The 112922-nt window shown below is 32.5% G+C and overlaps 6 protein-coding genes and 1 long non-coding RNA gene across 9 annotated transcripts; 2 read left to right on the top strand and 5 right to left on the bottom strand.

Moving 5' to 3' along the window:
• Window positions 1-7889: 7889 nt before the first annotated feature.
• On the bottom strand, window positions 7890-13845 carry LOC132747108 (hydroxyacyl-coenzyme A dehydrogenase, mitochondrial-like). The gene is made up of 7 exons (XM_060736423.1): window positions 13678-13845; window positions 12135-12263; window positions 11374-11531; window positions 10330-10456; window positions 9520-9609; window positions 9004-9193; window positions 7890-8378 (listed from the first exon to the last, which is right to left on the bottom strand). Exons 1-7 carry the CDS (start codon window positions 13792-13794, stop codon window positions 8257-8259), a joined length of 933 nt encoding a protein of 310 aa, XP_060592406.1. The 5' UTR covers window positions 13795-13845; the 3' UTR covers window positions 7890-8256.
• Window positions 13846-18816: 4971 nt separating this feature from the next.
• LOC132747107 (jmjC domain-containing protein 8-like) lies at window positions 18817-29684 on the bottom strand. The gene is made up of 9 exons (XM_060736422.1): window positions 29550-29684; window positions 25559-25660; window positions 24797-24845; window positions 24196-24292; window positions 23674-23742; window positions 21934-22053; window positions 21303-21370; window positions 20602-20736; window positions 18817-19631 (listed from the first exon to the last, which is right to left on the bottom strand). Exons 1-9 carry the CDS (start codon window positions 29645-29647, stop codon window positions 19551-19553), a joined length of 819 nt encoding a protein of 272 aa, XP_060592405.1. The 5' UTR covers window positions 29648-29684; the 3' UTR covers window positions 18817-19550.
• Window positions 29685-32965: 3281 nt separating this feature from the next.
• LOC132747102 (uncharacterized) lies at window positions 32966-37119 on the bottom strand. Its single transcript, XR_009628079.1, has 3 exons — window positions 36962-37119; window positions 34194-34265; window positions 32966-33161 (listed from the first exon to the last, which is right to left on the bottom strand). It is a non-coding gene; the product is annotated as an uncharacterized LOC132747102 (long non-coding RNA).
• Window positions 37120-42535: 5416 nt separating this feature from the next.
• On the bottom strand, window positions 42536-45433 carry LOC132747106 (uncharacterized). Its single transcript, XM_060736421.1, has 3 exons — window positions 45305-45433; window positions 43374-43555; window positions 42536-42800 (listed from the first exon to the last, which is right to left on the bottom strand). The coding sequence occupies exons 1-3, from the start codon at window positions 45342-45344 to the stop codon at window positions 42579-42581; spliced, it is 444 nt and encodes a 147-aa protein (XP_060592404.1). The 5' UTR covers window positions 45345-45433; the 3' UTR covers window positions 42536-42578.
• Window positions 45090-66185, top strand: LOC132747105 (probable crossover junction endonuclease EME2). 3 transcript variants are annotated; one of them, XM_060736419.1, is made up of 10 exons: window positions 45090-45307; window positions 56197-56717; window positions 57698-57808; window positions 58535-58708; window positions 59082-59174; window positions 61243-61361; window positions 62586-62828; window positions 63496-63679; window positions 64844-64900; window positions 65977-66185. In XM_060736419.1, the coding sequence occupies exons 2-10, from the start codon at window positions 56214-56216 to the stop codon at window positions 66085-66087; spliced, it is 1596 nt and encodes a 531-aa protein (XP_060592402.1). In that variant the 5' UTR covers window positions 45090-45307; window positions 56197-56213; the 3' UTR covers window positions 66088-66185. The 3 variants fall into 3 exon arrangements, with proteins under 3 accessions (XP_060592402.1, XP_060592401.1, XP_060592400.1); XM_060736418.1 differs by having other exon boundaries at window positions 45241-45379; XM_060736417.1 differs by lacking the exon at window positions 45090-45307 and adding an exon at window positions 45310-45424.
• On the bottom strand, window positions 49753-51846 carry LOC132747114 (jerky protein homolog-like). Its single transcript, XM_060736428.1, has one exon. The coding sequence runs from the start codon at window positions 51844-51846 to the stop codon at window positions 49753-49755; it is 2094 nt and encodes a 697-aa protein (XP_060592411.1).
• Window positions 66186-68808: 2623 nt separating the features above from the next.
• Window positions 68809-111746, top strand: LOC132747104 (H(+)/Cl(-) exchange transporter 4-like). Its single transcript, XM_060736416.1, has 9 exons — window positions 68809-69230; window positions 92135-92253; window positions 95377-95491; window positions 95932-96027; window positions 96861-96880; window positions 104559-104681; window positions 105045-105163; window positions 105366-105460; window positions 105721-111746. Exons 1-9 carry the CDS (start codon window positions 68809-68811, stop codon window positions 105809-105811), a joined length of 1200 nt encoding a protein of 399 aa, XP_060592399.1. The 3' UTR covers window positions 105812-111746.
• The last annotated feature ends 1176 nt before the right edge of the window (window positions 111747-112922 follow it).

The raw sequence follows: 112922 nt of genomic DNA, 5'->3' as shown, positions 1-112922 counted from the left end.
TATCAATTCTCCATGGGGTCATAGGATTTACTTAATATATATATATTAAAAGACTTAAAAAATCTTCAGTGAAATGACAAAGGCTAAAGCTTAGATATCTCTTATGAAACCTTTTGTAGTGGACTTCTACCAAGTTTGTTCAAATTATAGCCCTAGGGTCAAAATTGCCATGCCCCAAAAGAGGGGTCATAGATTTTCCTAAAATTCATACAGTAAAAACTTCTCCTATGAAATTAGGATCATGTATATAGCTAAAATTTAAAAGTATATATTGCATGGCATATGGTTAAGTGACCAACACTGTTCAAATTTTTGTAATAATCACTAGCTTTCACTGCTTGTACAGAAATAACAGTATCCTCGGGGGTGAGCGTTTCCGGGCCAATGGTCCCTGTGTTTTGTATAGTGCCAAAGTTTATGTCAAGGAGACAAAAGTGCAAACTTTTTACTTTTATTTATTTTCTATGTTTATATACATGTACTATGTATGTTTAGTAACATGTAAGTTTTTTATGTATTGTAAGGGGCGTCCGTGGCCAAGTGGTTAAGGTAGTTGACATCAAACCACTTGCCCTCACCGCTTTGTTTTCCCACTATGACAGGACTTTGTATGCTGTCATGTGAGGAAGCTATCCAGCTAGCTTACGGAGCATCTTTGGTTCCACTCAGGTGCCTGTTCGTACCTGAAATAATGCACGAAAGGGAAGCTGAGATCTTCCTCCACTGGTAAAGCTGGAACGTCACCAACTCGCCAAATGACCTTTACTGTGTCTATGTGAAGTATAACCCAATCAAACAAACAAATGAATTATCTGTAGTATTAATGGTAATTTCTACAATGAAACATTCATGCATTTACTTCCGTTTATATCATTTAATGATAGTTTCCAGTTGTAATAATTTTCTTCTTTTTCATTTATATATATATATGTATTAATTTATATGAACTATTTGGACTCGAAACCATTTATCAAAAAATATACAAAGATCAAACAGATCCTTTGCTGTTAATATGTAATTACATGTTTTGTCTTTAATCAGTATGTGTACAATTACTTGGTCATGTGTGTGTAAAGATATTTGATTGTAACTGGCTCTCTGAAAATCACAGGGGTCATTCTCTATTGAAGAGTATAAGTACATTAGAGTTAAATAATTTTGGAATTTATTGCAACTGATAGAGAAAATACTCTACTTTAGACTATAATGTGCAATGTAAAAAAACATAAGGCATTACACAAGACCCTTTAAGTGTCGTCCTAAAGTGTTTTAGTAATTTTAGTTAAAAAACCTGGGGATTAAGCCCATGATCCTTGACTTGTAGTCAAACAATGTTATCATCGGACTATTGCTATAGTCACTCTTACATAAATATGACCTACTTATAATTTGATGCAGTTAACAGTTATCAGATGTTTTATGATAAATATAGACACATATATTAAGTATTTTTATGAAGATGTACATTGTGTTGTTGAACTACATTTTGTTACAAAGCTTTGATAAATAAGATACATACTTGTCAGTGGTATCATACTTGATCATTGCTGTCAATGATGGTATGTTATGTTTCTTTTTCCTTCAGGGTATGCAAGTTCTATTTTTACAACCAATCAAGTATTAAATTGAAACTTCACTGTTCAGTATTGTACCTGTAGGTTACAGACAAAGACTGAACTGTTTCTTAAACTTTTTATAAAACTATTCTCCTTGCATAATTTTTGTATGGTTCTTATATGCTATAACTAGCATCAAGTATATACCAGGCTGACTTCAATAACAATTTTGTTTTATATAACTCATTTATAACTGTATATCAAGTGTAGTTGTTATTACATGTAGCTTTTTTTTCAATTTAAAGACAAGGTTGTCTGTGTTAGTTTATTATACATTTTAAAACTTTTGTTTTTATACACATTTAATTACAATGTATTTTGTTATTTGTTTATTATTAAAGGGAATCTGTAGTGGTTTTCAGTGTATTTTATAATCTTACTGACCTTGATAAATAAAATAGAAATAATATATTGTTTCTAATTAATGCCCCCAGAATGTGCATTTTTTTCAATAGGTGTGTGGGGGGATGGGTTACCCTCACATATATTTTGTACTATAAAATATGTAAGTAGGTTATAAATGTAGATAAATTTGTGTCAATCAGTTTTGACTTTCAATCAAATGGACTTTAAAAAATAATTGGTGTGTGTGGTTGGGAGATCTTTTTTAATTTGCTCTTTCATTATAGATTAAATTTACTGTGAGAAACATATATAGTGGGAAATATCTTTTGCAAAATGTGGTAGAAGGCCCTTATTAGAATAAGGGGGTTAATTTGGAAACAATATGGTACTTTGATATTTTATGTTATTCATTATTTACATAGACTACTTTAGATAAGTGCCACTTTTGAAAGAAATTAAAATATTTCTAACACTTATAATTTGGTTAATAAATTGTTAGATGGGAAATTGTGTATTTATGCCTTCATGTCAGTCAAATTTGAGAAGAAACTATTTTAGTTTGCTTTTAAGGTGGGATTTTGTGGTCAAACTTTGTCTGGTGTCCATCATCTGTCAGTGCATCTGTGTCTCTGACATTAACTGTTTGTCAAACAACATCACTGGAACCACTAGGTCAAATTTTATGAAATTTCCCTGGACTGTCCAGGATTACATGTATACGGAGCCCTTAAGGTGACATTTTTGACACTCTTTTTCCGGCATTTAATTTGTTTTTACGAAATATCAATTCATAATTACGAATAAATAATTCATTTTTACGAAATAATAATTTGTTTTTACGAAATATTAATTCATAATTACGAATAAATAATTCGTAATTACGAAATATTAATTTGTTTTTACGAAATAATAATTGTTTTTACGAAATATTAATTCGTTTTTAAGAAATCTTATATAAGGTCATTGTGAGTTTAACAAAAACCTACTAATCTCACAAAGGGGTCATTCACAAGCCTAGATCAACTTTGCGATTATAAGCCAAATGGTTCTCAAGTTATTGTATTTAAGTGATTAGGGTTTTTGAGTGAGAAATCATTCTCAATCCAAAATATCCTCTTTTTTCCCCATTGTCAAATACATGTTCTTATCAGCAATGTTTTAAAAAAGAAACATGCTATATTATTACTTTCTTTTATCATACACATTAGTAAAACTAAAGGGGGGGGCTACAGATTTTCTCTAATCTAATCAATTAAAAAAAGTATATTTCCTTACACTTTATGTATGGGCACCGTGTGATCATAAAAACATAATATTTTATTTCAAAACTCAATAATATCAACAAAACGAAACAGAAAAAATGTCTGTGTTTGGATTTGAAGCACATGACCCCCATTTTAACAAAATTTTCCTAGCGCGAGTACTATCACTGCTGTGGCGGCAACGCTGTTGACAGGCGATTATTTTAATTTATATACAATAGTGTTAAGTTATAAAACATGGGGAGAAAAATTCACTATTTATATTGCATTTACATGCCTTATATTTTGTCAGGAACTTAGTTTCAAGGCCTTCTTTATAAAAATTACCAAAACTCTTTGAAACCCTAAAAAAATATATTCATTTTTATGAAATATTATTTCGTATTTTCGAATTAATATTTCGTAATTACAAATAAATATTTCGTAAAAACAAATTAATATTTTGTAAAAACAAATTAATATTTCGTAATTACAATTAATATTTTGAAAAACGAAATAATATTTCATAAAAACGAATTAATGTTTGGTAATTACGAATTAATATTTCGTAATTACGAATTATTATTTTGTAAAAACGAATTTAGTTCCGGGAAAAAAAGTGTGGAAAATGTCACCTTAGGGGCTCAGTACATGTAGTATGAAGCTATATGAAAATTGTTCAAATGGTTCTGATCCATTGAACATCTGGGTTATAGGGGGTGAAAATAAATTAAACATTGCTAGTTCATCTCTACAAAACATGTTTAACTTGTTGACAGTTGTGTCAATTTTGGCCCCACTGTGGAGGTCATGGGTTTTCCTTTTATGTACATTTTAAAATACTTTTAACACTATAAAAGGCAAAACTATAAGAGATTTGGCATGAAATATTGTCTAGTAGACCTCAACAAAAATTGTACAAATTATAGATCTGGGTCTTAATTGGACCCACATTTATGTAAAAAAAATCCTCTTCTCTATAACGGTGATGGCAAAAGTTCAGATATATGGCTTTAAACATTCTCTTGTGAGCCTCTACCATGTTTGTTCAAATTATAGCACCAAGGTATAAATTTCTAGTCCAACTAATTGTATTACATTTGAGATATTGTTCTATTTAGTATATATATCAATTCTGCTTTTCATTTATAGTGTACAATATTAATTGTTTCTTGTCATCAAGAGCCTTCATAATCAGGTGAGCGATATAAGGGCCATAATGGACCCTCTTGATTAGCATAGGATAATGCATCAAGTCTGTAATGCAGTATTTTACTGATGTATTCATTTATACATTAGAGAATCTTACTGATTTTTTCAATTATACATTAGAGAATCAAAGAACAAGTATCATGTTTTATAACTATACAGTTTATAAAAATGTTTGTGTTACCAAAGGTTTGCAAACTTTGCATTTAATATTGATTGTTTCATGTAGAGTGAAACAAATGTTAATGTTTATACAATATACATGTACTTGTCATAAATTTTGTACGCTGTTATTCATTTTTTGTTGTGTATTGCATTATATAATACTATACTTCAACGAAGATGCTGGATGCTTCTTTATTGCTCTTATATAATAAATTGTTCCTATATTTTGTTTTCTTACAATATTTTGTTTTGGCCCTATATGTGTATGATTCTTAAATGTTTTGTAGAGATCTACTAGGCAATGCTTCATGCAAAATATACAAGCTGTAGGCATTTAAGTCTTCCACCTATTTTCTTATACTTTAGTCTACCGGTAAGTAATGCATATGACCCAAGGGGCAGGGCACATATTTGGGCAATGGTATGAACAACCAGTAGTCATGGAACAAGCTCTGCATCAAGAATGGCAAAATTTACCTCAAAACTGCATTAGACGCCTTACTAGTAATATGAGGAGAGGAGCAGGATTGAGCGCATGGCGGTTACACGTTATTAAAAATCTGGCTATATAATGTCATTTTAGGTCAAAATTTACCAAAAATAACCACCAGTGAATGTTTTGTAAAAGCTCCAACACCATACTTATAAAACACATTTTTGGTAAAAAAAAAACAACCCATTTGCTTATGCTTCAAAAATTTGGTTAAAAATAAAATAAACTCATAAATTTACTGGTTTGAGATTACTAAACTGGTATCGCTACTTATCAAATAACTGTTTCTTAGCTCAATTATGTTGTCATCTCATGACAGTGCTTTCAGTCGCTACCAATTTTAAATTTCCGGTGTGTGCTAAACTTATTTCCATGTGTAAATTAGTAAGATGGTAGTTTTTCTGTTATCTACTGGAGGTCAGCTGCTTTAAAATAAACAAGTCTATATTTAAGAAATAATATATCACAAACAGTGATTTTATCGTTCAATAACATCACTGTTTGGAGTTCGGATGCGAGGAATTATATCACGAGGGCGTAGCCCGAGTGATATAATGATGCGCCCCCGAACGACAAACAGTGATGTTATCAAGCGATAAAATCACTGATTTGGATATATTATTTCGATTCTAACACGATATCAACAAAAAATGTTGCCGTACTTGATAGTTAAGCAAAATTGCGCCTGATTTGTTTCCGTACTTATTTTCAGCGCGTCGGATTTTAGTGGTTACGTCACGTGTATAATGATTACGTCACATGTCTAAATATAGAACGTCAAACTGTGCATCTGTTGCATAATAACACACACTTTCTGTTCTTCTATGTTCAATAGGGAAAAATGCGGGTCGTGTTAGAATAACTATTAAATGACCCCTAGGGTAAGGACAATATTGACAGATGGGGCATGATTAATATCAATTTTACAAAGGTCCACAATGCAATGATACATGCCACATATCTATGCTTTGGACATTGTATATCACACAAGACTAAAATGAATTTTCCTTTACAGGTCTATATAAAACAAATGACCCCCAGGGCAGGGCAAATGTAAACCCAAGGAGCATGATTTATGTCAGTTATGTAGAGGATCACAAGGCAATGCTACATGCCAAACAGGTCTGGGCAATGTAGAGTTTCTCACAATAAAACTTAAATGTATTTCCCTATATAAATTGAGTGACTTCAGGGGTGGAGCCAACAGTGACCCAAGGTGCATGATTACCACTAATTTTGTAGAGGTCCACAAGGGATGCTACATCTTAGCTCTGGACATTGTAGTTTCATACACAAATAAAGACATAAAACCTAAGATGGATGGACCAACGAAGGATGGAGAAGTAATCCCTTTATGCTGTCATTCTCTAGCAGGCTGCACAAAAATCCTACTTGTGAACTCAAAAACAACAGTTGTTAATCTAGTGTAGCATGTCACCTTACATCATAACTGTCAGGGGTTGTGGCCTAATTTCCGTATCAAAGTACACAAAGCATGAAAAGACAATCAGCAATATTATAAAGGGCCATGGTCAATCAAATATGCCATTGTGGAAGACATAAATGATTTTTTGATTTCTTAGTTCACCAAATGTCAGTCATGTTTGTTCATGTACAGTACATTTTTGCTGCATTTAAAAGGAAAATAATAAACTTTCATAAATCTTTGTAATTCATTTGCTTGATATTTTGAAGGACAAAAAAGAGCTACAGTTTGTTACAGAAATGTTGTCCTTGCTGTCGCTGGTGTCTTCTGAAAACTTACATTTTGTCTTAATTTTTTATTTCTAAATGGATTGCCTTTTTACTTGGAGACAACAACTTTTTGGATCAGACCTTCGAGACTGAACTTGACCTTCACTCATAAATGACCTTCAAGGTCAAATATTTGAATTTTGCTTTATATTTAAGCTATAATTGGCTATAACTTAGTTATTTATGTATGGATTGTCTCGAACTTGGATAAGATAATCCTAAGGACAAGATCTTCATGAAGACCACATTATGATTCACTCATCAATAACCTTCACCTTGAAGGTCAAATTATTAAATTTTGTTAATTATAAATGAAAATTCCTGCATACCTGATCACATCTACTGTAAGGAAAATGTCTTTAAAAAAACACACCCATTTTGACTGTGACTAGTAAATGACCTTCTCCTTGAAGGTCAAATTATTGTAATTTACCATTTTCTTTTGTTATAATTGTTATCATTTTGTAAGTAATAAATGGATTGTCTTCATGCTTGGGCACAACAATCTATTGGACAAGACATAAAAGAAGATTGTATTGAATTTGACCTTAATTTGACCTTGACACTAAAGGTCAAATTATTAAATTTTGCAGCAATTGGCCATACCTTTGTTATTTAGTAATGGGTTTGGGAAAAGAACACACACTTATAACAAAACTGACATGTACAGTAATTCAAATATGTCCTTGACCTTAATAAGACCTTGACTGTCAAGGTCAAATATTGAATTTAGCTTAAATTAACATAACTTTGATATTTATAAATGTATTTGATTTATACTAGGGAAGAAGAAGCATATGACAAAGCCGCCATGTTAAATTATTCTGGTATGACCTTGACTTTTACTTGACCTTCAAGGTGATAATTATTGAAATTTACTTAAAATTGTCATAACTTTTTTATAGATTTGATTCGTATTTTGACATCAAGGTTAAATATGAAATTTGAATTATAATTTGTTCAAGACAGTTATGTTTTCTAGGAGTAATCTCCACTGCAATATTCTATCTTTAATGTGTTTCACTTAGAAGTAAGAAAAAGTTGAGCATGCTATAATATAAAACCAATATCAAAGTTTTAATTTACTGTTTTAATTTCCACTATTAAAATGTGTGTGTTTATGCAAACATATAGAGAAATAAAGTATAATTTACACAACATTGGTCCTAGAAGGCCTATCTGATATAATATATAAATTCATCACCTCTAAATTTAAAAAGAAAACAAACAACTACTTACTCTTCTCTATGTGAGATAATAATATATTACATCTAAACATGGATTGAGCAACACTCAAGTTTCACTTTTTAAAACTGTATTACAAAATACATATAGTTCTATAAATTATGGCATACTGTAGAATACATAAATATGTTTCTGTGGTTTTTGAAAGTCATGGAAAACAGTGTATTAGTTAACAATGTTTGGTGATTTATTTCTTGGACTTGTAGAAACCTTCTCCAACTTTATTGCCTAGTTTTCCCTCTGCAACATATTTGTTTAGTAATGGACTTGGTTCAAATAAGGGGTGATCGGGATACTTGGCATGCCAGCCTGAAATGTAATATATGCATGGTTAATACAAGCATTAAAATCTTTTTAAATCATTATATAACTCAACTTTGTCAACAAAAGATTTAAAATGATCACTACTTGAGAACTTCAGTCTTGCAAACTGATGAAGCACATTTTTGTAACTGTTTTTCAGCAAGTTGCAATTCAAACATTTTACTAGCACAAAATGACCTGGATTATGCTGGTTACACTGTCTAATAAATTTGAACAGTTGTGATAAAATCCTTCTAGTAAAAACTACTCTGACCTCCAAGTGTGAAGTTGAACTTTGCTTTGGCTGTATGGACCTGAATTTTTGCATGAGACACACCACCTCACACAGGTGTACATTTGTGTCAAAATATACTAACATCTCTCAATGCATAATTATGTAAGTTGTGCCCTGGACTTCTAGTCTGTATCAAGTAATACTTCTATTCCTCCATGCTCGAGAAGATATACTGCAACTACCTGTATGTCTCCTGCCAGCCAGTTGTGATTCTATTATACATCCCCCTTTATTTTTCAAACAGGCATATAAAAGCTGATTAGTTTTCCCATGGTTGTAATGTTCCACTACTTCAATAAATTAAAAAAACATTTCACTTAAGTTTATCGAACTTACCATCTAAGATAAACTTGCATGTATCTAAACCCACATAATCTGTAAGTTCAAATGGTCCCATAGGATATCCGGCTCCCAGTTTCATGGCAGTATCTACGTCCCGTGGTGTGGCATCACCTCTTTCTACCATTCGTACTGCCTCCATCATATAAGGTACCAGTAATCTATTCACAATAAACCCTGGTGTGTCCTAAAAGAAATATACTCGTAAATTATACAATCCATTCATTGCTAACAAAGTTGAAGCCAAATATAGCAAAAAACATTAAAATTCAAACATTTCACCTTGTCAAGGTCATTTATGAGTTGAGTCTGGTCTACCTAAAGGATTGTTGTGTCCAATATGAAGACAATCCATTATAAATTTTCAAAAAGGCCAATGTTAAAGTTTCTGGACCACAACATCAACAGGAATGACAACCTGACCATAGCAAAAGCTCTAAATATTTCTTCAAAGTCAAGCTAAAAAGCTAAAAAGGATATATTTATTGCTACAAAAAGACTAAACATGTTTACCTTACAGTTGACTGTTACTTTTCCCATAGCTTTACCAAAGGCAAGTAAGGCATTAAATGTGTCGTCTGATGTCTCTGGAATCCTTATAACCTACAATATAAAAACTTGAATATACAACAAAATACATATAAAACTTAGATTAACTTTGGGCCATTTTTACCCTTGGCTATAATTTGAACAGGCTTGTTAGAGAACCAATACATGATGTTCATGACATTTATCTAAGCTCTAGCATTTATAGTTTCAGAGATGACTTTTTTATATTTTGCCATGGCAAACATAATGGAATGATTTTTTTTTTTTTTGGAATAACTTTAAAAGATGACCTGAGGATTATTCCTAGAAATGTTTGATATTATTGACCTGGTGATTTATGAGATGTGTTTTTAAAGAGCAGTGTGGACTGATGGATGGATGGATGGATGCCAGACAGTGAGTGATGAAAATAGAAAATTGTCAATAGGGAATTTATCCGCCACTTCCTTTGCAGCCACTGACTAGAATTAATACAATATAAAACATAGATTTACATAAGTTTGATAATTAAAAACTATTCAAAGTAAAGTGGTGATTTTTTGGGCTTTAAAGTTCAAGGTTGACAAATTAAATCATTTTTGAATGTTACAAATTTAACATAAAGTGAACAGAATTATTATGTTTATGTGTATACATTTCACCTTGCAGATTGTATTTCTACTGAAATTCCTAGTCATTGATATATTAACAGTATGCTATGAATCTGCATTCAAATATGGTTTGGCTACAGTGAAATTTAATTCAGTATTGAAGTGTTAGAATACAAAACTATACCTCAAGAAGCTTCATCATAGGTACTGGATTAAAGTAATGTAGACCTCCAAATCTATCCAATCTAGATGTTGATACAGCTATTTCTTTGATGGGAATGGAGGATGTATTACTTGTAAATATAGTTTTTCTGTAAAATAAAATAATAGCTATAGGTAACTGAAGCAGAAAACAAATTATCTATTATGTAAACAAAGATTCAAAGTTAAGATTCATCAAACAAAATTATGGATCTGTTAGAGGCAAATCAATAAAAAAAAGATTTTGAAAATATTTTCAGAAAAATAAGGAATATTACTATAAATGAAAATCAGATATAAAATATAAATCTTAAACTGATATCACAAAGGTCATATTTGTATCATGTACAAAAATAACTATTTGATGATTTTCAGGTTATACAATAGTTTCTAAAGAAGTCATTGGTTGCTGTACAAAATCAATGGTTTTCTCGGAAGTCAATTGCTGCTATGAATTTCAGTAGTAGATTCATTGCTGCTATGGAAAGTCAATTGCTGCTATGAAGTCACTGGTTGCTATGGAAGTCAATGTTATCGAAAGCAAACAGTTGCCATGGAAGTTTTCTATTGCTATGGAAAATCAATGGTTGCTATGGAAAGTCAATGACTGCCATGGGAGCCACTAACTGCTATTGGAAGTCAATGTTGCTGTAGAAAGTCACTGGTTGCTATGAAACTCTATGGTTGCTAGGAAAAGTCACTGATTGCTATGGCAGTCAATGGTTGCTATGGAAAGTCAATGGTTTCTAAGTAAGTTTTTACCACATACATATAAGGAAAATCTATGTTCCTCTGGGGCAGCCCAATTTCAACCAAAGGAATACAATTTGAACAATTTTTGTAGATGTCCACCAGGCTCTGTAGTACTATAATAGAAGGTGATTTTTTTGTTTATTTCAGACAGAGGGGTATCACATGACCACAAATGCGAACTAACACAAACACTTTCTCTGCATTTTCATTTAAGGTAAACCTTGATTCTGTCTGTGTAAAATAAAGAAAATTCAAGTAAATGAGGTATTCATACTCAGGAGCCGCCTTGTCTAGTTGTGAAAAAAGTTGTTTTTTAATGTCTAGATTCTCAACAATGGCCTCGGTAACAAGATCTGCATTTTTCACAGCCTCCCATGCGTCTGTTTGTACACTCAATCTTCCAACTACATCTGATATGAAAGCTTCACCATCCTGCAAGGCAAAATAACCTCATTCAATCATAATGAAGAATAGTACACATTTTGAACTTTTAGCTTAAAATAATGAAGAAAAGTTTAGGCAAAATGAAAGAGAGACAAAATCAATTATGAATAATGATATTATAGATATATCATGGCTAATGGTAATGAAAATATTACACATTATTTAATTTTACCCATGAAATATGGTGCTTTATCAGTCAAATATATTTCAAAACTCATATTTATTGTAAGGGACTTCTTTGGCCATTTTGTTTGGAAAACCTGATAAATACAAAACAACTTTTTGTCGAATTTTGTTTTGAAAACTATCTTGAATGATAGAAAATGGTCTAACTTAGAAAATAAATCCTAACACTAATATCTATAATTCAGTCATTAACGCTGTACAGACGTTTAAAGAGTTGTTTACGTGACGTCACAATGTAGCGCCAAATATCGCATGCAAAACAAGTAAGAATAATATTACTGCGCGCTGTACAATTGCAGCTGCGTAGCAAGCAAGGGGGTTCGTAACCACATTACTTTGATAATGAAATTAAATAAAAAGGTTACATTATTTTATATTTAACCAATTCAAATATCTCATAATAACCTTTGGGTTTTCAGCAAACTTTTTCTTTGCCACTCTCTGAAGGCTTTTCTCGATGCTTGCTTTTGATTTCTTTAAGATATCCTCAGATGTATCCACAATAACAACATTATGTCCAGTTGTTGCTGCTACCTGAAACAAGATTAAAACCATGTATAAATGCTATGTTTTTCTATTGATAACAGATAATTAGGTTAATTTCAATGAAACAAGAATGCATTTGGTAAACACACATGCCGAGATTCTTGTCAGTAGCAAATTTTCAAAATAGTGTTTACCCATTCTCTCTCAGTAATGGAAGAAAATATTGCTAAAAATATTACTGAGTACAGAATGATAGAACTTTAAATACATCCAATTTTACAAAGAGTCACAAACTTGAAAAATAAGAGCTGTCTGCTCTTGTATTTTATTTTTGCCCTTGAACACTTACATAATTTGTGTATAGCTATGGTGGCTGATTTGTGCCATTTCTTGTTTTTCGCCAGCAAAAAGGTGGGAATTAACAAGATAAAATGGTAGGGATGCTGAGCGAAAATATGCTTATAAGAGGGGGCACAGACCAAAGTCGAGATTTAATTGTAATACGACGGGGCTTTGAAGCGAAATATTTCTTGTTATAGGGTGCTAATTAGCGTGCTTTTGTTCATACCCTCGCCAAATTATTCTTAAAAACTCAACATTTTGCTCTGCTCCCCGCCCCTGCTACTTTCCATGTTTTCCCGGCTGTTTTAAGTAGTTAAAATCTCTTTTCATCCCACGTTTCTCCTAGCGTGTTTTCGCACTGTGACCCTCCCAAGCGAAAAGTCTTATTAACAAGTTAAAATGGCCGGGGTGCGGAGCGAAAACACAGTAATTAGCCAGGCCACAAGACCATGTTTAATAAATAAAACATGGTCCCACAGAGGCGTGGAGCGAGATTTAAGAAATAAAATGGTGGGGGGCTCGAAACAAAAACGTGCTTTTTAGCAGGGGCGTGGGACAAAGTTTAATAAATTTATAAAACGTCAACCAACGGAGGCACAGACCAAGATTTTAGAAATAACACGGAAGTGGCACAGAGTGATACCATGCCTATTACAGGGGGCACGCCAATTTAGATTCTGTAACAAAAAATATTTCGCTTCACAGCCGCGCCATATTCCACGAATGGCATAATCAGCCACTATATATAGCAAACTTTACAGAGTTATACCGAGACAAGTTTAATTGTATGAAAAGGGTTTACATAGTATGTTTCCAGACAATTAATTATTATATTTGACAGACTGACAGATTGGAAAGCAATGAGCACATGCTAAATAAGTAAATTATTTGCCTAGTCTCACTCTAAAAACACACCTTCCTTGATTTTATTTATTTTTAACTTTTATCTCACCTTTAATCCCCGTTTTTTTTATTTTTCTAACTCCCAGTAGGAGTTTGACTAGAGAAGATTGAGATCAAAGCCGAAAACGGCCTGGTGTGTTAACAGGTTAAGCGTTACAATTTTTGACCTTTACTACAGGCTTCAGTACAACCTTATAATACGCTCATATTAATTCACCTGTGCAATGCCAGCTCCCATAAGACCACCTCCAATAATTGTGACATTCTTTATTGCAGCTTGTCTTGCAGCTGACGATGAAAACGAACGTGTCAAAACTCGGAAACTTTGAGACATTTTCTAGCCTTGTTTCTGTCAACTTTACTGTAGCGATCTTCAAAGGGCGATAAGAAAGATTCCCGCATCTTCTCGGCCCTTTCCGTCAAACTCCGTGATTTCTCAACATAATCAAATATTTTACATAATCGGCCTTTATATGTATATAAAGATATATAGCCCATATAGAACATAAAAAAGTTTGTGCCTGTACCATAAAAAAGCTATTATGAAATAGCAACTCAATTATAGCGCGGCAAGTAAACTTAAAACATCATTAAAAAAATTTGTGCATGCTCACAGGTATATATAATGACATTATGCTCATATTTTCATAGTCAAGTTGAGCTGAATTGACTTTATATTTCTAAATATTGACTGTCAAAATCGTGTTTGGCAAACAGTTGATATTGGAAAATGTTTAGGATAAAATTATAAATCTGCCTAAAATTTAAAAAGACTGTCCCACTCTTTTAATAAACTAAGCGTTATACGTAAATTCTAACATATATTTACAGAAATTTCATTTGGATTTGTGTGTTATCTATTGTTTATGTGAACTTAATTATCAAATTAAAAGGGATTATGGCAAAATGAAAACATATTTTGATCTTCACCCGTTCACTCACTATATATCCCCTGGATGGGCATAATGTCACTTTAACAATCGTTTTCTTTTTCAGGGTTATGTACAGCCCACAGGCACGAGTATCGGACCTGGGAAGAAAATATGACCACGCTGATAAAAAAAACTCTGTGTTCATCTTAAATGTGTCAAAACCCAAAAATAAATAAATAAATAAATAAATAAATAAAAGTTTTGCTCCCTTTGAAAAAATATACTTACTGGTTGGAGAGATAACTCCGACACTAAATCACATACTTTTTGTAATAAATTATCTTCCTGTATATTTTAAATGTTGAACCACCTAAATAAAGTTCAGTTCAAAGACTTTACATTACACTACAAAAATTATGTATGAAAGTGAGAATTGGTACTTCTTTAAGGTCCTGAATGGGGTATACAAAACATGGTCTTTTTACCCCACAACAGTAGATAAAGTAAACACTAAAATTTTTAAGTAAAAAATGACAGGAAAATCAGCATCATCAATTTATTTTTACATCTTATATGTTTTATCTATTTTTTGTTGATGTAAAAACAAGATTTCAAAAATATTTCCCAAGTCAGTAGCCTGTGGTCAATACATTTCTAACTACCTCATTGTAATTTAGTAAAAAGAACGTTTTGAAGCAGTTTTTGCCAACGAAAAGTTTCGGTTAATTGAAAAATATTAAAAAGTTTACCAACTTACAAAAAATCATCACATTCTGTACTGCTCCTATACTACTAGGTGACCATATGCTTTTTTGTTGAAAAACAAAGTTATAAAAATTATATTTATCAAGTGTCGGAGTTATCTATGTGTCGGAGTTATCTCTCTGATCAGTATAAGTTAACTTATGGTACATTTTTTTCAAGGGGGGGGGGCAATTTTTTTTTTTTTTTTTTTTTTGGTTTTTGACACATTTAAGATTAATACAGAGGTACAGAGGTTTTTTTTTATCAATGTGGTCATATTTTCAGGTCCGATACTCGTGCCTGTGGTACAGCCTGGAGAGAAAAACACAAATAAGTGTCCCAATAAGTAAAACAAATATCATGGACTTCGATGAAAAATAGATGAGACATATTCATTTAATTCTGTTTTGATTCACTTTATACATTATCATTCTGTTAACATAAAATATGTATTTATTTCAGGGAGAAATGCTCTGTGGTGGGTTTTTTTTTTTCGCATCTATAATTTTCAATATGCGTTTTCTTTTTCCATTACGACTTAAAATTTTATATCGCTAAATTGGGTATTATGTCAGGTAGGTTAGAAGAGCCGATGGTCTTGAGCCTGGATCCATCCTTCAACAATACCTCAATACCTATCCTCCCCCCCCCCCCCAAACGCCGGAAAAGGGATGGGTATCCCGCTCGCAGCAACCTGACTTTGGAGTTTTTTGTTGTGTTTTTTTTTGTTTTTGGTTTGTTTTTTTTTTCAAAAAAAAAATCCTTTTTTTTGAAAAACGCCTTTATACAGTTATATTGGAACGTCATTATTCATTCCTTACTGTAGTTAAAAATAAAATAGAATAATATTTGATGCAATTTGATAAGACAAAAATACATTTGAATATGATTTAATGACAAAATGCATATTTTACCTACTTTAAATTTCTCGATCTGCATAAACTTACCTCGATTTAAATGCATATATATGGACATCGGGCTAATCTGAGTGTAATAAAGTGACTTTCTGTTCATCGTTTAAAATGGTCCAGTTGAAAATATCAACATAAGGAGGCTCATGTTCTTCGGACGTTAAACATTTGATTTTTCCCGCTAGAATAACTTCTTATGTAAACAACATTCGGAATATACATGTAATAGGATTCTACGAGAAGATACCAAAAAAAAATCAATACGCATGACACTGTCTTATAGCTGTTCTACACTTACAACAAAAAATACCGATACACTATTTAATATTTAAAATATTTTTTGTCAGCATCAGCAAATCCTATTTTCTCCGTCAAATCTCACGGCGTACCTAACACGGGTTAGGGTACTGTACTGATTTCAAAATTTGAACAGCTGTTTTCAAATTTTAAGACATTTTTGCATTGATTTAGTCTATATGATCCTGGTATTTTTTATATTTATTCGGCTTCAGTAGCGATTCAGCTTCTGTCATTAATTTCGCTCGTAATAATGGTGGTCATTGCTAGCTTTTTCATATAGTTTACAAGAGCGTAAAGGGTGTATCAAATTATTCAAATGAACTTAAATAATAACATTTAACTTAAACCTGATAAGAAATTTGAAACAGCTATTTGAAATAATGTAACTGAACCTCACTGTTTCGGGTAAACTTATATTTGGGTTCATGTAAAATCGTGATGTGAACCATCTCGGTTTAATGGGTCTTGGGAGCAAAACATCTGTTGTTTCAATCAGTAGTGTTAGAAAAACAACAGGCATTGCAAACACTAGTCTACTATTTATAGTGCAAGAAATTTGTACATAAATACATCTCTTTTGAAATGCATCATACTTGGCAATATAATTGATTAAATACTAGTCAATAGGATCAAAGCTGCTATATTGAAATTTTCAGAATATTGTAGCTCTTTAAATGTAGTCATCAGTAAAGCATATGAAATTGGTTTTTGGTCCAATTGTCCTATGCAGTAAAGCATATGAAATTGGTTTTTGGTCCAATTGTCCTATGCAGTAAAGCATATAGTAAAATTCAGTTAATCAGGTGTACTGTGATGATAGTCTCACTCGACTCGAAAGCATATGGTAACTAAAAACACTAAACTAATAACTAAATTAATGTAATTAAAGTCTGTGGTATTATTAGGTTTGTAAACATACTTTCTACATAAATGATGAAACAAAATTAATAAAATTGAAAAAAAGTAACAAATAGTACAAATTCAATGAGAAAAAAGGAAACAAATGATAAAATTCACAATTATTTATAATATAAATTTATACACTATGTAATATGAACACATTGCAACTATCCCAACAGCACTTTGTCTAAATAGACATTTATCCAAAAACTTTTCACAAATTTTTAACAGAATCATAACACACATAAGAGTGCATAAATTTCACGGATCTTAATAACTTAATTTATTACATTCTTATAAATGAAATATTGAGAAATATTGATGAAATAAAATGCATATTTTTATTTTCCGTATTTTCACTGTAAAAATTTATTTTTCACTACTGTGAAACATATTATCCGTATTTTCACTGGTGTCTTGCCTCACTACTTTCTTCTAAATTCAGCTTATAAACAATATTAAAAAGAATTCTTCCTATTCATGAGGTTAAAAGGAAAAAATGATATATAATAAACAATAAACAGAAAATACCAGTTTTTTTCTATAAATACAGGATTTATTTTCATCTTGTGGTATGAAAATTATCATATTTCACTGAAAAAACCTGAATATCCTCTATGTAATATAAATCCGTGATCAATTTCCATGGCAGAATTTAGTAAAATTATATCAACCCTTAACCTGCTGAATTTTTGTACTTGATTTGCCTTGCTATGAATTTGGCAGTGGCATAAACAAGACGTACATAATCTCCAGACTGCCATCTACCTAAAAATATTTAAAGTACTTTTTGTGTTATCATGGGATCCAGTTTTTGTGGATGGATGGACGGACGGATGGACGAACTGACTGACTGAGGAAGGAAGGAAGTTATCTCTGACCAATTTCCAGGACAGTCAGGCTGAAAATGTAACCTCTAAAGTGTTCTTCCATTCCAGGCTGTGTGACCTAGTTTTTAATCCCAGGTGACCCATTTTCAATCTGAAGCTAGAAATCATCAAAATAACCTTTCTGACCATTTCCCAGGATATTTGTACCGAAACATTAGATACTAGAGTGTTAACAAGATTTTATGACAGACATTCAATGATCCTAAAAGTGCCAGCTTAGATTAGCTATAAAATGTAGAAATTGACACACAATTTTCTTTTTACATAAAATGAGTTTCCCAATATTCCTAAATCAAACAGTTAATACTATATTATGTATTCAAAGGAAAATGATGATAAACATTTGTTTGAAATATGAAAAATAATAATTCGCAATAATCAAATTCTTAGAAAGGAAAAATGTCTAAACAACTTTTTTTATTAGTTCAATTAAAAGGTTTTCTAAGCCATCTGCAATTTGTAAGTAGTTACAAGTTTTGCTTTTACATTGTACCAAAACATACGAGTACATGTACTCAACTGATGAAAATGGTAAGGTTTTAATAGCATTATATTTCTGTTTACAAATATTACAATATGAAGTATAATTCTCATTGACTTTCTATCTTAAATCTGACTTTTTAAGAAGTTACTGAATTATTATGTAGAACACCATAACTTTTAGTCAACAAGAAATCTTAAAATGACACTCATGACCTATTTTAAGATTTCTTGTTGACTAAAAGTTATGGTGTTCTACATAATAATTCAGTAACTTCTTAACTTAAATGGGTACAGTAGTAAGAATAAGTAACCATTATTAAAGTCAAAAAAAAAATTAGTTATGTTTGTGAAAAAATATTTGTTTATGTACACAATTATTTGTATCTTTTAAAAATAGTAAATTTACAACATCTTTAACAATCATGGTCATTTCTAGAGCAATATGATACAAAATTATTGTTTTATCATATTCACCTAATTTTATTTTTTTTGTAAATATATAACGTTTGCTTTTATCATGCTAAACTAAAAACTAATGAATTATACATGTGAATTAAATGATATAAGTTTTTCTAAATACTCAAAATGTTAGAAAAGATATAACATTCTACACAAGTTCTTTTTATAAAGTTAAACTAACATTTAAAATATTGTCCATACTCTAAGTTATTGAGTGGAAACAGTTTTCACTGGATCAAAATGTAGGTGAAAGTCAAATTCTACATCTAAACATATGTAAGAAATGGGCATATTGTTTTGCAGCATGATGTCGGTTGGTCCTTCAGTCATTCCATCCCTCCAAACTATTAAAATTTTTTTGTTCAATTCATCCTTACCAAGCCACTATTGCTAACTTTATGTTTCTTACAATTTTACTATTTCCCAGTGTGTTGCTGTGTTATTCTTGTATTCCTTATTTCATTACTTATTCTTACCACTCATTTAAGTTAAAGGAGATTATGTGTCATTCTAATATTTTTTGTTCTGTTTTTATCCAAGAAATGTTGAAATAAAAACACTTGTGTCAATGTTTAAAGTTCCATGCCACCATCTGTCAGGAAAATAAATAATCTGAAAATAGATACAAATGAAATCTAAAATTACGAAACATCACAACACATAATTTAATAATATTTGATATACAATGTACATGTACATTGCTACATATGCTACATGTTTGTTACACATACAATATATACCAATTATAATTAAAACAAACATGTTTTTTGTTTTTGTTTTGTTTTTTGTTATTTAACTGTCCTATAAATATGTGAACATCCTAGGGTCTCATTGATGATCTATAGAAATACCCAAAAGCTGAGTACAAGATGAAGCCAATTTGAAACTAGAGGCAACTTAATAGAGGACCTACAAATGAAATCATATTCCAAATATCAAAGTTCTGGGAATTGTACTGTCTGTCAAGAAGATTCTTTTAAATTTGCATTTTGGGCTAAAAAATTATTTCAAAATCCCTTGATGATTGAAAAAGTTATGTGACCTTGACCTTAGAGGTAGGGGTCTGGGTGTTGCAAATGACACATTGTCTGATTATGGTGAACATCAAAAATTGTGGGCCAAGTAATTTCAAAATTTGTTAATGGATGAAAGTTATGGATTGGACATAAAATAATTCCCATCAGACAATGTTGACCTTTGATCTCCAAGTGTGACATTGACCTTGGAGGTAGGTGTCTCTGTGTTTGACTTGTTATGGTGAACAATTTTGACAAATTATTTCAAAATCCCTTGATGGATGAAAAAATATGGGACAGACACAGAATATATACATTGTACCTTTCATCTGACAATGTTGAACTTTGAACTAAAGTGTGACCTTGACCTTGGAGATACGGGTCTGGTTGTTTCACATGACAGGTTGTCTTATTATGGTAAACATTTGTGCTACATTATTTCAAAATGCCCTCATGGACTGGTCACAAAAAGAGAAAGACGGACAAACAGACAGGCAGCCCATGAAGCCCATCTCTATATACCCATTTTATTTTTTTCAAAACAGCCAGGGGACAAAAAAGCATACCTCTCCTTCATTGATTGTACACTCTAGAGGTTTATCTAACTGATGTAGATTATCATATTCTTCCATTAACCAATGAAGTGTTGTTTTATTTGGGTTAAATGAAGGCTGTTTCTCAGGTGGATACAAAAACCAGCGCTGAAATAATAAGGCTAAAATACAATAATCTTGAATGAGTGTAGGTTCAAAACTTAATTTATTAAAATAAGTTCAACATTAAATTCATTATAGAAGTACATGTATAAAGAAATAACACCTGTGTATGTGTCCAAAGAAAAACACATGAGCAGATTTTATCACTGAACAAGAGCAGTCCGTATTAATGTCCATACTCAACAATTATAATTACTTTCCTGGAAGTGGTGATAATGATCACTAACAAGTATTTAATGTTTCAAAGCATTATCTGGAAAGGATATACAGGAAAAGATTTAGTTTTGTCAAAATCCACGATAGATTTATGTCAATTTGCCAGGAGCTGGAAATGATGGTCACTAACAAATATTTAAATTTTCAAAGTAAAACCTTAAAGGAAAATAGTGTTTGGTACGGGTAGTGAGTAGGATGTGGGTAATGTGTATAGTTTATGAAGTGAGTAGGGTAACTCTACTATTCAATAATCTAAATCAGTCAAGCTAAATACGTCTACAGACAACTGTTTCAAAATCTTTAACTCAAATAATGTAATAATAAGATATTTTTACCTTTCTACCAAAAATAACTTCTCCAAAACCAGGTCCATGAAAATGAAAAGGAACACCTGTACCTGCAGCTAGAGAATAGATGCTATCATTAGAAACTTATGTTTTCTTGTTCTAAATCAAGTAAAAATATGTAAATTTAGTACATAAAGAAATGCCATATTACAACTTATTTTCATATAATATTTAAGTATCTTTTATTTGCTTTGCTTTTTAAATTAAGAAAATGTAATAACAGTTAGCTCTATGTTACTACATCATGTACATGTACTTTATGCATGTACATATGAACAATAACTTTTGATGTTGACAGTTGTCTCTTCTTTAATCTAAACTTATATTTAAAACGCAACATCTTTATTTTGATAAGTTTTCTTTCATTGAAAACTTTGGTTCATTTCATTAATTGGTAAATCAGCATTTCAAATCACTTTGACCATTAACAATGTCTAATATGGCCAAGAAAGATACATGTATGTTTATAAGTCTATGAAAACATAACAACACATATACACATATCTTTAAAGAAATTAAACAATAAAATAATAAGACTTAGAAAAATTATTTACCGTATAATGTCTTTTTACTAAAAAGTTACACAAATTATGTGCATGACCATAAATAAAGAATGTACCTGCTAAACCAAAGCTGTAAACACCATGCATGTTGGGTAATTTATATGGTGGAGCTTTATATTGATCAAATAAATCAGCAAACTCTACATAATCATTGTCCCCAAACCAGTAATAAGTCTCTGTAATGAAAATACATGATATTGAATGAGTTATTGAACTAGTCGTATAGAATCATATTAGGCGAGCTTTATATTGTTTTATTCAACAAGTGTAGAATTGAATGTACACAAATATAATAATCTTTTTATCAACATGCAAAATAAGAACGGTTTATTGTTTACATGGTTAAAAGAGTCATTATGCATTGACACGCCTATATTGTAGCACTAACATTAGCGCTGTGTTTGTAAATGAGGCAAATGACATTGCATTAAAGTGTTATTACACAAGTGTAATATCATTTTTATTATTTTAAAATGGCTTTATCACATAAACCGCCGCCGCGCAGGAGTGTAATAAAGCCTTTAAATAAAAAAGATATTATACTAGTGTAATAACACTTTAACATGACGTCCTTTGCGCTATATATAAACGTATCATTAAAGTGCACTAATGTTAGCGCTACACGCATCAATGAAAAATAAGTCTTTTAACAGTTTACTGTTCTTATTTTATATATGTGATAAATAGAATATAACATTTGTGTAGTCAACTTGTTGAATAAAACAATTTATTACATGCTTTTCGGTGGTTTATAGAAATATATCAGTGATATAAAACTGGTAATTTCACTGTTTGAAACAGTGAAATTACCACTTTAATAATTTCACTGTTTTGAATTTAAGCCCCTCACGTTGTTTCAGTGAAATACCAGCGTGCACAGTACTGGGTACCAACTCAATGACGTGACGTCGTAAATGACGTCACGTTGTATAATTATTTGGCGCGCTTTTCATTCAATATTAGGTTTAATGTCTTTTTAAAACGTTTCTTTGCATGTAATAAAAAGAAAATTTGTTTAGTTTAGTGTAAGATCGAAATATATTTCACCTTGTGAACACCAAAAGTTAATATTTCACTCGTGGCTGCGCCACTCGTGAAATATACCTTTTGGTGCTCACTCGGTGAAATATATTCCGATCTTACACTGAACTAAACAAATATCCTCTATATAATGCTCGCCAGAGGCTCACATAATATGATTTTATTCAACTTGTTCAATAAATTTAGTATTACATCTACACTAATTCAATATCCTCTATTTATTACACTCCTGGGCCATAGTTTATGTGATAAATAAAGCATTATACCCTCTCTAACAAATTATAAAACATCAAACAACTTTTCCTTTACTCTGATTCTTTGAAAAGCAGTTTACATGTACTAAGCAAATCCTTTTATGGGTTGTGTATTTATAAACTTAATTCAACAGCAACTTGCTCATAGATTTTCTTTCCATGCTTGCATGAGCTAAACATATATCTCGCTTGATTCTAACCCCTCAAACTGCTGGATCCAAAAGTGAAAATGACCAACTAGTATTTTTCTGTAAACTCGCTAGTTTACTGGCCCAAAGTTTAAAAAAAATTTCTTAAAGACCTCTCTCAGGTCTTACAATTTTATTTGATCAGTGCACATTCTGTTAATGTTTCTGACCAATCGATACTTCAGATCTGAGATTAGAAAATTTCTTTATAACCTCCGACCCTGGTCTTAATGTTTAGACTTGTTTGTTAGTTCCATAATAAGACTTTAGAAGTTCATATATTCAATAGCCTTTATTTTTAATAAATTCTTACCATTTCCTAAAGTGTCCAAAGTTTGTGGTTTCATAATTTCATTCACATATTTCTTTAATTCAACATCTCCTGTAAATAAAACAGTACAAATACGTGTATAAGTATTTTACACCACTGATTTCTTTAACTTTTTTTTTTTTTGGAGTTATTTTGCCATGCATAAGTGATTTTATATCTTTATGTACATACTTTTATTATTCTATTGTACAACGCCATTGAATATGTGTATAGAAATAGGCATTTAATTATATAAATCAGTTTCAGTTTCAAAAACAGTAAGTGTCGAACCCTTAAGATGTTTCAATTTCATTTACATTTACTTCAGAAATGATATATTTACATTTACTTCAGAAGTGATATATTTACATTTACTTCAGAAATGATGTATTTACATTTACTTCAGAAATGATATATTTACATTTACTTCAGAAAGGATATATTTACATTTACTTCAGAAATGATGTATTTACATTTACTTCAGAAATGATATATTTACATTTACTTCATGAAGGATAAACTTACTTTTGCTATAAGAGTGTGTATTGGCTGAGCTCAGACGAACAATTTTATCACCATATCTCTCTAACAATGCTGTCTTTTCACACAGCTTTCTGAATTTCTGAGACAAAAATTTGGAGCATTTTAATAGATTTTTAAGAATATGTCATATCATGTATGTTATCCGTAAAACATTATATGATATCTAAGATTTTAATATCTACATATACAATGTATGCACAATAGTGAAAACATAAGTTTTCAACATCAAAAATTATAGCCCAATAAAATATAATTAAACTTTGTTGACTCTACTGCAAGCACTTTTGATAGTACATGTGACACAACATGGAATGCACACACACACACAATTGCACACATGCTCAGAGTGGCGGACAATGGCAAATCTAAATACCACCCCTATAGTACCCACCCATTTGAATGATTTGATCATCATGAGTCATGTTTTTTTTGTATTTAGTAAGTACATATTTTAAAAATTCTCCATAAAAATAATAAATGGTCGAGTCCAGATTAAAAGATGGACAAATCATTTTTAAAAGATTAAGGTTCAAATACTTGTTAGAAGTAAAGAAAAATAGCTAAACCCATTTTATTTACTTACAGTATTGTCTGTAGAGCCTTTAATAATCACAGGTTTTACATATGCATAGCTGAAAATACAAAAGTTCCAATACTTTCAAGATTTTACACAATTTTTTTATAACACAAAAAAAATTGTAAAATGTATTTGTATGACCCGACTTTGAATTTTGATAAATTATTTCAAGCACATTTATTGTCAATTGTCTCATATGGTAAGCTGCATTTCTTGTATTGATTTAAAGTTTACAAGATTAAATGTCAAAAGTAATTGTTGTCAAATTACATAGACAGGGTAAGATATGATGGGGGATGACCCCACCCCCCTAATCAATAAATTGGGTTACTAGGTTGGATCAGATTGTCTTAAGTCAATGTAAGTTTATCAGAATATACCTAACAATGACAAGTTAACTGGTTGTCTTAAAATGCTTTTGGCCTACTTAGCTCAATAGGGAGAGCAATGGATTGGGTTGCTGGATTGATCCTTATGTGAAGTAAATTTCTCCATGACAGCTGATATCAGACATTGAGTCTTATCGTCACATGTCTCTTACCACTGATTTAGAAATCATGGGGGATTTATAGCTGGTTACTTTCAGAGAAATTTGTAATTACTGGTTAGTTATCAACCAGTGTCAGCTTGGTGGGCCTACCACCAAGATGTGACAAAAGAAAATGTGTTGAAATTGGCATAAAAACAAGACAAACAAACACTCTTAAAATGCTTTTTAAATATTGAAATTATATAAAGAAATAGAATCTGAACTTTATAAATACTTACTAATCCTCGAAATGTTTTTGAGAGAAGGTCTGTTTGCTGACATCTACAACATCTATGTTACATATACCCGGTCTTGCTAGCATCTTGCTCTCATCTGTTTCCCTGTAAATATAGTCAACAACATGGATTTTATATTCATAAGTCATAATCATGTTAGCCAATGAGCATCAATCATAACTGTACTGGGCTCACTCTGAAAGATTTTCCAGAACAAGACAACACTAGGCATTCCTGTTATCACATTATTTTAATAATAATAATTATAAACATTTTATTTCATGGAGGTAACATATTAAGAAATACATAGTCATTACCAGTATTATATGACATAAAGGCATTATCTGAACATGACCAGCAATGCACTGTCATATCATGACTTCTGACATTCAAGTATGAACTTGACCTTTGGGCTGCTGAACTCAATTTTGTTCATTACTTATCATCATAATAAGCAGCATATTTTAAATATAATAATATTAAAATAATAGATTTAATAAAAGAGCTGTCACCCAAGTGACGAATGCCCCCAAAAAGGTTTCTTAATCATGCAGGTATTATGAAAAGAAGAGAATAAAAGTAACTAATAATATTGCTGAATATTGTTCTTTGTATTATTGTACCTGTAATCAGGGTTCGATTTTAAGCTGGCATACTGGCAAAATGCCAGTTAAAATCTAATAATGCCAGTAAAAATTACTCTAGCTTGCATTTATTTGCAAGTGATTGTTCAATTTGGACGTTTACATAATTTTTTATCTTCTGAGCTGATGATGATGCTTGGCAACTGCCCCCTGCTGTAACTGATGATGTTTACCTTAAAAACTTATATTTTATATAAATCAATTTTTGATTGCTCTATTTATTTTTTCTGTGACTATATTTTGATGGACTTTTTATAACAGCCAAACACTTTTGATTAGAGCATCCAAGATGTTTTATCAGGGTCCAATGTAAATGTGTAGCACTCATCTGTAAAGTGTTTACTTTTAAGCTGAAATATTTATTCATTATAAGTAGATCAGAACCTCTGAGATTTCAGGCTGTTGATGTAATCAAGTACAAAATATGCTAAAATTAAGGTCCTAAGAAATTACATAACATGAACAAGTTTATAACTGTATGTTGTCACCAGTGGGTGTTCCTAGATGGTATATCTAATCTGATCCCTAAACAATTGTTTATCATTTATAAATTAATTTGTTGAAATGTTTTTGTTTCGTTACAAGAAGACATCTGTGTTTACCAGTGATAAAGATGTTTCAATAGACATTCAAGCTTATTATCATTTGTCATATCAGATGTTCAAAATTCATTGTCATTGTCTATAAAAATAATAATAAAATACGTGATCATGGAAATGCTAGTTGACTACCTCATATTGCCAGTTAAACATTTGATCACTTGCAAAAATCTGCAAGTAGAAAATCTTGCTAAATTCTAACCCTGCCTGTAATCTCTAATTGTGATAGCATGAACCTTCAAAATATAAGTGTGACCTTGACCTTTAAAGAAGGAACGTGGTTTCTGTACGCGACAAAATGTTGTTATGAGATAGACATTTGTGCCAAATTATTTCAAAATCCCTCAATGCATGACGAAATTACAGTCTGAAAATGATTGTTGTGTAAGTGGGGACACACGGACAGACGGGCATAAGCCTTAGCTGCGACACATTATCTTGATGTGGTAGAAATTTGTGGCAAGTTATTTTAAAATACTTCCATGCATGACAAAGTTACAGTCCGGACATTAATGTGTATCTTCAAACTATTTCTAAAGTGTGACCTTGACCTTGAAGGTATTGACATGGGTCTTTGTGCAACATGTTGTCTTGATATGGTAGACATTTATGCCTAGTTATTTCAAAATCCTTCATGTTGTAAACATTTATGCCAAGATATTTTAAAATCCTGCCCTGCATGGCAAAGTTACAGCCTGGACACGATTGTGTGTACCTATTAATTCTAATTGTGATAATGTGAAACTTCAAAATGTAAGTGCGACCTTGACCTTTGAGGTACAGACCTAATTCTTAGACATGACACATCATCTTGATGTGGTAGACATTTATGCCAAGTTATTTTAAAATCATTTGATGCATGAAAAAGTTACAGTCCGGACATGAATGTGTGTACCTATTTACTCTAATTGCGATAAAGTGAAACTTCAAAATTATAGTGTGACCTTGATCTTTGAGGTAAGGATGTGGTTCTTGGAGGTGACATATCGTCTTGATGTGGTAGACATTTGTGCCAAGTTATTTCAAAATCCCTCAATGTATGACAAAGTTACAGTCTGGACACAAATGAAGTGGGCACGCACAGACGGACGGACAGACGGACAGTGTGATTATATTATGCCTCCCTTCGGGAGCATAACAATAAATAATTTATGCATAAGTATTTCAGGGTGTGAATGACAAAGCATTGCACGAAAGAAGACAGTGTATTTACAATCATAAAGTTTGACATACAAGTGTGACCTACACCTTTAAACTGGATACTTGTCCCCTATGTTTGACATTTCATCATCATGTCTGACACATTTATGCCAAATTATCATAAAATCCATCCAGGAATGGCAGAATTGTTGGCGAACACAACCATCAATGCACTTTAATGAAAAAATTCATTAAAAATTTTGGAAAATATGTGTGACCTTGACCTTGACCTCTGAGGTATGCACCCGATTCATGCTAGCAGCATGTTGTCATTATGTCAAACACATTTATCAGGGATTCTTTCAAGAATTTTGGGAAAAGACCCACACCATGACATTAGGAATTTCAGCGATGTTTTGTTAAAAATTGGGAAAAAATGCATGACTAAAATTTTGCAGTGATTAAATGAATGCAAATAATCACTGTCGAGGATGGCATCTTCAAATATCTAAGCACTATTAAAGCGAAGAAGCCCTTATTTTCAAAGATTTTAGAATTCTTTATTCAATATTTTAATTTTGTAACTTTCAATTTGGAATATTTTCCTGTGGATTTGGAAAATAGCATACTATTTTCAATTGGGAATATGACCCAATAAAGGCTATAAATTAAGCCCAAAATAAATCCCTGTTTATGCATAATAATTTTCAAATCCATTCAGAAATGACAAAATATTTGACAGTACACGACATCAGTGAACGTACTTTCATAAAAATTTATATCATGATGACTTTTGATCTACAAGTGTGACCTTGACTTTTAAGGTAGGGACCTAATTTTTGCACACAACACATTGTCATTATGTCAAACACATCTATGCTTAGTTATTTTTAAATCCATTCAGGAATGACAGATTTGTTGACTGGACACAAACATCAGTGTACTTTTATAAAATTCATATCACTACTTTGGATCTGCAAGTGTAACCTTGACCTTTTTGTTAAGGTCCCATTTCTTATGCTCTGCATGTCATCATTATGTCCAACACTTTTGCATAATAATTCTTAAATCCATCCATCAATGACAATTTGTGGATCAGTGCATTTTTATAAAAATATTCCTTTAAAGTCAAAGTGTGACCTTTACCTTAGAGCTTCAGACCTAGATGTTTCATGACACATTGCCAATTGTGTTACACATTTCTACAAAATTATTTTAAAATCCATCCATAAATGACAAAGTTATGGGCTGGACAATTTTCTCACTCGAAGACACTGAAGACCGCGAGACAGATGGGAGGACGGATGCAGTCAGATGTACAGATGCTACAAAAACTATGTGCCTCCCCATTCTTTTTATTATTATTATTATTATATATATATATATATTTTTTTTTTTTTTTTTTTTGGGGGGGGTTAATGGGGTAATGCATAAAAATAAATACATATCTACTGGTAAGTTAAATAGTAACAGTATTATCAGTTTGGGGTACCTCAGTTTGTACAATCGGTAGGTTTTGCAGTCTATAAAAACGGATACGTCGCGAAAATATATTCCATTTCCCAATATTGGAGTGATGTAATTGCAAAAGATGATAAAAGCATGACTTACCATCCTCCGTTGAAATTATACACATTTTTTTCAGTACTTGCCAGCTGAAAAACATAGGAAACGAAACAAAATAACACGGAAACTACCGTTCGATCCATTTTGTCAAAATGGATGACGTGTTACCCGAGGAAGTTTTTACTAACACACCGGTGAAAAATCCGGGAACACGGCAACAGTTTTTGGTCAGACTTTCGCATTAATTTTCTCTAAGCTTACATTATAAGAAATGACTCTAAACATACCTTAAAATTGCACAGACACTTGGGGGTGTGGACCTCAAAACGCGTTTAAAATCCAAATAAAATGTATATTTGTCAATCCCAGCACATGTATCACATGAAAAAAGACTGAATTTGTTTTTAATGGTCTTAAAGCTCGTATGGGAAAGGGATTTATTTAACTTAGTCTCTTAGTCTATGGTAGGCATACTTAAGAACCAACCTCATATTATCCGCAAGCTTCTTCTTACTTAATTAATAGAAAACCTTATATACAAAACACATGTTATTTTGAGTTTGAGATGTTTTCATCTTAAGAGTAAATTATACGTACTAACGAATTCCACTGTAAAACAAGTAATAATTAAACTTGACTGATACAGGATCATGTTTTATTAATGTTAAAAAAGCTGTTGAATGAAAATGTACAAAATTCATGACCCCATGTCAGTCTTAACACCAAAATGACTATCATCTCTGCATGTTGGTTATTTAGGGCATTGCTTTTACTTTTATAATTACTAAGTATATCAAGCGAGTATGCTTAAAGATTGTGCTAATATTTTTTGTTCTTATCCACGTTCTTATCAATTAGAAAACTAGGTATACTTGACCAAAATAACACCTACTTGAATTCATTGTTGTTTATCTACGACTACCATGCAGGCACTACTAGCAAAAGTTCGAAAATATTTTTTCTATTTAAATATTATACTAATTAACAGTCTCCTAAGAATGTCAGATAAAAAACAAAAGGATTTATAAATAAGCTAGACAACGTTAAGAGACATGTAAACAGCATTTATTAATTATTATTATTATTATTATTATTATTATTGAACTCCAGAAGTTCCCGATTATGAAATCAGTTCTTGTTATGTTATACTATTTTTCCTTATATAAACTACTTTATAAGGTTCGTAATTTCTTGTTTGATTTGTTAATTAACAAGAGTACTATATGTCCTAAATATTTCTTAATGTGTCGAAATCGAAAGTATTAAGAAATACTATGTCTCAAATTTAATATTTTTAAATTCTGTTCATCCTAAGTAATTACATATATTTCCTGTTTGTATTATCTAGCTAAAGATCCGATGTCATAACCGAGTAACTTCAATGTATTCAATATTAATTAACATGACATGATATAAATAACAGATTAACAATACTTCAAAAAGCAGTAAAATTAATTATGAATGAATATTTCAACTCCCCCATCGAAATAACCACTGATCGACTAGAAAATTTCTTTAATTTGACATCGGAGGTCAAGGTCAATAGAAAGGCCAAGGACATATCAGAATAATTAAACGTGTCGGTTTTATCATACGTTTTCTTTTGTCAAGAATAAATCAAATCCGTAAATAAATACATAGTTATGGCAATTTAAGCAAATTTCAATAATTTGACCATGACGGTCAATGTGAATTAAAGGTCAAGGTAATATCAGAATAATTCAACATGTCGGTTTTGTCATCAGGTTTCTTTTGTCCAAGTATCAATAACATATGTCTTGTCCCATACATTGTTGTGCCAAAGTATGAAAACAACCCATTTAATACTCACAAAGTTATAGCAAATTATAGGTCTTGATGTAAGGATTGTACGTAAGGTAGTGTGCAAGTTTGAAAATAATAAATAACACATTTAAAGCAAATCATAGAAAAGACAAGAAAAATTCAATAATTTGACCTTCAAGTTCAAGGTCATTGATGAGTGATGATCATATTAAATTAGGTCTACATAAAGGTATTGTCCTAAGGATTATTGTGCCCAAGTATGATGACTATCCATTCATGAATAACAAAATTATAGACAATTATAGCAAAATCAAGCAAAACTTAAATATTGACCTTGGAGGTCAAGGTCATTTATCAATGAAAGTCAAATTCAGTCTGGTTAACTTGGAGGTCTTAACTAAAGGATTGTTGTATCCAAGTATGAAGGCAACCCATTGAGAAATAAAAAAAAAGTATGATCAACGTGGTAACGGCAGCGACAACGGCACCGGCTACAACAACGGCAACGTTCACATAACTGTAGCAATATAGCTCTCTTTTTTTTCTTCGAAAAAGTCGAGCCAAAATAAAGGGGAAAATTAGCCCTACTTATATTTTTCAATTTTGCAGAACCAAAACGCAGCACCGCTATTTTCTTATTATTTATACATATATCAAATATAAGGGTATTGCACAATTCACTTTTAACGATAGTAAGATAATAATGGTCACCGAAAATACTGCTTGAAATATAAATGTTGTTGCTTTGGAAAACACGCACGCACACACACGCACACACTCGCACGCGCGCGCACACGTGCACACACACACACACACACACTGACATTGTTTCTTAGCACATGTATTTCATTTTTATGACTTAAAAATTTTGTAAACACGTTTAGTATGGTTATATTAAAGTATTGTCAGTTCTCCCCGCATGTCGCTATACAGTATTTCAAAATTTTCGTTTGTTTTCTCATGTGCGTAGTTGTATATTATTTCTATGTTAAAAAATCATATACCTTATCTTTATACAGTATATATTATTTCTGTGTTTATCTAATATTTGTTACATTTATATAATTGTATTCATATGTTTGTCAGTCATACATTGATGTACATGTTATGATTTCTGTATTTTTTTTAAAGAATTGTATTGTATATGTATATCTCTTTAAAACTGGGGGAAATAAAGAAAAGTATACATAATGTTTGTCAGTCATACATTGATTTACATGTAGCGTATTTTTGTAGCGTATTGTACATTGTATACAAATGTATAACTCTTCAAAACTGAAGGAAATAAAGAAATATATACATAAAGTATCGCATTAAAAGATCGCCACTTTATAAAGTTATGTTCGAAATACTCGGGAATTGTCTATAAGTGTGGAACTAAGCAGGGGCAACTGCCCCAAAAGTATAGGCATATTTTTGGACAGGCACGGTAAATTGGCACAGCAATGATAGCCATAGCTGCTCAGAACATATTAATTTGTGTTGTGAGGGCAGGGGCTGAATTGCTCCATACGGATATGTCACAAGAATCTTATTATAAAAACAGCCATTGGTCTGATTTGACTAGATATGGTGTTCATTGTATGTGCAACAAATTTGATAAAAAAACTCTGAAATTTACCAAATTTATCGTAGAAGGAAATAAAAATAGAACATGACACCGTATAATTTTTTTATCATCTATTTTCACATTTCAAAGAAGACATTTAATGTTTGACGATGATTTATTCATTCTCTCAGTAACTGATAGAGTTTATTGTCCACAGTCGTCATGGGTTTATTTCTTTTTACCAACAAATTCCAGGTAATTAATGAGTTGTTTCATAAAGTCACTGTGTGCTGGATAGCCGAACTCAGTCTGCCCAGTCTCTTCTGAAAATATCAACATGTAGAAGTCAAACCATTTATATAGATCAAACATAAAGACATATTCAAACATGCTCTTTTATGAAACAGTACATTCTTTTATTTCTATGTTCATACAAAAATGATACATATTTAGATTTTACAACAGTAGACATAAATTTGATATTAAATTACATTCACACATATCTTATATTTTCATGAAGCATCTGGATTTTAGCAGTAAAACTTTAAAGAAAAACGAAATGGTGCATTGATTTGACAATAGCAACTTATATCTAGAGATATCTTACTCTTCGGGAATATCATGAAATTGGTTTGACAAAATCATTCACCCTTAACCTGATTAAGTTTCTTTAATGATCTTACTGTAATTGTGTTAGATATACTATGTTATAATACTGAAATAAATATATCTACCTATAACTAGTCCAGCTTTCCTTTTTGGAACTGTCAAACATCAATATTGTGGATTAAAATTTAAAATTAACCAGCCAATGGAATAGGTACGTTGCATGCTTTTTTTTGTTTATTCAAAGGCCATAACTAAACCCAAAAAAATCATTCTAACGGAAAACCCATTTAATATGCGCATGCAAGTACTTAATTGAAGTATTAATAAATCCTGTAAAGTTTCATTGAAATTGCATAAGTGGTATAAAAGGAGTAGTCCGGACAAGGTTTAAACATAAAAATCATCAAACGAAAAATGTCGACGATATGCACATCTAAACTTAATACTGACCATTCCACGGAATTGCACCACTAGTTTCTCAGTAGTCCGGACAAAATTTGTGACAGACGGACAGACGGACAACGAAGAAGTTATCCCTCTATAGCAGGCTGTTAACTGAAAATTCCGCTACCATTAATAAATATTAGCACTTTTGCCAATCGATAAATCAATTAAATTCTAGAAGTAGTACCCAGCTTGGTAAATTTTAATACTGATGGTAGTATACATGCAGGAGATAGATATGTAATATACATACTAAGCATTTATATAAATGCAAGATGTTAACTTTTCGTGGAGACACATACCTGCTTCAAAAGATGGGCTCGGTCTCTGACGTCTTTGAAATAAAGCACTGGCACCTACTCCATTTCCAAATCCTGCAAGTCAAAAAAAATTATTCCTTAACTTTGGAATAGTCCATTTCTATTATTAGGGTTATCAAGATTAAATTTGAAGTGAATGCAAGCCAGACTCTGTACGTACTGAAGAACGTTTGTAATTGGTAACCGAGACCGAGTGGTGAAGGTCGTCAACTTCAAACTTCTTTATAATAATTGCTTTGGGTTTAAATTCCGCCCAGAAGTTTGGATTCTTTCATGCGAGAAAATTGTTCAATGTGGTTTTACTGGGGTGCCTCTCCTTCCTAAAGAACGCACCAAAACATAAAAAACAACAACAAACAAAACTAAAACATTTGTAATCAAGTCTTATTTTGTCGCGATGTTCAGGTTCTCGAATTGCAGGCAACAAAGTGATGTCAGTTTTTTCTAATTTTAATTATACATGTAAATTCAACCATGCTATCAACTTTATACGAAAGGAAAACTCTTTATCTTTTAACATATGTGATCAAAACAATGCCCTAGTTCTAAATTAACAATGACAATTTCTCTTCCCAGCGTATAGCGGCATCTATCTGCACAAATACTTTAATTTGTTTTATTCCCAGTGTGACTTAAAAGATTAAACAAATGATAGAATGTGGCAATAGAGAAACTTTTGGCCTCAAATTGAATTACTTGTCTAAAAGATCCATAACGAAATGACTAATTCATTTATGTATTTACATTTTGCGACATGTTAACCCTATGAATTGAAGCCAAATAAATATTGAATCCATTTTTAAGTTAATGGGTATCTTTCACTTTATATTAGAACACAAGTTAGCTAGGAGATATGGAATAAATTCGCGTTGTCAAAATTCATTAAGACTTGATATTCACAGACTATCAAAGACAATCTTGAAATAACGCAACATTAAACTTTAACCTGCTGAATTTTTGAAGTGAGTGGGCTTCGGTTTTATTTTGGAATTGGCTATTAAAACAAAAACAAAAAATACAGTTTGTCAGATAGGAGTATCGAGCATTGTTTAGACTGTATCAGCGTAATATGAATTTACGGTTTCTATGAAATGACAGGGGAAACAGTACATTTGTTTTTGTTTTAAAGTTATATATCTCGATAAATGTAGCTTTATAACAGAAGTAAGACAAGCTGACATTTCCGAACAAGCATAATGTACAAAGTTACTGTGCAAGAACGTTTGAACTGTTATATATATTCATGTACTTTAAATGTGCAGACTATTTCATTCCCTATTATGCAATTCTCATTTTCTTTATGGGTCTTCAGTCGTAACAAAGTTATGTTCCAGGGTTACAAGGCTTCTTATAGACACTTCACTTTAACAGATTCATACAATTTAACTGAATCTTTTAAAAAGTATATTTATGGTGGCTGATTTGTGCCATAACGTATTATCGTGTTTCCGCCTTGCGTCCTGCATAGGGAAAGCACGACAAAATGGGGACGTTGTTGTATTGTATTGTCGTGTTTTCGCAATGCGCCGCGCGGAGCAAAATTGCGGTAGTGTTGACTTCATTGTCCTTTTGTCTGGCGCCCCGCAGATCGAAAATACGACTCGGCGCAAATCAGGTACCATAGATATTAATTTAATTCATATTTCATCAAGTTTTAAAAATTGAACATTATTTGATTGTTATTTTCCTTTTGTGCTCGATTTTCTGTGCTCATGGTATGATTTACATTTGAACACATATAACTGCCCTTGTTGATTAATATTAATATTTATTTATATTACGCGCGTCGTTGTCATTATACAGTTCAGGAAAATGGTATATACTTCAAATAAAAATAGTTTCCTGGACGAGTTTCATAAAAATTTATATCAAATAAAAAGTCATGCCAGATCCACAATAAATTAATTATAGGCCTTTTATAAATATATCTAACTCGATGGTGAAGAAAGCTTAATTAAGTTGATACAAGATCCATTTCCTGGACAAGCCAGCATTTGTTCAGTAGGAATCAAACGCGAAGAGCTTTTAAAGAGAACGACGTACTTTGGTCACTAGGTTACGACTCCCTCACATACCGAACAAAGCAGCAAGCTTCCGGATTCGTGATTATTCTCATGATTTTTTTTAAAAGTGGCTTAGATGATAAAAAGAATTGTTAAGTGAACAAAATATCGAAGTTTTGTAGAAAATAAGATGGACCTAACATCAACACTTTTGTAAAAAAAAAATATAGCTGTAAAACCCTTACACCGATAGATGTGCGATAAAAATAGTCATTTTAGCAAAATTCTAACATAAAATATGCCAACCGTTACACCATTGAATCGAACATTTTTTGTTAAAAGTTTGATTTTTTAAACAGTTGAGGCAGACAACTTTATATAATAAATAAAAAAGAAAGAAATAAACTGAAAAAGTATTGTTTAACGTTGAACTTGTCAGAACATAAAATAATGCAAAATAACGAAAATCACATGTACATGTTTGATAACAATTCATTTGTTTTAATGTCATTAATTGTTAGCTTGATTTTGGTAGTAAGGTAGATGTCATTCATCACACAAAAAAGTAAGTAAATAAACGAAAAATATCACGTCATTTATTTTCTATAAAAGGAACAATAAATAAAACTAACATTTTTGATTTGATTAAAAAAAAAACATCAAAAAAATTAGAAAACAAGACATAGTTATTTTTACATATAAATAAATAAATAAATAAATAAATCGAAAACATATTTTCATACATACCGTAAGTTTCGAAAATGATGAGAACTAACGCGCAGACGATAATTCCGCTTTTCATCGTCGTGGTTGTTGTTGTTGTTGTCTCCTGGCTAAGTGTTAGAAATGTGAGGAATTCTGTAGTCAGACGTATTTATATGGTAGCTTACAATGGCGAGGATGGGTCTGAAAATCTACATCATGGTCAGCATTGGAAAACAGGGATCAATGTCAAAGTGTAATAATCATTTATCACTATCAACTGTGTAAAAGCCTCCAATAAGAATGTTTTCTATAACTAAGACGAACATTTAAATGATTTATTGTAGTGCGCATCAGAAATGTTACTGTTTTAGTATAATCTACGACTTAGCTTGTCACATGGAACAATGATTAATTGTAAATATAAATGATAAACATTTAATACATATTTAATGGTTATTGTATAAAAAAAGGTTTTAGTGATTGTATACACACATGCTACTAAAATATAAAAAATAACTATAAAGTGCCAGGAACTTTGAAAAAAAAACTCCTTCATTAGAACATATAAAGGCAGAATGACATATATACATATAACGAATTAAATACTTTATACAAAGCATGTTAAATACAGGATATTTGCTTAATACTAAATTTATTGAACGAGTTGAATAAAATAATATACCCGTGCCGATTTTGTGTCATTAGCGTTTTGCAAACATAGTGTAAAGACGCGCTAAATGTTAGCGTTATGCTATAGGCGCGTCAATGAAAAATGACTCTTATTTCACTTTAAACTGTCTTTATTTTGGGTATGTGATAAATAGAATTTTAAATTGGTGTAAATTCATTACTGAATTTATTGAAATCGCTGAATAAAATAATATTATGCTCGCCAGAGGCTAGCATAATATAATTTTATTCAACTCGTGCCATAAATTCAGTATTGAACTTACACTCATTCAATATCCACTATATTATCAGCATGTTAAAGCTATATTATCTTGTGAATATTTGAGAAGAATTAATACCAAAGAACCTACATTGAAATAATTATGTACTGCATTCATGAAAAAAGTAGTTTGATGATGAATATTTATAAAATTTTGAATGAAGGACAAGGCAAAATGGTTTAATTTCACCAAAGTTGAAGATGTTGTTTCAGAAATTTTACAGAATTATTTTTAATATAAACACTCGTGGACGTTGTTCTGTTCCGATCTTTCATGATAAAAAAGCAAATATCCACTATTTAGTTAAGCATTTATAGAAAATTGGTCACGAACGGCGCAACAATAAATGCTTGAATTTTCTATAAACAATCAGACTGGTTATTTTTTAAAGCCCATTTATCGCAGCAAATGATACATTTGAAAAATGCAATCCTGTCCGAAAAAAATAATTTCAAATATAAATTAAATCTCAGTATCTAATGGAAAAGACAACAAATTGAAATCTGAAGTCAATCCCTTTAGTTATTTTTTGTATATTTTGTTTGGTTTTACGGCGCACTAACACAATTAAGGTAATAAGGCGCCGAAACAGGAAAGATGAATTTGCCTAACTCGGGTATTACAAACTAAAAGCAACACCAGGGGTCAAGACCACCTCACATACTGGAGCTAATATATGCATAGGGAACCAATTAAGTCGCCTCTCACGATCACGCAGGGATAAACGGTGGATGCAATTCTGATGCATCAACCATTTAAGGAAATCCCTCAGCCACAAGGGTTACAAAAGGATGAGAGCATAATTTTTAATGCAAAGTTATAAGTTAAAGAGGAAATAACTCTTGAAATAGATGTTAGAGTAAGACACCATTTATGGTAACAAAGAGAACAGTTTAAAAATATACCAATTTTAAAATAAATTCCAAGTTTAAAATATAGATAGTTTTAGAAAAACAGGCACTTGACTTATAATTCTAATCAAATATGATCTACTTGTTAATAAAAAAAAAATATTTCTAAAGTTTGAATAATAAAGATACAAAACATAAGGAAATCTCTAAATTGAAGGGGAGATAAACGCTCGAGTTATAAACATTGCCACATTTTTATGATATGGAAGCTGATATACAACTAAAATTTAAAGTTAAAAGTAAAAAATTAAGAAGTTAAGAGTTAAAAAAAAAACAATTTAAAGGGTAAATAATTCTTAAAATATTCGTGTTCGAATAAAATCTTGTGGCACATGACCTGAATAATGATAATGTAGGAATATATATCAGAAGTTTGAAGTAGACAAAATATCCTAAATAAAGAATTTCCGCCAATCCTCATTACTGTATTTTTATGATGTTTCTAATTTGTGCAAATATGTCATTTACTTCCAGACTGTTTTGGAATTGAAGCTGTTAAACAGTGTATAGAAAATGTTTCTCATTCGAATGGATTTATATCCATGGACAATCTCATATGTATCGCTTCTCTATCTTCTTTGGGTCTCTGTCTATATGTCTCTGTCTTACTGTTATTTTTCTAAGTCATGTCCACAGCTCATGTCACGAAATTTGGCATCATCTACATTGTAATGCCACAAGTAAATGATATCTTTCGTGGTCACATGGAATTTACGATAGCAGTAAACTTTGTCCACACGAAATAGTAGCGCATAACAAAAGTATCTGAATCAGTTAGAAAAAAAATATTGGCACTGAAAGCAATGCAAACAATATTATTAAAACCAAGTAAGAAGGAAATCCTTCAATCGCATTAGCTTGCAGAACACATTAACTGGAGATTAAATTTCCAACTTTGAACATGTTATAAGGTTTGGCTATAAGTGGTACCATATATGGAATTGAACGGTAACAAGGGCATAATCAGTTCTGCAACTGCAAGTTGTTTATTTGTGCAACAGTCAGTAAAGCAGCATAGCTCCAGATCCATGTTAATTTTCATGAAAATTTTGAAAATGTATTTAAAAATAAAATATTTTGAAGTGATCAAAGAAAGTAATTTACAAATTTCAAACGCTACTTACAATCCACGTAAATTACCAAGAGGTCAAAATATACATAAATACCTCTTACTGCGGTAGTAACGAAGTAGAATTATAATGATCTATACTGCAAAATCAGTAATTAATCGCACACGACTTGTAAATAATTAATCAAATATTGAATCTTTTTACTTTTCTTAAGATCTTAATACATTTTTTTCTAAAGGTTGACTTTCTTGAAATAGTTTGGCTCATCTGGAGGCGTGCAGCTTTAAATTAACCTGATGGCCAAGTGTACTCAGATTATTACTAGAACTGTTTTCTACCAAAAAAAAAAAAAAAAAAAAAAAAAAAGCAAAACACACTAAAACTGGTGTACAAACCGCATGTACATGATCCATTAACACACACGAGGTCAGCTTTACAAAAACTAAGAATATCTAAAACAGGCCAACATATCATCATACATTCATAGCGAGCAAGTACAAGAATATGAGCAAGTACAAGAATATACGCACTGAAAGCACTGGATATTTGATTGTCTCTGAAAAACAGACGTTTTGCATATACATGTAAGAGCAACTTTACCTAATTAAAGAGGTCTGTTGAATTAAAGGTCACCTTTACCCTGAACTTTGGCCCATAATGGGCATTGCAGACAGAGCTCATCGACATAAAGGTGCATCAATATGATCGTTAAATTTCAAAGTTGACCACACAAAAATACTTATCGTAAAATGAATACGACAAGTGGGAATCATCATTACAAAGCTTGCAGTCCTCTGAGTTTTAAAGGCCTATAAATATAACATTTGAGTTTCTTACATAAATGAGCTGGGACACATTAAACAGAAATATATGCAAAAGATAGTTAAGAAATATACTTCGAAATAAATTGAAAATGTTATTTTTATGCTTTTCTTAGCCCAGTTTGAGTGAAAAGCGTTTAAACGCTTTTCATTTTGGGTCATTTTTTTACATTTTTACAATTTGAATAATTATTCTGGAAAAACGAAATGCTCAAATGTTCTGAAATTTTGCACAAAGATTAGTGGTCTAAACCTTCATCAAATGGTACATTTATCTGGAAAAAATATTTTCAGTCCAATCATGACAAAAAAACTCAGTGGAGTCCCCAGATATTGAACTTTTATCTAATGGCCAGTTTTATGTATTGCTATCACAGGCACTCGATGGCAAAAAATCTTTTTGATCTACTACCCGTTGTGACCGACTATCCGCCGTGAATTTTATAAATTTTTATTAATAACTCACTTATCAAACTAATAAAAATCTGCCGCCAAAACGTCTTTTTAAAAATAGATACTACGAGTGTATATAAATAACGACGTTATTTATAATTATAATGAAAGTTGCAAACATATACATGTATAAAAAAAAGCCCCGGCTAACAATTTATGCCCGTTTTTTCAAATGCCCTAGTGTTCTTCTGGTAACTTTTGTTACTGCCAGTGTGTTCCTTGCGCTAAGGTACGGCACGTTTAAGCCTTTTTTATTATTCAATAAGGCTGTAAATGTATGAAATGTAGTACGCTCATCCTTCGCACAATAATTTGTTATAATTATAATGTTGGTTTTGAGTTACTGTAAGTAGTATACAATCTGCAAAGGATTTTTTATTTATAGCGCAAATACAACGATTTTTTTGCATGCATTATTATTTTACAGTAATAAATTGTCATTGCAAGAAAAAAAATCCAAAAAACAATAATTGTGAAAAAACTTATTTAGTTATATCCGGTATTTTAGTCATATCCGGTATTAAAGTCATATCCCTTTAGTTTTAAATGGCCGCGTATGTTGTCATGAATGCACAAATGTTTTTAAATTTTGTTATTACAGGTCCTTGTGACCATGACCATTTCAGCAAGTTTAAATCACTATGAATGAAAATCGAGAGAATGTGTTAAAACTTCAAGAAGTATAGAATTGATAAGGATGACATGAAATAATCTGATTTTTTTGTGTTGTTTTCTTTTACCTTCAAGGAGAATCATAACCTTGGATTCTGTTCATCATCTTGTTTATGTTCACATTTGAACCAAGTTTGAAATAAATTCTTTGAGCAGTACAGGATTTATACACATACACTTCTCTGATATTTGACCTTTAAGGGTGACTTTGACCTCAAACTGGCAAAGATACAGCAAAGTTTCAACCTTGGACCAAAATTATATTAATAATAAATATAGTAATATGTTAGATAAAATAAATTTGTTATAACCTTTAAACTGTCAAAAATATTACAAATACTTATGACGAATTCGTTTATACATGTAAATGTGAGGGCCTTAGCTCCAGGCCTGCTTTCCAGGAACGTGATATGTGTAACTACAATGTACATGTATTGTAGAGTGCCACAGGTTATGCTACATCTCAGTATCTAAGCTCTAGACACTGCCTTACAGGAAAACTTCAGACATAATGTTAAGGGTCTTGAAGCCTTCTTTTTATGAATCATACTAGAACTATCTACAAAATATTTGTAGGTCCACCTAAAGAAAAGCAATGTGAATTTAGTAAAATCTACTGTGTGGTTTGGGATAATCTGAGGAAAAAAGACAAACATCAGGCAATTATTAAAGCACACCTGTGAGTACTTTGTACACAGGTGAGCTAAAACACACAATCTGCCAAGAATACAAACAGGAATTTGTTACAATTTTATCCATTTAATCTGATGAACATAACAACACTATACTTTTTTAAAGCTGTTAGAATCTAATGTCTCTGTGACCAGTTTGAATTTTGCATGAACAGGTGTAGGATAAACATGCCAAAATTGTCTATGTATAGTCATGCCATTTTTCACTCTCTCATACAATGGACTGTCTGGATATGGATTCAGTTTTTCACTTGTACAAATAACTACTCCATCTTTGGCTGCAACTAGTGTGTTGTTCTTCAGAATTCCAACCTAAAATACAAAAGTGAAAGATCAAGTGACATGACCGCAAAACATATATTACATGTTGCTTTGTTTTATTCCTTACCCTGGCATTCATACACCCTTTATTTCAGTTTTGTTGAGGATTTTTTAGACTTCTTTTTTCTATTTTGACATTTGAAGCCATTCTGATTTTCTTACTGAAAATGCCACATTACATACTCACTGATTGGATGACTGAGTTAAATTAACCAATCAATTGCTGATGTGAACATGTCTGAGTGGTACAGGAGTTCATATTGTGGCCAAACACACAGGTCAGTTGGATGATTTGATGGCATGAAAATGTAGGCGTTGTTGTACAAAACAAACTGATAAATTACCAGTGTAACTCAGAAACAGATGCAAGACAAATAAGATAGCTCTTACTTGTATATAAATGTAAAAGTCAAGCTAATAATTATATCATATGTACTTCTGTATTGATGTCTAAACAAGCCTAGATATAAAACAAATAAGATATTGCTGTCCAGTTAAAGTCACTATTACTGTGAACATACTAAATAATCTTAGAAACTCAGATCTCAAATAAAACTGTCTTACATTTTCACCAGGATAATTTACAAGTCCAGACTGCTTCAGTAGGACCTCTCCTTTGTAAACAAATTCACCCTCTACCATGTAAGCCCTTTTGAACTTTCCTCTTACGCCAATGGGATTTCTTGGTCGCCCTTTCCTAAATTTAGTTCTAAATCCACAGCACTGTTGTATTATGGGTAAAGAACCTTCAATAAAAAAAGAAACAACATTTCTTTTTATAAGCGTTTTATAAAATAATCATGTTTTAGGAGAGTTTTTATAACAGACTTTAAAATTATATTTAAGTATACACTTCATGTATAAGAGACAGTAAAACACCTCAGACTTCATGAGTGATGGAAGTCTAGCTTACAGTATGTATACAAATATTTATATAATAAATAGTACAAATGGAAAAGCTGTTTGAGACCATGTTTTGGCCTTTGATCTTAAAGTATGACCTTGACCTTTGACCTAGCCATACTGTTTTTGAGCGCAACATGCCATTTCGTCATGTCAAATATTTGAGCAATGTTATTTGAAATTCCACCAGGTAGTGATTGAGTTATGGAGCAGACAATCTGTTTGAGACCATATTTTTAGCATTTGACTAAAGTGTGACCTTGACCTTTGACCTTACCATACGGTTCTTGTGTGCGACACGTGGTCTCATTATTGTAAACATTTGTGTTATTTAAGTTATTTCAAATTCTTCCTACTAATGACAGAGTTACAATCCGGACAAGCATAATCCAGACAGTCGCACATACATACACTGAACCGCCATTGTGACAACTATGTCCAGCTGTCAGCATCAGGCTCCACAAAAATGCTTGTGCCATAACTGAGAAAACAATGGACAGAACTAAAGAAAATGGAATTTTGAAAGGGGATCAAGCCTTGCGTCTGTAATTATCAGAGATTAAATTGTTCATGTTATGAAATTAAACCATCGATCTACATGATACTGCTTAACAATCAGTTCTGATTATGTCTAGCAGTTGTGTTGTCAGGGAACTGTTAATAAGGAATTTGGAGGTTACATACCATGAAGGAAACGTATGACTGCATAAATGTACAATTTTTTGAGGTTATCTACCATGCACATATACAAATAGTTAATAAAGGGATAATAAGGGATAAAGTTAAAATTGTTTATTCTTTAAATTTATGCATTAATTGATCTATTGTATATTTATGAGATTACGATTATAATATAATAACAATAATAGTATTTCATACTTTGTAATTTGTTTGATTACCATTTCTGACTGTGTGATAATCATGCATAGATACAGGTAAAAATATTGAATTTTAATATTGCTTTGATATGATTTTGATTTAAGTAATCAGTAATATAAATGTAGTTATTTGTAATTTACTTTTTCTTTTTTTATTATAATTGTTAAGCCATATATATTACTCTGTATGTATTTCATAGAAATAAGATGAAAATAATAATGGTATGTGCTCAAAATATGTAAGTGGTACGTAAACTCCAAAAATGGTACATAACCTCCTCGTACATAACAATAAAACATATATATGTATGCAGTCACGTACAGATAGCCAGTGAACACTGTCTATATTGTCTAGCTGTACAATTAGTAATAATATATGCAAATTTAAAAACTTTTAAAAGATAAAAGAATAAACCGATAGAATGATGACATGCACATCATTTACCAATATATTTCAGATTGCAAACTACCAGATTTCAAATGGGGCCGTGGGACCCGAGAAGTGTCTTGGGTGGGGGAGGGATGACGAATCGTCCTTGGACACTAGGCCCGATTTTTGCAGTGTGTGACCGATTTTGGTTTTAGGCCGAATTGGTCTTGTTTGGCTTGAAATTCATTTAAAGACGAACACATAGAAGAAAATTATCAAACTGTCATCACACAGAATAATTGCTCATTTGGATTTATTTTTTCATCTTATTAGATCATACAAACCTCGTAAATATGTACAAAATTCTAATTTAGTTAGCATCATTTTGATAACGGTGTCGTGAGAACAGCAATTTGTAGGTAAAGCTTTACCCGCACAATTTGGTTTCTGTACCAATCTCAGAGGTTCCAGAATTTTTTGTCTTTGCTTTACATTGCTTTACATTTTTTATTTTTTTCCCCCAAGTTTTATAACTGTCAAATTGGTCGAAAAATCGAAACAAACGCCCAAGACAATTTGTAATTGAGACATTTCACTCCCAAGACGGTTAACACCTAGACGTTTCACTCCCAAGACGTTTCACACCTAGACGTTTCACTCCCAAAACGGTTCATACCATCCGTTTTACTATCACTAAAGTCTTTTAGAGTTGTATAGACGTTTCACTTCCAATTATTTTTATTTGTGATGTTTCACAGAAACGTAAACAAGCCTACTTTCATTTCAAATGATAATTATATTTAATGTTACCTTCTTGTTGGGGGCGTCCGTGGCCGAGTGGTTAAGGTCGTTGACTTCAAACCGCTTGCCCCTCACCGCTGTGGGTTCGAATCCTGACAGGGACTTTGGATTCTTACATGTGAGGAAGCTATCCAGCTAGCTTACGGAACGTCGGTGGTTCTACTCAGGTGCCCGTTCGTGCCTGAAGTAATGCACGGAAGAGCACCTGAGGTCTTCATCCACCAGTAAAGCTGGAACGTCGCGATATAACCTATACTGTGTCTATGTGACGTAAAACCCCAAACAAACAAAACCTTGTTGAGCACGCTTGTGGTGAGCTTGACTCGATTGTCACTTTTGGGGTATTTTTAGATATATGTGCGTCTGTTTGTCTGGATTTGTCTGGTCTATATTTTGCTCATTCTTTGAAGGATTACAAAATAATTTGATACTGTTAACCATCATGATGGTGTGTCGCGCACAAAAACTTGGTCCACCGCTCAAAGGTTATGGTCACACTTGGGGGTCAGTGCAAAACCCTTGTCCGGAGTGTAACTTATACATGCATGGAGGGAATTTGATATAACTCTGGATAGATATTCTCCATAGTAAGGTAGAGTGTCGCATGAAAAAATTCAGGTGTCTGTGGAAAAGGTCAAGGTCACACTGGGGTCAAATGTCTAATAATAAATTAAAACATTCATTTGCGAGTATAAATTTTATATACATGGATGAATTTTAATACAACTTAGCACAAATGGTAGATCCATGTTGAGTTGAGTTGTCTTGCACAAAATGGAGGTCAAGGTCACAAGAGGTCAAAGGTCAAATAAAAATATTAAAATTTGTTCAAGCTGTATCTTGCTTATCCTTTGAAGTATTATGCTTAGTGGTCAACGGATATTTGTTGAGCCCTCTTGCACTAATTATCCAGTGCCTGCTACTGGCTTTATTAGTGTTTGGGTTTTTTTAGTTGAAATTTCCTTTCCTGTAATTACACCTATATTGTTCATAGAAATTAAAATGATTAAGATTTTTTTTAATCCCTCTTCAAAATAATCATTTAACATACTTATGAATAAGTTATTAACATTTTAAAATGATGAATTTTACTCATATTATCAGGGTTTCAAGTATAATCGGGACAAGCTTAAAACAGGTTAAATTGGCGCTACATGTCTACTTTCTAGTGCTGACAAATACCAAGTCAACATTCAGATAATCTTAAAATGTGATGTTTTTATGCCACTTTGTGGCATATAATGATTCACCGATGTGTGTGTGTACGTGCGTTTGTGTGTGCGTGTGTGTGCACATGTTGCATAGATTATATAGTGAACTTAAAAAATCTTCTTGTGAAAAACCACTAGTCCAATTTCAACCAATCTTGGCAGGATTGTTCAACGGGTAAAAGGGCTTCCAAAGTTGTTCAAAGAATTTGATTCCATGCAGAAATTTGGTTGCCATGGCAACCATATGGAATTATAAGAATAAATTTAAAATCTTCTTGTGAAAACCCACAAGGCCTAGAGCATAGATATTTTGCATGAAACATTGTGTAGTGGACCTCTGCCAAGATTATTCAAATTATAGCCCTTTGGTCAAAATTGGCTCTGCCCCAGGTGTAATTGATTTGGACTATGTACATGTACATATACATGTACTTAATAGTAATAAAGTAAAGTATTCTTGTCTGAAGGTACAAGCTTTGATATTCGGTATATTATTAGTTATAAAGATCGTTGACAGGTTATATGGCCCTATATAAACGGCTGTTTGTAAATATAACCCGAGCCGCTAGGCGAGGGTTATATTGCAAACAGCCGTTTATATACGGCCATATAACCTGTCAATAATCTTTATAACAAATTTATAATACAGCAAGCATCATTTTGTGGAGAAAAAGTAAGATATCGACAGCAGCCGTGTATACAGGGGCGTAACTGAGCTATTTTGGTATGTACTCCTTAACTAGGGGGGTTCGGGGGCATGCTCCCCCGAGAATTTTTTTTGAAAGAGGAAGCGATATCCTGGCATTTTGTGACTATCTCGAGGCTATATTGACAACATATTGGTAATGATTTCAAACTCTTTTTGTTAATTTTAAAATAGGTAAAATGAACAAGTACGTTACATGTATATATATCTACCATAGAACTTTTTTATATTTATACATGTATATCGATTTTTTTGCAGAAAAAAATTGTCATTTTGCGACTTTCAAACTGATGTTATAGCAACAAATCTCCCGTATTCAGTAAATTTTAAATAAAAAAAAAACGCTAGAAACGTCGAAAACTAAAGCAAGCGTTTGTTTTAATTGAACTGATTATATGTCATGTTTGGGTACAGAGCCTTGCTTTCTTTAGAAAAGCCGGGACAGCTGGACGGAATTGTCAAATTCACGTTAGTCCATCACATAAGCCACAGCTAACGCTGAGACTCTCGACAAAGATGAGTATATTTACACAATGCCCCAATGCTCTCAGAGGGATGACTGTCATTCTGCACGTTACTATTGTAACAATATATTAATTTAAGAACGATAATGGTCTGAAAATTGTGATTAAGTTCAGTGAGTGTTTTGGACTGTTAAATATTTCATTACAATACATGTATATATATACATATATATATATATATATATATATATATATATATATATATATAACGCGTTATATTACACGTTATATTACACGCAAAGATATTTCAAAATCTCCTTTCAGAAATGTCAGTAAATTAATTAAAAATTGTTGCATATAACATAGATTATGTGGATCATGTGAAAATACATTAAAGGACTCATTTAAGACCTTTTGTGATAAAGTAAATTCATAAGCAGATATATGCATGTACGACTTTAATAATGATGTAACTTGCTTGATGACTCATCGCAATGTTTTGCTGATCACAGAGAATGATAAATTTAATCTCAACAACTAATTTTAGAATATTACTATTCTTTTAAATAAATGCATAAAATTGAGAAGGAATTGTACATTCTTTGTCTCTTTCTGCCCTTTTTTGGCACGGCAAAGTCATTCTCTCAATCAAATGCCATTGAGAAATTACACCAATTTGTTACTTGTTTTCTGATTAAAAGATGAGATTAAAAATCAAACATTCAAAGCTACGTTGGCAGAACTCAGCCCCCTACACCTACACAATCCAGCCACACCAGCAGGGCACACAAAAGGCACCCAAGAGGACACAAAAGGGCCGATACGGGAATAGTAAAAAGTTTGGGAAAAAATTATTGCGGGCGACCTGCGCGCCGAATAAGAAGCACGATCATAAAACGGGCCACCAAGCCAATGCTTGGGGAATATCTCGGCCAAGAATAGGTTCTGAACAAGACACCTTAAGCTTTTCATAACTTACCTCCGTTGAATCTGTACAATATATCGCAATATAGATCATTTTAAAAGATATTAATTTATACTGTAGAGCGGGTTCGGGTATTTCTGAACACTTAAGCAAAAATATGTTATCTAACTAAAACAGATTGTCTTGGCAACTTCTCAAGTAGTCAGAAATGACACGGACTCACTTTTCTGCGGGATATTTCGAACAAATCATGATACATTATAGATACAAAAGCAGTACAACAGGATAAATTATGTCATTTGATGGAGGTAATTTATGAACACGTCGGGAGATTCTGAACTCATCGGAGGGTAAATCTGAACACTTTTGACTTTTTAAAAAAAACAACACAAACACTAAATACGTTCAGTTTAAACGGTTAAACGTTAAACATATGATTTGTTAGTGAATACATCCAAATTTAAAAATAAACATTCAAGTAAATTTCATTAAAATAAACACACTTTCAAATAACATTTAAATACTCAAAATAGTTAAAACATAACTTTTAAACTATTAAGTATCAGAAACATCCTAACCTTTCACAATACAGTTCATGCCATGTTAACATAATTGTGCTTTATTAAACAAAAGAAAAACTGGGTCTTTCAGAATTCTTAACATACATTCTGTTTTACTTTGTAATTCAACAGTAGTCACATTCAAATTGTAAATCTGCAATTTCACATTCAGACAATGAGAGCAAATCAATTGTTTTCACACAAGCTCTATGTAACCAACGTGGGCATTTGTGACATGTAATCCAGTTTTCGGAGTCTCCATCAAATGCCTGGTCACAAGAATAGCATTTGGTGGTAGAAAAACTTGTTTCTACATCGGCCATTTCATCATCAGCAAGGGAGATTTCAATAGCTTCATTTTCTTCATCTGTACTATCTATATCAGAATCCTTTGATTTCCGTTTCTTTTTAAGTTCTTGCTCTAATTTTTCAATTTGTTTTTTTCTCTTTAGTTCTTCCTTCTGCTGTTCTCGTTGTAGTTTCTTTTCTTCTTTATCCTTTTGCTTTTGTTTCAGCTGCTCCTCTCGCTCCTTCTTGCGTTCCTCTCTTTTAACTTTACTTGCTTCTTTTTTAGCATTTTCTTCCTGTTTAATTTGTTTTCTTTGTTCAAGCAGATCATGAAACTTTTTACCAGATATTGCTTTTGGGAGTGGTATTCGCTTTTGTTTACTTTTGCAAGCAGATTGTTTTGCTTTTGGAAATTTCAACACATCTGTGAAGGCTGGTGATACGTTTTGAGAAGGTGACGACATAATAGGTGCTATTGCTTGAGGTAAGTTATCACCTGAAACACGCTCAACGGAGTTGGTTGCAAGAATGGTGTCTGCATGAGAATCAGGCGTGACATGACTTTCAGATTTAGATGTACAACTGCTGCTACTTTTATCTGACACGAGTGTTTCAGGTGGGTGGTCGGAGGCAACTTTGTCAGAGGTGCTGTCACCTCTATTTGTAGCTGCTGGACTTGCCTGGGAAGATGCTGCAGCTTCTGTTGTATCGGCCTTGGAAAAGATTGTACTTGGTTCCATCTTAATAGTACCTAAAACCTTCTTTGGGTTCATTGGAAAAAGTCCACTGTCACGAAAGGCTTTTACAGCTATATCAACAGTTGTAGACTTTTCCCAGGCTTGCTTAAAAACGGCCGCAAACTTTTGTTTTGTGACATATTCTCCTATGTTGGCTATTTGGAAATCACGTACTGCTTGTTTCCAGGAATCCTTCAGTGAGCTGAATAGTTTCAGGTCGCAAGGTTGCAGCAGGTGGGACGCATGCTCAAGTAGGCAGTAAAGGATTATTTCGTGATCTCTACAAAACTTGGAGGCCTCTAATGTGCAGTGTGTAGAATGACCATCTACAAACAGGACTACAGGTCTTCTGATTTCCCTTTCAGACAGCGCAGGCTCAAATACCTCAGTTAGCCATGTAACAAAAAGTTCAGAGTCCATCCATCCGGACTCTGTCCTACCAAAGACAGCGTCAGCAAATCCTTCAAGAGGGTTATAATTAAACCTTACACCTGGATAAACAATCAAAGGTTTTACATACTGACCTGCCGCACTCATGCATGCTAATACAGTTACTTGTGTTTTATCAGAAGCAGTGAAGTTGTATATATTCGGAACACCCCTTGGCGACAAAACTTTACCACTTTTTGGACACAATGGAAATCCCGACTCGTCTGCGTTAAACCAGCGAGCGGGATTGTTCCATATGGAAGAATCAGATACCTCCTCGGCCATAAAATTACAGAATTCCTGAATCCAGCTTTCAATCTTAGCTGGGGTAATAATGTCTCGTTCTTTAGCAAGTTGTTGTGGTGTTGGTTCTCCTAATTGAGGATGCCTTTCAACAAATGCATAATACCAGTCTTTTCCCGGCCGATTATTTTTGAATGGGTTTGGTCGACCATCTTTATCCAGTATAACCTTTACTGTGTCTAACAATTCATTACGGGTTCGTCCAAACCCAACTTTGGCCATATGTAGAGCCCAATCTACAAGAGTAGATTCTTCTTCTGCAGTAAGTATGGTAGCTGGGCCGCATTTACAACCAATTACGGTCTTCTGGTTTACTTTGTCGGATAGAGTGCTCTTTGGAATACCAAAGGATGCAGCTGCCTGATTAAGTGACATGGATTTACTCCGAATTAGGTTCACTGCATGTTGCAATGTGTCAACAGTATAGGAACGATACTTCTTTGATCCAATTTGGCGACTCATCTGAAAAAGTTTAATTAGTAAAAACAGCTTAATATAGGGGAAAACTTACGCTCTAAACATGTGTTCATTTGAATCAGGAGGAGCTTGTCTTGTTTTTCAAACTAGATATTAAAACGAGCTCTTCTTAAATTTTGATGAATTAAGTCAAGTAACATGTTACAGAAAATTGTTCAGAAATACCCGAAATGAATAAATTTATTTCAGGTATTTCTGAACATCGTTTAAATGAAAATCAAATGCATCTGGGGACACAATCCATTAATAACACTTACAAGTAAGATGTACAATGTGTTTTTTTCCAGTTTAAGAGTCAATATCAACAAAAGTTAATAACAGATAATGTTAGCAAGTATTGTGTTACAATGTAAGGATGTAGTTTACCCGGGTGTAAAAAGTCCATGCTTTTCCAGGGATTTCCATGGAAAATAAGAGGCTGGAGTATTGGAACAAAATTTTCCAGCCTTTTCCAGCCTGAAGCTGAGAAAAAATGGGCTGGAAAAACAGGGAAAAAACATGGAACATTTTCCATGCTGCATGGAATATTTTCCATGTTTTCCATGGAAAAGCATGGACTTTATTCCATGCTTTTCCATGTACATGGAGTATTGGAACAAAAGTATGGATTTTTTTCCAGGGTATTCCATGTGTCTGCCAACCATAGAGGCTGGACTTATGGTAAATAGTCCAGCCTTGATGGAATAACATGGAAAAAAATCCAGCCTAATTCCAGCATCCCTGAATGTTCTTAAAATGTAAAATTCTGAGACGGAATTCAGCACAAGAATGTTTGGGTTGGAATTTTTATGAGTTTAACATGATCACATATTTCATTTACAAAAATTTAATACATATCCTTTAGTCCAAATACAGAATAGAGCCTACATTCACTTTAACACAAACAGTTTTTTTCCAGCTGCAGGTTTGGGAGGTTCTGTTTTTTTTAGTATCCAACACTTTGTTTTTAGCAATTATTTTGCTCTTCGTCTGTCAGTGAGAAACTGTTTCAATCTTAAATTTGTTTCAAACAATTCTGATTATTTAAATTACTATTTCTTTTATTGAAGTCCATTTTTAGTCCTCTGCCTGTGTTTCCTAGAACTTCTTGTGGTTGTGCTCACCTTTAAAGATAAAATTCATGATTAATTAAACACAGATGCGGTAATGAATTATGTTTTATTGCATATATGCAGTTATATTTCATATCTTTTAATAACATCAAATCTAATGTTTCAACAGTATTAACTATTAAATATTAACTATGCTTATGCATATTCAAAAATACTAAAGCAATGCAGTATATCTTATTTCAAAGTGCACAAGTGTTTAAGAATTTCTCTGTATAAGAATTAAGTAAATTTGTGACATTATTTATTACCCAGTATGTATTTTTTCAAGAAAAGACATGGAATAAAAAGTATTGAGATTTAAAAATATACCTTTTCAGGATTAATACTGCACATCATTATGAAACACTGCTGGTAATTCTCACAGTCAGCACTTATGTCCCAGCCTGCAAATGTATAATGTAAAATGTAATTTTAGATTGTTCCATTGAAAACACAACACATACATGTAAAATAACAAATGTTTATGATGACCCTGTTCAGCTGTACAAAACTACTGATTGTACCATTTAGTCCTATTTAATCAAATTGATTTAATTTGTTTAATTTGCAGGAAATGAAAAAGATCTACTAACATGTCATTTAAACAATATACACAATCATTATAAAGAAATCATTGAATAATTTATATTTTACAGATTATACATGTATAGATTAAAAACAATTATCAGAAAAACAAATGCATGAAGTTGAAAATATAAAAACAACCTTGATCTCTTGTTACAAATGTTGATAGTTTGATATATAACCTGTTACTTAAGGTTTATAAATACCTGATTCTGTTGTATATCTCCTTGTCCCAGGTGATTCTGATTGTTATCATACCAATACTTAAATTCTTTAAAATCTTTAACAAAACAATATATCCAAAACTGCTAAAATATCAAGTACATCCTCTGTAATTTGCACTCTTTGCTGACCCAGATATCTTAGAATTCAAAATTTACAACAGTTACTGGACAGGTCTATCATTATGTAAAGCAGGGTTAATCTACTCATCATTTTAACTTTTATTCTTTGAGCGTAAAAGAAAATATCAAATAGCTAATATATAATATAGATTTTAAAGATCATTACAAAATTTTGTACAAAAAAGATTGCAATGTCCTTCTAGACACATTCTGCATGTGAAATTTATAATTCTATCTCTCCCCAAAATAATCACATGGAACAGCCTGATCTGTCGGAATGACCAGTGGAGTAAATTAGGCATACACAGATGGTTGGGAAAATGCTGGTCAATGAGTTTTATTAGAGCTCTGATCTGTGTAGCGTAAAATCTCAGTGGATGTAGTATTTATTTTCCTAAATAAAAGCAATATATATTGATCAATTTAATATAGAATATATATGAGATTCTTTCATGCAGTGTTTTTGTTTTGTTTATTTATTGATTTATTTATTGTTATCCAAAAACATGAATTCTTAGAATTTAAAAATGGCAAGCAATGCAATCCCATCTTGATTATTATAGTGTCTAAATGATAGAATCACAGACTTTAATTAATTTATAGTTAAACTTAAAGCCTGTAATTAAATGGATATTATTTCATTGTACATAACTTCATAATAATAATATGTATTTAACAATCAATTCATTTATGTCTTTAGCATAGACATTTTTTCTGAGATACCCTTTTCCAACTACATGAAATGTATAAAGTGTGAAATTTCAAATCATTTACAGTAACTTGTATTAAAATAAATGATGATTTTATATTTTCTTCGTAAATTTACAATATTGAGCTGAATATATAAAGTAAGAATTTTCTTGTTGTAATTTTTACAAGTTTTTTCCAGCATACTTAGAGAAAGTTTAACACATTTCCAGCATCAAAAAAATCTAAGTTCCACTTTCCATGCTACATGGAAGTAAAGTCCATGGTTTTCCAGACTTTTACCACAAATGTCCAGCCAATTTCCAGCCTATTCCAGCAATGCTGGAAATGGCTGGACAAAAAAAGTCCATATAGCATGGAAAAAATACCAATTTTCCATGAATTTCCATGGAATTCCATGCTTTTCCACAGTTTTCCAGGGTTTACCAGCCTCTCTTCCAGGCTTACCCTGGAAAATCTACACCCGGGTAAAGGTGTTAAAACGATGACTTCAAATATATTTTTCAAAAAATAAAACTCACCTTGGGCAGCGTCTGCAAAAAAATTACCGGAAGTAGAAAGGGGTGGGCTTGATTTCATAATTCTGAGTTAAAATCTCAGAACAATGTTCATTTAACACTAAAATATGACAGTGTTCAGAAACTACCACGTGTTCAGAAATACCCTAACCCGCTCTATATGTTATGAAATATTCATATAATGATTAAGTCGAAAGAGACAGTAGGCCTGTATGTGCCCCGACCACTCTACCCCCTATGTTTTTATCACTTTTTTAGAACATTTAGCGCATGTGATTTTTTTGAATACAGGATTGATTTGTACGCACGGGCGTACAGGAGTACGCCTAGTTACGTCCCTGGTATATAAAACTATATAAACGTCACGATTATCCAGTGAAAAGCGACGTTACAAACGTGCAGTATTATGAAATATCATCTATAGGTCCTTTACTAAAGTTGTTCAAATTTAGCCCCTTGTATTAAAATTGGCCGGGGGGGGGGGGGGGGGGGTACAGCTATGCAGCTCTGAAATTTGAACCATGTGCACAGATTAAGATGTAAATTGAACTTTGATATCAGCTGACCTAGATTTTGACAACTGCCTTGTCCTTTGATGTACAGTCATGAAATTAAGGCCATGTGAAATATGACCTTGACCACCAAATTCACTAGACTCAACTGCATTATGGCAAAGTTCAATTGTACAGAAACAAACAAAAAAATCTTCTGTTCGGGGGTCTTCCTACAATATTATTTAGTGTTGTATTAATGCGGTTGCATAGCATTTTTCACAAACGAAATCTTGTTTTTAAAAATATCAGTAAAATATCCAGATAAATGAGTTAAAATTGCAACTTTAATTTTAATTACTTCACAGAAATCTCTATATGGAACTTGGAATATATTGAATAGCAAGGTACATGTATGCGTGTACACAGCAAGATTGTAACCTTGTGCATTTTTGGTTACCGTTAAGATTGAAGTGTAAAATATGTTGATGCACACATTATCTGGAACTCTGACACAGTGTTGTTTAATGTTTATTTTAATGCTTATTTTGGGCCTTAATCTTTTCACATACATTATATTTGTTTCTATAAATTTTAGGTTTGTGCAATATCAAGATGAAAAAACAGACTTGTAGAAAAGATTTCATATCAGATGGCTCTTCCAGTGATGATGACAGTCTTCCTGAGCTTGGTAGTCTAAGAGATAGGTTAGTCAGAAAAAGACAATTTAGTAAACTGTCATCTTGTGCCAGTAGTATTGAGACAGTGCCACAGCCAGCTTACACTGACTTAAATCAAGAAGAAAAGTTAAATGGACAACATAGTGCATCCAATAATTGCGGTATCATTCCACAGTCTTGGAATGATGTTAATATGAACAATGACAGTGTTAGTCCTGTAGGTGAACTTGAGTATGAGCCAGTTTCTTGTGTCTCAGGAAAATCTTTTCAGACAGAGCTATCTGACATCACTGACATTGAAACAGGCCCTAAAATAAAAACTCAGTCTGATAAACTTTCAGTAAACAATAAACATGTAGAGGTTAGTAAAAGTAATGAAGTTGAATCCAAGAAGAAAAGAACAGCTGAAGAAATACAAGAGAGGAAAAGAAAGGCTCAGGTAATCATGACAGAAATTTACCATGATTATATGAGTGTAACTTAGACAGCTGTTATGATCTCTAATAATAATTGTGTACAATAAGCTAAAAATGTCAAAAAATGATGGTTGGTTTAAAGCTTAGACAGTTAAATGGTCTGGTTGTCAAAAACATTTAATGCACCAGCAAATTCTTAACTTTTTGGCTTCATTATCATATTGCATGGTTTAAATATAAATAAAACCACATAGCAATGTTCTCTTGTTTAGCTTAAAATTTCAAGGCGAAATTATTGTTGATATAATTATGTTACATTATAAAACTAAAATACATGGCATGTTTAAATGGCACAACAACCCTTTAGACAAGACCCTCAAGTCGACCATACTGACCTTGACCTTCACTCAAAAATGACCTTCACCATGATAAAGGTCAAATTTTTAATTTTACATTATTTTGGATACAAATGGCTATAACTTTGTTATTTATGAATGGCTTCTCTTCGTACTTGGAGTTGACATTGAATGTTCAGGACAAGATCTTCAGGAAAACCAAACAGAACTTAACCTTGACTCATAAATTACCTTTACATTTAAGGTCAAATTATTGAATTTTGTTACATTTCTGCTAAAACTGGCTATAACTTTTCTATTAATGAATGGATACTTTTTCAAACTTGATCACATTAATGAACACTTGATTGTTAAAACTACAATACTTTAAACTTTATATCTATAATAAAATGACTTGTATCATGAGGCTTGGGGATATCCATTCCGATGAAATTGCTTGTTACTACAGATTGATTCGGAATTTTCTGTTACAGAACAGATTAGATTGACAACATTGTATATATTGTATTCCATAACTTATAGACATACAAAAATTTCAGAATAGTTTCGTAAATAAATGATTATTTTAACTATGAAAAAAAATGAAAAGATGATGAATGATTTTAGGGGAGTTTTGTCCTATTAAGACAACAAAAAATTTATTTCAGGAAAAGAAAGAGGAGAGAGATAAATTAAAAGCAGCTAAAGAATCTGAAAAAGAGATGAGAAAAGTTGAGAGAGAATCAAAGAAACAGTTTGCTTTGGGCTCTTGCTTGAAAGTTTGTATAATTGTAATCTTGTAAACCTTTAAAATTTATTTTTAATATTGTGAAATTACATGTATTTTTTCAGCTTGACTTTGAAAAAAAATAGAGTTATTGTATAAGTCATGTTGGCGTTCCCGTCCTAATCTTTTGATCAAAACTTTTTAGTTCTTAGTGTATTGTCTTCATACTTAGCCACAACAACCCTTGGGACAAGACCTTCAAGTAGAACAGACTAACCTTGACTTTCATTCATAAATGACCTGGACCTTTAAGGTCAAATTTCTAAATTTTGTTGGATAATCTTGTCATCGTCCTCACCTAAATACGAAGCTAATTTTTCAGACTTGTAACCTACTTTCTCAATATACAATTTAATTTTCTTTGCATATTCTGACACTTCTGTCATACTTAAAATATTTTGATTTGTTAATATCCCATGTGTTGATGCATTATGATCTGAATATTGTATATTATAGATAGAAGAAATGTAGCAAGTTTAAAATTCATATTCTATAAGTAAATATCCAAGTTAAATTTTAAATCCAGAGGTATTTATAACAAAAATAAATTTTAACTGCTGATATCTAGCTTTGTGGTTATCTAACATGATGGGCACATGTCCCATAACTCTGGATTATCTTTTTTATTTCTGGGGGAGTATGGTCCCTCATACAGATCAGATGAATTTGTGTTTAACTGTTGTTTTTGGTTACTTAACTTATTACTAAAACATTTCAGTACATGAAAGTACTCATAGATACCAACATAGTAAATGAATGTGGACTGGGTATGGATTTGTTCAAGGCATGTAATGAATTGGGAGTTACATGTGAAACCAAGGAGTTACCTGTGCCATTTACTATAATTTGGCTGAGACAGGTCACAGAGTGCAAATTGTCAGCTGATAATAAGGTATGTTTGAATACTAGAACAGCTTGTCAACCATGCAGTTGGCTAACAAACCTTTTATTTTCATCTTGTTGTGGTCAACGGGAGCTATTGTGATAGCTCTTGTCATCTGTTGTTTACATTTTTACTTAAACAATATCTTCTCCTTAACTTCTTCACTCATAGTGATGAAACTATTATACAAGAATGTTCCTTGTATTGCTGATTTGGTTCCCATCTTCTGAATAAGAAGGACACTAGTGCTAAAAATAGAAAAAGTGTAAACTATATCTCCTCTTTAACAATTTAGAAGATGTTGATAAAACTATAGAGGAATGATAAATAGAAAGCTCTTACTTGGGGTGCAAGATTTCACAAATGCAGTCTTTGTTTACAGTTAGAGACAGCTCAAATTGAAACTGAAGAACAAGAAATGCTGGTTGTTATTCCTGTGACAGACTTTGTACACATGGTCAACACATTCAAACAGGTAACATGGTCAACACATTCAAACAGGTAACATGGTCAACACATTCAAACAGGTAACATGGTCAACACATTCAAACAGGTAACAAGAGAAAATTTATGCAAGGCAAAAGTAAATGGCAAGTTCCCCAGAATCAAGATGTAACATTTGCAAAGGCCATTATCTCAGCTCTGTGTATTAAACTTTTAAGGGAAAATTGGTATTCATTATACTTTATATTGAGTGTAAATCAGTAAGTGCATGCAACTTTAAAAGCAAATTCTTACCATTGTTTAGTAGTCTAAAAGTTCAAGGCCTATGAACATAATGACCTAATAAAACAACACCAGGTATATTACAACAAGTGAGGTTTTAAACATGCTTAAAATGGCTTGGACGGAATTGTCAGCTGTGCCCTGCATAGAAGAGCTGAATAGAATGTGTCTGTTTAGATCTTCACAGTTGTTCAATGTCTTAGTTTGCCAGGAATCCGACATCATGTATTTTATTTATATATAGTAAACTGGGTTCATTACATAAAATCAGACAGTTGCACAGACCATTATTTGTATACGGACATTAGAAAACATTGTCTTTCCATTTGAAAAAAAGATGTAAATATAAATGTTTTGCAACAATGAAGGAAATTTAAAATAGGTCCTGAAGTGTAAAGCTGGTGTATTTGACTGTTTTATATGTACTTGTAATTTTTTTTATTGATTACTCACATAATAAATCAGGTTATTCTGCAGTAAATCATGTGTATGGTATAATTAAAAATCATATAAGCATGAGTCTGATGCATTAACCACCTGGCCATGATGCCAGCACTTTTGTCATGGTAGAGTAAAGCATTCATCCTGCATATCAAAAGCTCTGCCAAATCTACATAGTTGATCTTATTTGTAAAGTCACTTTCTATGTGTTCCTCTTTGTATTTGTGTTTGAGTTTAGCTTTAACCCATTCCCCTATAGAAGTATCTCTGGTGGCCTACATAGATGTACACCTTGAGGTTTTTATCTATTACCAAATGGAAGAACCTTTGGACACCTCAGTTTGATATTTCAAAAGTGACTGAGGACTCTCCAAGTAAATAAATCACCATTTACTGGAGACATACAATAAGTAGACAGTAAAACATGTTTGATACTTGATTGGTTGATAAACATAATCTAAGAAATAAAATCATATAAGAATTTTTTTAGCTCACCTGTCACAAAGTGAAGGGGGTCATTGATTTTCCCTATATACATATAGTAAAAACTTAAAAAATCTTCTTTTAAAGAACCCAAAGAGCTAGAGCTAAGATATTCAGCATGAAACATGTTCTAATGGATGTCTATCAAGTTTGTTCAAATAAGAGCCCTTGGGTCAAAATTGGCCCCGCCCCGGGGGTCATTGATTTTCCTTATATGTGTATAACAAAAGCTTAAAAAATCTTCTTTTAAAGAACCCAAAGAGCTAGAGCTAAGATATTCAGCATGAAACATGTTCTAATGGATGTCTATCAAGTTTGTTCAAATAAGAGCCCTTGGGTCAAAATTGGCCCCGCTCCGGGGGTCATTGATTTTCCTTATATGTGTATAACAAAAGCTTAAAAAATCTTCTTTGAAAAAACTCAAATAGCTAGAGTTTAGATATTAAGCATGAAGCATCTTCTAGTGAGTGTCTACAAAGTTTGTTCAAATAAAAGCCTTGGGGTCAAAATTGGCCGGCCTGGGGGGATATTGATTTTCCTTATATGTGTATAGCAAAAACTTAAAAATCTTCTTTGAAAAAACCCGAATAGCTAGAGTTTAGATATTAAGCATGAGACAATTTATAGTGTCTACAAAGATTGTAGAAAAAAATTGAAAAAATCTTCTTTTAAAAAACCCAACGAGCTAGACCTTAGATGTTTAGCATGAATTTCTAATGGGTGTCTACCAAGTTTGTTCAAATAAAAGCCCTGGGGTTTAAACTGGCCCTGCTCCGGGGGCCTATATACAGGTGAGCGACTTCAGGGCCATCATGGCCCTCTTGTTTATTAAATAAAAAAAAAATGAAGTTTCATGTAACAAAAACAAATATTTCATTTTATTGTAATTACAGAAACAGAGAGGTGATAGTATAGAAGGTGTTTCATTCAAAGACCATATCGAACATATAAGAACTTGTCAGCCTGATAAAAATATCACGATTGTTGTTCCTGGTCTACAGCAGTACCTCAAGTAGGTATAAGTTTTAGACATACAATAAGAACACTATATGCCCTTAAAAAACATGTTTTATTGTGTTGCTGAACAGCCATAGCAGTGAGTTATTATGTCTCCCAAAAATGTTGGGAGATATATTGTTTTTGCCTTCGCTGTTTGTCCTTTCGTCCTTCACAAAACTTATCCAGACTACTGCTCAGAAACTACTGTCGCAATTTTATCCAAACTTTACAGGAATGATGAATACCATGTTTAGTATTGTGTTTTTCTGCATTTCAGGTTCAATGATATTTGTTACGGCCCTTAAATGATTTTTATTTTTTAAAGTTTTGTTTGGACTTCATCTCTTATACTACTAATGCAATTTAAATGAAAATTTACAGGATTGATAAGTATCTTAAGTACTTGTTCATATTAAATGGGTTTTTGGGTTAAATGATTTTTGGTTGAGTTATGACCATTGAATATAAAACATGATTGCCCAGTTGAAGATTTTTCTCTCTCCTACTTCACAGTAGCTTCAACATGCAATTGGCTAACATGAGGCAGCACATGATCACTGACCGCTCTTGTCTTTTAAAGATTTGTTTAAGCCTTTTATTTGTTTGCTTTTAGAAAAATTTAAAAAGTCAACATTGCCCCAGTCTGACGATGGCTCTTAAGTTTAGCTTAATTTGTTATCATCTACTATAGTGGGCAGATTTGATTTATCCTGGGACAAAACAACACTTGGCAACACCGACATGTTGAATAGTTTAAGGATGACTTTGATTTGTAAATGGCATTGACAGTAGAGTTCAATATGAAATTTGTGTTATAATTTGTCAGAGAAAATCATGTTTTCTAGGAATATTCTTTCCTACAATATTCTTCCTCTTCCACTTGAGAAATAAGCCGCGTCACGACAAAACCAACGTAATGCATTTGCGACCAGCATTGATCCAGACCAGCCTGCGCATCCGCGCAGTCTGATCAGGATCCATGCTGTTCGCTGTCAGTTTCTCCATTTGTAATAGAGTTGGTAAGGGAATAGCATGGATCCTGATATGACTGCACGTTTGCGCAGGCTGGTCTGGATCCATGCTGGTCGCAAACCCATTACGTTGGTTTTGTCATGACACGGCTCAAATAAGAAAAAGCATGATCACCGCTTGGCAGTACTCTTGTAATATTTCATAACGTAGTAGATGAACTGATGTTTTTTAGGGATCTAATGTTAAACATTATTTATGCTTGCAGAGAGTTGAAATCCAAGACACAAGCACATTACCGAGACAAAGTTAAATCATCTAATTCATGTGACAAAAGTAAACAAGGGAAGGGAAGATCTGGACTAGTTACAGTGTCTCAAGTGGATGTGGAGGAAGCAGTCACATATTCATTACTTCATAATGGTTGTACTACTGTAATGCTTGACACATCAGAGGATGTAGCCGACATGGTTAGAAGATTCTCGAAAGCTGTTGCTGAAAGAGTTGCTAAGTAAGAAATATTGAGATTGTGAAATACTACACATTTTATACAGCCATTGATAACTTGGGTTGTTATATGTTATGGTTTCTTGTCTGTCCATCTAGGTAAACATATAATGCTTCAAAATCCATTCTACCCATAATATTAGTTAAAAAAAGGAAGAAAACCTTATAAACTGTCAACTCAAGGTTAAGGTCACTCTTTAAGGTTAAATTTCTTACAATTTCTTTATCCTTTACCCCTTGAAGGATTTGCTTAAATTTTAACTTAAATGCTTTCTCATAGCAACCTTAGTAACCATAAATTTTTACTATTTCAGATACATGTATGAACTTTGTGATAACAGTTTTATATTAGACCTTATTTCTGCTTTTCATTCATGGTTAACAATGTTAATTTACTGTATGGAGACCTGAGTATCTATTGCCTACAGTGATATACTTGTTACACTCTTCCTTCTATTGCCTTTGCTAACTTTTGTGTATTGAATACATTTACAAATGTGCAGGTTTGGGGAACATCAATTTTGTTAATTATTGCTTTTTGTTATTTTTCATGACTGTTTAATTTTTGTCTGGAGCATATTGATCTCTCAAACAAATCTTTTGGGCATAATTTTATGTTAGAATAGATTTTATGACTGTCATCTATGTAAGAAACATAATTATTTTTACAGAAAAGACAGATTTGATCCAGTATTTTCTTTTCTTGAGGAGGGCACAAGTGGAGTAAAGGTTGAAAAGAATATGGTTGGTTTATTGAAAGTGTGGAAACAACAACTTTTACAATTCAAGAATATAAGTCCCGATATAGCACAGGCAATCATTGCTGAATACCCTAGTCCATTACTACTTAGAAAGGTTTGTGAACGTTTGTTGATCATAGATACTTTAGGGGTACTTTAGTTGCCTCTATTATAAAAAATGTTACTTGTGAGGTTTAACAGATCAAGAAGATCAAAGTAATAACCCCATAATGTCAGCTGATTGAGAATGTTCAACTGTTCATTTATTGTCACAATCTGAAACTTTAAGTGTTGTCGTCATTTGTCTCCACTGTCTGTCCATCGGATCAGAATTTACCCTGTCAAAGGACCAAGGGGACACTTTGCTTATATATACTTGTATAGGGACATAGTTATAAGTCTTCTTTTGTGAAACTACAATTCCAAGAGCTTAGATATTTGGTATGTAGCATTGCCTGCTGGACCTCAGAAACTATATCGGTCATACCCCTAGGTCAAAAATGACCCAGGGTGGACATTTAGTTTACATAGACTTGTATTTATAAAAATGTCCAAAAATTCTTACTCTCTGAAAATACAATTCCCAGCGCTTAAATATTTTGCATATGATATAGCATCACCTTGGGATCCTTAACAAAAGTAATATAAATCATCACCCCTGGGGTTTGCCCAACCTTAGAGTCACTGAGTTTATATTGACATGAATTGACAAAATACATTTAAGTTTCTTCTCAGAAACAACAGTACCCAAGGCTTTGATTTTTGACATTGCCTAGTGAACCTCTATAGAACATGTATAAGTCATGCCCCTGGGTCAAAAATAGTCCGACCCTTGGAGGCACTTAGTTTATATAAACTTTACAGTGAAAAATGTCTTAGAAAACCTTGTCTCCAAAACAACAATGCCCAGAGCATAGATATTTGGTATGAAGCATCAACTGGTAGTCCTCTTAAACTTCCTATAAATCATGGCCGCTTGGGTCAAAACTGTTTTGCACTCAGGAGGTCAAGTAGTTATAGGAAAATTACTTTTAGTCTTCTTGTGTGAAATTGCAATTCCAAGAGCATTGGACATATTTGTCATGTAGCATTTCAAAGCAGACATCTCCAAATATTTAAAAAAAAGTTTTTCAGCTTTGACGAAAACCAAATGTGACCAAATTACTGTCTTTAACATTGAAAACTAAAATGTTTGACCTTTTCAAGCAATGTGTGTGATCCAGGGCCATCATGATCCTCTGGTTTATTTATTGTTTTATGGTTTTCTTCCTATTTTCAGGCATATCAGAAATGTTCAACAGAAAAAGAAGCTGTCAAACTCCTTGAAAATATTGTTGTAAGTTTTTTTAACTTTAAATTTTATATTGCTAGCAGTAATGATGACATCAATATCTTTAACACCAGTATATAGCCAGGAGAGCTTGTTCATTGTTAAACCAGACAATATTGTACACTGCTTTATTTAAATATTCTGAAGTCCATCAAAGACATATAGAGGATATTTGTTTATTTTCGTGTAAAATGTAATTATATTTCATTGAGTGAGCTTTATAAACAGTATGCTCACAAATGGTTTAGCCAGGAGTAAGAATACTGATTTTAAAGTTAAAATTACATCTTACACAACAAACAAATTTTCTTTTTATTTTATGCTTAAATACAAATTTAAATGAAATTTCTTAAGTATTAACTTGAATATCAAAATCCCCCACCCCACAGGTAGCCTCAATTTCAGACGAATCTCACAATCTGTAAAAAGACTTTAACAGAGATATATTTGATTGCCATGTCTTTGATCTTAATATGTAAAATATTACATGTAAAATTCTGAGTTAGTGTTGGAGCATTTCTAAAATTGAGTTGGACTGGAAGCATTTTTATTTTTTAACAAAACATGCGAAATATTAACTTGAATAGAAATATGCAAATTAATTCTAATAAATCATAACATCACTCAATGCTTTGATATCTGAAAATTATTCTCAAGATGTTATACAATATGATTTACTGTTAGGTGTGTGTTGTTGTTTTTTGACTAAACTTTTGCAACTTAACAGTAAACTTTTTTTATACAGTAGCCATTCTTTTCTTAAATGATTTCTTATAATAAAAACATAATAAATTATTGTACTTGCTAGTGGACAGATTATTGAGAGGATTCAGCAGGATGACGTAGTATCCTACAATTATTGGACATACTCTAAAAAATCTAAAGTCAAATCCTATAAAGTTATAGCTTTAAGGTAGAGAATCAGACTAGAGTATACCAGTAGGGGTCTGCTACATTGTCTGTGACAATCTCTTGTTTTGTTTTGTTTACTTTAAAATATGAGCTAATTATATGTTCACTTGACTGAAAATGACTTGTTATTTCAATCTCCCTATGAAGAGTAGTTTTGTTTATGTTTTCAGGTGAGAAGAGGGGCTGGTGTCTTAGAAACAACAAGACGTGTAGGGAAAGAACTATCACGAAGAATTTTCATCTTCTTTACAAGCGAAGATGCTGAACTAGTTATTAAATGAATAATGAATCAACTAAATTAACTTCTGAGATTTTGAGATTGTGTAAATGATAACTATTTTTAAATTAACAAATAAATTAATTAAAAAATAGTAATGAACCTGGCTTTAATTAAAGCTGTGGAATGAAGAACAACATGTCTAACATCTGGTAAAATTGAATCAAATTTAAAAATCTACCAGATTCAGTGATATCATCACCTTCTTCAGAATAAAAACAATATGGAAATTCAGCCCTTAAATTATCCAAACAGGATTAATTACTGTTAGAAGAAATGTTACTAAAAATATATTAAAAGTTGGCATATTTCCAAATATTTGGAGTGAAGTATTAGATTGTTTTTTGTTGGTCTTTGTGTGTGCAAGATCTTTCAAATTTCTAGTGTGTGTGTGTGTGTGTGTGTGTGTTTTTTTTGTTTTTTTTTGCTTTTTATTAGAAAATTATTTAGCAGACTAAAATATCCTAATCACTGTGGATACTAAGTGTAAGTTCATTATCAATACGGAGCATGAAGCATTTGTTTTGGCATAAAAGTGTTTGATAATTTTGGTGATGTTTCCATTCTGGTAAGTTTGCTGGGTAGGGGTGAAATAGGTATGGGCTAGTTAAAATGCATTTCTGTTATTTGTTTTGTCTCCTTTTTGTCTTTCTTTGGTATCATTTTGATGAATGGTTGTCCAGTGTTCCATAAAATAATTCTGAAGTTGGGTGTTTTCTTTAAAATTTTCTGGTTTGTTACTGTTATGTGTTCATTTTTAAATGGCTCTGGGTTGGTATTAATGTTTTGAACTTTTATGCTCTCCAAATGGAGAGCATATAGTTGCTGCTTTGTTCGGATGTTCGTCTGTCCCCTTTTCATGTCTGGGACATAACTCTGAAACTACAAGAGGTATCAACCAGAAACTTTGCAGGTAGATAGATTTCATTGAGTAGATGTGCTTTACAAAAGAACCCTAACTCTGCCTTGTCTAATTTTGGAGTATTGCCCTTTCTTTTAACTCTGCCCAGGACATTACTCTGAAACTATAAGAGATATCAACAAGAAACTTAGTAGGTAGATAGATCTCATTGAGTAGATGTGCATTGCAAAAGAACTGTAACTCTGCCTTGTTTTATTTTGAAGTAAGTGCCCTTTGTTCATTTTCTAACTTTAAACTTTGTCCAGGACATAACTCTGAAACTACAAGAGGTATCAACAGGAAACTTAGTAGGTAGATAGATTTCATTGAGTAGATGTGCATTGCAAAAGAACTCTGCCTTGTTTTATTTTGGAGTAAGTGCCCATTGTTCATTTTCTCACTTTAAACTTTGTCCAGGCCATAACTCTGAAACTACAAGAGGTATCAACAAAAAACTTTGTATGTAATTAGATCTCATAAAGTAGAAGTGTAGTGCATTAACACTGTAACTTTGCCTTGCTTTATATCAGAGTTATTGCCCTTTGTTCATTTTTACACTGAGAATCAATAAGAAGTTTCTCTGTGTCCAAATCCTGTTCTGGGAGCATCAGCTCTTGTTCTTCTTTGAATCTGTGATAAACATCCCTTATTATTCATTATTACTTATAAAAAAATCTGGGAGCATCAGCTCTTGTTCTTCTTTGAATCAGTGATAAACATCCCTTATTATTCATTATTACTTATAAAAAAATCTGCATTTTTACACCTGAACACCTATTAGCCGGGCCGGGGCTTTAATAAGCCCGCTTCCAATGCAAGAATTAGAGCTTCATACATCAGGAAATGTTGATAAGAAAATCATTTAGTAGATTTAGTCATTTATTTTCCCAGGCTCTTATGCAAATGTTCCAAGCAATTTGTATGTCCATTCTAGTTGTTGTTATTTTAGTGGCTAATTTAATGCTTATTTGTTTTTATTTTATTTCTAAAAAATCACATGTCTATAAATTTTCATAGTTTTAAATGTTATAAACTTTTGCTGATTGCCTATTTTCTTCAATTATTAAATCGATCGGCAGACAATTTGTAAGTGTCCATGTGTCATTAAATACCATAAACATGCGCTGTTACTACCGATTCGGATTACCTTCATAATAACAGCAGGGGGTCCATAAAACAATAGGGGTCTGGCTGGACAAGTGGTTATGCGGGTATTGAAGAAAAAGTTTCAGTGTAGCAGTCATGCTCCTATGTATAAAATGTACCACTGCTGTCTAAAAACCAATTAAGGATTATGTCCCGGCTTTGTTTCATTTACTCCTTGTTCATCTGTAAGAGTAGTGCCAGTTTTGAATTTTGCCCGTTTGACCCTCGTATATCTTGACACTGATGAAATATGACTTCCCTCATATAATTGAATGACATGATAAAACATAAGGCGAGATGCGTAGGCCTATATATCTTGATTTTATACAGTTATCTCTTTTTAAATACGATTCACCTTATAATGCAGACAATTAAAATAATTTAGTTAAATCATATAATATAGTAAGCCTTGCTTAATATAAAATTAGAAAAAAAGCACAGTTTTGATTATCCATTCACAACCTAGAGATAGTCTCTGTAGTGACATTATCATCAAAACAATTTAACTATCAACCTGAGCGGAGTATTTACTATCATTGAAATTATAACGCAAACAACATTTAAGATTTCAACAACTTTTACTGGCTACAGTTTTATCAAGATTCAATGCCTAACAAGTAATGATTGTAACATTGCATTGTGTACTTACTGTCGATATTTGAGACCGGTGCGTATACAATGACAAAATCAGAGCTTGAAGAAATTAATACAGCTACAAATATATTGAAACAAAACATAGAAAAAAACAACGATTCATTATCTAGAAAATTGCAACGAATCACAGATACAGTGAAAAATGCATATACACAAAAACAGAAGTCCGGTGAAAACAGGCGTTCGTCAGAAATTACTTCAACAGTGCAGAAAGAAACACCACCGAGAGAAAAGACTCTTATAATTGGTGATTCTGTGATAAAGGGGATTCAACAAAAAGGATTGAATGATAAAATAGATATCAAGAAATGCAGTGGAGCGAAAATAAAAGACATTTCAAACAGCCTTGACAATTTGGATATGGGACCATATTCTAACGTCATAATACATGTAGGCGGAAATGACGTTAGTGGCGGCAAACGTCACGAGACGTCCTACCAGGAACTGTTGGAAATAACTGTAAAGCTGCAAGAACAACAACGCAGAGTTTTTAGCTCGACTATTCGAATAATATGAGAGCTATTGTAGTCGCCCCGGCGTCGGCGTCAGCGTCCGCGTCGGCGTCTGCGTTGGTTAAAGTTTTTTGTAAAGTCAAATATCTCAATTATTGCTTGAGATATTCAATTGAAACTTACAATACTTATTTATAGTAACAAGGTACATCAGATTGACAAGTTGGATAACTCTGCCTACAATATTGACAGAATTATGCCCCTTTTTAACTTAGAAATTTTGGTTAAAGTTTTTTGTAAAGTCAAATATCTCAATTATTGCTTGAGATATTCAATTGAAACTTACAATACTTATTTATAGTAACAAGGTACATCAGATTGACAAGTTGGATAACTCTGCCTACAATATTGACAGAATTATGCCCCTTTTTAACTTAGAAATTTTGGTTAAAGTTTTTTTGTAAAGTCAAATATCTCAATTATTGCTTGAGATATTCAATTGAAACTTACAATACTTATTTATAGTAACAAGGTACATCAGATTGACAAGTTGGATAACTCTGCCTACAATATTGACAGAATTATGCCCCTTTGGAACTTAGAAATTTTGGTTAAAGTTTTTTTTTAAAGTCAAATATCTCAATTATTGCTTGAGATATTCAATTGAAATTTAAAATACTCTTTTATAGTAACAATGTACATCAGTTTGCAAAATTGCATAACTCTGCCTGCAATATTTGCAGAATTATTTGCCCCTTTGAAACTTAGAAATTTTGGTTAAAGGTCTTCAAAGATATAGTTTTGCTTGTAAGCTGTTGTCTCAATAACTACTGAAGGGTTTGTGCCTTTTTTTGGGACAATTTTATGCATTCATAATAATAAAGCAGTGATTTACTTGATAAAACATCTTAATAACAAGCCTTTGTACCTTGTCTGTCAAATTTATGTATTCATAGGTAATTAGTATTATTATACTCAATAAAACACCCTTGTGACATTACCTTCTGAATAGTCAAGCCAATACTGTATAATTATACTCTCTCTAAGGCCTATAACATGAATTTATAAGAAAAAAATTAGCCCTTTTGTGAACTTAAAAAATTTAACATTATAAAGGCTCTTTTACTATCACTTAGAATAGTCGAGCGTGCTGTCCTACCGACAGCTCTTGTTCTTTGTACTGTTTGTCCCAGACAGGATGTAGATATTAGCCAGTTAAATCGGAATATTCGTCGGATATGTCAGGAAACTGGGGCTTATTTGATTGAAACATATCAAGCATTTGTATACGGCAATGGAGATACGGTGGAGCAATATTTCTCCAGCGATGGAATACACCTAAACATGCATGGTTCCAGGACATTAGTGGCTACAATAAATAAGTGCGTACAAATAATAAAACATAAAAGGCATGTTGAAAACGCACATGTATCACAGAGTTCCGCGGGAAGGGGAAGACGAATTCAACAAAATGGTATATAACTGGTGATCACATATCGGATGACTGTTCTGTGCAGACGAGAAACGCCGCGATGCATTATGGGGGAGACAGACTTGGAATTATTATGGACAGAATAGCTTTAGAATATATAGTAAGTTAACAGACTGGTTCACATGTACTACTGGAGTAAAGCAAGGAGATTCGGCTTCCCCGACATTATACTCCATTTTCGCAAATGATCTAGTGAAGGAGGTCGATTTAACATAGACGGAAGGAAGCTTTCGATGTTACTATATGCAGATGATATAGTATGTATCGCAAAATCTGAGGAGGACCTCCAACGTATTATAGTCAAAGTTCGTGATTGGTGTAGACGGTGGCAAGTACTTATTAATACTGAGAAGACCAAATGCATTTACTTCCGGAAAGGACGATCAGCACGTACGGATTTTCAATTCAGAGTTGGTGAAAATGTACTAGAGTTTATTGACAGCTACAAGTATCTTGGCGTAACCTTTCGCAGTAACCATGATTTCACCATGAATGCGCAATTGCTAGCTAAAAGTGCCGGTCTAGCTCTCGGTAAAATTATTGCAAAAATGCGAGAAATGAAAGACTTTGGTTGTAAAACATTCGAAAAGCTTTATAAGTCATGTGTCGTGCCTAAAATGGACTATTGTTCAGGTGTTTGGGGTTTTAAAAAATACCAATCGCTTGATAATGTACAGCATCGTGCTATTAGACACTACATGGGAGTCCACAGATTCGCACCTATTCTGGCAATTACGTGAGACATTGGATGGATACCAACAAATCAAAGACGATGGATTAACATGATAAGAATATGGAACAGGGTTATCACAATGGACGAAAATAGAATCACAAAACACGTATTTAACACGGATTATCGTAATTGTCATAACAATTGGTGTAGTGAAATCAAGGATATATTTTAAAAAATAGGCTTGGTAGAACATTTTAACAATCGTACGCCAGTGAATTTAATGATCGTTTAATCGGCTATTGAAAATCATTATAAGTCAGAGTGGAGCGAGAAATTGACTCAATTTTCTAAACTCAGAACATATAGACTCTTTAAAAATAACTTCGATCAAGAATCATGCCTTAAACTCAACCTAAAAAGAAACGAACGTTCATTACTCGCACAAATGCGCTGCGGTATATTTCCAATTCGTGTAGAAACAGGAAGATATGTCGGTGAATTACCAGAACAGAGGCTATGCACATAATGTGATCCAGAATCAATTGAGGATGAAATGCATTTCGTTTTAAAATGTAGCGTGTACCATGATATAAGACTCAACCATTTAAGTGAGATTTTTTCAAATGATCAATTAACCCAATTTACAGACAGTGACAAATTTGTACATATTGTTCAGAATCACCCTAGAAAACTAGCTAGATTCTTAGTATCGGCATATATGAGGCGTAGAGACTATTTGTTTCATAGACACTGAAACTGTGATTACTTATTCATTTAAATATTTACTATTTTTTGGACTGTATTAGGACATTTTATGACATTGTAATCTGAACTTTATTATCATATTTTATTGATATACATTAAGGTTTGAACAGTCGTAACGGTTTTTCTATAATCTTTGATAATCCCTTATTTATCACAGTAGCATGTATGTTAGAGTTATTATCGACTTAGAAATAGTATAGCATGATTTTTATGAACTATAAGATATAATGCATTAAAGGGACGTGGTCAGTTATCTTTAGATTACAATTTAAGCTAAGCCATCAATGAACTTTGAATAATGTTAAATTTTCGTTTTCGTTTTAGTATTGTTTAAAGTTAAGTACTCGGAACTTAAAATCATACCACGTTAACATATTCAGAACTTTTCAATAAACGTGTTTAATTTGTACATGATGTTACAATCATACTAAGATATTGAGATAAACCATAGTGAAAGGTTCTATAAACAGGTGATACATATATTTTATGAAAAATCTGTCATAATAATTCAACGTATTCAAATGATAACAAATCTTGAATGTAACTTGTAAATTTTGGGCATTCGATTCTTATTTGTCAAATATATTTACGGACAACATTGAATTTCTTATACAGTACTTTCTTGTGGTTAAACTATTTAGAATAAATTAGTATTTCTTTTGAGCTAGAAGATAAATAAGATCTTTCTTCTTTTTCTTTTTTTTTTATCTAAACATACCTTTTATGTTGTTCACGTGTTTTCAGATTTATTGTCTTCATGTTGTTTGTGTCTTATAGGCCCATTGGGCCGGGTGTATACTATTGTTTATACATGTCTTGTTTGTTCATTGCTTGTATGTTTACATATGACACATTAATAAAATATTTATTTACTTACTTACTTATAGGAATTAGGAAATATTCGACAGGCACTCAAATTTTGAAAATCAGCAATTTGAAATATACAATTGTATTTATAATAAGGTAACTACTTATAAATCTATATTCAAACAAGATCTCTATAGCGATTTTCAAAATAATATATCAATCGGTTCTAATGAAACTAATTCGAAAATTCAAATCTCACTTACTAATAATAATGAGACATGTATTAAATGCAAAATAGTATTGGATGAATGCTTATGTGTGAATCGATCTTTTAATATCACAAACTCTTCAATATATATAACAAATGTTTTAGATGAAAATATCAATTGTAAAGATAAAACTTCGAATGTCATAAATAATTCCGAGCTATTGTTAGAAACGCCATGTACTAAATGTATTCATGAGGGGCGCTTTCGTTCTGAGAATCATCTAAAAAACAATTTATTAATAAGTAATCACACACATGTATGTAAAACAACTTAACAACACGCAGTAAGACAAAATGCAGAAGCCAACTCATTACTTTTTGATGGAGTGGGACTTTTTATTGCCAGTCTCAATATATATCATTTATTACCAAAGTTGGATGAAATTAAACATATTTTAAACAATTCTAAATCACCAAAAATCATTGGCTTATGTGAAAATCAACAATTTGAAACATACAATTGTATTCATAATGAGGTAACTACTTATAAATCAATATTAAAACAAGATCTTTATAGCGATTTTCAAACTAATATATCAATTTATAATGTATGTTACGATTTTATGTTGTATTCCACAATTGATATTTTACACATATGTTTAAATACGCGAAAAATTATCGATTTGATAGTAAAAGAACGAAAATTTATAGACACTATTGCATCTGGTAATCAAATTTTTACTTTTGAACAATCAGTGCCATACAATAAATACGGAAATGATGAATATAATTGCAAAGTACTAAATAATGTTACGCTCCATAAATCAAATTTTCCAGATAATAAATTGTTCAATTCTAAGTTTGAAAAACGAGGTTTACATATTGCACACCTTAACGTTAATCACTTAATGCCTAAAATAGACGAAATAAAATACAATCTATTAAAACAATTAAATTCGCCAGATATTTTCGGCTTTACTGAGACATTTCTTGGTGATGATAAAACAGACGATGAATTAAATATTAACAATTTCACACACGAAAGAAAGGACCGTAAAAGTTGTCACAAAGGCGGGGGAGTTGTAATATATATTGCTGACAAGGTGCCATATCGGCGCCGTTACGATATAGAAACGGACGAATAAGAATCTGTTTGGTTGGAAATTATTTACCCAAATTGCAAACCTTTTCTTTTAAATTTTATATATCGCTCACCAAATGTACACCAATCTTGGATTGACGATTATGAAAAACAACTATAAGTATAATAGATATATCAAATATAGAATATCATATTCTAAGAGATGTCAATATAAACTTTTATCCAATGAATAAAAAGAAAAAATATGACAATACAAAATGGGGTGATTTGATTTGAAACAACTTATCACAGATCCTACTAGGATAACAAAACGTATTGTCCAACAATATTGACCTGGCACCTCATTAACTTTCGTAAAGGTCATTTGAATACACACTGACCAGTATCTATCGAATATATCGATATATTTGCTAATTTCACTCGTCAGAGAGGCGTGGTGTATTGGTATAGATGTCGGACTAATGATCTGAAGGTCACTGGTTCGATTCCTTACCAACACCATGTTATGATTATTTTTTTTTTTAATTTACTTGCAAGAATTCATTTGAAATCGGTTTACTACAACTGCCTTTAGAATACATTTTAAGTGGTGGTTTTTATACACAGTCATATATTTTTATTATAGTATCTTTCAACGTTTCTCTTTTTGACATTATGCAATCGTATATACTTTAGCGCATACACGCTATTAAGATACAACACAGATAAAACGATTGCAATAGTTTTAAGAGAATGGTAATTTAAAAATTAAAATAAAAAAAATTCGCTGAACTAGGATTCGAACTTACCAGTTAACGTCTACATTCCTCAAGTGAAATACCTTTACCAACTGCGCTAAGAGGGATTTTTGTTTTACAATATTGAAAATTTTGATATCTATATTTATATCGATTTACAAGTGGATCGTAACGTTTACGGAATATACCGACTACAGGGTCAAATGCAAGAGTGCCAGGTCAATGTTGTTGTTTAATACCCAAAAAATTATAGATCATGTTTATACAAACAGTAGCAGATATATTTATATATACAGTTGTATAAAGCAGCCATCCGTGAAGGCAAGAGGGCATGGATCACCTATGATAAATTATATATAAACGGCAGACTTGTTCGTGATGATGATAGTGGTCATTAGCAATCTGCGGAGGCTGGGGTAAAAATTTTATCCTAGAATATTAACGGTTTAATCCGTGCCAAACTCGAAGACCCGGACTTCACTGATAGGATTTATGAATTTGACATTATATTTTTATTTGAAAGCTGGACTAACGAATATTCCTCTTTAAATATCCCAGGATATAAATGTTTCAATTTTTATAGGAAGTTCCAGCACCGTCGCGCGAAAAGATGCAGCGGAGGCACGGTTGTTTATATTAGACTCAATTGGTAAAGGTGTAAAATTAATACAGAACCATCATGACACTATTTTATGGTTTAAATTAGATAAACACTTTTTCAACTTTGATACTGATGTATTTATTGCAGGTGTATATATATGGGTCGAGAATTCCCCTGCATATAATGTTGTCAATGTAAATTTGTTTGATTTATTACAAAATGATATTAATATGATTCAATCATTGGGTAAACTGTTCTTGGCAGGAGACTGGAATGCACGAGTAGGCTCGAAGAAAGATTTTATAGAAAATGACCGTTATGTAGATTTCATAGATGACGTCGATTATTCACCAGATTTCTCTTGTCAAATGGTAATTATATTGATAATACAATTAATGCAATGGGTTTAAAACTTATCGATCTGTATTTGATGTGTAATTTACGTTTAGCCAATGGAAGGTTAGGAAATGACGCAAACGGTTCATTTACATATGCAAACAGTCTCGGGTCAAGTACGATTGACTATCTATTATTGAATGAAAATAATTTTGAATGTATTGATGATTTTACCGTTCAGCCTTTTAATGAATGGTCGGACCATTGTCCGTTATCCTTCACAATAATATGTAATCATATGTCTCCTGATCATACTGATGAAAATGAATCAGTCAGGATACATGGAATGATGATTTAAAATCCGACTTTAGACGCGGTATTATTGGCCAGTTAAATGAATTAAACGATTTATTTTTAAATTCTGACATTTCAAGCGCTGATGACGTAAATAGTTGTGTTCAGTCTTTCACTGATATTATTAATAAAGTAGCTGAACCACTGTTTTGTAAACATGTCTCGCGAGTCACGCGCAAAGGGCACAATATAATTTTTAAAAAGGCTGACTGGTTCGATCATGACTGTCATAATGCTAAATATGTTGATTTAAATGCTGTAAATATGTATAATATATCAAAAACGGAGGAAAATAGAATACATATGTTAAATAATAAGGCTGTTTATAAAAGTTTGATAAAAAGAAAACGTAGACAGTATGAAGTAAATAAAATTACCCAATTACAAAATCTTAGACACTCAAAGCCAAGAGATTTTTGGAGATTATTCAATTGTAAATCAAAAGGTAATATCAGTGGCAATTTAACAAATAGGGATTTTTTCAACTATTTTTCGTCTCTTCAAAGTGAAATATCACAATTTGAAACTGAGGAAGCAGAGAATTTTTTAAATAATCATGATTTTGGCCAGGAGGGATGTTTTGATGAACTAGATAGTACAATAACTGTAGAAGAATTATTGTCTGTTGTTAAAAATTTGAAAAGGAATAAAGCTTTTGGGAATGATATGCTTTTAAACGAATACTTTATATCATGTATCGATATATTGTCATCTCATTTAGTAGATCTTTTCAACATTATTTTAAATACTGGTCACTTTCCAGATAAATGGTCAGAGGGCATAATTATACCTATTTTTAAGAAAAACGATCCCTGTGATGCTCGTAATTATAGAGGGATTACATTAGTAAGTTGTTTATCAAAAATTTTTACAGGTATTTTGAATAAACGAATTTCATGCTGGGCCGAAAATAACAGTAGATTGAGTGATGCGCAATTCGGATTTCGTCAAGGTCGGTCAACTACTGATGCAATTTTTGTTCTTAATGCTATCGTTCAAAAAATCTTAAATGATAAAAATCGTCTTTATTGTTGCTTTATTGATTTAAAGCGTGCCTTTGACAGTGTATATTTAAATGGTTTATTTTTAAAATTATATAAGCTAGGCATAGGTGGCAAAGCTTTGCGAATTTTAAGAAGTATGTATTCACATGTTAAAACATGTGTTAAGGCTTGTAACTCTTACTCAGACTTTTTTGCATGCGCTGTTAGCTTGAAACAAGGGGAGATAATGTCGCCTCTACCATTTTCTCTTTTTATAGAGGACCTAGAACTGTTCTTACAAGATAGTCCGTTGTGTGGTTTAACTCTTGACGATATTACTTTTATTCTTTTATTATTTGCTGACGATATGGTTTTACTTGGTAAAAGTCCTGTGGAATTACAGCATAGTATTGATTTGCTAAATGAATATTGTGGTAAGTGGGGGCTTGAAGTCAACACTGATAAAACAAAAATTGTTGTATTCAGAAAGCGAGGCCCGTTAAATGCAAACGAAAAATGGACATACAAAGGTAGCTTAATAGAAACTGTAAATAACTTTAATTATCTAGGCACTGTTTTTAATTACACGGGCTCTTATACTTTAAATCAGACGACATTAGTAGGTAAAGGATTAAAAGCTTTGAATGTTTTAATACATAAAACTAAACATTATGCCGTTAAACCCTCTGTTATGTGCCAACTGTTTGATGCTTTTGTTGCCGCCACCTTGAATTACGGGTGCGAAATATGGGGCTTTGGAAAATCAAAAGAAATAGAACGTGTTCATTTAAAATTTTGTAAACAATTATTAAATGTTAAAATGTCAACATGTACAAATAGTATTTCCAATGTATATAAATAGATATGTTAGAATTATTAAATTTTGGTGCAAAACTGTATCGACGGAAAATATCTTGATCAGTAAACTATATGATTGTCTACTTGAAATTAAGAATAATAAAAATAATTGGGTTTATAATGTTAAATCTCTTTTAGATGAATACGGATTTTCCTATGTATGGTACAATCCAGGTTTAGTTGACTTGAAAAAAATTCATATTTTGTTTAAAGGAAGAGTAACTGATGTTTTTAAACAAAAATGGGAACGTAAGTTATCTACCAGTGAAGTATCGTATGGATATATTAAAAATAGTTTTGAATTTGAATCTTATATAGACATTTTACCTAAAAAATTTAGAATTGCTACATCCAGACTGCGTTTATCAAACTGAGAATTGAAACAGGCCGATATGCGCCAAATAGAATAGACCGCAATCAAAGAAAATGCTTACTTTGTAACAAAAACGATATAGAACTGAAGATGAATATCATTTTGTAATCATTTGCCCGTTTTACGATGAATTAAGAAAGACTTTTATAAAATCTTATTATTACAGACATCCAAGTGTGTACAAATTTGTAGAATTGATGCAATCTAGGAATTCTAAAATAGTAAAGAATCTCGGTAAATTTTTGTATAAAGCTTTTTCTGTTAGAGCGAGTCAAATTGTTTATAGTTTTTCATATCATTTATACCATCTACTAGTAAATGTTATTTGCATATTGAACTTTACTAAATCTAGGTTGTGTATAATTTTTGTATTCATTTTGAATTGCAACTGTATTCACATACCCATCCTCCTTCTCCATGTGATAAATATTATTTTTTACCGTGGCGTGCGTGTGTGCGTGTGTGTGTTGGTGTACGTGTGTGCGTGCGTGCGCGTGTGTGCGTGTGTATGTGTGTGTGTTTACTTTTCTCCACTATGTTATGCACTAATTTCAATGTTCCTATGTATGCCATTGTCATGTGATTGTAAATTTTTATCATATATTATTTGTTATAACGAAAAACTTGTAAAAGTTTAAGTTAATAAAGTATCTATCTATCTATCTATATTATTGAATCGTTTGTTTCTGATACCTCATTAAGTGATCATTATCCGATAGGTATTTCAAGATCAACGAAAGCATGTACCCGATTGATTAATGAACATAATTCGATTAAATATAGATGTTTTAAAAAACTTCAATGAAATTGATTTTCAGGTAGACCTTGCTTTATCCGATCTTGAATTAGTCGAGCACATAATTAATCCGAATGAATCCCTTAGCTTATTTTACTCCATTTTAAATACTATCTTGAAAAAGCATGCACCAATAAAAGAAAAACGTATCAAACGTGAACACCGCCCGGAATGGTTTACTGATGAGATAAAATATCTTATACATGAACGCGATTACTATCATAAAGTAGGGAAACATGAACAATACAAATTGCTCAGAAATAAAATAACATCAATGATTAAAAAAAGTAAAAGAGATTTCTTTAACAATGCTATTAAAAATAACAAAGACCCGGCATTTTTATGGAAAAATTTAAAGGACGTTTCAAATCTAAATAAAAAAGGTTGTATTACAATGCCAAACAGACTAGTGACAGGTAATAAAGAAATTTGCGGAACTGTATAAATATTATAAATGAATTAAACAAGTATTTTGTCAATATCTCGAATGTCATACATAAAACAAATTTTTCAAATACAAATTTTTCAAAATTGAAAGAAACTTTAGACCAAAAGCTAATATATCATGAATTTAATATTTAATTAATTACACCGTTTGAAGTAAAACTTTTTATTGAAAAACTGAATATTAAAAAATCTACAGGATTAGATGGAATTGGACCAAACATCATCAAATATTGTGGAGATTATATTGCACCAATAATTGCATCAATTATCAATGATAGTATTAAATCTAATATTTTCCCAGATGATTTAAAAAGAGCTCGAGTTATACCTATTTTTAAATCGGGGGATAAGAATGAAGCAAATAACTATCGACCGATATCAATTTTGTCAACTATATCCAAAATATTTGAGAGCCATATTGCCAAACAAATACACTCATTCTTTGAAAAAACGAACATTATTCATAATAAACAATCAGGATTTCGTAAAAATCATTCATGTAATACTGCACTCATTAGTTTAATAGATACTTGGTTAAAAGATGTTGACAGTGGAAAAATTATCGGGACTGTATTCTTAGACTTAAAGAAAGCCTTTGATTTGGTTCACTATGAAATACTTTTGCATAAACTTAAACTTTATCATTTTTCTGAAAATGCCGTTAAGTTTTTTAAGTCATATCTTTCTAACAGAATACAACTGGTTAAGATAGGTAATCTTCAATCTCAGCCAATGAAAATATTTTCCGGTGTTCCACAAGGCTCAATATTAGGACCTTTATTATTTCTAATATACATAAATGACATAGCTTTCATTGGTAATAATATAAAAATTGATTTATACGCAGACGATTCTACTCTTTATGAGTCCGGAGAAAATATATCAAAAGTAGAAATAAAACTTCAAGATCATTTAAATAACATTGACAAATGGTGCAAAATAAATAATATGGCCTTAAATCCAGATAAATCAAAATGTATGGTAATAGGAACAAGACAAAAAGTAAATATTATGAGAAAGTTAATTCTTAAGATAAATGAAATAGCTCTTGAAAATGTAACTGATCAAAAAGTTTTGGGTATTTGCATAGATAACAACTTAAAATGGCACTTGCAAATTGACAATGTTTGTAAAAAACTTAACGGAAAAATTGCCTTATTGAAAAAAATATCGTATTTTTTGCACTTTGATATGAAATTATTGTTTTACAATGCATATATATTGCCCATTATGGACTATTGTTGTTTTATATGGGGTAAAGGAAACACAAACTACATAAATAATGTTTGTAAGTTACAAAAACGAATTGCTAAAATCATTTTACAGCAACCTCAAAGATCTCCGTCAATAAATCTATTCGAAACTCTTAACCCATTACTTCATATACACGCCTTTTAACGCCTTTTTCACCCCCCCCCCCTTTTTGTTGTCTCAAATGATGAAAAAATGCCTTATTTAGGCCCCAAACACTTGTTTTTGTTTGAGAAATGTTGTTAAAAAAAGTGACCCTTTTTTCGGCGCGGCCCCCCAACCAAAAGATACATCAGGGGGTTGCCAGAAGGGGGATGTGCCCCCTTCTGTTTGGGGGGGGTTTGAAGGGGGGGCGGAGTCCCCCTCATCGCCAAGAAAATTTTGGACTTGTGAGAGGCTGTAAATGACCTCAGATTGATCATAAGGTAACGTGTAACCAACGCTGAAAAGCATTTGACTCTATCTCAATCCATTGAGAAGTTGCAGCACTTTGAAATCAATTTTGATGGAAAAAATCAACGAAAAATAGTGATTTTTGGCAATTTTGAGATGTCCCCTCGTTGCCATGGTAACAGAAAATTTAAGCCTGAGCATGTTGTTGCAAGGACAATGGTCCAGTCAACATTTGTGCCAAGTTTGATTAGTGTTGAAGCAGTTTTTATAGTATTATAGCAATTTGAACTTGTAACGGGAAACTTTTCAATGAAAACAGCCATTTTTCACAAAATGCTCATGAAGCAATGGGTTAATTGGTTACCGTTCCTTGACAGATGTAAATACCACACGGCGGTGCTTGTTTTTAAAACTTTAAATAACATGGCACCGACTTATATGACAGAACTGATGACTTTATCCGACAACAAAATATATAACTTAAGATCTAGGTCACGAAAAGATATTGTATTATGGACAAGACCTAAAACAGATTATATTAAAGACACATTTTCTTATTATGGCATGAACATTTGGAACAATATACCTTTAAATATTCGTAATGTTAATAACCTTAAATGTTTTAAAGAAAAATACAAAGCATATCTTGATGTTCATATGAATGAATGAGTGAGTGAGTGAATGAATGAATGAATAAATATATGAACGAACGAATGAACGAACGAACGAATGATGCAATATACGTATATGTTTAAACAAATTGTTGAGTGTCTGTCGAAAGTATATGAGTTGTATTATTCTAAAAATTACATATTATACATTCATTTTTCTACCTATGCATGTCCTGTTGTTGTTGTTGTTTTTTTCTGTTTCAGAAGTAAGATATATATGATTGTTATTGTATGTTCTTAATGTGTAACCTTCTTTAAATAAAGATATTATTATTATTATTTTTATTATATATACATTTTTTCCATTGTTACATTCTCACGATACATGTGTTAGGGATAATCAACGACCAATATAGTAATCTCCCTTGAAAAGCATCATACAAGATCGGCGGATTTGTCTCCCTTTGCAAAATTATTAAATTTAGAAGCGAGCAAGTGAGTTTTGCCCCTTACACTAAGATCCTGAACATTACATGTATATGTGTATAAATTTGAACAATTTCCCTTATTTCTGGTACAAGAAATGTACAGTTCTCAGAATAGGCTCACTTAGATTCAACACGATCTAATTTACTTTATTGTAGAAAAAAATATATAAATATAATTTGGACATCCGAATGTGCAAAAACATTAAGCATAACATTTCATTCAAAATGTGACTAAATAACCAAACTAAAATACGAGAATAAATTAAAACAATTTAAAGCAAACATAAATAGTTGTAGAGCAATACATAATGTTTATGACGGATATATTGCCATTTGATGTCAAATGTCATTTGACATCAAATGGCAATATATCCGTCATTAAGTCCTAAATTATTTCAAACCTAACCTTTATAATATCTTTTCTTACGAGTCCAAGAAAACAATACTGTTTTTAATTTATATTGTACTCAAAAAGAGACAAAGTTAAAAGAGATATAATATTCCAAGACAAAATGAAGGATAATGATAGACTTGCTAATTTTCATTAACTCGATTAATTATATCAAGTAGGATAAAAAGAATATTTGGTGAAAATAACCATGGATTGTGGAAAGAAATAATAAAGACAGATTTACAAAAATAGTTGGAATCACGGATTAATATTATTTTAATGTAAATCCGTGGTGGAATCGATTTATTTAAAAGTATTGTAAACACAAATGATATGCTGAAATTAAAATTGAAAATACTTTCTTAATATAATTATTTATGTTCCCGTTTTAAGGTCCATCTGCTACACGGTCGTCTCGGGCACACTTCATTGCACCATTTTCCTTACATGCATGCCCTTTATGCGAAGTAAATGATTGCTAGTCATTACTTAAGAATTAAGTAGGCCCAGAAGAAGAAGTTGGTAGCTCTGCATAGTAACCGGGGGCCTCCGTGGCCGAGTGGTTAAGGTCGCTGACTTGAGATCACAAGTCCCTCACCGCTGTAGGTTCGATCCTCAATCGGGTAGAAATCTTTCATGTGAGGAAGCCATCCAGCTGGCTTACGGAAGGTCGGTGGTTCTACCCGGGTGCCCGCTCGTGCCTGAAATAATGCCCGGAGGGCCACCTGGGGTCTTCCTCCACCGAAAAAATCTCGGCGGGACGCTCTAGGATGGCCCGACTTGAGTGTACGGTCGCCCGGCGGCGACCTTAAATAAACGCAATTAAAAAAATGCATAGTAACATCAGGATTTTATTTGAAAGATCACCCCGGTAACATGCAGTGCAAAGTTTTAACATTAAATTCTTACTTTACATCTGGAACATACGATACGTTATAGTACATTCCAGTTTACATGTTAAATCGGTATAATACTATTTATTTTCTTCACAGATTTATTCATTCTTATAATTGAATGATAAACTTTAATATCAAGACACTAACTCTTGTCTATGTGCACACTGACACCCGTATTTGGTAATTTTCAAATTTTAGTGTCATACCAAACTACTCGGCCCTTTCCGTCAGTCTTCGGAGTTATTATAGATAATAGCCGAGGCAGTTCCGAATGATATGTCAACAAACAACCTGGCGCGAAAAAAAACTCAAATACCCGGTAAGTATTTATTTTACCATAATTAGAAATAAAAAAGATTGTCTGATAACACATAACGATCAGAAAACCCATTACACGGCATGATGCTACACTTATAGTTTATATGGATGGAATTATATACAAATTTCTCGGAATCAGGTCAGCTCGGCCCTAAAACGTAATCGGCCCCGAGTCAGCTCGGCCCTATTCCAACTCGACCCATAACTATATATAATTGGTAAAGATAACTTTTATTAATTTTGATATGTTTTCATCATAACTTTCATGGTTTGTCATTTTCACATTAACGGACCTCTACACAAGGATATTGAAAAGTTTTATTGTTTGTATGTGAATTTGTAGAAAAGAAAGTATTTACAATTTATATGCATGATTTGCTACTTCAGATTTATTGTAAAAAAATATCGTTAAAAAAGCATTGGTCTAAAGAGCAAACAGTATTAAACACAATTACATTAATTGTCACAAAAATTCAATCTAAAAACTCTATTTATTGATCAATATTTAACATATATTGTCTTGATATCAAGATAATTTCAAACAATACATACAGGTACACTGCCAACTATTTCAATAGGGAACGATCTGAGATAAGCATCGTAAATGTCACTGATAAGAGACCTGTTCCACATATCACAGATGTAGGCAGATGGATCTTTTTAAGTAAATGTGCAGTGTAAAAGAATCATAATTCCGTCTTGCCTAATTTTGGAGTTATTGCCCCAAACTTGTGCCTTTTTAGCTCACCTGAGCATAAGGTATCAACATGAAAAAACTAGGTCAAAGTTGCAAAAAATAGAAAAACTTGTTAACATTCAAGTAGCTCCTGTTTTGATTCAAATATCCTGGAAATTGGTCTGAAAGTTTGTTTTGATGATTTCTAGGTCAAGTTCGAATATGGGTCACCTGGCTTCAAAAACTAGGTTACACCGCCCAAATACATAGAAACCTTGTTGACATTCACGTGGTAACAATTTTTTACTCAATTGTCATCAAACTGACTTGAAATTTGGACCATGAATTTATGCCGAATTGAATTTTTGTATCAACTGACCTACTTTCGATAAAAAAGATATTGTTTGACCTAGTTTCTAGTCATTTTAAGTATGGACATGAAATTTGGACCAGGGGTGTAATTTCTGATGCAGAAAAGAATTTTGATATTATCTGACCTACTTTTGAAATTTTTTTATATCATTTGTCTTGTTTGGTTGTCTTGGGTTTAACATCATACCAAACAGTAGAGGTCAGACCTTAGGTGCCACTGATACCCCCAGAAGTGACTGTTAAAACTTGAAATATTAATGAGAAATAAAAGATTTGAAGTTTTTTTTGTATAAATTCAAAAATGTAATATAATTTCATTGAAATAAATTATATATAACTGTTTTGATACAGAGCTTATACAATTTATTGTGTTAATCATTTAAGCATCTGACATTGGAGGATGAAAAACATCTTCATGTTGGATTCTGCTTACATGAGTGAAAATAACTTCATAAGGTAGATTCTGGAAACATTTTGTAGAAGTTATACTTGCTGTCCAGAAAGAGTCATCTTTTGCAGGGTTAGAATTTAGCAAGATTTTCTACTTGCAGATTTTTGCAAGTGATAAAATATTTAACTGGCAATATGAGGTAGTCAACTGGCATTTCCATGATCACGTATCTTATCATTATTATTATTATTATAATAATACACAATGACAATGTATTCTGAACATCTGATATGACAAATGATATTGAGCTTGAATGTCTATTGAATATCAGAAACATCTTTATAACTGGTAAACACAGATGTCTTCTTGTAAAGAAACAAAAATTTTTCAACACATTAATTTATAAATGATAAACAATTGTTAAGGGATCAGATTCGATTAAGAGGAACACCCACTTGTGACAATGTAGAGTTATAAACTTGTTCATGTTATGGAATTTCTTGGGACCTTCATTAATTTAAGCATATTTTGTACTTGATTACACCAACAATCTTAAAACTCAGAGGTACTGATCTACTTAAAATAAATAAATATTTCAGCTTAAATGTAAACACTTGACAGAGGAGTGCTACGCATTTACATTGGACCCTGATAAAACATCTTGGATGCTGTAACCAATAGTGTTTTGCTATTATAAATAATCCATCAAAATATAGTCACAAAAAAAATGGCCAGTCATCATCATCAGCTCAGGAGATAACAATTACAGTATGTAAACGTCCAAAATGAACAGTCACTTGCAAATAAATGCCAGTTAGAGTAATTTTTACTGGCATTATTAGATTTTTACTTGCATTTTGCCAGTATGCCAGCTTAAATTCGAACCCTGTTTTGGTGCTAGTCCTGCGATTCCTCTTATACTAGAACTAAAAAACAAACTTTAAAGCTTTTCAATCTCTTATAGCACCAAAATAGAAGACCCCTATTGATTTTTGGGACACAAGGTCAAAGGTCACAGTCTCTATTACCTTAAAACTAAAAACAGTTTCTTGAGCATAACTTAGATTTATTTGGCCCACAGTGTTCAAACTTGATGGGATGATTGTCCATATTGGGTAAAAGACCCCTATTGATTTTGGGGTCAAAGGTCAAGGTCACTATTACTTAGAAGTTGAGAACAGTTTCTTGAGCATAACCTAAGTTCCATTTGGCTCCCAATATTCAAACTTCATAGGATGATTGTCCATATTTGGTAAGGTCAGGGTCACTATTAACTAAAACGAAAAGCAGTTTTCGGAACATAACTTAAGTTTCATTTGGCCCACTGTGTTTAAACTTTATAGTATGATTGTCCATATTGAGAAAAGGCAGCTATTGATTTTGCGTTCATAAGGTCAAAGGTCAAGGTCACTATTACCTTAGACCTGAAAACAGTTTCCCAGGGATGCAAATTTTCCGTGGATCCACGGAAATGTTAATCTGAGGAGAAAATTTGGTGGGTGGGGGTCTCTTTGGCCGAGTTTGCTACAGCCTATTGTCTGCCAATTGTAAATGTTTAGACTGTACCGTAAATATTTAGACCGTGCTGCTTTTCGGGTATGTTCAGTTATTGTCCCTATTATAGTTAGCCAATGAAGGTAGTGTTAATTATACCGACCAATCATAGTGTCTTTCTGTAGTTGAAGAAAGCAAAACAAAATGTCGGTCGATAAGTAAGAAAGATATTTTTTACATGAATAATGGCAGCAATTAACTCCAACAACGCTTCAAAGATCAAAGACTTGACAAAAATGTTAAAAATAAGTTTAATTTGAAATGGTTAGAGAACACAGTAAATGTGAATATCGGATCAACGAGACAACCGTCCGCATTCAGGTTTTTTTTTGCTATATAACTGTAGCCGTTTAAAGGCTACTTCCCCAGTTGAAAAAAGATTCCCCTTGAGCTAAAAAAATTGCCCTTGGCCGAAATAAAATCAACTATTTTCTTCTGTTATGGCTTGCTTGTTTAAAAAATAACATTTTTGTTCAAATAGTTTTTTATAGGCCTACAGTGTTTGATATTACTGATTGTCCTGCAAGAAAAAAAGTCCAAGCGTTGCCGACAATGGGCTGATCATATCTCTAAACATTCTGTCTTTGTGAAAATTCTACTCAAAATCTGCAGAAATTTGTAAAAATATGTTATTTTATTCATTCTTACAGATTTTAATCATTGTCTGGAAAAACATGGAGTTATATTTAAATACCAAAAATTGGAAAAATATTCTATTATCACATGTTTTAGCGACCTATTTGCTGTTTGATTTTCGGCTTGAATTTGGAGAGGAATGTGTTAGTTTATGTAAATAAATTATAAAACATAAAACAGTTAATTGATTTTTGTACATTAAGTGTCAAAATGTCCTTTTGAGAATCATCATCTAATTAATTTAGCACTTAATGCAGTTTTTACATAGAAAAATCAAAGCAATCATTCTGAAATAAATAGGGGAGGTGTGTGAGGAGGTTACAGCAATGTTGAAGCTTGTCAACATTACAAATGACTCAAGTGATTCCAACTGAACTTCAATAGAGTGGTTTTGTATGTTTAAGGAAGTCAAGGCCAAACTGATGGTTCTGAAATCTGTAGGGCTGTGCATTGCCAGTTTTTTCTGTCACGATACATATAACGATATTTGTTTTTCAAAACGATGCGATTCACGATATGTATTGCATACTTTGAAGAAATGCGATGCATATTGCGATTCTTATGTTGCGATGCAATACCTATCATGATACTGACTTTGAGACTTAGTATATACAAATTTGGCCATTTGTTTACAGCATAATTACGAATATAATATAAAACTATTACAATAACAAAAAAAATAAACTCTTTAACTTGGGTTTCCGATTTTGATCTTTCAAGAATTTACTTTTCTGATTACTTAAGGATTAAAGGTATTGTTAATTATACCATAACAGCAAATAGATATCTACTATTCTAACACTAAAGTCCACTACTGTAAATATGGCAGTTTAACAATTTCAGTCTAACAAAACACCACTAAAGATTTTTATTGTGAAAAAATAGTAACAAGTGATTTACAATTAGGTCAAGAGTTTTCTCCAACCCCAAAGTATTTTATTTTGAGTTTGCAAATTTTGCAAACACTCCACGTCCGGTCTTCCAATTAATACAAAACTGTCTGATGGTTCCCCAAAAACTACTCGTGAATTATATGACCAGGGAGGATTAACTATAGTTTCCCTTTCTATATATTTTGCAGTGTTTATTTGTTTTGTTGGGGGTTTTTTACGAGAAAATGATGTCAACGGAGATGAAAGTATAAATACGTGACAAATATCACATGGGAATGTTGTCATCATCACTATTTTAATCTGGCATCAAGTGCGACTAAATAAAATTACAAATTCATGTTTGTAGGTTGGTTTTTTCTAAAACGCATAGATCTCTTATTATGTTTTTATTATGAACACCAGCCCATTAATATGGAATTGATAAAACTTGGTTAGTTACCGTGAAATGATTGCGCCGTTTAATGATTGCGAACATGGGGAAACGAGATGACAACGATGATATGATAATAGTCGCGCTTGTTCATTGTTTTCATCCGAGCTATTTTTCTTTCTTCAGTCTTTCTAAATATATGTTTGTCCTTACATTCCTAGAAGATATTGTTAGTGTATTGCGATACCTTCCCGCTGTATTGATACATCGGGAGGTGAAATATGTATTGCATCGCAATATATTGGAATTTGTAATTTCATTACGATGCATACATCGGGGACAAAGCAGATCGCGATGCATCGATGCATCGTTACACCTCTAATAAATAGTTTTTAAGATAATCAGCGGCATATGTGTCATTCGACATTTCTTGTTTAACTCCTTAAATTTTTAATTATATTGGAATAAAAGGTTCACCATCGTGCTACAGAGGGCGACAACAAGGTAGCTACCTCATAGGTCAAGGTTTTAACATAACCAGCAGTCTTGCAATTCTCACCTAAAAGATTTGTTAAGCATAACAAAAATAGAGTTGAAATCAAAGTATTATTAGTTAAAACAGGAGATATCACTAAAACCCTCTGTAAAGTAATTTGCCTAAGGCATGATACAAGAAACTTTGTAATATATGAAGTCTTAAGTTACCCATGGTAACCAAGACCTTGACCTAAAAATTCACCACTGCTGCATTGTCAATTAACATTCACACGGGGGGAGGAAGTGTTACACGAGGGATGGAGTTTTAATTATACCCCCGCACAACAAAGTTGTAAGGGGGGTATACTGGAATCAGCTTGTCCGTCCGGCCATCCGGCCGTCCGTCGGTTTTTTCTTGTCCGCCCAATAACTTAAGATATCTTTGACCCGTAGTCTTCATATTTGGCATGGAGGTTAGTCATGATTAGTAGATGACCCCTATTGATTTTGAGGTCACCAGGTTAAAGGTCAAGGTCACAGGGGCCTTGACTTCAAAAAGCTTGTCCGCCCAATAACTTAAAATTCCTTTGACCTACAGTCGTCATATTTGGCATGGAGGTTAGTCATGATTAGTAGATGACCCCTATTGATTTTGAGGTCACCAGGTTAAAGGTCAAGGTCACAGGGGCCTTGACTTCAAAGAGCTTGTCCGCCCAATAACTTAAGATTCCTTTGACCCACAGTCTTCATATCTGGCATGGAGGTTAGTCATGATAAGTTGATGATCTCTATTGATTTTGAGGTCATCGGGTCAAAGGTCAAGGTCACAGGGGCCTTGACTTGAAAAAGCTTGTCCCCCCAATAACTTAAGATTCCTTTGACCCACAGTTTTCATATTTAGTATGAAGGTTAGTCATAATGAGTAGATAACCCCAATTGATTTTAAAGTCACCAGGTTAAAGGTCAAGGTCACAGGGGCATTGACTTCAAAAAGCTTGTCTGCCTAATAACTTAAGATTCCTTTGACCCACAGTCTTCATATCTGGCATGGAGGTTTGCCATGATAAGTAGGTGACCCCTTTTGATTTTGAGCTCACAGGGTAAAAGGTAAAGGTCACAGGGGACTTGACCAAAAAAAACTTGTCGCCAAATTACTTAAGATTCCTTTGACCCACAGTCTTCATATTTGACATTGAGGTTAATCATGATGAGTAGATGACCCTTATTGATTTTGAGGTCACTGGGTCAAAGGTCAAGGTCACAGGGGCCTTGACTTCAAAAAGCTTGTCCGCCCAATAACTTAAGATTCCTTTGACCCATAGTCTTCATATTTGGCATGGAGGTTAGTCATGATTTGTAGATGACCCATATTGATTTTGAGGTCATCAGGTCAAAGGTCAAGGTCACAGGGGCCTTGACTTCAAAAAGCTTGTCCGCCCAATAACTTAAGATTCCTTTGACCCACAGTCTTCATATTTGGCATTGAGGTTAGTCATGATTATTAGATGACCCCTATTGACTTTGAGGTCACCAGGTCAAAGGTCACAGGGGCCTTGACTTCAAAAAGCTTGTCCGCCAAATAACTTAAGATTCCTTTGACCCACAGTCTTCATGTTTGGCATGGAGGTTAGTCATGATTAGTAGATGACCCCTATTGATTTTGAGGTCACCAGGTCAAAGGTCAAGGTCACAGGGACTTTGACTTCAAAAAGTTTGTCTGCCCAATAACTTTAGATTCCTTTGACCCACAGTCTTCATATTTGGCATGGATGTTGATCATGATAGGTAGATGACCCCTTGTGATTTTGAGGTCACTGGATCAAAGGTCAAGGTCATAGGGACTTTGACTTCAAAAAGTTTGTCCACCCATTTACTTCAGATTCCTTTGACCCACAGTCTTCATATTTGGCATGGATGTTGATCATGACTATAAGGTGACCCCTATTGACTTTGAGGTCACTGGGTCAAAGGTCAAGGTCACAGGGACCTTGACAAAAAAAAGCTTTTCTTCTCAATTGCTAAAGAATGTCCTGTCTGCAATGTATTGATTTTGACATTTTCACATTTGAAGCTTTTAGAATACATAACTTAGCAATGCACTGGCTTAGTAACCTCAGATTTGGCAGGGAGGTTGTCCTTGAGCTCTAAATGGCCACTGTTGATTCTGACAAAGTGGTATGTGGGGGTATTCACACCAAGATAGTGGCAGTTCTAGTTTTAATTTAGCACCTAAACTCACTTTTTAAAGATAAAAATTACCATTTTTGACGAGGGTTTTTGCAGTATATACATAGTTTTCCGACGAACTCCGTGACAGTTATCACAAGAACTCCTTGACCAGTTATCATAAGAACTCCATCCCTCGTGTAACACTTCCTCCCCCGTGATTCATTTACTCTGAAAATGACATTGTTTTGTGCAACATTTGCTTGCAACTTCATATCTTATTTATTTGCTTTTGAATCTTGAAATGTGTTTGTGATCCGATCAATATTGTTGGCCACTGGCCTATGACTCTAGAATTTAACTGAAACATTCCCCATTGTTAACTTCTGATTTAATTAGATTGACTTTAATTGACTTGTGTTCAGTAGTTCAGTATGTTAACCTATAAAAGTTTTTGTTATCTACACATCTGTTTAATTACAGAGCTAACAGAGATAGTCCATTGTTCAAAAATATGTGTCAGTCAGATTGTGCAATAACTCCAGGACTATATGCCATGGTTGGTGCAGCAGCAGCTTTAGGTGGTGTCACAAGAATGACAGGTGAGTTTTTACTCGACTTGGTATTAAAATTAACAGGCCAAACCTGGCTTAGTATCACTGATAAGTTGGTACTTTGCATGTGTTTAGCAGTAATAGACATCAATCTTAATTATGCTTCCCGAATGGTGAGCATATAGTCGCTGCTTTGTCTATCCATCTGTAACAGTACAGTTCCTTTGATCCTATTCGTTCCGTTTTTACTTGTGTGTCTTTTTAGCTCACCTGTCACAAAGTGACAGGGTGAGCTTTTGTGTTCGCTTTTCGTCCGTCGTCCGTCCGTCGTCCGTAAACTTTTACTTTAAATGACATCTCCTCATAAACCACTAAGCCAATTTCATCCAAACTTCACATGAATGTTCCTTTGGTGGTCACCTTTAAAAATTGTTCAAAGAATTTAATTCCATGCAGAACTCTGGTTGCCATGGCAACCGAAAGAAAAAACTTTAAATATCTTCTTTTAAAAAACCATAAGAGCTAGAGCTTACATATTTGGCATGAAACATCTTCTAGTGAGTGTCTACCAAGTTTGTTCAAATAAAAGCCCTGGGGTCAAAATTGGCCCCGCCCCCTGGGAGTCATTGATTTTCCCTATATGCATATAGTAAAAACTTAAAAAATCTTCTTTTAAAGAACCCAAAGAGCTAGAGCTAAGATATTTAGCATGAAACTTGTTCTAATGGGTGTCTACCAAGTTTGTTCAAATAAAAGCCCTGGAATCAAAATTGGCCCCGCCCCGGGGGTTCATTGATTTTCCCTATATGCATATAGTAAAAACTTAAAAAATCTTCTTTAAAAGAACTCAAAGAGCTATGGCTTAGATATTGAGCATCAAACATGTTCTAATAGGTGTCTACCAAGTTTGTTCAAATAAAAGCCCTGGGGTCAAAATTGGCCCCGCCCCAGGGGGTCATTGATTTTCCCTATATGCATATAGTAAAAACTTAAAAAATCTTCTTTTAAAGAACCAAAAGAGTTAGAGCTAAGATATTTAGCATGAAACATGTTCTAATAAGTGTCTACCAAGTTTGTTCAAATAAAATCCCTGGGGTCAAAATTGGCCCGGACCCGGGGTGTCATTGATTTTCCCTATATGCATATAGTAAAAACTTAAAAAATCTTCTTTTAAAGAACTCAAAGAGCTATGGCTAAGATATTTAGCATCAAACATGTTCTAATAGGTGTCTACCAAGTTTGTTCAAATAAAAGCCCTTGGGTCAAAATTGGCACCGCCCCGGGGGTCATTGATTTTCCTTATATGTGTATAGCAAAAACTTAAAAAATCTTCTTTGAAAAAACCCAAATAGCTAGAGTTAAGATATTAAGCATGAAACATCTTTTAGTGAGTGTCTACAAAGTTTGTTCAAATAAAAGACCTGGGGTCAAGATTGGCCCCGCCCCGGGGGTCATTGATTAATTTTCTTTATATGTGTATAGCAAAAACTTAAAATCTTCTTTGAAAAAACCCAAATAGCTAGAGTTTAGTTATTAAGCATGAAACATCTTCTTGTAAGTGTCTACAAAGTTTGTTGAAATAAAAGCCCTGGTGTCAAAACTGGCCCGGCCCCAGGGGTGTCATTGTTTTTAACTATATGTGTATAGTAAAAACTTAAAAAAAATATTCTTTTAAAAAGCCCAATGAGCTAGAGCTTAGATGTTTAGCATGAAACATCTTCTTATGGGTGTCTACCAAGTTTGTGCAAATAAAAGCCCTTGGGTTAAATTGGCCCTGCAACATTTGGGGGGGGTGGTTGGGGGGCCTAAATACAGGTGAGCGACCTCAGGGCCATCATGGCCCTCTTGTTTAAGCATTGTGTGACAATATCAAAGGAAAAGTCACATAAGTACTATTTTGTTTGTACATCCACCCGTCCGCTATTCTTGTCCGGGACATAACTTTGAAACAACAAGGGGTATCAACATGAAACTTTGTAGGTAGATAGATCTCATTGAGTAGATGTGCACAAAAACCGTTACTCTGCCTTGCCTTATTTTTTAATTATTGCCCTTTGTTTAATTTTACACTTTGAACATTGTCCGGGACATAAGTCTAAAACCATAAGAGGTATAAACATGAAACTTTGTAGGTAGATAGATCTCATTGAGTAGATGTGCACTGCACAAGAACCGTAACTCTGCCTTGCCTAATTTTTGAATTTCTGCCCTTTGTTTATTTTTACACTTGGAACTTTGTCCTGGTCATAACTCTAAAAGTAAACATGAAATATTTTTACATTTTGAACTTTGTCCGGGACATTACTCTAAAACTATAAGAGATATCAACATGAAACTTTGTAGGTAGGTAGATCTCATTGAGTAGAAGTGCAGTGCTAAAGAACCATAACTCTGCCTTGCATTATTTTGGAGTTATTGCCCTTTGTTCATTTTTACACTTTGCACTTTGTCCAGGACATTTCTCTTAATCTAAAAGAGATATAAACATGACACTTTGTAGGTAGATGGGTCTTATTGTGTTGAAGTGCATTGTTAAAGAACCATAACTCTGCCTTGCTTTATTTTGGAATTTTTGCTCTTTGTTCATTTTTATACTTGAACTTTGTCCAGGACATTACTCTCAAACTATAAGAGATATCAGCATGAAACTTTGTAGGTAGATGGGTCTCATTGTGTTAAAGTGCAATGCTAAACAACCATAACTCTGTCTTGCCTTTTATTGGAGTTATTGCCCTTTGTTCACTTTTATATTTTGAACATTACCCGGGACATAACTCTAAAACTATAAGAGATATCAACATGGAACTTTGTAGGTAGATAAATCTCATTGAATAAAAAGTGCAGTGCAAAGAACCATAACTCTGTTTTGTCTGATTTTGGAGTTTTTAACCCTTTGTTCATTTTTTCAAAGCTTTCTGTGACCAAAACTAACTCAGGGAGCATCACCTGGTTCAACCTGTGCTTGTTTTTTGATAATAAAATCTTATAAAGTTTGATAGGAGATGTACAAGATTCAAAGCAGGCCAAAGTCATAACAACCATTCAGCAGGATAAGGAAATGAAGAGTGCTCTGTATTTGTTTATTTATTATTATTTATTTGTATAATGGAGAAAAGTTATATCTCATTATCTTAGTTATTATATGATTATTATGTTTGTAAATTATTTCAGTTTCATTGGTGGTGATAATGTTTGAGCTGACGGGAGGACTTCAGTATATTGTACCCCTAATGCTCGCCACCATGGCAAGCAAGTGGGTTGGGGATGCTTTAGGTAAACAAGGAATGTATCCTTTTACTTAAGAATATTTGTCAACTTACATTGATGTGGATTTTGTAGTTCTTATTGTTCTGTTTCTGACAGTATGCTACAGGGAAAGTGTTGTTAAAGTAGCGCCCTAAACACCCTAGTGTGAGACAGGTCAATGGTCAGGTATTGGGCTTGGTCATGTGGAAGACCTTTGCAGCTTTATGTTATTTTGTATGCAGCAAGACATTGTATTAAAATAGCAATATTAAGCTTGGCAATATGCCAAATGCCCCAACTGAGAAACTATCACTTGTACAACTGAAAGACCCTCTAATGGAGACATTGTGATTTAGATCATACTTTGCTCTGAAAGTTATATTTCTTTATACTCAGCATAAAATGCAATTTTACTATAAATATTTTTTTCTATATTATTTTTATGTAATTTGCAAATTTGTCCTTGACCGCACGATATAGCTATGACGCACATATTCGATTAAATGGTTATCCATATCTGGACAATAAAGAGAGTTTTACTCATACCACGATAGCAGCAGACGTCATGCGTCCAAGGTAATTTTATATTTCTATAGTCTTTTACGATAAAATGCTGTATTTTATATCTTGTGTTTGACTATGGCATACCTGTTACATAATAATACATTGGTCATCAGTTTTGTGAAAATTTTAGTGTATTTTATCACCTTATACATGTATGTTTTAAAACTGCATGCCTCCAAAAAAATTTATTTGGAAAAAATCAAGCATTTGGTTGTTTTTGTTCCTAGGTACTTACCTGTACTCCTGCTCAAATACTGCCTTTGGGTCAATGGATTCTTTCACGTGAGGAAGCTATCCAGCTTGTATACAGAACATCGGTGATTTTACTCAGGTGCCCGCTCATGCCAGAAATAAAGCACATAAGGCCAACTAAGGTCTTCTTCCAACTGTTAAGTTAGAAACCCAACAAAAATAGTTTTTATAAAGTATAATGATACTTTTATTTCAAGATACAGGTGGATTTGGAGTTTTATGTTGTATTTTTTTCTGTAACCTTATTTTTATATGCACCATACTTATAAGATTTTATAACTGACAAATTATGCTTCAAATGTGGTCCTTAACTTACTATCAGAAATTAAAAGTTTATGGCAGAAATACTGTTTTAAATTTATATAAATTATAAAATGTATATTTACCGGTATTATGGATTCTGTCATTTAAGTATATAATTACAAATATAGATTATTAAAGAACAGAAGGTAAAGTTGTGTGCTAGATTGAAGTGAAAAATTTTGCTAATTTGAGTCATTTGTAAATTGTTAATACCATATTTACTAACAAAAAAGGGCACCAATACTACTTAAGTAACCTCTTACAAAAAGTATAAAACTGTTGTTTTTTAGCTCCCCTGAGCTAGCTCAGGGTGTGCTTTAAGGACCATTGAATGTCCGTCGAATTTCGTCCGTCTTCCATCGTCTGCCGTCTGTCCACATTTGTTCGTTAACACTCTAGTGGTCACATTTTTGACTTAATCATCATCAAATTTTGTCAGGATGCTTGTCTAGGTAATTGTCGGATGAGTTCGAACATGGGTAATCTTGGATGAGTAACTAGGTCATAGGAACTAAAACAAAAAGAAAAATCTTGTTAATACTCTAGTGGCTACTGTTTTTATCCAAGCCTGGAAATCGGTCTGCAAGTTTATTTTGATGATTTTTAGGTCAAGTATGAATATGGGTCGCCTGGGGTCAAAAACTAGGTCACCCTGCCCAAATATGGAAAATCTTGTTATACCCCGCACAACGAAGTTGTAAGGGGGGTATACTGGAATCAGCTTGTCCGTCCGGCCGTCGCCTCGTCCGCCCGTCTGGCCGTTCAGCCGTCCGTCGGTTTTTCCTTGTCCGCCCAATAACTTAAGATTCCTTTGACCCACAGTCTTCATATTTGGTATTTAGATTGGTCATGAATAGTAAATGATCCCTATTGATTTTGAGGTCACTGGGTCAAAGGTCAAGGTCACAGGGGCCTTGACTTCTAAAAGCTTGTCCGCCCAATAACTTAAGATTCGTTTGACCCACAGTCTTCATATTTGGTATTTAGATTGATCATGGTTAGTAGATGATCCTTATTGATTTTGAGGTCACTGGGTCAAAGGTCAAGGTCACAGGGGCCTTGACTTCAAAAAGCTTGTCTGCCCAATAACTTAAGATTCCTTTGACCCACAGTCTTCATATTTGGTATTTAGATTGGTCATGGTTAGAAGAAGATCCCTGTCACTGGGTCAAAGGTCAAGGTCACAGGGGCCTTGACTTCAAAAAAGCTTGTCCGCCCAATAACTTGAGATTCCTTTGACTCACAGTGTTCATATTTGGTATTTAGATTGGTCATGGTTAGTAGATGATGCCTATTGATTTTGAAGTCACTGGTTCAAAGGTCAAGGTCACAGGGGCCTTGACTTCAAAAAGCTTATCCGCCTAATAACTTAAGATTCCTTTCACCCACAGTGTTCATATTTGGTATTTAGATTGGTCATGGTTAGTAGATGATGCCTATTGATTTTGAGGTCACTGGGTCAAAGGTCAAGGTCACAGGGGCCTTGACTTCAAAAAGCTTGTCCGCCCAATAACTTAAGATTCCTTTGACCCACAGTCTTGATAATTGGTATTTAGATTGATCATGGTTAGTAGATGATCCCTATTGATTTTAAGGTCACTGGGTCAAAGGTCAAGGTCACAGGGGCCTTGACTAAAAAAAGCTTGTCCGCTCAATTGCTTAAGAATGCTTCGGTCAACATTCTTCATATTTAGTATTGAGGTTATTTATGACAAGTAGATGACCCCTTTTGATTTTAAGGTGACTATGTCAAAAGTCAAGGTCACAGGGATTTTAATATTATAAGCTTGTCTGCTCAAATGCTTAAGAATGCCTGTCCGCAGTGTATTGATGTTCACATTTTAAGCATGTAGAATACATAGCTTAGCAATGCACTGGCTTAGTAACCTCAGATTTGGCAGGGAGGTTGTACTTGAGCTTTAAATGGCCACTGTTGATTCTGACAAAGTGGTATGCGGGGGTATTCACGCCATGGCAGTGGCAGTTCTAGTTTAAGCTATTGTGGTCACATTTTTTGATCAATTGTCATCAAACTTGATCAGGATGCTTGTCTAAGTAATTGCTCGGATGAGTTTGATGGTTCATGTGACAGGGTGTTCACTAGCCATGAAATTTTGTCATTTTGACTAAGTTTTACCGACTACAAGGCAAAATCCCCTTGATTTTAACAATATTTGACCCTCCAGTTAAAATTCTGAGGGTCAAACCAGGCTTATTGGAAATTTGAAGGGTCAAAGGGTCATGTCAAGGGTCAAACGGACACCCTGGGTGAGTGATCTAGGGCCATCTTGGCCCTCTTGTTTTAGCAACCAGTTGAAAATTTTCACATTCCATTGGTTGATTGGAATTTAAAAAATTGAAATTGGCCAATCAGAACATTTACCCTATTATTTTGAGATTGTTTTAGGAAAAATCTTTATTGTGCTGTTTTGATTTTTTAAGGATTTTTATTAAGGAATTATGCACAATGTGTATGTATGTTGTTTCCTTTCCATATTACATTTGCAAAAAGCAACTTTAAAAGTTATGAGAATTTGATAGCTATATTTTAATTTAGTTTGATAACTTGATAAACTTTCTTTACCTTTTTCCACCTTAATTTCTACCATGGACTTTTTCAACATCCATTTTTGATCATTAATTTTGGGGCCATCAAAAGTAAACTGTTAATAGATAATTAGGTTTGATGAAACTTTTTATTTGTACCATAAATATAATTTTGTGTAGCAAATTTTAAAAAATAAATATGTTTAAATCATTAAGTAGGAAATCAAAATAATATTTGTTGAAAAACCAAAGATCTGTTATGTATATATTGCACTGTTTTCATTGTAAAGATGTTGGCGCTATGGTCTCGAAGTGTAAGTTAGTTGTGAATGTCACTTTGTTGTGTTTATAGCAACTTTGCTGTGTTTTAATACTTTGGGTTTTTGTTGAACATTGTCATGATCACTTTTCAACAGACTTCTTGTCATTGACCATTATATATTTAAAAGCTTGGCCGCATGTTATTAATCAAACAAGAAGTTATGCTTGAAGAAGTAGTGCATAAATGACAAATAATAGCATGCTTTATACTTGCACATATGTTATTATACCCCCGCACAACAAAGTTGTAAGGGGGGTATACTGGAATCAGCTTGTCCGTCCGGCTGTCCGTCCGTCCGGCCATCCGTCCGTCGGTTTTTTCTTGTCCGCCCAATAACTTAAAATTCATTTGACCCTTAGTCTTCATATTTGGCATGGAGGTTAGTCATGATAAGTAGATGACCCCTATTGATTTTGAGGTCACTAGGTCAAAGGTCAAGGTCACAGGGGCCTTGACTTCAAAAAGCTTGTCCGCCCAATAACTTAAGATTCCTTTGACCTACAGTCGTCATATTTGGCATGGAGGTAAGTCATGATTAGTAGATGACCCCTATTGATTTTGAGGTCACTAGGTCAAAGGTCAAGGTCACAGGGGCCTTGACTTCAAAAAGCTTGTCCACCCAATAACTTAAGATTCCTTTGACCTACAGTCTTCATATTTGGCATGGAGGTTAGTCATGATTAGTGGATGACCCCTATTGATTTTGAGGTCACCAGGTCAAAGGTCAAGGTCACAGGGGCCTTGACTTCAAAAAGCTTGTCCGCCCAATAACTTAAGATTCCTTTGACCTACAGTCGTCATATTTGGCATGGAGGTTAGTCATGATTAGTAGATGACCCCTTTTGATTTTGAGGTCACTGGATCAAAGGTCAAGATCATAGGGACTTTGACTTCAAAAAGCTTGTCAACCCATTAACTTAAGATTCCTTTGACCCACAGTCTTCATATTTGGTATGGATTTTGATCATGACTATAAGATGACCCCTATTGATTTTGAGGTCACTGGGTCAAAGGTCAAGGTCACAGGGACCTTGACAAAAAAAGCTTTTCTTCTCAATTGCTAAAGAATATTCTGTCCGCAATGTATTGATTTTTACATTTTCATATTTGAAGCATGTAGAATACATAACTTAGCAATGCACTGGCTTAGTAAACTCAGATTTGGTAGGGAGGTTGTCCTGGAGCTCTAAATGGCCACTGTTGATTCTGACAAAGTGGTATGCGGGGGTATTCACGCCATGATAGTGGCAGTTCTAGTTTTAGTTGTTTTTATAATATAATGTAAATGTACATTATTTGGGTCTATCTATATCAGTCGTAAACACTGGGCCTGACTTTAAATGACATAACCATAAAATGATCATTGAATTATTACAGCCATATAGAATAAATGGACTTGAATACATAGTCCTACAGAATGACTTGATCACAAGTCCTGGCAAAGATACCCATACAGAATAGCCATACATAATGGCTTAATCACTAGACCTGGCAAAGATAGCCTTACTGAATGGACCTGGCAAAGATAGCCATACAGAATAACTTAATTTCTGGACCTTGCAAAGATAGCCATACAGACTGACTAAATCACTGGACCTTGCCAAGATAACCATACAGAATGACTTAATCACTAGACCCTACAAAGAGGGCCTTACTGAATGATTTAATCGCTAGACCGGACAAAGATAGCCATACATATTATGCACTACTTTAGAATAGTCATGCACACCTTGTTACAATACAAGAATTAAGCATGCTTTTCTGTAGTTTACCTAACAAAAAAATCATGATTATGTTCAACATAACAGTGTTTAACCCTTACCTTACCTGATTTAAAAAATAGATTTGCCTTACATTGAATTAGAAACTATTCATTGTTCATTGAATGGGAGCCAATATCAAAATGCTAATATTATAAAATCCAAGCCTACATTATGAGACTCAGGTCAGACTGCCAGGATAGTCAGACTTAGTACAGTCTTCCATTGTTTGAAGTGATGGTATAGGCAAGTCTTTTTGATGAACACAGGGACTATTCAAAAGGGTTAAATGCTGACTGAATCTATCTGCATGGAATGCAGCATTGTTTTTTTGATATTGATGATTATGATGCCTAGAAAATTGATTTGTTTTCATAGACTGCAAATGTTTTATTTACCTGCTTCAGATTTTGTATTAACAATTGTATAGCTAGTTCAATTATGGTTATGATGTATGGGGAAATATGCTCTCAAAGGTGTACCATTGCCCTTATTGTATGCATCATCAAAATAAAATATTATAGAATTATTATGCTTGCACCTTTTCCAGTTGAGATATTAGGGATAATATTCTCTCATTGTTAGCTCGACTATTCGAAGAATATGAGAGCTATTGTAGTCGCCCCGGCGTCGGCGTCGGCGTCAGCGTCCGCGTCGGCGTCTGCGTTGGTTAAAGTTTTTTGTAAAGTCAAATATCTCAATTATTACTTGAGATATTCAATTGAAACTTACAATACTTATTTATAGTAACAAGGCACATCAGATTGACAAGTTGGATAACTCTGCCTACAATATTGACAGAATTATGCCCCTTTTTAACTTAGAAATTTTGGTTAAAGTTTTTTGTAAAGTCAAATATCTCAATCAATGCTTGAGATATTCAATTGAAAACTTACAATAGTTATTTATAGTAACAAGGTACATCAGATTGACAAGTTGGATAACTCTGCCTACAATATTGACAGAATTATGCCCCTTTTTAACTTAGAAATTTTGGTTAAAGTTTTTTTGTAAAGTCAAATATCTCAATTATTGCTTGAGATATTCAATTGAAACTTACAATACTTATTTATAGTAAACAAGGTGCATCAGATTGACAAGTTGGATAACTCTGCCTACAATATTAACAGAATTATGCCCCTTTGGAACTTAGAAATTTTGGTTAAAGTTTTTTTTGTAAAGTCAAATATCTCAATTATTGCTTGAGATATTCAATTGAAATTTAAAATACTTTTTTATAGTAACAATGTTCATCAGTTTGCAAAATTGCATAACTCTGCCTGCAATATTTGCAGAATTATTCGCCCTTTGAAACTTAGAAATTTTTGGGTTAAAGATTAAAGGTCTTCAAAGATATTTACTTGAAACTTTACACATGCACTTTGGGTCATAATTGGAGGGTCATAATTGTATGTCACTGACCAAGTTCCATAAACTCTATCTTGCATTAAGGCTGATTCATAATATTATCCCCTTTTCTACTTAGTCTCTTGGTTAATGTTTACATGCAAGTTTTACATATCTCAATAACTATTAAAGATATTTATTAAAAACTTCACATATGCATTTAGGGTCATAATTGTAGGTCACTGACAAAGATCCATAATTCTATCTTGCATTTAGGCTGATTTTTTCTCCCCTTTTCAACTTAGAAATTCATGGTTAAGTTTTTCTTGTAAGTTGTTATCTCAATAACTACTGAAGGGTTTGTGCCTTTTCGGGACAATTTAATGCATTCATAATAATAAAGCAGTGATTTACTTGATAAAACATCTTAATAACAAGCCTTTGTACCTTTTCTGTCAAATTTATTTATTCATAGGTAATTAGTATTATTATACTTCAATAAAACACCCTTGTGACATTACCATCCGAATAGTCATGCCAGTACATGTTATCATGAAAAAATACATTTGTAATTTGTATAACAATTTTAAAGGCTTAAGTCTAAGTTGTAGCTACTTACATCGTATAGACATCATAGATGAACTGCTTGTATTTTTACTCCTGTTGTTCATTTTTGATTCTCACCATTTTATGCTTACATTTATTTTATTGCATTTTGTTAAGTTATTGCAAACATGTTATTATAATTTTGACACAATTGTTACAGCATTTGTTTCGTTGTTTGTTATTTAATTCTATAATAAGATTCTGACATTTATAGAGTTAAGCTTTCTGTAGTGTAAGGCTATGCCTGTATATATATAGTGATATGCATACATTGGTCATCTAGTTTCAGACCCAGTAGCTAGGAAAAAAGGACGTACATGCATTTAGAAAAGAAACCTTGACCTTTGAACTTTCTCAATGAAGAATAAACATGTTACATAATGTTGATTGAAGTGCTTTGTTAATATGATAGAAACATGTTGACCCTGTGATTTTATTGAAATCCCAATTATTGCTGACAAAATTGTTTTCATTAAGGCCGAAAACATGTCTTTTAGTCACATGATTTCTTCAAAAGGTATGGGTTATGGTTGCTAGACAAAAACCTTTTAGTATGGTTAGTGCTTAAAATATGCTATATTTTATGCAAAGCTCTGTTTTTTATTTTATTTTTGAAAAAGGGTTGGGGTTAAAAGAGAAAGGTAAAAATTTAATTTTTGGTTAAAAAATAGGAATTACTGGCTTTATTGAAAGGGAAATTGAAATTGAACTTGCAAAGTTTTTTGCAAATTTTTTTTAAATATTAAAAATTGTTGATAACTGATCGGGGGTGGCTAACAGATTATAGGGGATGTGTAAAAGGGGAAATTTAAAATGCTTTACAAGTTATTTGTTTTGTGTTTTTGGTATGGAAAAAGAAATAAAACTGTTCCCCTGAGGGGATAAAATATTTTTTCTTAAAATCAAAAATTTCATATATAAAATCTAGTTTTGAAAATTTTTCCCAGACGAAATGCCCCAAACCACTGTGTTTAAAACAAAAAAAAAGCAGGGTCTCGGAAAAGAAATGGGAAAGGGTTAATTTTTTAAAAATCCCTTTGCAGGTTTAAATGACTTGAGTTTACTCTCAGTAAATTATAGTCAGGTTAGTTTGTTTACCCATGCATTGCTGTAGTAATAACTATCTTTTGTCAAAAATGGGGATTTTTATATTTTAAATTATTTAATGCAGCTGACACGTAAGAATCTAGCCAGGCAACAGTGCTAGAAAAGCTTGATTTTACTTGTTAAAAGACGCAAATAATCTTTTGATAGAAGTATTATATTAAAAAAAAAGAACAGGTTTTGCAGACTTGAAATAAGTTTTTCTAAAGATTATTTCTTGTAAAATATTTGATATCATTTCAATTTTTTAGATTTAAAAGAAAAAAAATGACCAAAATAATGTTGTGCCTATTGAAATGAAGTTTCTCTGTTTTCAGAAACATTGTTGAAGGAGACAGAACACAATGGTTTCCCTGTGGTGGTCTCCCTTGATTCCCAATATCTGGTTGGCTTTGTTACAAGAAGAGATCTACAATTAGCTATAGGTAAATAATAAACTTTTAATTGTTGTTTTTTTTTGTTTTTTTTTTTCAATCGATTTTTAATCAGACCAGCTTTGTTAAAATCGCTGTCAGGTTTTTTGAAATTTAGTATGTCTCCTCACTATTCTAAATCATGATATGTTTGTGATGTTTCTCTTAAAGCTCAACAAAATGATGCTTCAGACTTGTGATAGGGGCCTTTTGGTGTATTTTAAACTTTGGTATGATCTATTAAAATTATGACAATTTGTATTTGTAACGTGTGATGTGATACTTCAAATTGAAACTACTATATACACAAGTATAATACTTTAAATTTTTTATAAATACTTGACACTCAATATCTGTTATGTAACTTCTTTTCAGCAAATGCACGTAAGAACGTGGAGGGCGTGGTCAGTGATTCAATAGTTTTCTTCTCTAATCAGATCCCCAGTAATACAGTAGGACCTGCCCCTTTAAAACTCCGAAAAATATTAGATCTGGTAAGTTTAATGACAAAATTTATTAATTTTTTTTAAGACTAAATTAAAAATTACCTTAAACATTTGCATTTGATTATTAATACTGATAAATTAAAAATTATCTTAAACATTTGCATTTGATAACTAATACTGATAAGTAAGTAGAATTTGGAATAGTCATGGATCCTGTATTGTTTTTGTCAAACTCTTTTGTGCTTTTCAGGCTCCTGTTACAATAACAGACCAAACTCCCATGGAGACAGTCGTAGAAATGTTCAGAAAACTTGGCCTCAGACAGACTTTAGTTACTGTTAATGGGTAAGTTACAATTGTTGAACAGTACAAACTTGTTATCCCTTATAGAAGGATGTATTGTTTAGAAGACATTTTAAGCTTTGTATGAATATAAGCTTATATTTGATTCCGAATTTTCTTTAACACCACACAGAACTTGTGAAATGATTCAGTAAAGTAAGTTGTTAATGTACACTTTTTTATATGCATTTGTATGTTCTTATACATTCATACATTTAACTCAAATGTAATATTTGAATTTTTTGTATTCTACTTAATTTCAGGCGACTACTTGGCATAATAACTAAAAAAGATGTATTACGTCACATAATCCAGCTGCAGAATCAGGACCCAGACTCCATCTTGTTCAACTGATCATATCTTATCATTGTTGTCATGGAAACATTGTTGTTATAGAAACAAGCAGACAGTACACTATCTTGTGATCATCATAAAAACACTGATCACAAGGTGAACAGCCATTGTCAGATTATAACTGACCTTGATATTGTCTATGAACAAAGTTTTATTTTTGTTGTCATGGAAACTGTACATGCTTAGAATTTGTTATCAAACTGAACATGTTTTGATTTTGTTGTCTTGAAAACCTATCATGTTTTGAAATTGTTGTGAATGGTAACTTATCATGGTTTGAATTCATTGCCATTCATGTAAAGAATTAGGCAATGTAAGGTTCAGATGATGACTTTAATATTGTAACAGAAATAAAAAAAATGTAAATGTTAAAAAATTGAATTTTATCTAAAAAGAAATCTGATTTTTGTTGTCTGGTGAAGCAGCTGAAGATAAAGTTTACCTGCTTATATTGAATAAATGTTAAACAGAAAAACAGACGAATTTTACTAGGAACATGAGTAATGATATGCTAGATTAAGACAAAGAACAGTTTAGAATAATTTACTATTGTTGCTATTGTACTTTATTGTTGCCATGGTTCTAATGCCTGTGTTGTCATGGAAACTCTATATTATTCAATCTGCAAGTCCATCTGTCTGTAGTAACTTTTAAATATGGATTGAATAATTATAAAATAATGTTGTAAGTCATGCTGGAAATTTTAGGGGTGCAGCGTAAAATGTATTAAGGGTATTGTAAAGTGTGGAGCCTGATGCAAAACCAGTTATATTGCATAGAAATAGTGGGAATAATAAATGTTTATAGTGATGATGATATGTTTTATTATTGTTTTATATTTGATCAATATTGTTAGCTAATAAGTGCTTGTGGTTGCTATGAAATTGCTATATGCCCAGAGATAATGTATTTCCATTCAATTTTCTTTGATTGATAGTTAAGATTGTTGAAATGAGATTACTGTAACAAGTTGTGTACTTTGATATGAGGTGTGAGCACTAATATATAATTAACATTTCTTTTATTTTCAAGCCAAAATTTATTATATACAACTAAGATAAAGTTTAAGAAAAGGAAAGTTTTTACATTTTTGTCATTGTAACTATGTTATTTTTATGGAAAAGAACTATCTAATTGTGTGACGATTGGATTAGCCAAAAGAATTATCAGTATGAATAGAAAATATGTAAAGCACAACTTTGGAGGAGAGGATTTTGTTACTTAGTTAAAGGAATTAATGGTAAATAAACAAAAGGAATAACACATCAACACCTTGGTATGAAAGACAAGATGTTTTATTAGATATACTGGTTCCAGTCTTTCTATTTCTTTTACGAAATTAAAATAATGTGTTATTTTGGTGTTTTAAGGACTGTTGTTTAAAATGCAATTTATTTATTAATTTGGTGATATTCAGATTCACAATTTATAATGTTATAGTAATGAGTGGTTCAGTTTAAATCCAATTTTTTAATCAAATGTAAGATATAGACAGCAAATATTTTGTAAGCAAGCACTTAAATGAGAAGTTTAAAAATGTGTAAAAAATGGAATTATTGTATGAAATGTAATGAATTTTTAGAATTTATGTATGGAAATTGTAAAAACAGGAATATATATAAAACTACAAGGTGTGTTGCAACAAAATATTAAACCTGTTGTACACAGTGTCTTTTTTAATTATAAGTTAAGCTTAATATGTACATAGTGTGGTGATATTGAATAAAGTAATCTGATGCACATGCTGCAATACTGTAAATTGTGGCAACTTAATTTTTTCACATTGTAATACTTGGACAGTATGATTACCTGTTTTCAACACAGTGTAAATGATGAGAAGGATGGTTTTCTGTTGTACAGAATGTGTAATGATTAAGCATATGATAACCTGCTGTTCATAGTTTACAATGTACACAGTGCATTGTTATGAAAATGTGCAATCTTCTATGTACAGTCTTAAGCTTTGCTCTGTATTACCAGTTACACTTGGTGGAATGAAGTAATGGTGTAAAATGTGGTTACCTGTTGTAGCCAGTGTTATACTGTACAACATGTTTATTTGGTGTACGCAATGTGATTATGTAAAACATGCTTACCTGTTGTACACATTGTAATTCCACATATTGTAGTACCACAATTAATTATAGCTTTTTGTACACAGTGTAATTTAGTAATTATAGGCTGAGCTTATGGGATGATTCTAGATCATATCGTGAAATATACATGCTGCATACTGTAAATAATTTTGACCTGCTGTACATATTTCAATGCTGAAACTGTTCATTTACCTGTTGTGCACAGTTCAGTGCTGAGAAATATAGTATAATAGTGATTTATACAAAGTGAAGTGGGTATGGCATACGGTCACCTACTGTTCACAGTGTATTGCTTGAATCATATGAACTGTATGCTTACCAGGTATACACAGTGTAATGTTATACAACATGGTTATCAGGTGTACACAGTGTAATACTGTTCAAAATAGTTACCCGATGTATACATTGAAATGTTATACAACATGGTTATCAGGTGTACACACTGTAATACTGTTCAAAATGGTTACCCGATATACACCGTGAAATGTTATACAACTGGTTCCCTGGTATACACAGTGTAATAATATACAACATGGTTACCAGGTATACACAGTGTAATAATATACAACATGGTTACCAGGTATACACAGTGTAATACTGTGCATAATAGTAAGCTGATGTACGCAATGAAATGTTATACAACTTGGTTCCTTTTATACACAGTGAAATGTTATACAACATGGTGACCTGGTGTACACAATGTGGTACTGTGCAAAATGGTTACATGGTATACACAGTATATATTTAACAAGGCACTAAATGTACACAGTGTAACACCAATAAAGCTTGTAAACCTGTTGTACACTGTTGTGCCAAAAGTTCCCAGAGAAATTGAGAGGATGGCACTGTAAGGCTTTGTCATAAAATCATGATCATGTGAAATAATAATTTTTTGTGTGTGTCTGAATCATGACGTGACTGTATTATTGTAAATTACATTTAGCATTCCATTAAATATTTATCTACCTTCAAGTTAAGTTATGTTATACTACTGGGTTTTATTTATCAGAGTTCTTTACTTATATAATTGAATTATGAAACAATCACTCTAATTTGTAGAATGTTGTGAAATTTGACACAGATATTTTTTTAATTTGTTGAGACTAAAATTGATAGTTTGTGGGTACAGTTTAAAATTATAACATTTAAGTTGTTTTATATGTAAGGGAATTATGAAATTGAAAAAAAAAATGAGATCAAATTAAAGAATAATTTATTCATATTTAGGATGTTGATATTCAAAAGAAAGAAAGTAAAATTCTGAGATAAAGGTGCGAGGAAATGTAAGCTTTGTCAATTTGAAAATAAACCATTCAGTTACAGATTAAAGTGACACCTAAATTGTAAAAGTTCTGTAACAAATCACCAAGCGAGAAGATTGCCAATATGCCATGTTTGCAACAAAACAAGTCATGTATGAAATAAATTGAATGTTGGAAGCTTCTTTCCTACATATATTTGGCGGCAATGGGAAAAATGATACTAAGATGTGATTTGTATTTAACATAATGATATTGTATATCTGTAAAACTGTGATAAGTAAAAACCCAGTATTTGTTTTATATGTTTTGCTGCTCACCTCAGTATGTTTTACTCAAGTTGAATATGTTTGGTCTAGTTTTTCATAATTTAAAGTTTATTTTTGAATTTTATCGAGGGGATACATCATCGTTAAGTGATATTACCTTTGTTTCTGTTTTGTTAAAGATTTTTAATTTGTGACTTTAGTTATTAAAAAAGTCTGTTTTATGTAAAGTATGTTTTCACTCAAATGGGTGATTATTGTAAACATATTGTTATTATTTTAATTAAACAAAAAACATTAACAAATGTAAAGATACACTTTACCATAACATCTGCTATTTTAAAAGTTTGTTTTTATTGTCACAACAAACCATGGCATGAATATGTTAAATAATAGAAATATATTGAAGAATTAAATCCTAAAATAAGTTTAAAGGAATGCTTGCAACATTTTTTACAGGATTTTATGTGAAAGTCAATATTTGTTCATGAATTTAGACTTTGTTAGGTAGACAAATGTGAAGAATTTCTATTTAATAGGGAGTATTGTATGGCTATGTAGAATTATCACCAACATGTCGTATATGTTGTTTATTTATATCTGTATATATGTATGTCATGTTTTTTTGTTATTTTCCACTCATCTTCCTCAAACATTTATTCAGAAAGATTTATGTTTTACATTTTTTCCTTTATTATATATATTCTGTGATAAACCCCCATGATGTTTTATATATATAGTAAAATGCCATACATGATCAATTCATGTCAATATATACATACACGTATATGTCATAGCTATATGTTAATAAATGTTAATCAGTTATTTATAGACTGTATGCTTTCGTTTTACACTTCATAAAACAATATCAATGTGTTCAGTCCATCAACATGTTTTTGGTAATTTTGACATCTTCCCTTTCACTCAAGTTATTTTGGTAATTTTGATATCTTCCCCTGTCCTCTTAATTATTTATTTTTGTAATTTTGACATTTTCTTCAGGCTCTTACTGATATCTTTGGGTAATTTGCGCCTCTATATATTATAGTAATTTTGAAATCTTCCCTGGGGTTCTAGTTATTCATTTGGATAATTTTGAGATACATGTATTCCATTGTAATTTGTTTATTTTGTTAATCTTTAGATATTTTCTGTGTCTCTTGTGATAAACTTATTTTGAGATATTACTTTGATCCCCTGTGATTCTGTATATTTTGACATCTTCCCTGGAATTTCTGTGATTGAATTTATTATCAATTTTGACATCTTTTGGTCAAATTTGTACAGTGGTTGAATACCATTTAAAATTGAGTACCAAAAAATAATTTTTAAATAAAAAGTATGCTAAATGTTCCTGTATCTATTGGTGAAATGGTGAAACACTGTCAACCAAAAAAGTTTGTATCTGTATCACCGATTAAAGGTTTTTTTAGAAAAAATAAATGAATTAAAATCATCTGAAAGAATTCTAAATTTTAACGATTTGTTGATGGACTGGATACCTTTACATGTTAACGTATATATGAGGTTAATACTCGCACATTGTTAGGAAAAATAATGGCAAGACATAGATTTGATAAAGGAATATTCCCAAACATACAACTCATTATTTATGCTTCAGACAGAACTTAAACATTCTGTTTCTATTTTCAAAAACGATTTTATTTAAGCCTGGTGATAAACTCTCTTCAGTGTAATTTGACTTAATAATTGTCACAGGTTATCTTCACTTACGCTTGAAGTCAGACATGTGTGTTATGTCTAAAGTATACATTTAAGATTTATGTTATTTTCTGCCTTTGAAGGCATTACCTGTTGAAATACCTTATTTGAATTATTTATTATGTTCATAATTGACGTTTTCACAGCCATATTTCAAATCTAAATGCAAGCACCATTGTTTTATCTATTACATCAGAGACATACATAACATGTTATCTATGTCTCTGATTACATCCATTTATAATATTTTGACAGTTATGATAAACTAGATGACCATTTTACCTTATGAATTAGTAACAATTACATGTATAACCCATAACCTGCTGGAACCAACAAGTGATTAGCATTTGCAACAAGTTTAGAGACAGGGCAGCCAATATTATCTGTGGATTTTCAATTATTAGGTAAATAATCTCTGAATCTCATTAAATTTCACATTAATTACAAAGATAAGGTCAGATGTGAAGGTCAAATATCAAAGGTCATTTGTATTTTAAATGTTTACACATGTAGGTATTGTATTTGGAGTACTCATATTGAATGTTTTGTCTTTAGTGAAATTATTCCATTATTAAACTGATAACTGATGTGAGTTAAAGAGTTGTCTTTTCTTTCCATTATGTAAGGAAAATGTTTCTTTTCATTGTATATGTCAATATGAAGTTGTCTTCACGTGAAATATGGTGGTGTTGTTGGTAGTTTAGATATGTGGTAGTTTTTAGCTCGACTATTCGATAAGAATAAGTAGAGCTATTGCAGTCACCCGAGCGTCGGCGTCCGCGTCCGCGTCGGCGTAACCACTTATGTTAAAGTTTTTGTAATAGTTCAAATATTTTCAAAGTCTATTGACATATGGCTTTGAAACTTTGCACACTTGTTCACAATCATGACCCCAACCTGTAGACAGGAGAAGGTAACTCTATCTAGCATTTTGACAGAATTATGCCCCTTTTTCGACTTAGAATTTACGTTAAAGTTTTTGTAATAGTTCAAATATTTTCAAAGTCCATTGACATATGGCTTTGAAACTTTGCACACTTGTTCACCATCATGACCCCAACCTGTAGACAGGAGGAGGTAACTCTATCAAGCATTTTGACAGAATTATGCCCCTTTTTCGACTTAGAATTTACGTTAAAGTTTTTGTAATAGTTCAAATATTTTCAAAGTCTATTGACATATGGCTTTGAAACTTTGCACACTTGTTCACCATCATGACCCCAACCTGTAGACAGGAGGAGGTAACTCTATCAAGCATTTTGACAGAATTATGCTCCTTTTTCGACTTAGAATTTACGTTTAAGTTTTGTAATAGTTCAAATATTTTCAAAGTCCATAGACATATGGCTTTGAAACTTTGCACACTTGTTCACCATCATGACCCCAACCTGTAGACAGGAGGAGGTAACTCTATCAAGCATTTTGACAGAATTATGCCCCTTTTTCGACTTAGAATTTACGTTAAAGTTTTTGTAATAGTTCAAATATTTTCAAAGTCCATAGACATATGGCTTTGAAACTTTGCACACTTGTTCACCATCATGACCCCAACCTGTAAACAGGAGGAGGTAACTCTATCAAGCATTTTGACAGAATTATGCCCCTTTTTCGACTTAGAATTTACGTTAAAGTTTTTGTAATAGTTCAAAATATTTTCAAAGTCCATTGACATATGGCTTTGAAACTTTGCACACTTGTTCACCATCATGACCCCAACCTGTAAACAGGAGGAGGTAACTGTATCAAGCATTTTTTTTGCATTTTGACA

The sequence above is a fragment of the Ruditapes philippinarum genome, unplaced genomic scaffold (genome assembly GCF_026571515.1).
Source record: "Ruditapes philippinarum isolate M1 unplaced genomic scaffold, ASM2657151v2 ctg1391_1_1_1_1, whole genome shotgun sequence".
Classification (NCBI taxonomy): domain Eukaryota; kingdom Metazoa; phylum Mollusca; class Bivalvia; order Venerida; family Veneridae; genus Ruditapes; species Ruditapes philippinarum.
This window is presented reverse-complemented; position numbering and strand designations above follow the sequence as displayed.

Excerpts from the sequence above, each read along its gene's own strand:
- LOC132747108 (XM_060736423.1), bottom strand. The coding sequence starts at position 13,794 with ATGTCTCAAAGTTTCCGAGTTTTGACACGTTCGTTTTCATCGTCAGCT. Across the intron at positions 12,264-13,677 it reads TGGGAGCTGGCATTGCACAG|GTAGCAGCAACAACTGGACA; the intron begins GTGAATTAATAT and ends ATCTTGTTTCAG. Across the intron at positions 11,532-12,134 it reads AGTTTGCTGAAAACCCAAAG|GATGGTGAAGCTTTCATATC; the intron begins GTTATTATGAGA and ends TTTGCCTTGCAG.
- LOC132747107 (XM_060736422.1), bottom strand. The coding sequence starts at position 29,647 with ATGGATCGAACGGTAGTTTCCGTGTTATTTTGTTTCGTTTCCTATGTT. Across the intron at positions 22,054-23,673 it reads TTTGGACACTTTAGGAAATG|AGACTTATTACTGGTTTGGG; the intron begins GTAAGAATTTAT and ends TTTTCATTACAG. Across the intron at positions 19,632-20,601 it reads GTACAATCAATGAAGGAGAG|ATTATTTATTTTCCTGACAG; the intron begins GTATGCTTTTTT and ends ATCTATTTTCAG.
- LOC132747106 (XM_060736421.1), bottom strand. The coding sequence starts at position 45,344 with ATGATGCTAACTAAATTAGAATTTTGTACATATTTACGAG. Across the intron at positions 43,556-45,304 it reads ATTTTGTACATATTTACGAG|GTTCTTTACCCATAATACAA; the intron begins GTTTGTATGATC and ends TTTTTATTGAAG. Across the intron at positions 42,801-43,373 it reads TAAATTATCCTGGTGAAAAT|GTTGGAATTCTGAAGAACAA; the intron begins GTAAGACAGTTT and ends TTTGTATTTTAG.
- LOC132747114 (XM_060736428.1), bottom strand. The coding sequence starts at position 51,846 with ATGAGTCGCCAAATTGGATCAAAGAAGTATCGTTCCTATACTGTTGAC.
- LOC132747105 (XM_060736419.1), top strand. The coding sequence starts at position 56,214 with ATGAAAAAACAGACTTGTAGAAAAGATTTCATATCAGATGGCTCTTCC. Across the intron at positions 56,718-57,697 it reads AGAGGAAAAGAAAGGCTCAG|GAAAAGAAAGAGGAGAGAGA; the intron begins GTAATCATGACA and ends AATTTATTTCAG. Across the intron at positions 57,809-58,534 it reads CTTTGGGCTCTTGCTTGAAA|TACATGAAAGTACTCATAGA; the intron begins GTTTGTATAATT and ends AAAACATTTCAG.
- LOC132747104 (XM_060736416.1), top strand. The coding sequence starts at position 68,809 with ATGACAAAATCAGAGCTTGAAGAAATTAATACAGCTACAAATATATTG. Across the intron at positions 104,682-105,044 it reads AGATCTACAATTAGCTATAG|CAAATGCACGTAAGAACGTG; the intron begins GTAAATAATAAA and ends ACTTCTTTTCAG. Across the intron at positions 105,164-105,365 it reads TCCGAAAAATATTAGATCTG|GCTCCTGTTACAATAACAGA; the intron begins GTAAGTTTAATG and ends TGTGCTTTTCAG.